Raw genomic sequence first — 144179 nt, 5'->3', positions numbered from 1 at the left:
AGCTTTTAGGGCTTCAAACTTAACTTCTAATATAGCTCTTTAGGGAATGCATGTGCAGAAAAGCCTGAATTCACCTGCCAAGCCTAAGAGAAGTTCAAATGTATATTGTATTTAGAAGTCAGGCCAAACCTTATTAATCTGCAAAGAGGTCTTTGATATCAAAGTCGTTGGTTGCAAGCAACAGAGATTTTGAATAAATTTAAAGAGAAGTGTGTTGTAAGTTACCAAGTAGATCAGATAATCTGTGGAAAACCTTGAGAGCCTTCTTCAAAAACTGGCAAAAACCAAGGTGGCTGGGCAGCAAGGAACAGTCACTCTCACATCCCAGAAAAAGTATTAATTATGATGCTACTGTGAACAGCACCAATACAGAACACTGGGTGGATGGTAAAGGCTGACTCTGAAGACATAATCCCTTTTCTTGTAAATTTTTGTAGTACTCCTTTGAGATTCAAATTTCCAGACTGGATACCTAATTGGTTACATTCAGTTCACATGCCTACTTCCGGTTTTAGTATATGTGCTGCCAACGACAGTAGTACACATGCTGGCAGTCGGGACGTCAAGAAGTAGAGAGAAGTGCCTCTGAGTGTGTGTGTGTGTGTGTGTGTGTGTGTGTGTGTGTGTGTGTGTGTGTGTGTGTGTTGGAAAGTGGTAGGTGGGGGGGATGGTTTTGGAACCATAAGTTTCTGTGTTAGAAAGTGGAACCCTAACTTCCACCCCAAATCATACAGTTGTGCAAGGATAGTCAAAATACAAAGGATGTTCAAATGTGGGGTGTTAAACAACAGTAACAGCAATGAATGATCTCTACAGTATTCCTGGGATATCATATTTAACCAAAATAAAAGAACTGAAATAAGACATAAGAGAATAAGGAAAAGAGATAAAGTAGTAACACAATTTGGAAGGATAAAGTGGCCACAGAGTCAAACAACAAATGATGTGTCAAATCAGGGCTGTTCTGGAAAAAAAATGAAGTTCAGATGTGCTAAAGAATATTTCGGGGACTTAGTTTTATGAACGCGTGGCCCTTCTACCTGAGGATCCCTCAGACAAGTGGCTTCCGTGTTATGCATGTATCCTACCATTCAAGTAACTAAGCCACCCCCCCAATCACCTCATTTTGCAGAGGATTACAGAACCCTGCTAATCAGACTAAATGAACAATAACATCTGTACTTAGAAGCCAAGATGAGATCTATTCCATTCCTTCATGAGATACTCATTTTTAATTTTTCCTCACTAAAAGATTCTCAGTATGGCAAATTGAGGTTAATAAAATAAATTTAACCTTGCTAACAGAGGATGTAAACACATGCACAGCTACTCAGTACGTAAGCCTGTGCAGTACCACTTTGACGTGCTGGCAGTTTCTAATGAAGGTAACATTTATCTGTTAAAGTTTTTTTTTTTTAAAAGATTTTATTTATTCATTTGCGAGAGAGACAGAGAGAGAACAAGCAGGGGGAGAGGCAGAGGGAGAAGCAGACTCCTGCTGAGCAAGGAGCCAATGCGGGATTTGATCCCAGGGTCCTGGGATCATGACCTGAGCCGAAGGCAGACGCTTAACCATCTGAGCCACCCAGGCGCCCTATCTGTTAAAGTTTTAAGAATCACTCTAAATTGAGGCTTAACCTATTTAAAAAAAAAAAAGCTATTGATTAGGTGCTCATAGATTCTTAATAGCCAAAGAGACATAAAAACTCCCCTCATTTCACAGAAGAGACTTCTGAAGCCAATGGAACTTTAATGATTTGACAATTGTTAGACAGTAAATAAGGGGTAGATCTGGAATTAAAACCAAACTCTCCTCATTGCTTCTCCAGTGAAAATATTTCATTTTCAGAGTATATATTTTGCATGCTGTTATTGTTCAAATTATTTATACCAGGGGCTAAACACCCAGCTCTAACGGGGCTAGTAAAGTCATATACATGAGAGAAGAGGAACAATGAAAATGTGTAGGTGTGTACTGTGTGAATAGCAGTGCAAACTAGAAAGCCAATGCACTATCTGAAGAGGCTGCCTCCACTCACCTCCAGCTGGCTATTGCCATTGACAGTGCATGCCCAAAGTGACCATTTCAAATACCTCTATTTTTAGAAGTTATATTTAAAATAAAAACTGAACAAGATGAGGGCCAGATAAGACCCATCTAGGAGATGAATTTATTTTGCAGGCTGTTGATTTGTAATTACAACTTATACTATCTATTATGCAATCATAGGGAATAATAGCAATAGTATTCCCTGAATTCAAAAACAAGAAATATTCAGTATCCCTGTCCTCAGTATGAGAACCTATTAAAAAATAAAAAACAAAATACATTTTTAAAAACTTCTAAATAAATTAGTATAAATCAATTTGTCACTGTTAAAGCATATTCTTTTAAAGTCTACAAACATTACACAGGGGCGCCTTGGTGGCTCAGTCGGTTAAGCGTCTGCTTTCGGCTCAAGTCATGATCTAGAGGTCCTGAAATCGAGCTCTGCCTTGGGCTCCCTGGGCTCTCTGCTCAGCAGGGAGTCTGATTCTCTCTCTCCCTCTGCCCCTCCCCCCTGCTCATGCGCGCCTGCTCGTACTCTCTCAAATAAAAAATCTTTAAATTTTTTTTAAATTTTAAAAAATAAAGTCTACAAACACTATATAAAATCTTCACTTTAATATGAACAATGGTAGTGGTAATTAATCTTACAAATAATCTAAGAAAATATAACTTGGAACAGGCGATTGATACACCCACAAAACTTTGATAATAAATCCATTAAACTCATGCATGAAATATAGACAAATCTCCTTAGCTCTTGATATAAATGAGTGTCTTGTCAATTTGTTCACTAATAATTCAGTGTTGCTTAACTGACTGGCAGTTTCTCTCAGAAGTAGTCTTTGATTATCAGGTACAATGATGCCATTGACAAGTAGTTTTCCTTTAACTAGATGTGGTTGCTCTACTGTATAAAATTTAACATTCAGTTGAAATGGCAAAATAAACAAAGCCATTTCTTCTTCTTTATATAGCTGACTAATCTACCAATGAAACCTAGTTTTCTTGGGCAAATAGATTTTATATAACAACACACAGTTTGTACTAAAACAATGTTTTTAACCTCCTCCCCCAAAAGAAAACCTAAATTATATGTGTTCCACGAAAAATGGAATTTATGTTTAAAAAGTCTGGGAGATGTTGCATCCTAAATTCCTCTGGTAGAAGTTCATATTGCAAAATAATGTGCTAAAAATTCTGAAATTTTCCCACAATGAATCCTATTTTTTAATGTAGTATTTTTAAAAATATTTCATTTTTTAAATTTTATTTAAAAAAAGTTTATTTGAACAAGGAGTCACTTTTCTTCTTGATTTTGAGCAAAAACAATCTGGAGAAGTCTGATACAGAAAGGAAATAAGTTGCCCAAGGCCACACACTGATTAAAATCAGATTTAAAATTACTTGTAAGTTTTTCTGGTTCCTACAATATTTTCAAAAAGGCATTTTAGGACAAATTATGTGTATTTATTTTCCTCAGTCTTGGTGAATATTAAAGGAACATATCCTAATGATGCTAAAATTCTTTTGTCAGAAGTTGGCAAATTTCTAATATTTACCAATCAACTTATTTTAATTCATCAGAATATTCATGAGTGCTAAAAATGGAATTTCCTTCAAGGGAAATAAATGGAATGGGTGACAAAAGGAAAGATGACCTATTAATTTTCAAACATAATCAGATTTCTGTAAAAAACTGTCATAGTGCAGAAAATAGGTTTTTTTTTTTTTAAGTGAAATTATCTCTCCATTGCTTCCTCCACCCCTAGAGGAAGGTTATGCAAATTGCCAAGAGAGCACAGATAGATTACAACAGACTCCAAAACTCTCTAAAGAGACTGCCTTATTTGAGGTCACAACTGTCTCTCCAGCTCCAAGAAGGATGTGAAACAATTGCAGGCTACCATTTCTCCAGCCTATGGTGGAGAAATTTCTCTGCCTATGCCTCCTAAACAGGAGCGAGGAAACTAGAACTTTTCCAGCTTCCATCCATTTCATGCTGCCTTTATTTTCATTTCATTTTTGTTTGTTGTTTGGTCATTCATTCATTCATGGCACAGCAAAGCATTTTCTTTCTTGATACTAGAACGTTAGTGTCCTTGGGACGCCTGGGTGGCTCAGTCGGTTAAGGGTCTGCCTTCAGCTCAGGTCATGATCTCAGGGTCCTGGGATCGAATCCAGCATCGGGTCTCCTGCTTCTCCCTCTACCTGCCGCCCCCCTGCTTGTGCTTGCTCTCTCTCTGACAAATAAATAAATAAAATCTTAAAGAAAAAAACAAAACATTAGTGTCCTTCTTTGGCTCTACCCCCAGCTTCTAGCTATAAAAAACAGCAAGTCAGTCTTATTTTCCCTTACACCCAAAGAACAGGCAAGCTCCTCATTTCTTGAAAGACTGCACTGATCCCTTCAAGGCTATATATACATCAAGACTTGGTGAGGATCGTCACACACACACACACACACACACACATCCACCAGGTTTTTCCTATATTCTTTGTGAACTTTGTATGGAAGTATTTTTATAGACAAAGATATAAAAATTCACAAATTTAAGTGTGCAGATACATAAATTTTCACAAACTACATAAACACACTCAGGCAAACTAGAACAAGATTTGAGAATATTATTTGCTTCAGAAAAGATCCCCTCCATGTCCACTATAATCACTGTTACCTTTTCAAAAGTAACTATGATTGTTACTTCTAACTCTATAAGTAAACTGTGCTTGTTTCAGAGCTTGAATTAAATGGAATAAATTAGTACTGTACTGTTTTTTTATTTATTTTACTCAACATTATGTTTCTGTTGCATAAAATTGTAATTTGTTTATTCTCATCTCTGTACACAATGTAATTTTATTAAAATACCTCAAATTATTTATGAATTCTAGCATTGATGGACATTTAAGTAGATTCAGTTATTGTTTATTATGAATCCTGTGACTATATTTCATACATGTGTTTTGGTGAACATACAAATGCAGTTCTGATGGGTTATAGCAAGAAATAAAATTTCTGGGTCACAAAAGATCTACATATTGGTTAGTAGTTGCTCTAATTCATAATCCTATCAGCAATGTACAGGTGTTCCAGTTCTGTACATCTTCACAAACACTTGGTGGACAAGTTAGAAGCCCTAGAAATATGAAGCTTTGTGGTGGGGGCTCTCCTGCCGAACCAAGGGCCTTTATCATTAAAGTAAACACACATATCTGTCCCAGGAGTCACAAAAATTAAGGGAGAATCTAATGGACGGTGGAGCATTCGCAGGCCAAGTCGCTGTTTATGATGTTAAGGTGAATCAGCAGATCAGTGACATGTGTAAGCTGTGAAATGGCTATTGCTTTATAATCAACCCCATAATCTCACTCAAGAAGCAAACATGAAAGTGAACTCTGGGAGATGAGTTTCAGCCTAGACATGTTGACACATAACAGAACTATAAAATTTGATAGGGTCACTCATTTTTATTTTAGCCATTCTGATGTGTAGAATTTTTTCAAAATGTCATTTGCCCATGATCTACATTTTTTTTGTCACTTTCATTTTGATTTTTACATATTTGGAGCCTTATCACATTTTGGGATTCTATCTCACTCTTCTTTTAAAGATGTATGTATAGCCAGTACACTTTCTCATTCTATGTCCTTTTCATACTTTTATTTTTTTTAAAGATTTTATTTATTTATTTGAGAGAGAGAGAATGAGAGATAGAGAGCACGAGAGGGAAGAGGGTCAGAGGGAGAAGCAGACTCCCTGCCGAGCAGGGAGCCCGATGTGGGACTCGATCCTGGGACTCCAGGATCATGACCTGAGCCGAAGGCAGTCGCTTAACCAACTGAGAAACCCAGGCGCCCGCTTTTCACACTTTTAATGGTTTCTTTTGATTAATGGAAGTTTTAATGAAGTTCAATTTATTCTTTCTTTTACATTTAGTAAATTTCTGTTCCATTTAAGAACCCCCTTGCCCATTCAATGCCATTCATTGAAAATACCATTCTTTTCAGATTGACTTTTTTCACTTGGTAATATGCACTTAATGTTCCTAGATGTCTTTCATGGCTTGACAGCTCATTTCTTTCTAGCACTAAATAATATGCCACTGTCTAAATATAACACAGTTTATTCATTCATTCACCTACTGAAGGGTATGTTAGTTGCTTCCAAATTTGCCAATTTAAATAAAGCTGCTATAAACATCTGTGCACAGGGTTTTTTTTTTGAGAGGATATTACAACTTTATTTCAATAAATTTGAAGATTGAAATGAAATGGGCAAATTCATAGAAAACATTTAACATTTCAAAACACTTTAAAATGCTCATATTATTAGAGAATTGTGTGCAGGTTTTTGTAAGTTTCCAATGCCTTTTGGTATAATACCAAGTAGTGTGACTGATGAATCATAGAGTAACAGTATGTTTAGTTTTGTAAGAAACTATCTTCCAAAGTGGCTGTACCCATCTTGCATTCCCACCAGCAATGAATGAAAGTTCCTGTTGTTCCATATTCTTGCCAGGCTACATACTGTATGATTCCAGCTATTGACATTCTGGAAAAGGCAAAATTACACAGGCAGTAGAAAAATCAGTGGTTGCCAGGGGCTAGGGGAGAGGAAGGATGAATAAAGAGGATTTCTAGGGCAAACTATTCTGTATGATACTACAATACGGATATATGTCATTATACATTTGTCCTAATCCACAGAAAATATATGACTCCAAGAATGAAGTCTAAAATGTGGACTTTGGGTGATACTGATGTGTCAATGAAGATTCCGATTATAACAAATGTACCAGTGTGGTACAGGCTGTTGATAGTAGGGGAAGTTGTATATGGGATACAGTGGATATATGGGAATTCTTTGTACTTTCCAATCAATTTGCTGTGAACTTGAAACTGCTCTCAAAAATAAGTTCTTCTTTTTTAAAGATTTGTTTACTTATTTTAGAGAGGGAGGAGGGGTAGAGGGAGAGGGAGAGAGAGAATCTCATGCAAATTCCCCACTGAGCGCACAGCCTGACACAGGGCTCAATCTCACAACCCTGAGATCATGACCTGAGCTGAAATCAAGACTCAGATGCTTAACCAACTGAGCCACCCAGGTTTCCCTCAAAAATAAGTTCTATTAAAAAAATAAATAAGACCATTCTTTGTCCAGTGCATAGTAGCATCATCACAAGTAATGGGACGATATATGTAGGAGTCAGGTTCTGAACTCTCAACTCTCTCTCTCTTTTTTTTTTTTTTTTTTGTATCATTGCATCAGTAACCCACTGTTTAGATTATAATAGGTCTCAATAGCTAGTGTGTAGCTTTACACAGAATAGTTGCTGGAGGTAATTTGGAGATATTCTCTATCAGCTTATTGATCACATTTATTCTCATTTCCTGAGAAACTTTAGTTTTGGTTTTGTTTTTGTTTTTCCCTTGAATAAATGGTTGTTGAATTTTACCAAATGCTTTTCTACACATACGGAGAAGTTCAAATGATTTTTCTTCTTTTTTTTGGTTAATGTTGTGAACTATGTTGACTGATTTTAGAAACTGATTCCTCCTTTGCATTGTTGAATTAAATCATTCTTCATTGGTATTTCCATTCTTCTACATTCCTTTCAAGTTTCATTTTCTGTTATATTTCTAGCTTCTGGAGTTAAGTGCTTAAATCATTGTTTTCATTTATCACTGGATTTAATTCTCTAATATTTTGCTTCTATATTCATGAGATTTTTGCATCTATATTCATAAGAGAGATTGCTCTAACTTAATCTTCCTGCATACTTGCCAGGTTTTGGCTTTTTTTTTTTCCTTAATGAGCATTTTTAGGAATTTCATCTATTTTGGCTAAAAGAGAGCTGAAGCTTGACTTTCAAATTTTCTTCATTATACTTTTTTCCAATAATTTATATTCTTAGCTTTTAATTTTTTTCCATTTTATATTACATTAGGTGTAATTTTCTGTTCTTTACCTTCCTTCTTGAGTTAGAAATTCAGAAAATTGTATTTTTTTCTCATTTATACATTAGAAACTACAAATTTCTTTCAGAGCAATGTGCTAGCTGCATTCAACAAGTTTGTTATATCATCTTCATTGACATTAACGTTATTTTTAAATTTTCATTGTGATTTTTTTTCTGTGGCATGGGTAATTTATAAGCACACTGTTTAGTTTCTTGGTAGTGGAGGGATATTTTAGTTATTTTGCTACTAAATTTTCCCTAATTCCACTCTCTTCAGAAATCTAAATGATTTCAGTCTTTAAAAATTTGTTGAGGATGAGGCGCCTGGGTGGCTCAGTCAGTTAAGCATCTGCCTTCAACTCAGGTCATGATCCCTGGCTCCTGGGATCAAGTCCCGCATCAGGCTGCCTGCTCAGTGGGGAGCCTGTTTCTCCCTCTCCCACTCTCAGCTTGTGCTCCCTCTCTGTCAAATAAGTTAAAATCTTTAAAAAATAAATAAAATAAAATTTGTTGAGGTTTTCTTCATATGTCACCATTTGGCCAATTTTGGTAAATGATCCTTGAGCATTTGAAAATAATGTGAATTCTGAGGCTATCAGGGACAGTATATTAAGCACAAAGCAATTTGCTAATGTTTGTTAGCTCTTCTAATCTTCTGTAGCACAGAAGATTGATAATTTAGTTTTTATCTCCTTATTGTTACCAGGTATTCAGTGAAGTTTATTAATGTCTTCTACTTTGATGATCAATTTGTCCATTTTTCCTTTAAATTCTATTGATTTTTGTTTTATATATTTTAAAACCACATTATTGAATGCAAGCAGATTTAGAATTGTTGTCTTTTTCCACTGACTTGTTTACCATCGTGCAAAATTCTTCTTCAACTTCAGAAATTCTTCCTTACCTGAAGTCCACTTTTTCTAATATTAGTAAAGCTACCCTCATGTTTGTTTCCTTGCCTCAGTTTTACTAGTATATCTTCATTCATCCCTTTATTTTCAGTGTTATTTTTGTGTCCTTATCTTTAAGATAGGTCTCTTCTAGGCAGTCTTATGCAGCATGGAGCATTGAGAGTATTTTGTTTGTTTTCTTGTCTCCCCCCACCAACATAGCCATCCAGCCCCATGTACCTATAAAAAGCTCCAGTGGGTTTTCTCTCTCCCTCAGTAGCAGACTTCTTCCTGTGTCTATTCCAAAATTTTAGCTTCTAGGCAAGGCAAAGGATTAATAAATGTACTCACAGACAGCAGAAGAGACCCAGATCAACCATGAAAGACTCTCTAGAATTTTACTTTCTATTGATACAGTTGTAGATCTCCAACTGTATGTACAAATATATGTTGTTTATATGTACGTTTTCACATAAATATGGAGATATATTCATATATATGTTTTTTTAAGTGTTTATTTGGCTTTTCAGATTATTCTTAGCAGAACTACTTTATCCTACCTGAATACAGAGATCACGATTTTTAAAGGCATTTCCAATTATCACATATATGATGTCGATAAAGTATTTTAATAGTAGAGCCCTCATGTTAGGTTAGCAAAAGAATTTTTCATGGCAAAGACTTATAGCCAATGGCAAACTAATGATTATTGGTCAATGTATTTCAGAGAAAGTAAGCATTAACTGAATCATAAGTGATCTGTTTCTATTAAGTGTATCATATTTAATTTTTTAAGAAAAATATTACCATTGTTATTGACATAATTAAGAAATTGTACGTGTTTCTTTCAATTGTTAATATAATATTTTGATAATGAAAAAATCTTGCAAAACCAACCAAAAATATGTGGCATGTTCTCTGTATTCCATAAAATTAAAAGTTCAAAATGAATAAAAACTACTTGATATCTTTTTCAATAGCATTAGGTGATGTTTAATATCATAACTAATATCTAAGTGCTATCACTATTCAGAAAAGTAGAGGAACCACAGACTACCAGTGATAAAATTCAAACATCACTTTCCACAAGAGTTGCTAGATAAATTAATTAAAAGATTCAGATGGGATTCAATTGCTAGAGAAAACTCACGGGCATCAAAGTGACTTATGAATGTTTATGAATCTTTGGTTTAGTTCAGGAAGAATGCAATATAGCAACAGCATTAAAGTAGGGATATGCATTCCAGCCAAAGGCTGCTTCATGGTAATACCTCAAAAGGTTGAACAGAGATTTACTTCCCTCATATGTCATATGGCGGTAGGGTCATTGCAGATGTTCTTTCTCTCTATGATCAGGAATTACCTATGTCTGCACAGAACACCTTGGAGCCAGAAAGCACAATCTGCCATATTGGCTGGGGCTTATACTCTTTTGTTCCTGTAGGTACGGTATTGCTACATAAATAGTCCAAAGGTAAGAACTCTCTCCATCTCACCAAACAAAATGCAAACCATCAATATCACCACTATTGCTCAACAATACTGATAAGTTGAAACATCTTCACATCCATATAAGACTAAAAAGATATTTAGTTATTCAAAGTTTATTAATTTTTAGTTAAATTTAGATCTTCTGTAGTAAACATAGGAGGGCTTTATTTGAAAATTTGTGATTATCCATATTGTCAAACTTGTTTGTTTTTCCAATATATTTTTTCAGATGTTTACTCTCACCTTTTAATTTTTTTTAATTTTTATTTATTTTTTGCAGTATTTTCCTGTTTATTGATCCTTAAAATTGTGGTAATACATGTTTTAATCCTGATGCTTCTTTTTTAAGTTTTTATTTAAATTCCAGTTAAATACAATGTAATATTAATTTCAGGTGTTCAATATAGTGATTCAACACTTCCATACAATACCCAGTGCTCATCACAACAAGTGCACTCCTTAATCCCAATCACCTATTTAGCCCATCACCCTCGCTCACCTCCTCTCTCATAACCATCAATTTGTTCTCTATAGTTAAGAGTCCGTTTCTTGGTTTGCCTCTCTCTCTCTTTCTCTATAGTTAAGAGTCCGTTTCTTGGTTTGCCTCTCTCTTTCTCCCTTTGTTCATTTGCTTTGTTTTTTAAATGCGACATATGAGTGACATCATATAGTACTTGTCTTTCTCTGACTGACTTATTTCGCTTAGCATTCTACTCTCTAGCTCCATCCACGTCGTTGCAAATGGCAAGATTTCATTCTTTTTATGGCTGAGTAATATCCAGTGTGTGTATGTGTGTTGGTTAGTGTATGTGTGTGTGTGTGTGTGTGTGTGTGTGTGTGTGTGTGTGTATGCATACACATCTTCTTTATACATTCACCAGTCGATGGACACTTGTGCTCTTTCCATAATTTGTGTTGTAGATGCTGCTGCTATAAACATCGGGGTGCATGTATCTCTTTGAATTTGTACTTTTGTATTTGGGTAAATACCTCACAGTGCAATTGCTGGATCATAGGGTAGTTCTATTTCTAACTTTTTGGGGAATGCCCATACTGTTTCCAGAGTGGCTGCACTAGTTTGCATTCCCACCAGCAGAGTAAGTGTTCCCCTTTCTCCACATTCTTGCCAGCACCTGTTGTTTCTTGTATTGTTGATTTTAGCCATTCTGACAGGTGTGAGGTGATATCTCATTGTAGTTTCGATTTGTATTTCCCTGATGATCAGTGATGTTGAGCCTCTTTTCATGTGTCTGTTGGCCATCTGTATGTCTTCCTTGGAAAACTGTTTTTTCATATTTTCTGCCCCTTTTTAAAATTTTGGGGGTGTTGAGTTTGATAAATTCTTTATAGAGTTTGGATAATAACCCTTTATCAGATATGTCATTTGCAAGTATCTTCTCCCATTCAGTAGGCTGCCTTTTAGTTTTGTTGGTTGTTTCCTTCACTGTGAAGAAGGTTTTTATTTTGATGAAGTTCCAGTTTATTTTTTAAACAAACACTAGTAAAATTTACAATTTTGCCAACTGAGAACATAACATATATGTTCTAAAACTCACGGCGCTTTGATGGACACCAATAGAGCTAATGAAATTAATAAACATTAATATTTTTTCCTCTACATACAAAAACATGTTTTTCTCTTCCTTCTTGTTGTATTCAATTATCTAATAATTATCAAACATATTTAATATATAGATCTTACATACCACTTATTTGTAGTATTATATATTATATATAATTATATTCTTATAATAATCTAACCAAAATAGCATTAAATAATTATCACATTTTGTTGTTTAATTCAAATCATTTTCAAAAATTAGACAAACCTGAAACTTAGAAAAAATAATTTAAAAGTATACATCTAGCAAACGTGCATGCAACTGCTCACCAGTTCTCTTAATTAGTATCACAGTTTGTTTCTAAGAATATGGGAGAAATTAATTTACGAAAAGTTATTTAAAGAGTTTTTTTAATAGAAAATGCTATATATAGATATATATCAAACATGCAAGCAATTGATATTTATAGAAGGCATATTATCAGAATGGATTTTTTTTTTACTAGAGTAGATTTGATTAGTAGAAAGACAATACTACTCATGTATTATAATAATAACAATAAATTAGAAGAAAAACATCAAATGTCTGCTAATAGAGAAATGATAAAACTGTATTGCATGTACTATAAGGTTTACTCCATAATGTTAAATAAAAAAAACATGTAGTATTGGCATGAAATAAGCAAATACATATTGCTAAAAGAAAAAAATTCCAGTTGCTAAAATGTGCGTGTATGTGTATGAGTGTGTGCATGTATAATAATGATAAAGTCTGGAAGATATGATGCATTTTTTTTAAACTAGTGATTGCTAGTGGAAATAGAATGGGATAGGACAAAGACAAAGATTTAGGGGGATTTTCTGGTTTCCTCTCTTAATATCTGCCTTGCTTAAGCCATCTTTTTCTTATTCTTAGCATCTAATACAATGCTACCTGCATATAAAAACCATTAAAAAGTTGAAGAGAACACGTGAGGAATAGAAGGCAGTATACACAAACTCAAAAGAAGTTCAAACCCCTAACAGCTATGTCAGGGAGTTTGTCCTGGTAGCATTAGAGAATGTATTTCAAAATGGAGTCCTGCTAGGAGATGGGAGCCTTAGATGGAAGCTTTGCTGAGTTGCTTAGACTCTATTTTGTAGGTAATGGAGAGTGATTTCTGGATTCCAGATAAAGGGGAGGGAGTGACACTAACAGGTTTAAACTTCAAACTGAGTAAACTAGATAATTACTCTGAGCTGTTAGAGGAGACAGTGAAATGGGGGTGGGTGGGGAGTTGAGAGGTGAGACAAGAAGGTTACTGAAATAGTCCAAATGAGAAATGATTAGGACCAGAATATGACAATGAGAGTAGGTAGAGTAGATGAAAAGTGTTGAACCTGTTGAGTTTTGATGACTATGTGTAGCCAATGTTGATATGTTAGCAGGTTGTTGGATACATGCCTGATGTGCAAAGTGAAGTTCAAGATGAAAAATAAAGATCTAAGCATTTTCCAGGCCTATGTAGTAATTATAGTTATCTGTAGAATCAATAAAGCCCCTCTGGGAGAGCATTAGAGAAAGAACAGTGAAACCAGGGCAGAACCCTTAAAGTACTAATTGTGCTAGAAGAAGAAAGGAAGAAGGAAGAAGAAGAAGAAGAAGAAGAAGAAGAAGAAGAAGAAGAAGAAGAAGAAGAAGAAGAAGAAGACGAAGAAGAAGAAGAAGAAGAAGAAGAAGGAGGAAGAAGAAGAAGAAGAAGAAGAAGAAGAAGAAGAAGAAGAAGAAGAAGGAGGAGAAAAGAAGAAGAAGAAGAAGATGATACAGGAGGGGAAGAAGGAAGGGGGAGAAATCGGAGGGGGAGATGAACCATGAGAGACGATGGACTCTGAGAAACAAACTGAGGGTTCTAGAGGGGAGGGGGGTGGGAGGATGGGTTAGCCTGGTGATGGGTATTAAAGAGGGCACGTTCTGCATGGAGCACTGGGTGTTATACCCAAATAATGAGTCATGGAACACTACATCAAAAACTAATGATGTAATGTATGGTGATTAACATAATAAAAAAAAGAAAAAAAAGAAAATGCAAAGTACTAATTGTGCTCGGCTGAGGAAATAATGTCCCATGAAATGGAACAGCAAGAGAGAAAAGAGGAAGAAAACCAGGGAATGGAAGTATCACAAAAACTAAAAATGACTCAATAGTATACATAACAACATTCCAGGAATAACTGGAAAATTAATAAGCATATAAAAAATTCTGTTAGGCAGTTAGAGTTTTAGTCACATTATTTATCCTAGCTTTACATTTTTTGTGACTATAATCTAAATAGAAGGGTTTAATTACTATTTAAAACCTTGACACTTACCTTAGATTTCCACCAGAAACCTCCATTTTAACAAAATCAGTGGATAAAGGGAAAATCAGTTGTTGGATGACTATACACACTCCATTTGAACAAGTATATGTGATATTATCGCTGCTTAAATATGTTAGGATAAGTAAGCACTTGGATTCTCTACCTAAGTTTACCGAAAAGGTAAAATCTCCCAGAGGATGATGTTTAGATTTAACAAGAGCAACTAATTAAACTTAATTAGGTCACAACCTGCATGAGATAATTAGCATAATTAATTTAGATTTTGAAGTGCCCCAAAGGGAGGCAGTATTTGTGTATTTTCAAAGGGAACTTTAGTAAAAAAAAGGAATTAAGTTTGAGTATTTAGTAAAAGGAATAAAGGAATTAGGTTTGAGTATTAGAAAAGTGAGCTAAAGTAATTTGTCGTGGCATTTTTTATATAAAAACTTGTTTTAGTAAAATTTATAAATACCAATCAAAATTATTCAGAGACACTTTTCCCCCAAGTTCTGCTCTGTCAGGATGATTATTCTTGCCTCCTTCCCTCATTTATCTGAACTTCCTACTACAACAGTGAGAAATGTGGCTCTCATTATTCAGTATCCATTTACTTAATTGTTCAACCCCAGTATAAATGTAGAGTAGTGGGTGGAATTCCTAACACAGAATACTGTAATATAGTGTATAGTTTCTTTTGCCTTTAATTTTACATATTCTACTAAATTTCAAAGTTACTTATGCCAGCATCCTTTCCTTATTCCTTTCATTATGAGGTGGTTTCATAAATTTATTAGTTCAATTGTTTTATCACATTCTACATTCCATCCTGGGATCCTCTGACATTCAAAATTATTTTTTTTAATTTGTGTAGATTAAAGTTCACTCTTCCTGTTTTAAAGTTCTATGGGTTTTGACAAATGCACAGAGTCATCTGTCAACCGGTAGAGTAACATACAGAATAGTTTCACTGGCCTAAACAATCCCTTGTGCTTCATGTATTCAACGCTCTTAAAGTCCCCTGAAACCCTGGCAACAACTGATCTTTTTATCATCACTATACTCTTTGCCAATCCCAGTATGTCATATAATCAGAATCCTACAGTATGTAGCCTGTTCATATTGGTTTCTTTCACATAACAATATGCATTTAAGGTCTCTTGTCTTTTGTGACTTCATAGCTTATTTCTTTTTATTGCTGAATAATATTCCATAATGTGGATATGCCACAGTTGGTTTATTCATTCACTTACTGAAGGACAATTAGTTACTTCCAATACTTCATGATTATCAATAAAGCTGCTATAAACTTTTGCATGCAAGTGTGTGTGGATGTTTTCAAATCTGTTGGACAAGTATCTAAAAGAGCTATTGTTGGATTGTATAGTAAGACTATGCTTAGCTTTATAAGAAACTGCCTGTCTTCAAAACAGATGAAACCAATTTGTGTTTGCACTAGCAATGAATGAGAGTTCCTATTTCTCTGCATCTTCCTAACAATTGGTACTGTCAGGTTCTCAGGGATTTTTTTTTTTTTTTTTTTGTCATTCTAGTGGGATGTAGTGGTATCTCCTTTTTGTTTTAATTTGTAATTCCTTAATGGCAAAAAATATTAAACATCTTTTCATATACTTATTTGTCATTTGTGTATCTTGTCTGATGAGGTAACTGTTCAGATCTTTTAACCATTTTTCACTTTTTCCCTTATTGTTGATTTTGAGAGCTTTTTGTATATTTTGGATACAAGTCTTTTATCAGATATGTGCTCAAAATACTCTCTCCATGTCTCTGGCTTGTCTTTTGATTCCTTCAACAGGGTCTTTTAAGAGGGCAGAGGTTTTAATTTTAATAAAGTCCAAGTTATCAATGTTTTTCTTTCACGGACCATTCTTGTATCTAAAGAGACTCATCACCAAACTGAAAGTCACATAGATTATCTCCTATGTTTCCTTAGAAGTTTTATACTGCTGCATTTTATGTTTATCTCTATGATCTCTTTAGAGTTATTTGTAATTGTAAGGTCTGTGTCTAGGGTTTTATTTTTGTTTTTTGGTTTTTTTTTTTTGCATATGGACTGGAAAGACAACTTCTAAGTTGTTCATATATTGGATTATGTAAAAAGGGTCCCAAAATACATTTTTTTAGAGGGGGGTGGGCAGAGTGAAAGGGAGACAGAGAATCTTAAGCAGGCTCCATGCCCAGCCTGGAGCCCAACACAGGGCTTGATCTCACAACCCTGAGATCATGACGTGAACTGAAATCAAGGGTCAGATGCTTAACCAACTGAGCAATCCAGGCACCCCCAAAATACATTTTTAAGTAGAAGAGAAAGAGAAGGGAGTAGTAGGTTCTGCATACATAATCAGCAGAATCGATTATATATTGATACATATAAAAATATATATATGTTGGGTATACAAATATAATATCCATTCATATATATATGAAGTTTTGAATACTAATATATTCTTTCCTGAAGAAACTAAAAATAGAAAAATGTGTAAATTATTTTCATTTTCCAAATATCATCTATTTTCTCTCTGTGTGAATATTTCTCACTTTATGTTTTCTCTTTTCTCAATGTCATCCTTTTTCCTGACAACTAACAATTTGGAATATTGTTTGGGATAATATTGGAATAATCTCCATTACAACTGATGAGTTCCTGAATATGTCTCCGGTTTGGGTCTCTCCTTTTGTATCTTGCACATAATATTCTGGCAGTAGAAACAGAATCATAGAAATTGTTGCTCTTATATATAATCACTTTGAATAATAGTGCGATGGTAAAAGTTTGATAGGTGTTCCTAAATGGATTCTATATCATCTCTGTAAATGAAGTAACAGTGATGTTAGCCTATTTACATGTACAGGGATATGATGGAATGTGTCTATATCTCTTACTAGTTTTGGAATGACTTTTAGAAGTTTCTAGAACAAGTTGGAATATTATTGAGATATCATGAATTTCATGAGAATCAAATTTGTTAAATTTATGTTTGAATTAGCAAATAAAACACTGATTTTTTTATTTATAATATTGCAAGTAATTATTTCTATGGATTCTAAAACTGACTAGTAAATTTAAATTTTATTTTTCAGTGTGGCTGAATATGCCTCTAACACTTATTACAGACACCAAAACTGATTGATTTCCAGGGTTCTATAGGATTTAAGTTCTAACTCTAATATTTTTGTTGTTTTTTCCACAAAAAGAAACACTGGTTTATAATGCTTTTTAAAGTATAATTTGTAGTTGAGAGTCAAAGTTGCAAGTACAAGAAGCTGAAATGAAAAGCATCATTTTAGGCATGCTCCTTTAGATAGCATTTCCCCTTTCCTATACTGTCCTGCTCAGTTAAGGCTACCTTACAATCTAAGTGAAAGCTGCAGGTATACTTGACAATTTATTAATGCTAAGCAACACACATATCTCCACATCAGCTTGACAGCACACACAAATACATATCAATACCTGTAACACTTACAATGGTAAAATAATAGTAGTGATAAGAACTGATGGTAATTTGAGTAGCTATGTTGAAGAATACTAAGCCAACAAACATAAAACCCTTCTAAAAGATTAGTTTGTATAAGACAACACATTGTTTCTACACACTTTTAATAAGAGTATTGTGCCCCACTGATGAGAAAACACCATATATTTTTTAGAAAACTCTTCAAAACATGGTTGAACAATTTTTCTCAAAGTCATATCTTCAGAGTCCAAGGCTATTATTTATAGGTTAAACCTATTTTATTGTGACTTTGGTACGCATAAAGAACATCTAGTCACAGACTTCTGTTAATTGACCCTTCCTATTTGAAAGACTGTTGTAAAGTCAGACTGTAACTAACCTCAATTTCTTTAATCTTTATAGATTTCATTTTCAAATCCTAAATACTGGACTTAAGGGGAAAAAAGAACTGAAAGATATGATTCAATCTGGTAAACATGTATTGAATGATGACTTTTTGACAGATACAACAGCAAACTCTAAGGCTATAGAGTTGAATACGGTAGGCCCTAACTCTACATTCTGATAAGACATACACTGGCAAGTTGAACCAAGTAATTTGAAAGCAGAGAAAAGACAGCAATCATTCTTTCAAATTCTTCTGAAATTTTCATTTTGAACTGCATCTTAAAGGATGAGTAGGACCTGGTAATGCAAAGAAGAGAATAAAGTTACAGAATTCTGTCATAACCTCTCTCATAGCAGTTTTTTATCCCCCTCTTCTCTCTCAGTCCAGGTGCTTGTGATCCATCATTTAGAATACTACTATAATACTGTAAATACTAAGCAGTCCTCTGGTTTGTGCATCTCCAATTTAGTAGCAGTCCTGCTGAAAAGGTTTACAATATGCTGTTACCAGAGAGGGGTAATTGCTATAACAGGCCACATTTCTTTTGTTGTTTTGTATATGCTTATTTTCTTTCTACAAATACATTTCTAAGTCCTTTGAAAACATGAGAGAGTATGAATTTTACTTTAATTATTCTTCTTATTACAGCATATGGCATTCAAAACTTGATTGATTGTTAATTCCAAACAGATAATACATTCCTTTTCAAAGTCTGTCAGGAAAGTATCTTACCCCCAAACTTAAACATCCACAAGAAGCTCAGCCTCCTTGTTTTGCTTTCAGAAGAGGTTCTAAGAAAATGGTTATCATTCTCTGAGTATTGCCCCATACAAACCTAAAGACCATTATTCAAATACAACATTCCTCTTCCTCACTTTCTTTTCCCAGCTAAAAAAATCAGTGTCTCATAATTAGTTCTTTAGAGTAGATTCAGTTTTTGGTACTTGCAAGTCCTAATATAATTAATTCCTTGAGTTGTACATAAGAAAAAGTCTTGAACTGTGAAGGAGCATGGAGTTCCAATGAAGGCTCTACTGCTTATTGATGGTTTTGGTCAAGTGACTGAGCATTTCTACATTAGGCCACATCTCTAATGGGACCATCAATTAAAACTAACTCAATTTCTAATACGAGCAGAACAAAAGAGTAAGATAGGAAATTACCCATTTCTTTGTGCTTTCTACAAAACTGGATCTGAAACAAGGGATGGACATGGGTTAGAATTTGTTCTTCTCATTCTATATTATAGAGTTTTTTTCTAAACTATTTCCAGCTGTAAAACAACTAATTATAATTTGCATTTGAGCTTCAAGTCAACTATTTTTAGTAGACATTCCTCCTAGACTCTTAAAAATGATTGACACAAATTTTATATTTTCAAAGTTATTTCCATCTCAAGTTTGTTAAGAATCATTCAAAGGAATTTTAATGAATATTTAGAAAAAGAAAGATAAAGCAAAATGTCTTGATGCCATCTGAAAGCAATATCATATCTACCTGAAGATTCCTGAATAATTTTTATAGAATTCTTAGACTTCTCTCATTAATTGTATTTATTCACATAAAAGTCTTTTTTTTTAAAGATTTTATTTGTCAGAGAGAGAGAGAGAGCACACACAAGCCAGGGGCATGGCAGGCAGAGGGAGAAGCAGGTTCCCTGCTAAGCAAGGAGCCTTATGTGGGGCTCGATCCCAGGACCCCGGAATCATGACCTGAGCCGAGGGCAGATGCTTAACCAACTGAGCCACCCAGGTGTCCCAATTCACATAAGTCTTAAGATAATTTTTTTAAGAGAGGGTGAGACCGAGAGAGAGAGAATCCCAAGCAAACTCCACGCCCACCACGGAGCCTGACTTGAGGCTTGACTCCACAACCCTGAGATCATGACCCCAGCCAAAATCAAGAGTCCCATGCTCAACCAACTGAGCCTTCCAAGGTGCCCCACAATTTGCTTATTTAAGAAATAAAAGAGGAAATAAGAGAAGAAACAACAACAACAATCTGAAAAAGAAAGAGAGAGAGGGGAAAATAGGAATAAAGTAACTAGCATTTCCATCCACAACTTTTTCCAAGAGGCTTGTTATCAGTGTGGGTTTAATAATCAAAATATTACTGTAGAAACAGGCAAATGCAGATATGAATAATTTACTCCAGATATCAATTGCTGGATATGGAAAATGGCCCCAACCCAATTCCACCTTGGTTGCTACTGATGGTCTCTCAAATAATGTACCCCACAATATTTTCCAATTCATGACTGATCCCATTTAAATGGCTTTCTCTTGGCTCTACAAGGCTTTAGCAAATTGATATTTCATTATGTTATTGCCTAAAATACAAAGAGAACTAGCATCCTTAACATAGATTCCCTTAACAATAAAACAAAGAAACATCCAAAGAATATAAGGTTAAACCATTCAGTATCTTCCTTAATCTTCCTAGAAGCATAAAATCTTCCAGGAAGACGTCAAAGTGACCACTGGTGCAAAAGCAAGTATAACAGTCAGGTAGTTTGCCTCAATGAAACTATCTGATTCATTTTAGTAGGGACTTTTTTATTGGAGGAGTGTGATACTGCATAGGATATACAGATGCCAATTAAAGACAGATAAATTAGTACCAATATTTGAAGTTCTCATTTAAGAATAATCTAAGAACTAGCTCTTTCTCAGGTGAGATCACTACACCTGTCAAAGAAAAGCAGTGAAATTCTGGATACCATGATTATTTATAAGCACTCACAGATCTTTCCTAAATCTAGTCAGTTTCCATGGAAACAGGAATTATCCGCTGAAGTCTGACCTTTCCTTTGCATAGTTTAGTTTTGACAGTTATGTGAGCACTGTTTTAGAAAGCACATATAATCCAGGAAACCTTACAAAAGACATACGAAGTAGAAAGTAATTAAAAATGATAAGCTTTAAAAAAGCAGTTAAGATTATATATTTTTTAAATGTGATTTTTCATTTCTTCAAGAGTATGTGAGTTTTATATTAAACCAGTGTTACCTTGTAATGTTCAAAAGTAAGAGACAGAACAAGGTGGAGAACTACTATTATTATTACAGGTAAATTTTGTTACATCAGTAAATATTAAAAGAAAAATGCTTGTACAAGAAAATATCTCTCAGCATATAATGGATACTCATTAACAGTAACTTCAGTGTGAGGGCACCTGGATGTCTCAGTTGGAAGAACACGTGACTCTTAGTCTCAGGGTTGTGAGTTTAAGCCCCACGCTGGGTGGAGGGATTACTAAAAAATAAATATAAACTGAAAAAGTAACCTAAAAAGTAGAATAAAATAACGACTTAAATACACAAGCAGATGTAGGCCGTGTATTTCGCATTTATCCCGTTACCGTAACAGTCTAACGACTGCGACTCTGGGAGTATGTGTCCTTATCCTATTTTCTGTTGCGACAGGACGGAGCCCGTGACAAATGATGTCCCAGTGTCACACATCAAGTATTTAAATGCAGGATTTATGTCTTTGGGATTCCGAAGCACAAACTCTTTTAATTTCAGCCTTTAAGATCATGAATGAATGAAGTCATATCAAGTGGTATAAGTATTTTAGCCAAACTACTGAAAATCGTCTTCTAAACTTAGTTAAATATTATGATTTGATACATTATGGCCATATTTCTATCTGCTTCCGCATCTGGGAAAGATTATTTTTAAAGTGTTTTTATTAGTTTTCATATTTGCAAAGAAATTCAGTGACTGCGGCCTTGGCATTGTGGTAGTAAATGAGAGAAAATTATTCAAAAAACCCGACAGGTTAGAGTTTTACAACACAGAATCTCAGAAACAGATTATATACCTATGGCAGTTGTCATTAGAGCTTCAGATTCAATAAATAAAACTTACCAAGTGGAGGTGAGGACAAGCCATAAAATTACTTTACAAAAAGACAGTTAATTCTATTTATTAGTTTCAACTTCCAAAGTAAAGAGTAGAAAAGAACATTCATTCCAACATAAAAAATGTGTCATGAGGAAATAAAAGCTATCTATCTGAGATGAGTACCACGAAGGCAAAATCTAAAATAAAATTTAGTAATGAATCAAATGGAAAATAAATGAGTTTTCAATATTAGATTGACAGCTTAACCTTAAAGAGCCTTGGAGGACAACCCAATGTAATTTCATTTATTTCAAGAAACAAATTTTAAAGTCATAAATCATAAAAATATAAAAATACTTCTTTATTTTAATAATTTTAAATCATTAAAGATTATTACCTTTTCATGTTTATGATAAAATTTAGAAACTATGTTGACAAATTCCCTCTCCCTTCCAAGTCTATTTGATGTGTTTATACTTTCTGATTTTATGCTTAAGTAAATATATTTAGGTATCATCTGTCACAAAACTAAAACATGTAAAAGAAATAAAGTTATAGACTGAATTTCTGTAGTTGTAGAACATACCTTTTTCCCTGAAATGAATAAACTTACATATTTTTAAGCTTTAGCTTCTATTCTCCTCCTCTTAAATTTGATAACTTAGTCTTAGAAGAAGTAAATGACAACTTTATAGGTTTGAAAACTGGCATCACAAGAAAGATACAAATTAATGGGCTATTTTAGTTAGAACCTGGTTGAAATGCATGATGGCCAGTCTAAACTCAACAGAAATATAGTCTGTAGTAAAACAGATAAATTTATCCACGTCTACTCTTATTCAGAAAAATTTAGAGTGAGCTGTAGGAAACAAATTTACCAAAATATTTCAATAAGAAAGAAGAGAAAGAAAGTTTCATTATAGTTCTCAGCATTTAGATTATATTCATCTTTTTAAAACTGATCTAGAAAGGAACTAGGATCCCTAGGAGAAATGCTTGATTCCAGGACTGAGGTATAGAAAGTATATGAATATAAAATACCTTTTTTGTGCTGCAAAGTAAAAGGATATTCAAAGAATGATGGAGACATAACAAAAGGATACAGGAGCCAGCCTGAGCAAGTAGTCGCTGGAAAAATCAGGGAAATTTTGAGAATCAAATAGGCTGCAAGGAAAAGATTCAGCCGGCACAAGACAGGAGTGGGAAATATTTTGGGTGTGCCACTCTCAAAAAGGAGAGGCTAGTGCTGCCTTTGTCTTAAATTAACTCTGTGTCCCTGGATAAGTCACTTTGAGGTAAATTCCCTCCTTTCTAAATAAAAATGTTTGTCTAAACTTACATCCAGTTTTAAAAATCTATAAACAGAAACAACTTTTAGAATAGAGGAGTGAGGAGTGCACTAGAACCTCTCTAATAAACACTTTAACTAGAAAAAATGATAAAAAACCCCATAAATTTAAAGTCTCTGGAAATTGTCCTAAGCGCATATAGCAAATGTATAACATCCATTCAAATAGATTGTCTAACTCTCAGTGGTCTGTAATATTTGAGCCACAATCCACCTTCCCCACCCTTCTGACTCCTGCCCATCCCAAGCTACATCTTATAGAAACTATTCCAGGAGTTCTAATACAGGAAGTTGCAGCCATGAAAATGAGTTCTCTCTTTCCTCACGTCCCAGTAGACTTTGGTTTCAAACTGGGAAGTACTGGGTGAGGACAGGGGAACAGGTAGCCTTTAAGAATTTCTCCTCCTACCCCAAGCACCATGTTGCAAGGAACTGTATTCTAAGAAGAGGGAGCTGAGAGGACCCTGGCACCCTTACTCCAACCACCTCTTACTCATGGGGCAAAAGCGGTCAGAGCAGGATTTGGAGAAGAATTAAAAAACATTTGTAAACCACAAAGAGATTAAGTCCCACAAAGGGACTTAAGCACAACCTTTGACCAACAACTGGCTGACCAATAAGCTACTCTAACATAGGGTGTTATGGACTGAATGTTTGTATTCCTCCAAAATTCCAATGTTGAAACTCCAACCCCCAAAGAGACTGTATTTGGAAATAGGGTCTTTAAGGAGGTAAACTTAAATGAGGTCATAATGGTAGGGTCCTGATTCAATAGGATTTTTGTCCTTATTAATAGAGACATCAGAGAGTATTCTTCCTCTCTCTCTCCTCTCTCTCTTACTGCTGTGAGAGAACATGGTGAGGAGTTGGCCATCTGCAAATCAGGAAGAGAGTTCCCACCCAAAAGTGGCCATGTAGGACCTTGATCTGGGGCTTTTAGCCCGAAAACTGTGCAAGAAAAAAAAAATCTGAGCAGGGATATCAAAGGTCACATGGTCATACTCAAGAAGGAAATCAACTTCACAGAATCAGTTCACTCAAGTCACTAAGCAAAGAAATAAATGACTAGTCCATCAAACAACATGATTCAGGAGTGGAAGAATAAGCATCCCATGTTACTGAAACATGTTTTCTAAAATATATCATTTTCAAGAATAGTCCAAGACATGCAAAAAACAGAAAATTGTGATCATACACAGAAAACAAAGAAACAAAAACAGACAATAGAAACTGCTTTTGAAGTGGCCTACACATTGCAGTTAGCACACACAGGCTTCAAAGTAGCTATTACAAACATACTCAAAGAACTAAAAGAGACAATGTCTAAAGAACTGAAATAAGGTATGGTAACAATATCTCATGAAATAGAGAATATCAAAAAAGAGATAGAAATTATTTTTTAAAAAGAACTAAATAGAAATTCTTTAGCTGCAAAATATAATAACCCAAATGAAATATTCACTAGATGGCTTCAATATTAGACTGAGTTGGCAAAAAGAAGGGAACTGGCAAAATTGAAAATTGATTAAAAGAGACTAGGTAATCTGAATAAGAGAGAGAAAAAAATAATAAAAATGAACAGAGCCACAGAGAAATGTGAGGTACCAATAAGCACACTAACACGCATAATGGGAGAACCATATGGAGAGAGAGAAAAAAGGACAAGAATTATGATAGTATAAATATGAAGTCTATTTTGATAAGTTATGATGAAATCCCTAGAACTATCACTAGATAATAATAGAAAAAATAATTAAAATTATTAAAACAATTAAAATTTTACACTAAAAAATATCAAATTGAACAGAAATTGGGTAAGGAAGAACAGAGAGACAAAAAAGATGTGAGACATAGAAATAAAAAGCAACATAGCAGGTATAAATGCAACCATATCAATAATAATATTAATGTGAAGAGATTAAATATTCCAATGAAATAGTTTATTTTTTTAAAGTCTTTTTTTAAAAGATCTTATTTATTTATTTATTTATTTATTTATTTATTTATTTATTTATTTGAGAGAGAGAGCACAAGTGGGGTGGAGGGGCAGAGGGAAAGGGAGAAGCAGGCTTCCTGATGACGCCTGGCTTGATATCAGGACCCTGAGATCATGACCTGAGCTGAAGACAGATAACTAACTGAGCCATCCATGTGCTCCTGAAATACAGAGTTTAGACTGGATAAGGAAAAACAAGAGCCAATCTATATATTGTTTTAAGAAGGCAAAATTAGATTTAAATACACAAATAGGTTGAAATTAACTGGATGAAAAAAGAGAGATCATGAAAAAAGCAACCTTAAGAGGGCTGGAGTGACTGTACTAACACCAGCAAAACAGACTTTAAACAAGAAATGTTACATATATAAAGAGGGATATTTAACAATGACGATAATCTCAATCCATCAAGAAAAAATATACATGGCCCTAGCAATCAACCCCAAAACACATGAAAAAAATCTGACAGAATTGAAGGGTGAAATAGCCAATTTGAAAATAATAATTGGAAACTTCCATATCTTGCTTTTAATATTGGATTAACAACTAGGTAGAATATCAACAAGGACAGAGAAAACTTAAACTACACTATATAGCAACTAGACCAACTGTTATCTCTATAGTATATGCACCACAATAACAGCAGATACACATTCTTCTAAAGTGCTTATGGAACATTCTCCTGAATAGAAAAAAAATGAGCCTTAATAAATTTAAAGTAATTAAAATCATATAAAATATGTTCTCCAACTGCAAGGGAATGACTTTTGAAGTCAAAAACAAAAAGAAGTTTGGGAAGTTCACAAATATAGGGGAATTAAAAAACATATTCCTCAATGACCAATATGTAAAGGAAAAAAATCAGAAGGAACATTAGAAAAAACTTAAAATGAATAAAAATGCAAACACAATACATCAAAACTTATGGAATAAAGCTAAAACAGGCTCAGAGGAAAATTTATAACTATAAATATTCAATTTTTTAAAAAATACCACAAATCAATAATCAATCTTTGCATCCTGAGATATTGGGAAAAAAAAACAAATAGCAAACTAAACTCAAAGCAAATAAAAGAAGGGAATAACAAAGATTAGAGTAGAAATGAATGAAATACAGGCATATATCTCATTTTACTGTGCTTCACGTTATGTTTTACAAATATTGCATTATTTACAAATCAAAGGTTTGTGGCAACCCTACGTTGAACAAGTCTATCAGCACCCTTTTTCCAGTAGCATTTGCTCACTTCATGTCTCTGTGTCAAATTTTAGTAATTCTTTCAATATTTCAAACTCTTTCATTATTATTATATTTGGTATGGTGATTTGTGATCAGTGATCATTGATGTTACTACTGTGCATGTTTTGGGGCTCCATGAACCATGCCCAAATAAGATGGTGAACTCTGATTTTATCCATTTATTTGTCAAGAGACAGAGAGCACAAGCAGGGCGATCAGCAGGCAGAGGGAGAAGTAGGCTCTCTGCTGAACAAGGAGCCTGATGTGGGACCTGATCCCAGGACCCTGGGATCATGACCCAAGCTGAAGGCAGACACTTAACCGACTGAGACACCCAGGCATCCCTAAGATGGTGAACTTAATTGATAAATGTTTTATGTGTCCTGACCAGTCCACTCACTGGTGGTTCCCCTGACTCCGTCTCCTTGGGCCTCCCCATTCCCTGAGACAAAACAATACTGAAATTAAGCCAATTAGTAACCCTACAATGGCCTCTAAGTGTTCAAATAAAAGAAAGAGTTGTACATCTCACTTTAAATCAAAAGCTAGAAATGATTAAGCTTAGTAAGGAAATCATGTTGAAAGCAGAGATAGGCTGAAAGATAGGCCTCTTGTACCAATCAATTCACCAAGTTTTAAATATTAAGGGAAAGTTGTTGAAGGAAATTGGAAGTGTTACTCCAGTGAACACACAAATGATAAAGCAAAACAGCCTTGTTGCTGATGTGGAGAAAATTGCTGATATACGGAACCTGGATCTGACCCTCCTCAGCCCCTTGCCCTTCCAAGGTATCTGAAAGGGAGAAGGGAGGACCTGCCCAGCAACAGCATAAACAGGCACTGGAGGTCAAGTCTTATCATTTAAGAAATACATTTCATAAAGCTACAGCTGCCATAGATAGTGATTCCTCTGGTAGATCAGGGCAAAGTACACTGAAAACCTTCTAGGAAGGATTCACCATCTTAGATGCTACTAAGAAGATATGTGATTCATGGGAAGAGGTCAAAATATCAACACTAACAGGGGTTTGGAAGAAGGTGATTCCAACCTTATGGATGACTTTGATGGGTTCAAGACTTCAGTGGAGAAAGTAACTGCAGATGTGGTAGAAATAGAAAGAAAACTAGAATTAGAAGTAGAACCTGATGATGTGACTGAATTGCTGCAATCTCATGATAAAACTTCTGACAGATAAGGAGTTGCTACCTATGGATAAGCAGAGAAAGTGGTTTCTTGAGATGGAAACCACTGCTGGGGAAGATGTGATGATTGTTGAAATGACCACAAAGGAATTAGAATATTGGACAGACTCAGTTGATAAAGCAGCAGCAGGGTTTGAGAGGACTTACTCCAATTTTGAAAGAAGTTCTACTGTGGGTAAAATGCTATCAAACAGCATTACATCCTACAGAGAAATTGTTCATGAAAGGAAAAATTAACCTATGAGCAAACTTCTTTATTGTCTTAGTTTAAGAAATTGCCACTGCCAACCCAACCTTCATCAATCACCACCCTGATCAGTCAGCAGCCATCATCATCAAGGCAAGACCCTCCACCACCAAAAAGATTACAACTTGCTGAAAACTCAGATGATAGTCAGCATTTTTAGTAACAAAATATTTTGTAATTAAGGTATTTACATTGTTTTTTAGGTATAATGTTATTACATAATAAACTACAGTACAGTGTAAATGTAATTTTTATATGCACTGAGAAACCAAAAAAATTCATTTGATTTACTTTGCTGCAATATCTGCTTTATTGCACTGTTCTGGAACCAAACCCACAATATCTCCAATGTATACCTGTAGAAAATATAAATACAATGAAGAATGTCAACCAAACCAAAAGTTGGTTCTCAAAAAAGATCAACAAAGTAGAGAAAATTATAGGTAAAAATAGACAAGTTAATTAGAGCCTCAAATTATCAATCCTTTACAAACTTCCAAACTAAAAAAGAAAGGAGAGAATACTACCCAATTTATCCTCTGAGACCAGTATTATTGTGACACCAGAGTTAGGTAAATATATCACAAGAAAAGAAAACTACAATTCAGTATCCCTTTTGAATATATATGTAATAAATCCTCAATAAAATACTAGAAAATTGAATCCAGCAAAATATATAAAAGATTATACACCATGACTAAATTAGAGTTATCAAAGGATGCAAGCTTAGTTTAACATATGAAAATCAATCAATGTAATATATCATCTTAGTAGAATAAAAGACAATCTTCATGTGATCATCTTAATAAGTACAGAAAAAGCATTTCACGAAACCAATGCCCTCTCCAAATAAGACACTATACAAATTAGAAATAAAAGTGAATTTTGTCAACCTGGGAGAGGATATCTATATAAAACCCACAGCTAACATCATGCCTAATAGCAAAAGACTAAATGTCTTATCCCCAAGACTAGGAACAAAACAAGAAGGCTCTCCACTTTTATTCAGCATTGTTCTGGAAATTCTAGCTAGGACAATTAGGTAAGCAAAAGAAATAACAGGTATCTATACTGGAAAGGAAATAAAGCTAAATTTGCAGATGATATGATTTTATTTATAGAAAATACTAAGTAATCTATTTTAAAGACTATTAAAAGAAGTGAGTTCAGCAAAGTTTAAGGACACAAGGTCAATATACAAAACTCAATTGTTTCTACACATTAGCAATGAATTGAGTAAATAATCAGTGTATCATAAAAAGGATAAAACCATTAGGCATAAACTTAAAGCAACTATAATTTCTGAACACTGAAAACTACAAAATATTGCTAAAAGAACTAAAGAAGAGCTAAGAAAATGGGAAGTCAATGCATATTCATGAATTGGAAGACAATATTGTTAAGATGACAACACCCCCCCAAATTTATCTACATTCAACATGCTTCCTATCAAAATACCTGTCTGCTTTTTTACAGAAATTGACAAGCTGATCCTAAAATTCATATGGAAATTCAAGAGAATCATAATAAGCTAACAAATCTTGAAAAAAAGAACCCAACTTAGAGGACTCACGTTTATGCATTTCAACTCTTAGTACACAGGTGCAGTAATCGAGCCAGTGGGTACTGATATAAGAATAGATATAGGTCAGTGGAATAGAACTGAGAGTGCAGAAATAAACCCTTACATTTATGATCTATTATTTTTTTAAAATACTTTACTTATTTGACAGAGAGAGAGAAAGAGAGCACAAAAGGGGGAGAGCAGAAGGAGCTACAGAGGGAGAGGGAAGAGCAGGCTCCCTACTGAGCAGGGAGCCCAATGTGGGGCTTGATCCCACGACCCTGGGATCATGACCTCAGCTGAAGGCAGCTACTTAACAGTCTGAGCCACCCAGGCATCCCCATTTATGGTCAATTTATGGCACTAAAATCATTATGATTTTATAGTAGTAGTAACATGTATCACCTCAGGTATGAAAATATGGTTCAATCTACTGTATCAGAAGTAGCTTAAAATAAAAACAATCTAACTTTGTCACAAGAAGCTAAATTTGTCATTCACAAAACAAAATAAACCTAGAGAATATATAAGAATATTAAAGAAAGGAAACAATAAAAAGAAATTTTAGGAAATACAAAATCAAAGCTATCCCCTACAGATAACCTAGCTATTAAAAGGTAGTAAGAGAATATTATAAACATCTTTATTCCAGTAAATTTTTACAAATTAAATTAAATAAATAATTTAAATAAATTTACCAAGTGGGCATAGGAAGAAATAGAAATAATAAACTTTGAGCCTTCCATGCAGTACCATTCCATGAGGAGAGCAACACCCAGATGCTGGAAGCTTGGTTACCTTGAATTTCTTCCTGTCTGAAAAGGGCAATGTCACTCTGTAGGAGATATATTCTGGCTATAAGCTTCCCTTTCTAATCAGCAATGCCTCAGCCAGCACCACTACCCAAGGGTCCACAGGGCATGCACACTACCAGTGTGGGATCCCACATAACATCACCTTGGGCCAAGGGATCCACTCCAGGGCAAGGGATGTAATCATGGGCACATAATTATGGTATTCACTGGTTCTAATACATACAACATCACCCGGAGGCCTTTGGCTTTATAGTGTTGGAACAGTTTCTTGAAATACGTCTGAGTATCTGCTTGACTGTGATACTCTGCAAAGACAGTACACTGTCCTTCTGTGTTGCTACATACCTTACACCAATATTCATTATATAGTTCTGTTTCCTAACATGTAGACTACCTACGTATAGAAAACAAGAGGTAGAAATAGGAGTGACCCTGCTCTCCAACATTCCTGTTAGTGTACCTGGGGAATTTGGGCTTCTTTTCCCTATAACAACAGGTTCTGTGCTTCCAGAAGATTGAATAATTCCATTAGGGGACTCAGTAGTAATTCCACTAAATGTAAAGCTATAATGGCCTCCTCTTTACCTTGGGCTCCTTGTACTGTTAATTAGCAGGCAAAGAAAAGAGTCTCTCATCATCAGAAGAGGTAAGTCTGTTACTATATAATGAGGGTAAAAAGAAAAACAACGAATAACTAAGTGGTAAACCGGGATATCACTTTATATTCTATTTCACAGTTTGGTCTTTACATGGACAGGAACAACAACAACAAAAATGGCTCTATACAGGCATGATAACTGGGGATTCAATCACCTCAGGTCTGAGCATCTGGTACACTCCATCAGACAAGGCACCCAAACCAACAGAAATTTTCCCTGAAGGAATGGAAATCTAGAATTTGTAGTAGAGACGGAATGAATATCAGTAACAACCTTATTTAAAATCAGGGGTATTATATATTCCTAAAATACTTAACTTGAAATTTTCCCCAGATATTGTGTCTGAAGAATCCTAGAGAAACTGTGCCCAGACGGAAGGAACTAATGTGAGAAGATGCCTTGAGCAATGTAAGCAGTAGACTATAGTAGACGTTGTTGGGGCCCTACTCACACAATCCCTTTATTATGAGTGCAGCTATATCCTGGCTGTTGTGAATACTGGCATCTGATGGCTCATAGCTTTACTCTTCTCTGAAAACTGCTCGTGTCCATACCAAAAAAGGCATGGAAACTTATGCCCTTTACCTAGGAAGTGGCCTACAGACAATGACTTACTTGATATGGAGTACAAAGAGTTGTGCCTCTTATCTCAAGTTTGGGCAATTCTATGATTCAGAGCTTCTCATTTGATCAATGTAAGAGAAGAATAAATTGAAATACATCTTTGATTAGCTCCTTGCCCCAATTCTATCCTGCTTCCCTCACTTCCTTAACAGGATTCTTCTAAGAGCATTTCTTCAATAAATCACTTGTACCAGAATTCCATGTCAGGTTCTGCTTCAAAAGAACCTGGACTAATACCCACCACTCAAAAGACTGAGTCTCTAAGACAGCAAAACAAAGAAACTGTAATATTTTACGTAGTAAAGAAATATTTTAAACAAATGAATACAAAGTAGTTAAAAATAGTGATGCAAAAATGTATATCAGATAAATGAGTCAAAAAAAGGATGTTTCTGTAACAATATTAAACACCAATAAAAGGCCAATAGACATGAACGGATGAACAAAGAATGGTCCAACTACACAGTTCATTGGGCAATAAAATATTTGTCAAGTTGAAGTGTGTATGAATAAAGAATCAGGGTAAGAATAGCTGATTCTCTGTTTATTTGTCAAATGACCTTGGCACTACTTCTTTTATTTTACAGACTTTATTTTCTCCACTTCTACAAGGTAAATTTGGGGATTTACACATATCTCTAAGCACATACTAAAAGCAAAGAGTGGAATCTATTCAATCTCAGTGATTCATGAATATGTTAAGACAACTGTTTCATTCCAGAGTACAATGTGAAATTTGCACAACCCTTTTTCTTACTAATTGTGTCAGCTGAGGCTAATTACTTAATATTTTTGAGACTAACTTTAATCACCTTTGTAATGGGAAAAAATTCCTAAATTGCAAGGCATTAAAAATCACATATGTTGGGGCGCCTGGGTGGCTCAGTTGGTTAAGTGTCTGCCTTCAACTCAGGTCATGATCTCAGGGTCCTGGAATTGAGCCCCACATCAGGCTCTCTCCTCAGCGGGCAGTCTGCTTCTCCCTCTGCCTGCTGCCCCTCTCCTCCCGACTTGTGCACTCTCTCACACTCTCTCTGTGTCAAATAAATAAATAAAATCTTTAAAAAAAAATCACACATGTCATCGCTCAAAGGCATATATTATAATCTCTCAACTGATACTGTCTCATCCTCCTTTTTTCTTCTTCTTTCAAAGTAAAAAAAAAAAACCCACTTCATACGATTGTTTTTTTTTTCCCTCTCTCAGACCAATTAAATGTGAATTTCTGTGGGTGGAGCTTAGGCATTGTTCTTTTTTTTTTTTTAATTATTTATTTGTTTATTTAAAGTATAATTAACAATGTTACACTCCTGAAACTAATATTACACTAGATGTTAACTAACTTGAATTTACATAAAAACCTGAAACAAAAACAAAAAAACCCCACGTTACATTAGTTTCAGGCATACAACTTATTGATTCACAATTCTATACATTACTCAGTGCTCACCATAATAATTGCAGTCACTATCTGTCAACATAAAACATTATTACAATATTATAGACTATATTCCCTATCTTAGGATTTTTAATTCTAAAATTTTAATATTCTAAAATTATTTTCTAAAAGAGCAAAAAAGAAAATAATGAAATTTCATTTCAAAAAGAATTTCAGTATTTAAAAATGTCTTCACTATTATTCTTACTATTTTCGATGCTCATTGAAATATGAAAGGGCAGAATGAGATCTACAGATGAATAGAACGTCTTCGAGTTACACAAGGTAGAAGATCTGTCAAAGAGAATGTTTAAATTTTATTGTAATATTTTCAGAGAGATAACAAAATATTTTCACATGTCAGCAAGAACACAAAGGGGTATCTCTAATCTGTTCATACTATAATTCTGTTTCCTCCAAACTCACTGGAGAAAGAGAGAGAATATCACTTCATATCCCAAATGAGATGGAATTATGTAAGCTAACGGAATAGAATTCCTCATGTAAAAAATGCATGATCACATTCTGGAAAAATCCTCTTAGGAGCCAGTACTTCTCACTGTCCCTGTCCCTTGTCAAAAATAGCAAGAATAGCAAATGCCAGCCCTCCAGGTAATTGTAATAATAAACAGTACCAGAATTTTGATCAAGTAGTTAATTCTTATCTTGAGGAATAATTTAAGCCCCTAAAATACCAAGTTTCTTTGTTGAAAATAAGTAATGGCTACTAAGACACAGTTCTTATGTGTGTGGTTTTTATTTTAAGATAATCAAACTTACTTTCTAGTCTCTTTGAAATTGTAGGCAAACTAAAACTTTTAAAAAGTAGTGATGAAAAAATACATTCTTGTATTTGGAACTAAATGAAAATGCTGATTAACTCATACCACCATTTCATCAACTGCTCTGATAAAACAGTTATAGGCTATACTTCAAAGAAGTCATAGCCCCAAGAAGGAAGGTTATTTCACTAGCTCTAGTGATGCATGTTCTTATAGCAACATCACTGTACTGGCTTTCATTCTGGAAACAGTTACTATTATTGTTAACTCTCATTAAATAAAAAAATATGTATTTATGCCACGGGGGTACAGAAATAGAATGGTTTTAGGGCACCTGGGTGGCTCAGTCATTAAGCGTCTGCCTTCGGCTCAGGTCCTGATCCCAGGGTCCTGTGATCGAGCCCCGCATCGGGCTCCCTGCTCCGCGGGAAGCCTGCTTCTCCCTCTCCCACACCCCCTGCTTGTGTTCCCTCTCTCACTGTGTCTCTCTCTGTCAAATAAATATAAAAAAGAAAAAAGAAATAGAATGTTTTAATAACAAAAACCTGAGCCTGAATCCTGGTTCTGCCATTTATAATATGAGTGATCTTAGGGCAATTTAATAACCTTTTTAAGTGTGAAATGTAAATAATTAAACATATAGCATTATTGAGAAAAGAAAAGAGTAAAACATCTATCAGTGTTTTGCAAATAGTCTACACTCAATAACTATTAGTCCTTTTCTTCCTGTTCTACACTATACTCAAAATATAGCACCTTGTTGGAAAGAGCTGGAATTATTGATATATTATGCTATATCATATTTGGAAAGGAAATTGTTTAGAAATATGTAAGATGGTAGAAGGAAAACTACCCCCTGCAATTATCTCTCATTAGCTAAAACCCTTCTTGCAAGCTCTATACTTGTGTATCTAACTAACTTTTCAAACCTCCACTTGGCTGTTTCTAAGATATTTCACAGTTAATACAACTATGCTGAACTGCTGATTTGTTCCCTTCCCTCATACCTCTTTTTAAGAGCTTTTGTTCTACAGACTTTTCCAAATTAATAAATGGCTTCCATCAACCACCCATACAAGTCAGTGCTGGGGTACTTTTGACACCTCTTTTTCTTTCCCAGGCATCTAATCTGTCCAACCTAAGGCATTTTGATTCTATTTTGCAAAAATATACATTATCCATTTCTCTTCAGTTTTGGTTCAGATCACTGTCGGTCTTCATCTGGAGTACTCCAATAATCTCCTGACTAGTCTCATCTCTAATTATCTTGTCACTTTCCATTTAATTTTCCTACAAAGCAGCTAAGGTGATAATTTTAAAATACAAATTGCTTTGTTACTCTTGCCTAGAACTGTCCAATGGCTTCCTTATCCACTTAAAAATGGTATTTTATATATATACCTACCAGGCATTTTATGTTCTGATCCCTACTTCGCTCCCCAAACTCTTCTCATGATATGTATTCTCCCTACTGATTGTTTCATCCTTAAGGGTCTCTTGGGTACTTAAACATGCTATGTGCTTTCCCACCAAGTGCTATTTGTTTTACCTGAAAATCTTTATCACTCCAATTTTCACATAATTGGCTTCTGCTCATTTTTTAAGTCTCATATTAAATTTCTTATAAAAAGCCTTTCTGGCAACCCAAACTAATATCATATCCCCTATTACTTCCTCCGAGAACACCTGTTCCTTTTCTTGCTATTACTTTTTGCAATACGTTATTATATACACTAGAAGGGATTTTACTTCTCCTTATTTTTCTCTTCTAGGCAAGGAAGGATTTTTTAGTATAACACAATAAAGAAAAAAATAATGGCATAATATGTTCATTTATTCAACCAAAGAACACATGAGGGGGTAGAAAATAATGGATGTGGGTGTGCTCAGGAGCAGCAGCTATTTGTACAAATTATTAAGGGGAGAACTTTAAGATGAAGTGACATTTAGCAGAGACAAGAATGAAGTGAGGGAGGAAGCCTAGAGGAAGTACATTGTAGGCAGGGAAGCAGAAGCACAAAGTTCCTGAGATGGGGCTATCTGTAGTGTATCTGAGGAACATTAAGGAGGCCAGGGTGATTAAGAAACAGAGAGGGCAGAAAAGGAGGTTAAGTTGGGTCTAGATTGCATAAGGTACCATAGATCACAGCATGGGCTGTGTATTTTATTCTATTGTCAACATCATTCTATTAGAGGCAATCAATTTTGTGTTTCTTGTAGATTCTCTTATCTGGAAAGTTTAAAGACCTAATATACCCCCCAGTGTTGAACAGCCCCTGCTACTGGATGACAGAGTCAAAAGGGAGACCCAGAATATGAGCACATCTAGGATGGAGCTGGGAACCCAAAGAGCAAAGCCAAGAGAGTAAAAGACTGAAGGGATGATTTAGAGAAGATAAAAGAGTAGACTGGAACTAGAAGCGTCTTAGACACTCTCTGGGCTAGCCTCAGTGTGGTATGAGAGATAACTCATGAAGACAGTAGGGGATATTTTGCACTATCCTTTTAACACATTGGGAGTTCACAACCGTCTAAAGTGACATGTCATTCTAAATGTCTAAACAGTTCATTGTGTCTAGACAATGCGAGAAAGTACAAGGAGTTAAATTTGAAGGGGATTACCTACCACATTTATTGATCTGTGATCTGATGTCTGACTTTGCATGAATCCTAACAAACCATATCACTAAAGCAGGACCATGATACCAAGCTATCTGCCCTACAGACAGAATGGTGCAAAGACGAGTAGATCTAGGGGCAGCCCTCGAGTTAGAAATACCCTCAGGTGCAGTCCAGCATGGTGTAAACGATGTGACTACAACATTAAGGCCACTAGGGAAATTAAACTATAGATCAAAGGACACTTAGAGACTTACAGTTTCAGCTTTGACATTTAAAGAGCTTGCTTAAAAGTTGTCACTTCCTTCCTTACAACTGGAAAATATCTGCACTGAAATAATTTTTCTTGGAAACATCAGTGAATTGAGTTTGCAAGCCCCCAAACCACCATCCCAAAATCTAGAGAGACAAATGAATACAGAGATTCACAGTCTACAGGGACTCAGCTTGCATGGAACAGAAGCCTCTGGAGCCACAGTGCCTGTAAGAGTAAAACCCTACAAGTTTCTCTTTCTCAAAAGAGAAAAATCAGTGAAACCAAAAGCTGTTTTTTTTTAAAAGATCAATAAATTTGATAAACCTCTGGCCATATTAACCAAGAAACAAGGAGAGAACACACAAGTTACTAATATCAGGAATGAAAGAGGGGTCATAACTACTGATGAATAATATTAAAAAATATTATGAAGTCTATTAGCCACAAATTTGATAATTTAGATGAAATGGACCCATTCCTTGAAAAGCACAAACTACAAAAAGCTCATAAAAGGAAAAAGATAATCTGCATAGGACTATATCTATAAAAGAAATTATTATAATATTCCAAAAGGAAGATGTCAGGCCTAAATGATTTCCCTGGTGAATTCTACCAAACACTTAAAGAAATGACACCACTTCTCTAGCCTAGAAAATAGAATGAGTTAGGTATTGAGACTTCATTGTTATTGGGGTAAAACATTAGAGAAGTGAGTATATTTAGACAAGGATGAGAGTTTTCTGGGAGAAGCCATGTATACCCACATTATGATTAAATTCAGGTTTCTCCAGAGTTTTCAATATGCTCTGGGAAACTATATTTCAAATAATTTGAGCAAGAGAGAAGAAAACAAAGATATGAGGTTATCAGGAAAAAAGCTAAGATAGATACTATTTTATACTGGAAACCAGAAGTCAGAGAAAGACTGATGTAAAGATTAGTGGGAAAATGTGAATCTATAGTTAGTGATGAAAGAAAAGGGATAGGTCTAGGGTTAAGCTAGTACTCCAACAGGGGAAATATATAAGCAGTTATGCTATTAAGTCTGAGTGTCCTGCACAGGAGATGACATAAATGACCACTAATTGTTGGGGAGTATAAAAGAGTTAACAGTAACCTACAAACTGATTGTGGATGAGGGATGTAGTAGTTACTACACCCTCAGAAATACACTGAAAACCAATATATGATGACATTGAAATTTGCAGAAGGAAGAGGTGTTATAAAATGTTATTAAAAATGTTATTCACTTTTTGTTCAACAAAACCACTGTTCGCTAGGAGCCTATTAAGAAAGGATTCAGACCCCCAAAACTAATATCATTATGCATCAAGTCCTGTACTGGATAGCCAGAATTTATGAAACTATTTTACTTTATAAAAAAAAAAAAAAACATTTCACATGTTTTTCTCTTAAGAGTCCTATCTGGGGCCTGGAATCCTTGAAAAGACACTCTGAGAGAAGCTGACCACCAATTTCTACCCAACTTCAACTGTGAGCAAGGAAGAGATTTTGAGAGTATACTGCTACATCATCAATACTGGCACATACCAACATCATGTGCCTCTGGTATGACGCCTTGAGAAGGAAACAACATCACGCTACTGGTATTCACTCCAAAAATGTATAACTTGAATCTCATCACAAGACAAATTCCAACTGAAGAAAAATCTATAAAATACTTGTTTTCCACTCTTTAAAAATTGGTAAGGGCAGGAAGATTAAGAAAATTTAGATATTATTTCATATTAAAGAAGGCTAGACAAATATGACAACTAAATAAATTGTGCAGTCCTAGATTGGTTCTTGAATCAGGGAAAAAATAAATTATAAAAGATGTCATCGAGACAACTGATAACATCTGAATATGGAATATGGATTATAATATGGACATATGTTACTAAAATTCTCTGATTTTGATCACTGTACTGTAGTCATATGAGAGAATTATTTCCTTCGTCCATAAAACAATACATACTAAAACATTTAGTGGCAAAGAACACAATATCTCCAAACTTTTCTCAAAAATTCAGGAAAAATTCCCATCTATTTATTTGTATGCATATAAGCAAATGGGGCAAAACATCAACAAATTACGAATCTAAAAGAGACATATGAGTTCCCTCTATTATTCCGACACCTTCTCTGCTGAAATTATATAAAAATAAAAATAAGAGTAAAACAAATTAACTTAAGCATTATATATTTTATCAATCTTAGGAATATGGTGCTATAAATTTTCAATAATTAAGTTCTTTTTTTTAAAGATTTCTTTATGAAAGAGTAGGGACAAACATTTGAAAACTAAATATAGATTAATCTTTGTTAACAATGAAACCCCAATCAGAAGCTTATACATATTTTTTTCAGTTTTACAATTTGCTTTTACTTCCTGTTTATACTGAAGGAATATGTAAATGTTGACATGAAGCAAGGATTTTAATTTTCATCATCTCTTCTATATTTACCTCTCACACTTTCTCTTTCCTTACCTTGATATTTTTTGGCAATTTACTTCTTTATAATGAATGAAAAAGTATAGGGTTTAATAAATCTTCGAATTTAATTTCTAGAAGTTTTGGCTTAAGTTAGGTTTTGTTTTCTTTTTTTATTTTAAGATTTTATTTATTTGTTTGAGAGAGAGAGAGTGTGTGCACAAGAAGGGGTAGGGTCAGAGGGAGAAGCAGACTTCCCACTGAGCAGGAAGCCTGATGCAGAACTTGATCCTGGGACTCCAGGATCATGACCTGAGTTGAAGGTAGTCGCTTAACCAACTGAGCCACCCAGGCACCCCTAGGTTTTGTTTTCAACCCAATATCCCTAGGATTCCTGTCTTGACTCTTGCCTGACTGTTTCTACTCCAATATTTTATCTGTTCATATTGCTGTGTTTTATAAAATAGGTGAAACCCCTCCTATTAAAATGTCAGAAAAATTCTTTCGCTATCATGTCAAATTAATAAAAAAACAGCACTTATAACTTACAGGTACTGTGGATGCAAAAATGTTAAATATATGTAGTTATGTATGTGTGTATTAATGGGGGAAATAAAAGACTGGAAGAAAAAGAAATGTCAGAGAATTTTATTGGAACCACATTTGAAGAGTAATCAACTAAATCTTCAAGAAAGTTCTCATATTTATTGGATACTTTCACATGTAAAAAGAAAATTTTGTTCATTTATATTTCTTGCAAAATGTGACTTTCTTATAATTAAATAAACCTACATTACCATAAATTTGGTAAGTATGGCACAGTGCATAAATGTAGGTACAGTTTAAATAGACTTCATCAGATATCAATTGTTTTTAACTTTTATTACTGTAGAAAAACTTGCTTAGAGAAATCATGAGGAACAAAAACCATGTCTTTAAATTAATGAAAATGATTTTCATCATATCAAAGTTTGCTACGGAAAACATATCAGAGCAATGGTGACTCTAGGGCTACATATGACAACTAATGTGATTCCTTAATCAAAATGTTGACATGGGCTCTCTTTTCATTACCTCACCAAGAAAAAGACACTGAATCTTTCTCCAAGGACAAATTAAATTTTACTCCTAAATATAACTCAGTGAATGTGTTTCCAAAATTAAAATTAGAAAAACATCAAACAAGCTGTAAGTTATACTTCTGTATCAATTTTGACTGGCTGTATTTCATATTTATAATATTATTTTATTGAATTTTTAAAAGATTTTATTCATTTATGTGTGTGTGAGAGAGAGAGCGAGAGAGAGAACAGAAACAGGGGGAGGGGCAAAGGGGAAGGAGAAGCAGACTCCCCGCTGAGCAGGGAGTCCAACTCAGGGCTGGATCCCAAGACCCTGGGATCATGACCTGAGGCGAAAGCAGATGCTTAACTGACTGAGGCACCCGGGCACCCTATTTTATTGTTTTAAGTGCATGTATTAGCCTAGATAAAAAAAAAAAAAAAGAAAGAAAAGAAGCCTAGACTTACAGTAAAAGAATATGCTCCCTATCTCTTTAATCTGTCTAAAGATTTAAAAAAGAAATTTCTAAGTGTTTGGTAGTTTGAAGTTTCATGAACCTTAAAGAGAAAATAATTTATCGGTCTGGGGCATCATTTAATGCATGGGCGATCAGAATAACCACACATCATGCCTGTGTAATCAGAGTCATCTGAAAAGTTACAGTACAAACTTCCCAGCTTTTTGCTCTTTTCTGTTCATGGAGGATGGCCACATTACTACAAAATATTCTGAAGCTGCCATATTAATTGTCTACTTTCTGGCTACCTCACTGAGTTTACATTAGTAAAGGACACATCACTTTTGCACCATACTGGTGCCCAGCATGGCAATGACAATGTGCACTCAAGGGCCTCCCACAGTTATTTTCTACTGCATTACCCATGGTATGCATCTCAGCCTGTAGTCACCTCATGTTTTGTTTCTTGTTAATTTTCTGTTTCTTCCTCAATAATATAAGATTAATGATATACTTTCTCTCTGGTTCATGTATATATTCCTATATCTTAGTACAGTGATAGGTGTTTAATAAACAGCTATATAAGAACAGTAGTAGTAAAGCTCCAATGGTTCTCCATTGCCTGAAAGACAAAATGCAAATTCCTTAATGTCAAATAAGCTTTTTATGAGCTGACTGTGACATACCTCTTCGCCCCTCTCAGGTTATAGCCCTTTCTTCAAAAGGTCATTAAAGCAAACTAAACACTGCTTCCAGAGCATCCCTGCATTTCTGTACCTTCAGATTCTTGACCACAGTTAGCTCCACCAGGATATTCGTCCTATTACTATTTCAGAAGATGCTTTATGTATCATTCAAAGTGCAGAGCAAAAGTCTCCTGTTTTTTTTTTTTTTTTGAAGAATCTCTGCATGCCTCAAACAGGATTTATCCCCCTTCACTTTGTGATCTCCCAAGATACTTTATTTATCTTTCACATGGCCAATAAGCATATACACTATACTTACACATATTTCTGCTCTCTTTACCATGGTGTGAGCTCTGTGAGGGCAGAGACCATGTATTCTCACCTGCCTACATCCAGAACCTAATCCAGTAATTAATATATCAGACTTTGCTGAATGAAAACTTTAACTTTACTAAGCAGCTTATTTTCCCTTATTTCCCTCCTAAAATAGATACTATTTACTGATACCATTAAAATTTCTCAAAGTTCCCAAATGCATAGAGCATAATGAAATGGAATAGTTGTTGGACCTTAATTGTCAGTAGCACACATAATTTTATGGTAGGTTTTGGTATTTGTGGGCAGCATGCTTATAAACGTGGCAACAGCCAAGGACAGTAATCTTTTATTTATCTCATAGCACCTGGGATACTTTGCATATCAAACACTAGAACATAGTGTTTGAGTGTTGGGTAAAGGTTATAACCTCTTGAGAAATCATCTATGCAACTGCACTAATAGAACTGAGTTGAAAGAAGGCAGGTTATTAAAAATCCTCAGTCACAAATTTATAGAATAACAGGTTTTTGAGGTGACATTTCAATTTCTTTGGCTTTTTCAATAGTTAAATTTGCTAAGAAACTAGATCTTAAAAGTTCTCACCACATACACACAAAAAGGTAATTATATGAGGTATTATTAACTAACCCTATTGTGGTAATCATTTCATAATATGTGTATCAAATGATCATGTTGTATACCTTAAATATATGCAACGTTATATGCCAATTATATCCCAATAAAGCTGGAAAAAAAGGCATTATGATATTTAAGAAATTAGGGAGAGCAGTGTAAATTATTTGGGGGTGTGTGAAGGAAACACTAAAGCTTCCTTGTTCCCACTATTTCTTTTCACTGGGGGAAAAAACTGAGTTGAATTAGCAAAGTTCTTTTCATGAGTATTTTTAGTTCTTTGAAGATTCCTTTTATGTTCTCAAAGGGATCATCAAATAAGGACAACATTTATCAGGAAGCTCATGTTGACCATTTTTGCTAAGTGACTGACAGAGTCCTTTTGTCATATACTAGTTAATTTAGAAACTGTTACTAGAATACATATTTCAATTTCCATAGGAAAAGATATCAAAATGTTCTAGTGCTTCATAAATGCCAGATCCATTCCAAATCACCATTTTGGCTGAAGTAATGTATTTTGGGTGAAAAGATTAATTCATAAAAACAATTTCCAGATATTATTATTATTATTATTATTCTATACCCCCTTTAAATTCCTTAAACAAAAGTAAATTTTCTGATTACTAATATTTAATTATTAAATTGTCTATTTGGGTTGAACTGTTTCCTCCAAAAAAGATACACTGAAATCCTAACCCCAGGTACCTGTGAATGTGGCCCTATTTGGAAATAATTTCTTTGTTGAAATAATCAGGTAAGATGAGGTCATACTGGATCACGGTGAGCCCTAAATCCAGTGGCTGGTATCTTTATGAAGAGACATTCAGTGACACAGAGAAACACCAGAAGAATGCCATGTGACAACGGAGCCAGAGACTGGAGGGATGCATCTATAAGCTAAGGAAAAACAAGTATTGCTGGCAACCACCTAAATCTAGGAAGAGGCAAGGAAGGATTCTTCCCTCCAGTCTTCAAAGGAAGCATGACCCTGCCAACACCTTAATTTTATATTTCTAGCCTCTAGGACCGTGAGAGAACGAATTTTTGTTTTTTAAACAACACATTTTGTGGTAATTTGTTACAATAGCCTTAGGAAACGAATACAGTGCTGTGATACAAAATAAATATTGTTAATATACTGGTCTGCCTTTTTAATTTCTTAAAAATTTATACAAGTAACTTTAATAACAACTAAGTTATTTGGGCTACCTCTCTTTAATCAGTACCTACTTGAAAGCCAAATTCTGTTGTCTGTTTTATTATGTGTTATAATGATTAATACAGTCATGGAAATTCTCATATATACACTTCATATCAATTCCTTAGGATAATTACTAAATCAAAGAAACTGCATATTACTATAGAATTGTATATACGTGGTTTTATTTTTAAAGATTTATTTATTTATTTGAGAGAGAAAGAGCAAGTACACACAAGAGGGGAGCAGAGGAGAGGGAGAGAATCCCAAGCCGACTTCTCACCGAGCCCAATCTCATGACCCTGAGATCATGACCTGAGGAAAAACCAAGAGTTGGAAGCTCAACCAACTAAGCCACTCAGGTGCCCCCAGAATTGTATATATGTTGTCAGATTGTCTGTGGCAGTATAAAAATGTCTCCATTTCCATACCATGTGCCACACTGGAAACCCTCAATCTTCTGAATCTCTACCAAACTGAGAGTTGAAAAGCAATAACTGATATTTGATTTACATTTATTTGATTATTATGAATTTCAATTTTTTGAAATGTGTTTGCTGGGACATTTATAATTATTCTTGTGTTTCCTACCTGATCACATATTATTTTTTCCTCAATCAGGTTGCTTAATTTTGCCAATTATCTTGTATTCGGATTCTTCAGACCTGAATCTCTAGCCTTGTGATCATGGTCAAGTTACTTAATTTCTCTAAGCCTCAATATTCTTATCTGTAAAATGGTAATAATGAGAAAATATATCTCCTATGGATGCCATAAATAGGAGAATATATGCAGAGAATTATCATACAATACAGAAGAGATCCTGAAACATCATAAGTACTACACCGTCAGTGATAGAGAAGAACCATCAGTGATGTAATATATACATTAGGCTTAGTATAAAAACATTTGGTTTATTATAATCAAATAAACACGTCCTTGATGTCAATCTTTGCAAGTCAAATAAAACTGAACTTAATTCTACCCTACGTGTTTTTTAATGTACGTGACTTTGGCCTATTTAAGCCACCTTTTTAAACTTCAGTGTTCTCAATAATTAAAATATAACAGCAATACCTTCAGTTTAAATGACAAATTTAATCATATGCATCTGGGTTTATACCTTAGCTCTTGAATTTCATTTCTGTATGATTATTAACCTTTCCATACTCTAATTCTCCTCATAAATATAACAGAAATTATACTATTAAGGTAATTCTTAGAGCGTTGGGAAGATTAAATTAGGTTATTATGTACAGATCTTAATTCCGTGTCTGGCACACAATCAGTCTTTATTATTTGGTAACTATTACTATTGCCATTACTATTGGACTATTTAAGGTACCAAGTGGATAATATATGTAAGCTTTTATCATGGTGAATTTAACAGGGCGAATAATACAGTACATGTTTCTTAGGGGCTACTGATAGTGTGATATGGTGGTAGAAGAAGGGGAGAAAGAGGTAATACTGGAGATGCTTCATTTACAGAAACATTTCCAGATCAAACTTTTGCAATCATCCTATATTCACAGAACTTTGTAGACATTATCATCTACTCATATATATGCTCCTAGCCACCCTAAGCTTTTATTTCGTGGGGAGAAACCTAGCAGGAACTATCCTGGTCCACCTCTGTGCGAATATGCCGTGGCCTTCTGGTCAGGCACCTGTGCTTGCTAGGCTCCTCACATTTCATAGGGGATGTTAATCTCACCTTCTGTTTCACTGATTGTTGCAGCATATGGCCCAGCACACACTGGCAGCGCAGAAGAGCTGTGTTCCAAGTACTTGTTAGGGAATGTGACCTTGACAGAGTGGACTGATAAAAGTGAAGTTAAAAGAAATATTATGCCCAATTCTTTTTAATGGCATATTGAAATCTCTCTCTAGATAAACCAAGTAAGCCTATTTAAAAAATTTTATCATAGGATTCTGCTTCAAACCAACCCCCCAAAATCCCTTCCATATAGTTTATTTTAATGAATCAAACTCAAGAGTTTTTTGAAACTCATCCCTATATTTACTTTAAAGTTACTGTTAGAGATAATGTTCAGTACATTGTACATTTTTCCTTTTTTTTTTTTTTTTTGAGGATGAGCAAGAATTTCCTCTGTAGTCTCGGTACCAGGAGTATTTGTACTACTCCAATCCACAGTTTGTCTTCAATTCATGAAAACTGTACAACCTGCGTTTTTAATTTTGCATTTTTAATTTTGGTTGCTAGAAAGTTTTAAGCCAATTTTGGCCACCTATCCCTTCCACAAATATATAGACATGCATTTTGTGTGATACATTAACATTACTTCTGACCTTTTATTATCTTTAATAAACTAACCTTTTTAAAATTCTTTATAAATTTTACACAACTTACTTTTTAAAAATAAACATTTTATTGAAATATGACATATATGAAGAAGTATAATTCATAAACGTATAGCTTAATGAGTTAACACAATGGGAACATACCTGTGGAATTACCACTCAGAATGAGAAGTAAAACATCACCAGCAATACAGATGCCCCATACTCTCCTTTTCAATCCCTACCATCTTTATCTTCAGTCAACCAGCATCTTGTTAACTATGCCTATTTTTGAAGAGCATACAAATGGACCTATAGATTCTATAATTCAGTATTATATTTCTGAGATTCACCCATGCTGTTGTATGTAACAGTGCATTTACTTTTATTACTAAAAGAATATTTTTAAAAATTTATGTTTTTGGAAAGTTTCTTTTGATTAATCTTTGCATAATATATCTTTTCTATACTTTTATTTTCAATTTATTTGTGTTCTTATAAAGAACATATATTTAGGTCAACCTTTTTCTGAACACTTATTTTTAACTAGAATGTTTTAGTTTTATTTACATTTTATGTAATTACTAATGTAATTAGGTGTACCTCTGCTATCTTACTATTTGTTTTCTATTTTCCCCATCTGTTCTTCCTGTATTTCTCTTTTCTTACCATTTATGTATTTTTTAATGTAGTATTTTATTTTCCCTCTCTCTTTTTTAAAGATTTTATTTATTTGAGAGAGAGAGAAAGCAGGAGCGGGGGGAGGGGCAGAGGAAGAAGCAGGATCCCCAGGGAGCAGAGAGGCCAATGCAGGCTGGATCCCAGGACCCCAGGATCATGACCTGAGCCCAGGGTAGACGCTTAACCAACTGAGCCACCCAGGCACCCCTATTTTCCCTCTCTTTCTAAACTATTTTTACAGCCACATGCAGCCTTGATTCATTAAGTCTAATATATATTAGTACTTTGTCTGCATCATGCACAGAGGATATTAAAACTCTTCAACTCCACTTGATACCTTCCCATATTTCATGCTATTATTTTCCTACATCTTACCTCTTTATATATTTTAAACTGCATATGACATGCTATTTGAATTTATTTTTTAGTTCCATTCTCTTTATCCCTTTCTAAATACATGTTTTCATCTGTAAATATTGTGTCTGCCACTGCCCTTTAGCTTTCTTTTAATGCGGGTTCACTGGCGATAATTTTCCTTAAATTTTTGTTTGCCCAAAACGGTCTCTATTTCACCATAATTTATGAAGGGTAATTTTTGTTCTATATAGAAGTCTATGGTGGAAGTTATTTTATTTCCCCATTTGAAGCGCTCATTCTAGTTTTGGTTTCCACAATTTAGTTTGAGAAATAATCTATCAATGTTAATGGTGTTCCTTTGATACTTATGTTCTCATCCTTTATACTCCCTTTAAGATGGTTTCTGTCTTTTGTTTTCAGCAGCTTTACTCTAGAGTATCTAGTTGTATTTCAGTGTGTAAGTGTATTCCGAGATGAATTTAGAATTCTTGATGTTTGTATCATTTCTTGGTATCTATTAACAGTTTGGGAAAACTCTGAACCATTACATATTTAAATAGTGTTCTGTCCTATTCTATATCTCCACTATTTCTGGTGCCCAAGTTAAATTAAACTGAAGTTTCCATTTCAATGTCTGTCCTGATAATGAAAATAAACACATTAGTTCTTTACCTGGAAATCTGTTCTTAACATCTGTAATATGTTTTAGTTCATTTAGCATTAGAATTCCTGTCAAAATTCATATAGTTTGATGTAACCACACTTTTCTTTTCAGCCCAGTTAGCCTGCTTCTGCCTTTATGTCTTCTGATCTTGAGCTTTTAAAGTCCGAGCTCTCCAGAACATGCCATGCAGAAGTCTAATGGTCTATACTGATGCTTACCTTTTTACCTCTCTTTTCCAATACTGATAATGTTTGTAAATATTCAACTATATTTATTGAAATAATGTTTACCAATCAATTACTAAAGTCCATGCACTATTCTGTCTTAATGCACCTTACATTTTAGTGACTATATGGTCAGAAAATAAGTTTTGATTCTCACAAACAACACTTATTGAGTCTGAGCCATACAGTGTGAATATCACCGAGAAGTCAAAGACAGCAAAGCCACAGCTTCTAATGTTAAGAAGCTCATAATATAACATCTAAGAGAGACTGAACAAAGTTTTTAAAAATTCTTTGATATGTATTAAGAAAGCTATAGAAACTAATGAGAACCAGAAAGATGCAGAGACTAACTGGAACCTAGAATACTTTCAGACTACATAGAGCCAAAAATATTAGAAGTCTTGAAAGAAATATTGGATTTGCCAGACAGATAAACTAGAGCGGAAAAACATGCCAGGCAGAGAAAATTTTCAAAGGAACAGAGATTTCACAGAGCAGAGTGTGTTTAGAAAATTGTGAATACACAATGCAAGGACAGAGATTTATAAACTTTGTGTATGGGTGTATATGTATATGTGTAGCGGGGTGGTGGTGGTGTTGGTGGTACATGTGTTTATAGAAACTGAATGGGGCATTGGGGTAACTGAGAAATACAAGTAAAATGTTAGGAGAGACTGTACCATTAAATGCCTGAAGTATCTGGCTAAGAGCTTCAGACTATCTTGCAAGTAATGGGAAATCTGACAAATTTTAAGGCAAAATGTCATAAATTCATGTTTTTAGAAATATAAATTTTCTGTAATGGGATAAATTTGAAAATTTTTCTTAAAATCTTACAATGTTCCTTCCTCAAGTTTATTGTACAGGCCTGACGATGATGAATACTACCTTTCACAACTATTTCGGCCAACTTAATATGATTAGTATCTCGGTTTCTATCACTTACACATCACCAACCAGCATTTCTTTCTTTGTGGTTATTGTTAATAGAACCAGTTCCCTTAACTCTTGCTCACTCTTCAGAGATAAAATTGTCAGCAAAGAAATAGCAACATTTACCAGATTTCCTATTATAAGTGGAACGTGAACTGTACCCCTCGTCTAGACTGAGGCTCTTCTATATAGTATGAGGGCAGGAACACAAGGTGTTTTTCAAGCAATGTGTTATGAATGACAGTGTTATTTAGTATAGATTAGTATTCATAAAAATGATGTATTATGTAAGTTATGTTATTTATGTATGAGTTTGAGTTATATACAATAAAATAATTTGTAGTGACTAAAGGTTATCCCTCCAATAATATATCAGTTTTACTCATGTTCATATATGGTTAATAAGTGTGGGAGAAAACTAGCAAGCTGGGAATTGTACAATATCTGCCTCCAATTTTACCCAAGTAAGAACCAGATCCCAAAGTAATTCATCATTAGCAGATGAACTGAACACAAATTGCTATATTGCTTAACTTACCAAGAGCATTTTGTGGGATTTATTAAAATATGAAAGGGTTTTCTAATTCCCTCACTACTTTTACATTTATTAGTTCTCAGTTTGTTGTAAGAAAAGAGATTTCCCTTCTTTGCATTTATTTATTCAAGAATTCTTAACTTATTTTATGTGCTATAACCTGTTAATGATTACTGTGTATTTTGACAGTCAAGGTACTCATCAGTTGGTCATTAGAAGACCCTTAAAGCTGGGCCCTGTGTCCTTTTACTGTGCCTCCAGCATTCTTTGAGCATTTCCCTATTTCTGGCATAGCAAGATATTTCAAACTCTTTCCCAGCATCAGCCCTGAAATCAGCAATTTTGCCAAGAAATCTGCTTATTTTTGGTTGGTTTAGAAATCAAATATGGGTTCTGGGTACTAAATATACTCCTTGCTATGGGAATGTCACTGATTTGAGACCCTCTAAGAGAAACGAGTCAAGAAATACATGCGTGTGTGTGTGTGTGTGTGTGTGTGTGCGCGCGCACATAGTATACATTTGATTTTCTTCTCTTTCTGCATCTGTAATTCTCTGAAATAAGTATGAATCCTATTACAGATTATATCTTTGTTTTCTCAATACTAGAATGCTCATAGTTTCAAAATTGCTTATTCATACCTTTCAAAATTGCTTATTCAACAAACTATGGAAACAAACCAACTAATTAGAGTTCAGTATTGCTTACACTTCTGTAGATATTTAGCCTGAGAATATATGGTCAAATACTATTTGACAACCATAATAGTAATAATATGCTCAAGTAAAAAATCATCACACAGAAATGAAATTTTGATGGGCAACTGTATATTTACATAATCTCAAAGTATCTCTTGTAAGATACTTACTACCTACCTAATAGTAACATTAATGTAGAGAAATCCAGGAAGTATCACTTTAACCAAATGATCAAAATTGAGGTCTCTAATAAGAAGAGAGACAGACATGTACCTTCTAATATAATGCTCTGGGGAGCACCAAAATTCATATACATGGTATTTCTGCCAAAAAATTAAATCATGAGGAATATTCAGACAAACCAAAATTGAAGAACAATGTATGAAATAAATGTTCTTTACTTTTCAGAGTCAAGGGCATGGAAAACAAGAAAACCTAAGATACTGTTTTAATTTAAATGATAGCAAAAAGATCATGATAAAATGAAAAACAGGAATGAAGGAAGGGAAGGAGGGAGAAAGAAAGAAAGAGAAAGAAAGAACAAAAGAAAGAAAAGAAAAGAGAGAGAGGGAGGGAAGGAGAGGGAGGGGAAGAAAAAAGGAAAGGAAAAGAGAAAAGAGGGGAAGAGAAACTATGACAATTAAATGCAATGAATAATCCTGGACTGATCCAAGAGTCCAGACTTTTTTTTTTTCTTTTAACATAGGACATTAGTGGGACAAATGGAAAACTTGAATAAGGTCTGTATATTAGATAATAATACTGTATCAATGTTAATTTCCTTATTTTGAAAATTACACAATAGTTATGTAGAAGAATACATTTGTTTTTAATAAATGTACACTGAAGTTTTTAGGAGTAAAGGGGCATCATGTCTATAACTTACTTTAAAAAATTCTCCCCCCAAAAAATGTAAATAATGAGAGGTAGAGAGAATGATAAAGCAAATGGGATAAAATATTAACACTTAAGTAATCTGGGTTGGCGGCTTTAAATATTTGTGGACATTCCCCTTCCTTGGATTTTGGGCTGGATTTAGTGATATACTTCTATCAAAATCAATACGACAGAAATGGTGGAGTAGAAATCTGAGATTATGTCATTAAAGGAATTCTTCTCCATCTCCCTCACCCTCACGTTCCCTTTCTCTCCCTCCCTTCCTTTCTCTGGAAAGCCAGCTGGCCTGCTGCATGAACATCTGGATAGAGAAGCTCACATGTTGAGTCAAGGAAATAAAGTGTCTTATTAACAGCCATGAGTACTTGAAAGCAGATTCTCCAACACCTTCTGATGACTGCAGCCCAAGTCAACGACTTGACTACAACCTCATGAAAAATTCTAAACTAGAAACACTCAGCTAAAGTGCTTCCAGATTCCTGACACTGGGACACTACATGAGAAAATAAATGTTTGCTGTTTTAAGGTACTAAATTTTGGGGTTGATAAACAATATTAGGTTAATATAATCTGTGAAGGGTTTATAGAAATTCTTTGAGCAATATTGTATCTTTTTCTGTAAGTCTGAAATTATTTCCAAATAAAATGTTGGAAAAAGAAAAAAATCTGGAACAGTGTTACATATGACAGGTTTTCCAGTCATCATGTCATGGTCGTAAAAATAGTCCCTTGTGCAGCTAGAAACTTGCTGGCTTCTACCAATTTTTTCTCAGCATTTATTGCATCTCTAGGCTTTATTTAGTCTGCAGAACAGCATTAAAGAATGTCACCTTACATAAATGTTCTTTTTCCTTATTCAAATATATATATACATACATTTCAATGTGTGAAAGTGAAATATGCTACAGACTTTAATTTTTGGAGTTTCAATTATTATTTTCAAAAGCATAGGAAACTATATTATTCCCTTTACACTTTGAAAAGTTTACTCTGTACATGAAGTGAATTACTATCTCCTGACCAATAACAGGTAAAAATGACCCTTGAGAAAAATTCTCATACAACCTCTACCCTGCCAACATAGGACAACCAAAAGAGAAACCTTCCTTTTATCCAGATTAACATTTGTGTCCAGGAATCTATCATGGTACTGGATGCTCAGTAAAAGTAGCATGAATGGTTTAAGCTTTTAAACTTCCACGCATCATTTCATGCTAAGTCCCTTGCTTTCAATTACAAAACAGAACTCAGAAATTACTTAATTGAATTTATTATTTTAATTTTGAAAAAAAATTATCTTGACATTTAAGACTCAATGTTTTTCCCAGTTTTATTGGATATAGTCCCATTATGAAACCCTTCATGAATTCTCCTAAACTGAATATATCACCTTGCTCTGGCTAAGAATCCCTGATTGTGACTTTTGTTAGAAACACTACTATATTAACACTGTCATGTCAAATAACATTCTGTGACTATAATTTCAGAGATTTTCAGTCTAAGTTCTACATTGAAAACTTCTGAACCTCTTTGCTTTGTTCTTTTATTATGGATCTTTTCCTACAGAGGCCAGATAATGATAACAGTCTTATTCCTTCTCTTTTTCTTTCTCAAAATAAATACTTTTCAAAATTGAATGTTGTCTGGGTCTTTAGAGATGGTTTGAAGAATCTATACTTCTGCTGAAGTAATGATTTTATATACAAGGTTAGAATTATTTTTCTGTTCAATTTTCAGTTTGTCTTTGTCCTTGCATGTTGCTTACTTAAGATCCTTCACAAATCCCTCTCTCAGACATAAATATCCAGGCAAGGCTGAGGTTTGATTCACAGCCACGTATCCAAGTCCAAGCATCTGACAAGCATCAATCCAATAAGGGGTATGCAGAACACATTGGGAAACTTGCCAACCTTTGCAATTATGCTTCACCACATTGATGATGGAATGTATTTTAAAAACTGCAATCCTCAAGAGTCAATCCTATAAAGGCATTTATTTTATGATACCATGAATACTGTTTTAACTAAGACATATCATCATGTTATAAAATATCACTTTCTCCCATGTTCTCCTTTTCTTTTTCTTTTTTAATTTTTTAAATTATTAACATACAATGTATCATTTGTTTTAGGGGTACAGGTATGTGATTCATCAGTCTTACAACAATATACAGTGCTCACCACAACACATACCCTCCCCAGTGTCCATCATCCAGCCACCCCATCCCTCCCACGCCCCTCCACTCCAGCAACCTTCAGTTTGTTTCCTGAGATTGAGTCTCTTAGGGTTTGTCTCCCTCTCTGGTTTCATCTTGTGTCATTTTTTTCCTCTCTTCCCCTATAATCTTCTGCTTGTTTCTCAGATTCCACATATCAGTGAGATCATATGATAAATGTCTTCCTCTGCATGTTCTCCTTTTCTTTTAATTTTTTCTATATGTTTGTTTATTGAATGCTATTGTAATAAATCTGAGCAAGGCTTTGTATTTATGTACTTTTATTATACTTACCATTACCATTGTTATTTTGTTTGTCCCAGTGCCCTAATCACATCCTCCTATTCACTCTTTGCTAAATTACATGTATTCAATTCATATTCTATATGTACATTTAAAAGTATATATAAAAATATACATAGATGACCTTATATGTGTCTTATTTTTTCTTATTTTTATTTAAATTATGCTTTGAGATTTATATCTACTGCAAAATTTTACTATGTATTTTTTCATTTCCCTAGTGATAAATTCCTCTATTTCTCCATCTTTCTGCTCCTACATACAGATATACAAGGAACACCCCTTAAAATATATTTTCTGGAGTTCTTATGGCAGAGTTAATGTGGAATATATACTAAGAAGTAACACATTTATTTTCATTATGTATTTCCAGACTGTTCTCCAAAATGGCTATATACCTCTCCATTTATTCAGCTTTTCTTTTACGATAAACTTGTGAATTCTTTGCAATCTTAAGTATCAACACTGTTTAGAAAATCAAGCCATATTGTGGTGTAAAGTTGCTATTCATTAATTCTAATTGCCATATAAAATTTCACTGATAGGGCATGTCACAATTTGGTTATCCATTATAGCTATTAAAAGGAATGTTGGAAAAAAATAAATAAAAAGTATTTTGGTAGTTTTTATGTTTTGAGTTATTATTACAGTGGTTCTGTGCAGATGAAAAGATTTCTTATCGGATACATACTATATGTGGAATTACTAAATCATAATATATGCATATGAAGAGGGAGGCAGAAGAGTAAGAAAAATATATGATTATGAAAACAAGGTCACAGAGATGCTATGTTGTTGGGACTGGTGCTGGACTTCTGACTTGACTGCAAGATGACACATTTATGTTGTTTTAAGCAAATTAATTTTTGGTAATCTGTTAGAGAAGCAATAGGAAACTAATACCATATGTAAAGGCAGAAATCCACATATAAGAGCACAAACTCTAAACTCAAAAATTTGAGCAATATAACAAACATTTTAAATAATTAAATTATTTAAAATAACTAATTTTAATTCTTTGGTCTTCACTAGTAAATTGTTAGATGCTTTCATATTTAAAATAAACATATTTGCATAAATAACCTTGTCTATGAATAGATTCACACTGAAATTGATCAAATAATTGATATAATGGTAATTTAATGGTAATTTAATCACCCAAATGTTTTTTATTAAAAACGGAATTTTTAAAAATACAAAGAATGGTTTTATTTTTTTAATTGTAATTAATGATAATAGAAACAACTGTTTCTTTTTTTGTCTCTTTGGCCATTGCCATCTAATTTTTAATGTTTTCTTATAGCTCTATTGATGTTCTGCTTTCACCTGTGTGAAGAAAACATTCAAAATATGTAGAATTTGAATAGGTATTAGACCTGATCATTCTCTACTTTTAACATGGATTTTTGCATCATATTTGTTTATATCAATGGACTATATTTAATTACTAAGTAAAATGGGATTTAATACTTACTTTGTCCCCTCATAGAATAGGAAGCAAATTAATACTTTAGTATCAAAATTTAGATACATATATATCCCAAGTCAATAAAAGAAATTAAAGTATACCATTTCATTCTGGAGTTTATTACTTAAAGCCCTAAGTCATTCTCTTGCCATAAAAATGTTTGGGAAAAGGAGGCAAAAAGAAAAATGCTGCATTAACGTTGAAAAACACTAATGCTGAGGGACAGCATGCCTATGCCACCACCTTGGTGTCTAGAACTTTAGCTTAGAAATGTTTAAAACTAAGGCAGAATGTGTTCTTATGTCTGAGAATAAATTATTAAAAGTTTGGCTTTAATTTGTGCTGTGCTTCCTGTTACTGGGTAAGAAGTACAGTTGCAACATTGTGACTGTCTTTTCTGCACTGTACCATAAATTAATAGGAAAAAACTTTAGTATCTATTAGTATAAGAATATGTCACTTTTATATGTGTCTGAGGCCATTGTAATGTAAAGTTAGTAGACTTGATTCTTCTTGAATATTATTTTAAAAGCTAGCATAATTTACCTTTCTCTTTATTCCGTTTAGGTTAGGAAAGATATGGATAGCATTTCAAATGCTTACATGTTACTTTTGGGAAAATTATATGGGATTTAGAAAATAATTTATTCAGATTGCTAATAACAAAACAAAAATCCAGACATCAGGGCAATATTAGTACCAAATTTATCATTAATCTACAAAACTGAATATAGTACATGCTATTAGCACTAAAACCCTTGTAAATACAAGCTAACTTGTCTTTTTATTTTTCTAACTCTATCCTATGGAATGAAAAGGTAAGATACTGAATTATAAACATAATAAGATCACATCAACATGTTCTTTCTTCCACATATAACACATACAATTAACTGAAACAAGTTATCAGTGGACATTTTTAAAAATAAGTCTAGAGGGTGCCTGGGTGGCTCAGTCGGTTAAGCATCAGACTTGGTTTTGGGCTTAGGTTGTGATTTCAGGGTTGTGAGATCGAACCCCACCTCAGGCTCATGCTCAACGCAGCACAGAGTATGCTTCAAATTCTCTCTCCGTCCCTCTTTTCCCTTCACCCTTCTCCCCGCTCGTGTGTGCCCTTTCTCCTCTCTCTCTCTAAAATAAATAAATAAACATTTTTTTAAAAAGAAGCACTAAAAGCCATAACAGACTCTTAATCTCAGGAAACAAACTGAGGGCTGCTGGAGGGGAGAAGGGTGAGAGGGATGGGGTGGCTGGGTGATGGACACTGGGGAGGGTATGTGCTATGGTGAGCGCTGTGTATTGTGTAAGACTGATGAATCACAGACCTGTACCCCTGAAACAAATAATACATTAGTTTAATAAAAAAAAGAAGCACTAAAAGAACTATAGCATGATAACTATTGCATTGCATGAAACATATTATTAGTGAAAAACTTAATTTTCATTCAGTATATATACTCTCACGAGAAGCAAAAAGTAAAGATAGTGACACATTTACACAGCTGAGTTATCAGGACACTATACTATTCCCCAATCCCCACCCATTCTAGTCTGTCCCCATTTGAGTACTAAACTGATAAAGGCCAAAAGCCAAAAAAGAATCCAATTAAAATAAATTTGGATTATCATAAAGTATATTAATGCAGGACTTTATTGGAATTTGATAGATGCCTAATGAACTGCACATATAACTAAATATTTCTACATATACTTCCAAAATGTGTTCATAGTAATTAAAACATATATATATATATATGATTTCAAATGTATAAATGCAAAGCAACTTTTAAAAGGTATTCATTTGAATACAAACTTGGTGTTTTATAGCAACAAAGGAAGCAAAATAAAGACCTGAAAATGGTTGTTCTTTATTAATGCTAAACTCTGTGTAATCAGTCAATGGTTTCAAGACTTCTGACTAGAGATAATTCATAACTTATGTATCAATGTCAAGGCCCCATTAAAGATTTTCAGAACCCAGGAAAGAAAGAAAAATTTAAATTACTGAAGGACATAACGATGTGAATAAAGTACAATACACATATCATTAGAACTCTGACTTTGTAATTTATCCTTCTTTAATTTGATGAAAGGTGGCAAAATATTTAGTCAATAGATGGTTTCCATCTAGTATATACATCATTGACTACTTCAATTACTTATAAAGCACTTCAATTATTTTAAAAAATATTTTAATCTAAACTCCATCAGTATGCTCTAAAGATAATTTATATGGCAAACTTTACAAATTATATAAACTTTTCTGAGATGGTTATATATTAAAAGAAATGATGATATATACTTGTTACTGAGTTATAACATGAGACACAGTCACAGGCTTATTGACATTATTTTTTTATCAATTGCCTTATTAATGAGCTTCTAAAAACTTTCTATCATAAATATCCTTGCAAAAATGCATCCCTCAAAGTCTAGGGAAATGGTCTAGACAACTTTCCTTCTTTGTTGACTTCTCTGTAAATGAAGATTTAATCTCAATGAGTCAACACACTCCTACCCGTCAGAATACTATATAATTCTGTAATCTACGTATGTAATTCTTTCTCTAATCATTATAATTCTCCAATTTTTAAAAACTCAGAATACATGTATATTTTCTCAGAAAAGTCAAAGGCAGACATTAACTAATGGCTTAAACTGATGAATTAAAGCAGGGACGTTCTCAGGTGCCTGGGTGGCTCAGTCAGTTAAGCATCTGCATTTGGCTCAGGTCATGATCCCAGGGTCCTGGGATAGAGTCCTGTATTAGGCTCCTTGCTCAGTGGGGGGCCTGCTTCTTCCCCTCCTTTTGCCCCTTCCCCTGCTTGTGTTCTCTCTCTCTCTGCCAAATAAATAAATAAAAATCTTTAAAAAAATAAAGTAGGATGTTCTGCAAAATTAGCTTAATCACATAAGATACATATATCTTACTCATTTAAAAATTCAATCAAATTATTCCTTTTTCATCTTTAAAATAGATCATACACAATCCTTACATTTTAGATTGTTGTATCCACATGGAGCTTATGTTTCTCTATTAATTTACAGAATAAAAAACTGATTCATAAATTCAGTCTTTAATTCTTTTTAGTCATAGGAGCATTAAACATCAATACATTTCTCCTCATAAGTGAAATTAAAAAGTGATTGCTAATTCAAACAAATATTTTTTACATTGCTTAGGAAAAATCCCAGTTGTAGCACTGCCTTTCCTAAATATAAGAGATATAGAGTATTTTCCTATTAACTCCAATTTTAACATGATTACTCCTATTTTTGGTTGAAAAACCTCTAATGACTTTTTTCCTGTGCCATTATATAGGCTTCTAGGAAAATCCTTTTAAATTGTTCTTTATTTTAAAAAATATGTCACATATTTTTGTCACTATTTGTTTTCCTTAATTATATGTTTAAAGTTGAAACATTAATAATAAATACAAATTCATGTCTATTCCCTAATGAATTCTAACAAATTAATATATAAACCTTGATTCAGAATAAAAGCAACAGTAGTCAAAAAAATAAGAACCCTGACTTCTAGGTTCACTATCGTTTATCTCCTGCATTATCATAACAGCCTTCTCATTGTTTTCCCTGCTTCTAACATTGTCTTGCTATACTATTCTCTGGATACGTGATGCAATTTTGCCGGTTCTTTTCTTTCAGCACTTAAAATGTTGTGCCACTTCTTTCTGACCTCTATAATCTCAGATAAGAAATATACTCCTATTTAAATTGATATTCCTCTACATGTAAGGGTCATCTTTCTCCGGATTTTTTTAAAGATTTTATTTATTTATTTGACAGAGAGGGACAGGGAGAGCAGGAACACAAGCAGGGGGAGTGGGAGAGGGAGAAGCAGGCTTCCCGCGGAGCAGGGAGCCCGATGTGGGGCTCGATCCCAGGACCCTGGGATCATGACCTGAGCCAAAGGCAGACGCTTAACTGAGCCACCCAGGGGCCTCACTCTCTGGCTATTTATAAACGTTTTGTCTTTAGTATTCATAAGTTAATTAGGATACATCTTCATGGGTATTTCTATGGATTTATTCTATTCACATTTCTCTGGATTTCTTCAATCTATAGGTTTGTGTCTTTTTCCAGATTTGGTATAAGTGCTCAGTCATTATTTCTTTGAATATTTGTTCAGACCCACTCTCTTACTCCTTCCTTCAGGGATTCGAATAAAAAATTCAATCTATTATTATTATCTTAGAAGTCCCAGAGGCTCTGTTCATGTCTTCCCCATCATTTTTCTCTCTGTTGTTCGGATTAAGTAAACTATTGATCTTTCTCAAGTTCACTTACTCTATCCTCTGTTGTCTCCACTCTACTATTAAGCCCATCAAGCAGGTTTTTTTCCTTACTATTTTGTTTTTCAGTTATACAGTTTCCCGGATCGAGCCCCACATCGGGCTCCCTGCTCAGCAGGAAGCCTGCTTCTCCCTCTCCCACTCTCTCTGCTTGTGTTTCCTCTCTCGCTGTGTCTCCCTCTCTCTCTGTCAAATAAATAAATAAAATCTTTAAAAAAAAAAGTTATACAGTTTCCATTGGTTTCTTTTATATAATTTCCTTTTTTGTTGTTGTTGAGATTTTTTTTCATTTGTTTCAAGAGTATTTGTAATTGTTTGTTGAAGCAATAATTATAAATAAACAGAGCCTCAGGGATACTTTAAAATATATAAAAATAAAACAGGTATACAAATTGAAATACAAAATAATTTGTATTACATTCTACACATTTTGGATATTATGAATTTTTTAAATTTTTTTTAAGATTTTATTTATTTGCAAGAGAGAGAATGAGAGACAGAGAGCATGAGAGGGAGGAGGGTCAGAGGGAGAAGCAGACTCCCCACTGAGCAGGGAGCCCGATGCGGGACTCGATCCCGGGACTCCAGGATCATGACCTGAGCCGAAGGCAGTCGCTTAACCAACTGAGCCACCCAGGTGCCCTGGGTAGTATGAATTTTTAGTGAGAGTTTTATTACGCATGTTGTACTTGTTTGTACATAAACTTATTTCACTGCTAGTCAATGAAGTCTTTGATCAAAAATATTAGTGAATTACTTATCTTCCTTACCCCTTCAGTACGTAACATACTACTTTTAACAGAAAATATACTGGAGAAAATTTAATTTGTTCTATTGAAATCTATATATTCTTTAATGAACTTTTAGCTTTATAAAATTCCAGAAAAATAACCGTTACTTTAGAAATTATTGAAAGTGTTGGGTTTTTCTTAAAGATTTATTTATTTATTTATTTATTTATTTAAAGAGTGTGAGGGGGAAGGGCTAAGGGAGAAACTTAAGCAGAATCTGGGCTCAGTGGGGTTTGATCTCACAATCCTGAGTTCACTACCTGAGCCAAAACCAAGAGTCAGATGCTTAACCGACTGCACCATGCAGGCACCCCAAAATTGTTTCATTTTGTTTTCAATTAAGTAGTAACATAATCCCAAATAACGTGAAATTAAGGGTAGATATATTATAAAAACATGTATTCCTGATTTTATTTGAGTAAATATTCATCAATGAAAATGGCATTTATGATAACTATGTAGTAAGTTTACATTTGGTCTCATTTTTATTGAAGTAGTATAAAGAGAATTTTTACCATTAATTTTTTTATATAAAAATTTTAATATAAATTTTAGTACATAATAAATAGCTTGCAACTATTAAGATCTTAGTTGGAAGCTTATATTTTGACTTTTCCCAGTTACCTACTTATCTATTAGTGGTTTTTTTTTTAAATTTTTATTGTTATGTTAATCACCATATATTACATCATTAGTTTTTGATGTAGTGTTCCATGATTCTTTACCATTAATTTTTAACTGCACACCCTTGAGACAAGTTGGCTGATGAAATAAGGTTGTTCATCATCACAGTGTACTTGAGCACCATGATAGGAACAAAATATAGTTCTATGTTAACAAAAACAACATTAAACCAAGATATGTACACATGTATGCATTTGTTTATACACATACATATATTTGCATATATGTTTATATATACACATGCTTATTTTACATATATATTATATAATATATACATATATTATATATGTAATATATAGAATACATTGGGCGCCTGGGTGGTACAGTTTGATAACCACCTGATTCTTGGTTTCAGCTCAGGTCATGATCTCAGGGTCTCTCTCCCTCTTTCTCTGCCCCTTTCGCTCATGCTCTCTCTCTCTAAAATAAATAAATAAATATTTAAAAAAATAAAAATATATAGAATACATATGATAAAACATACAAACACACAAGGTGTGTGCGCTCACAGAGAAACTCCCTTTAAGTAACTAAAATAAGTAATATTGATTAAGTAAAGTTATATTCTAAAATGTTTTCTCTGTGCCCCGTATATAAATTCAGAAGGAAATTACATTGTTGCCCAAATTTTTACATAGTATAAAATAGTATCTGAATAACTATTTGGCACAAGAAATCCTGCCAAGCCATTTTCATGGTTGAAAAGAAAACCACTGAGCACTTCCAAAATCTAAAGAAAAAAAAGAAAAATTAATATTCCAAGACTATATATAATCACCAGCTTTTTAAAATCATAATCCTCTACCTGAGTTTTATGATGCATATTTATCAGTTAGGGGAAAATAAGTGTATACTACAAAGGTCTACTCAAGGTTTAGCTTAATTTGAATTCAAATTATTGAAAACAATTCTTTTATATGTCATGCTTTTTTTTTTGCTGACTTATTTTAAGGCATCTATCATTTCATTTGTGAATTGCCATGAGAAGAAAGTAGTATTTTCCTGAAGCACCTCTTAAGACAAATTTCATTAACTTTCCTCAGAATTTCCTAATGAAGATAATCACCACGTAATGCCAGTATGCACTGGAGCCCAAAATCCATATCAATGAGAACTTCTGAATTTTTGTAAAGGATTAATACATACTTAGAATAGGTTTACTTGTCATAGAATTTACCATACTCTATTATAAAATGCCATAATAATGTGCAGGGTTATAAATCAAATATATGTGTAGATTGTGTCATACCCAGACTTCTATTCTCAGCAGGAGAGAAGACAACACATTTACTATTGATCCCTTGTTTGTTCTAAAACTGATGTTTTTTATTAGACCTCTTACCCTCATCAAAGGCATTTATTACTTAATGTGCAGATTAGGAAAAATATGTAAAATTCAAGCATACTTTTTAAAAACTTGCAATTATTAAGAAACTGCAAATAAGTTAAAACTTGTCCTTATATAAAATATAATTTGAATTTGTATTTGTTTCTTATTCCTAAATATATTTTGTGTATCCATAAACCAACATTTCCCAAAGCACGTTTTGCAGCAAATTAATACCACTAACTTTGAAAAATTATTGAATGGGTGATAAATACTGAGTTAAGTCAAGTAGGTTTTCATACTACTGAAATTTTTGGGATCTTTACTATGCTAATGGAATTTGTGAATATTGAATAGTGCATCATATTTTCCAAATGCATTTGGCCAGAGAAATATTCACTTTCTTTTTCTTCCCATACCCCCAATCATTATCTCAGTGGATGAATTTTCTGGGAAACCAATTGCAGAAATGTTGCCCTAGAAAAATAATTTCCTTAAATTAGCAAAGCTTATTCTTTTTTGTTTGATAATTCACTTTGGAGAGCATAAGAAACCCTCCAATAACACCCACACACCTTCATTATCCCCCTATGCTCCCTGTGCCATCTCTTTTCCAGGCCTTATGTCTGGGTGTAATTGGTTTTATACTTTTTTGGCACCAAGCAGAAAATCCTCTTCTCATTTTAGATTTTATCCCCTTGATCAGAGCAGAGCAGTTGACTTCTTTTACAACTATATGCACATTCTTTAAAAGCAGCATTCTGAAGCTTCCTCCAAGTAATTAAGTGTATAAAATTTGATGTTAACATTAAAAAGGCATGCTAGCTCTAAGAATAACATAAGGTTCTGACTCCACCATCTTTATAACCTTGAACAAATATTTAACCTATAAAAATATTATTTTCTTCATTTTTAAAAAGGCCATCATAATAGCAACCACCTCACAGTGTACTTATGAGGGTTAAGTGATGCAATGCATATAAAATCTCTATTAACACAGTGCAGACCACAGAGTAAACATTTGATACATGGCAATTTTTAGTACCGGTACTGTCAATATTTCCATTCATTTACGTAGTATAGCTAGAGCTGTCACATATCACCCAGTAAGAAAACTTCCTCAGTCACCTGTGCATACGTAGTTTTATGAAAGAAATATAAGGCCCATCATATGGTTGTTCATATTTGTATTGATGTGGGAACTGAAGGCAGAAGAAAAGTTATTAGATTTCCTTACTACTTACAGCCCACTGACAAGTCCTTGAAACAGGCAAAGTGACATTCGTCTAGGGACCCAACTGCCTGGATGTTGACACTTTGCTAAGGGCAAAGGGCAACCCCAACCCCCAGGATCCTGTAAGTCTACTTTAACATATAAAAAGTCCTTTGGAAACTTCCTTTATCTCTACCCCCCAAGATACATGTTGGCAATCATCCCCCAAGCATATGACCCACCAATATACATCTGAAGGGTCTCATTGAGTAAGGGACAGGCAGGGCTAGGTAGGGATAGGTAGGAGACTAGGTGATCAGGCTCACCAAAACTCCCAGAAATGCTGAGGCATAAGGAAATCAGAGATAAGGAAACAAACTAGACCACCCCGCCCTGGGCGTCAGAGGTGGGGTCTTTTTATGGCAGTCACATTGTGGCCAACAAAGAATAACCAGACCCCAAAGAAGAAGTAAGCCATTAAAGATGTTATCCTCAGTCCTTACTCAAACCGAGATGTCACAACAATGTTAAGGCTATAAGCTCCCTGGTCAGTTCTAAATAAAAGACTGTTGGGGGAGGCCCACACTGGCAAGCTGGTCAGGACCCCTCTCACTGTTGAGAGTGTTTTCTGTATCCTTGCTTAATAAAATTCTATCACTTTTCTCACTCTCCTTCGTCTGCAATATTCATTCTTTGACCCCGTGAGACAAGAACCTCACTCTCCCCCTTTAGTATCATCATCTATCATGGTACTTGACCTATAATAAGTGCTTAAAACTACTGAAAAAAAATGAATGACCATGGACAAAACTGTACAAAATGATGAGAATTTTGTGAGGAAAACAATTATTATTCTAAACATTTGCAAATCTACTGTTATATCCACATCTAATATCATTTTTTTCTTTCTCAACCATGTAAAAAACAAGTTTATCTGAAATTCAACAGTTTCATAAAATCTGGTTAAGTAGAGAAACATTAAATATTTAATAAAGTATTTTTATTAGCAAATAACATTTTTGTTTATGGTGAAATTCTTTTGCTTACACGTCAAAGTCATATATTTGACATTTAATTTGTTACTTATATTTTAAAGTACTTTGTATTTGAATTATAAACTACAGAGGATGTTCTGATTTCCTGATCAGTATGTTATTTGCCTTATCTATCATTTTTGATAATTTCAAGAAATCTCTCTTTTCTAACATTTATGTGCTTTTTAACCCTTTAGTTGAGTTTAAAATAAAGTGTTGTTTTGTGCCCTTAATATTTGCTCATTATAATACAAAAAATTACAAAGAAAAGAAATATAAAACAGAAACCATGTAATTAAATAGCTAAAAAAATCTAGCATTATATAAGCATTTTCAGTCAGTATTAATAAAACTCACCTAATAAAAACTATCAGAGACAATCTGTTATCCAGAATGTTACATTTCTTAACTTGCTGCAACAAGGGAGATTGCTCACCAGAGAAACCATGGGCATCTGGGTAAGGGGTAGTAGGAAACAATTTTTGTAAAGGCAGGGATGGCCATAAATATTTCTGAGGTGGGGTTAACATTTGCACAGATCAGGTCTGGATTTGTTGCTGTCATGAAGCAAGAACAACTTAAAAATGAGTTTCCAGCAATCTTGATTGAGAAGTACCAGAGGTTGGATCCATCATTGACAAGAAAGCAGTCACTCAAGTAAAGAGGATAATTATGAGACTTTGAATGTTACAATACGGACTCGGGAGAAATACTGTTTCCTGTCAACTTTTAGCAGTATCTATTACATAGCGTGATTAATAGCAAGGCCAAATTTTCATCTAATTTTTATATATTTAAATATTATTCATTTATTTATTTGCCTCTATCAGTAGACTTCAAGTTCTTTGCCTTATTCACAGTTTTAAATTCCCAGGCTTTATCTGAGATATAGTAAAAGATCAATAAATATCTGTTTATGGAGAAGACAAAAAAAGAAAAAGAAATGAATGAAGAACATAAGCAATGTACATATTACCATTAAATCACAAAACCATAGCTAACTGAATTCCATAGATAAAGGAAATGAGTCTAAATCCACACTATCTCTATGTGGAATATTGTAGCCTTTTTGGTTAAACTATTTTATATTGATGTGAAAATTAAGCTATATAAAATCAGTTTAAAACATTTGCTGATGGGGTGACTGGCTGGCTCAGTCAGTAGAGCATGTGACTCTTGATCTTGGGAACATGAGTTTAAGCCCCACATTTTTTTGTAGAGATTACAAAAAAAAATAAAAGATTTACTAATAAACTGGTATTATTCTTTTCTCCTCAGTATTCATCTTTCTTTGAATTATGAAAATTAACTGTTAAAACTGTCTCAAAAATATAATGGTCCAATCTTCCACAAGTCTTTGACTTTATAAGATCATCTAAAAGAGATGTGACTGAATATATTGATTTATATATAGTCTGGCAGAGAGTCATTAGGGAAAATTAGCAGTAGATTTATTTTCTGAAGTTGCTTTCTCTGAGAAATAGATTAGAGACCTTTGTAAATTATGAGAAAGCTATAATCTTAAGATATTGTAATATACATTTTTAAAAAATCCTGGATCTTTCAAGCATTACTGAATTTACAAGTTTGTTTTGACACCCTCCCCCTCATTAATTGGAACACCTGCATTTTCTGACCAACAGCAATCATGAAAAACAAGAGAGGAAAAAAATGTAAAGTTTATCAGAAATGAGATCACAGAGCCATCTCTTCTGGTAAGCAATAACACTACAAATAAAATGCAAGCTTGTATGCCAGAGCCTATTAAAACTGTTGTTTTTATATTTATTAATAATAAAATATTTAATTATAATCTATAAGTTTATACAGTTAAAAAAGGTATGGGTGTCTAAGATTTTTGAGAGATTTTAAAAATAATTGTTCTTATTTTTATTGTTAAAAATATTTTGGTACATTACACACTTAACGCATTATAAAGTGGTGTTTTATTGGATTCTTGATATTGATGACTGAAAGAATTTAATTAGCTATGTTTAATGCTTCAAAAAAATTGTTTTCAGTATCCTTTGCACAATAAATCAGAACACAGTGCATATAAATTGTTTAGATTTTTTTTTTTTTAGTTTCAAGTTTTTATTTAAATTCCAGTTAATTACCATACAGTGTTATATTAGTTTTAGGTGTAGGATTTAGTGATTCATCATTTACATACAACACCCAGTGCTCATCACAAAAAGTGCCCCTCACCCATTTATCCTATCCCTACCCATCTTCAGTTTGTTCTCTATAGTTGAGAATCTGTTTCTTGATTTGCCCCTCTTTTTTTACCCCTATTTTCATCTGTTTTGTTTCTTAATTTCACATATGACTGAGATCATATGGTATTTGTCTTTCTCTAACTTATTTCGCTTAGCATAATACACTCTAGCTTCATCCACGTCATTGCAAATGGCAAGATTTCATTCTTTTTGATGGCTGAGTAATATTCCTATATATATATAAATACACACACACACACACACACACACACACACTTCTTTATCCATTCATCAGTTGATGGACACGTGGGCTCTTTCCATAGTTTTGTTATTGTAGATAATACTGCCATAAACATTGGCATGCATGTACCCCTTCAAATCAGTATTTTTGTGTTGTTGGGTAAATATCTAGTAGTGCAATTGCTGGGTCATAGGAGAGTTCTATTTTTAACTTTCTGAGGAACTTCCATACTGTTTTCCAGAGTGGATGCACCAGTTTGCATTCCCACCCACAGTGTCAGAGGGTTCCCTTTTCTTTGCATTCTTGCCAACACCTGTTGTTTCCTGTTGTTAATTTTAGCCATTCTGACAGGTGTGGGGTAGTATCTCATTGTGGTTTTGATTTGTATTTCCCAGATGATATGTCTTCTGCCCATTTCTTAACTGGATTATTTGTTTTTTGGGTGTTGAGTTTGATGAGTTCTTTATAGATTTTGGATACTAACCCTTTATCAGATATGTCATTTGCAAATATCTTCTTCTATTCCGAAGGTTGCCTTTTAGTTTTGTTGATTGTTTCCTTTGCTGTGCAGAAGCTTTTTATATTGACGAAGTCCTAATAGTTTATTTCTGCTTTAGTTTCTCTTGCCTCAGGAGATGTATCTAGTAAGAAGTTGCTATGGCCAATGTCAAAAAGGTTTCTACCTGTGTTCTCCTCTAGAATTTTGATTGTTTCCTATCTCACATTTAGATCTTTCATCCATTTTGAATTTATTTTTGTGTATGGTATAAGAAAGTGGTCCAGTTTCATTCTTTTACATGTGACTGTCCAGTTTCCCAACACCATTTGCTGAAGAGACTGTCTTTTTTCCATTGGATATTCTTTCCTGCTTTCTCGAAGATTAGTAGACCATATAGTTGTGAGTCCATTTCTGGGTTTTCTATTCAGTAAAGTCACAGGATACAAAATCAACATACAGAAATCTATTGCATTCCTATACACCAATAAAAAAGCAGCAGAAAGAGAAATCAAGGAATTGATTCCAATTACAATTGCATGAAAAACCGTAAGATACCTAGGAATAAACCTAACCAAAGAGGTAAAAGATCTGTACTCTGAAAACTATAGAACACTTATGAAAGAAATTGAAGATAACAGAAAGAAATGGAAAAATATTCCACGATCATGGACTGGAAGAACAAATACTGTTAAAATGTCTACACTACCCGAAGCAACCTACACATTAAATGCAATCCCTATCAAAATACCACCAGCATTTTTCACAGAGCTAGAACAAACAATCTTAAAATTTGTATGGGACCACAAAAGACCCTCTTGAAAAAGAAAAGCAAAGTCGAAGGCATCACAACTCTAGACTTTTTCATACTATTCTCATAATCCTTTGTATTTGTGTGGTATCAGTTGTTATTTCTCCTCCTTCGTTTCTGGTTTTGTTTATTTGAGTCCTCTCTCTTTCTTCTTTACGTGTTTGTCTAAAAGTTTATCAATTTTGTTTATCTTTTCAAGAACCAGCTCCTGGTTTCATTGTTCTGTTCTACTGGGGTATTTTTAGCTTCTATTTCACTGATTTCTGCTCTAATCTTTGCTATGGTTCTCTAGCTCCTTCAGGTGTAAGGTTAGGTTGCTTACTTGAGATTTTTCTTATTTCTTGAGGTAGGTCTGTATGGCTACTGCCTCCCCTTGAAACCACTTTTGCTGCATCCCAAAGATTTTGACCATTGTGTTTTCATTTTCACTTTTCTCCATGTATTATTTTTTTATTTTTATTTTTTATTTTTTTTTTAAGATTTTATTTATTTGACAGAGAGAGAGACAGCGAGAGAGGGAACACAAGCAGAGGGAGTGGGAAAGGGAGAAGCAGGCTTCCCGCCAAGCAGGGAGCCCGATGTGGGGCTCAATCCCAGGACCCCGGGGACCATGACCTGAGCCGAAGGCAGACGCTTAATGACTGAGCCACCCAGGCGCCCCCTCTCCATGTATTTTTTAATTTCTTCTTTGATTTATTGGTTAGGTCACTCATTTTTTAAAAGATTTTATTGATTTATTTGAGAGAGAGAGAGAGCATGTGCATGAGTGGGGGGAGGCTCAGAGAGAGAGGGAAAAGCAGACTCCTCACTGAGCAAGGAGCCTGACGCGGGGCTCAGTCCCAGGACCCTGGATCATAATCTGAGCCAAGGGAGACACTTAACTGCCTGAGCCACCCAGGTGCCCCTAGATTCTTTAGTGGTGAATTATTTAGCCTCCGTGTATTTAGGTTCTTTCCAGATTTTTCCTGTGGTTCATTTCTAGTTTCATACCATTGTGGTTAGAAAAGATGTATGATATGATTTCAATCATTTTAAATTTACTGAGACTTATTTTGTGGCCTAACACATGATCTACTCTGGAGAATGTTTCATGTACACTTGAATGTGCTTTTGGATGGAATGTTCTGAATACATCTGTTAGGTCCATCTGACATTAGCATGTCATTCAATTCCACTGTTTCCTTGTTGATTTTCTGTATGGGCAATCTATCCATTGATGTAAATGGGTGTTAAAGTCCCTTACTATTATTGTATTACTGTTAATTTCTTCCTTTATGTCTGTCATTAGTTGCTTTATGTATTTAGGTGCCCTACCAAAAAACTACTAGACTGATTAATGAAGTCAGTAAAGTTGTAAGATATAATATCAATATAGAGAAATCTGTTACATTTCTATACACTAATAAAAAGGTAGCAGAAAGAGAAATTAAGAAAATAATCCCATTTAAAATTGCACCAAAAATAATAAAATACCTAGGAATAAACTTAACCAAGGAGGTGAAAGACCTATATTCAAAAATACTTTTGAAAGAAATTGAAGATAGCACAAACAAATGGAAAGATATTCCATGCTCATGGATTGGAAGAACATTTAACATTGGATTATTAAAATGCCCATACTACTCCAAGCAATCTACAGATTTAATACAATCCTTAACAAAATACCAATAACATTTTTCACAGAACTACAACAAAGAATACTAAAATGTATGGAGCCAAAAAAGACCCCAAATAGCCAAAGCAATCTTGAAAAAGAAGAACAAAGCTGGAGTTACTACAGTACCAAATTTCAAGATATACTACAAAGTTGTAGTAATCAAAACATTATGATACTGGCACAAAAACAGACTCAAATATCAACAGAACAGAATAGAGAGCCCAAAAATAAACCCACAATTATATGGTCAATTAATCTATAACAAATGAGGCAAGAATATATAATGGGGAAAATACATTCTCTTCAATAAATGATCTGGGAAAACTAGACAGCTACATGCCAAAAAAAATAAAAAAAGAAAAGAAAGAACGAATGAACAAATGAACCTGAGCCACTTTCTTACACCATAAACAAAAATAAACTCAAAATGGATTAAAGACCTAAATGTAAGACCTGAAACCATAAAACTCCTAGAAGAAAACACAGGAAGTCATTACTTTGACATTAGCCTCTAGGTAGGTCTCCTGAGGCAAGGGAAATGAAAGTAAAATTAAATTATTGGGACTATACCAAAATAAAAAACTTTTTCACAGTGAAGGAAAACATCAATGAAACAACAAGGCAACCTACTAAATGGGAGAAGACACCTACCACTGATATATCTGATAAGGGATTAATATCCAAAATATACAAAGAACTTATACGACTCAACACCAAAACAACAAATAATCTTATTAAAGATGGGCAAAGAATCTGAATGAACATTTTTCCAAAGACATACAAATGGCCAAAAGATGCATGAAAAGGTGCTCAACATCACTAACCATCAAGAATGGCTGGAATCAAAAAGACAAGAAATAAAGAGTGTTGGTGAGGATGTGGAGAAAAAGGAACCCTCGTGTATTGTTGGGAATGCAAACTGGTGCAGCCACTGTGAGAAACAGTATGGAGGTCCCTTAGAAAATAAAAAATACAATTATCACATGATTCAATAATTCCACCCCTGGATATTTACTCAAAGAAAGCAAAAACATTAATTTGAAAAATATATGCACCCCTATGCTTATTGTAGCATTATTTACAATAGCCAAGATACAAAAGCAACCCAGGTGTTCATCGATAAATGAATGGCAAAATAAAATGTGCTATACACACTCACACTCACACACACACATACACGCAATACATATACACAATGGGATATTACAGAAGACATGAATAAATATTTTTCCAAAGAAGACATACAGATGGCTAACAGACACATAAAGGTGCTCAATATCACCCATCATCAGGGAAATACAAATCAAAACTATAATGAGATATCACCTCACACAAGTCAGAATGGTTAAAATTAACACAGGAAACAACAGGTGTTGGCAAGGATTCGGAGAAAAGGGAACCCTCCTACACTGTTGGTGGGAATGCAACTGGTAAAAACGCTCTGGAGAAGAGTATAGGGGTTCCTCAAATGACAGAGCAATACTACTAGGTATTTGCTGAAATACAAAAATCCTGATATGAAGGGGCACATGCACCCTGATGTTTATGGCAGCATCACCAACAATAGCCAAACTACAGAAAGAGCCCTCAGCCATCAAAAAGAATGAAATTTTGCCATTTGCAACAACATGGATGGAGCTAGAGTGTTTGCAGAATTTCAGAAACAAAACAAATGAACAAACAAAAACAGAGACAAAAAAACCTAGACTCTTAAATACAGAGAACAAACTGGTGGTTGCCAGAGAGGACGTGGAGTGGGGAGATGGCTGAAATAGATAACGAGATTAAGAGTACACTTATTGTGAGGAGCACTAAGAGATGTATGGAACTGCTGAATCATATGATACACATAAAACTAATAATAACACTCTATGTTATTTATACTTCAATAAAAAGAATATACACTATAAACTTCCAAAACAGTCTTCAATACAGACTTCTATATAACTTTTACATTGATTAATAAAGAGTATAATAATAGTAGATTAAGGGGCACCTGGGTGGTACAGTCAGTTAAGTGTTCAACTCTTGGTTTCATCTCAGGTTGTGATCTCAGGGTTGTGAGACTGAGCCCCATGTTAGGCTCCACACTCAGAATGGAGTCTGCTTGAGATTCTCTCTCCCTCTCCCTCTGTCCCTCCCACTCATACTCTTTCTCTCTCTCTCTAAAATAAATAATTTTAAAAAATAATAATGGTAGACTAAGGCTGAAAGAACTGTAAGACACAAAAATTCTCTGAGGCAGTACAAAGGGAAGCTCTAAATGAGAGGAGATAAAAAACAAGGACACTATGGGAGTATGAAGCTTCTAGTGTTCATAGTTTAAGAAATATTAAGCAGAGTATAACTGTTACCCAAAATTAACATGAAACCTCACATTAAAGACTTATTTGCATCAGGTCCTAGCATCTGATACAATGTGTCTGGATTTTAATTTAAAAAAAAAGTCAGAAATCATGATAAAGGCAAGTAAAAACAGGCTGACCAGATAAGGCAAACATCAGAACCAGACTTAATAGATATTGGAATTATCAGACAGAGAATTCATATGAATTACATACGAATTACATTAATAATGTAATTCATACATTAATGATTTTAATGGAAAAAAGACATTAAAATATAAGCAGAGAGATGGAAACTCTAAAAAACAATAAAAAGGAAATTGTAGAAATTAAATTTACAGTAGCAGAAATGAAGAATGCCTTTAACAGGATCATCAGTAGACTTGAAATTGCTGAGTAAAGAATCCTGAGCTTGAAGCTGCCCAACAGATTCTTCCCAAACTGAAACGCAAACAGAAAAAAATAAAAACCAAACAATAGGGGGAAGGAGCAAGATGGCGGACGAGTAGGAGACCTAAATTTCATCTGGTCCCAGGAATTCAGCTAGATAGGGATCAAACCATTCTGAACACCTACAAACTCAACAGGAGATCAAAGAAAAGAAGAGTAGCAACTCTCTGAACAGAAAAGCGACCACTTTATGGAAGGTAGGACATGTGGAGAAGTGAATCCGAGGTGACATTCAGGAAGATAGATGGTGGGGGAGGGGACCTCCATCAGCCGCTAACAGCAAGTGATAGAGCAGCGGAGCACAAAATCGTAACTTTGAGAAGGCTGCTCCGCTGAGGGATGTCGCTCCAGGGCTAAGCGGGGGGTGGAGTGGAGGGTTCGGGGGGTGGAACCCTCACTGAGACAGTGTGGTCTCAGGACCCTTGGGGTCACAGAAAGACCGGGGTCCATGAGTGCAGCAGAGCTCCCAGGTATTGGAGAGCGGGGAAGCCGGGCACAGAGACAGAGCCAAAGAGTGGGTTCTCAGCTCGGGGTTGCCATAAACCATGATCCGTGGCACAGTCAGGTCACTGCTCTTCCAGCAGGGACCCAACAAGAGGCAGATCCGGGGAGACTCCCCTTCCTCCCCTGGGAGGAGTGACGCATTTTTCCAAAGAAGACATCCAAATGGCCAACAGGCACATGAGAAATTGCTCAACATTGCTTGGCATCAGGAAAATTCAAATCAAAACTTCAATGAGATACCACCTCACACCAGTCAGAATGGCTAAAATTAACAAGTCAGGAAACAACAGATGTTGGCGGGGATGCTGAGAAAGGGGAACCCTCCTACGCTATTGGTGGGAATGCAAGCTGGTGCAACCACTCGGGAAAACAGTATGGAGGTTCCTCAAAAAGTTGAAAATAGAGCTACCATACGACCTGCAATTGCACTACTGAGTATTTACCCCAAAGATACAAATGTAGGGATCTGAAGGGGTATGTGCACCCCAATGTTTATAGCAGCAATGTCCACAATAGCCAAACTGTGGAAAGAGCCAAGATGTCCATCAACAGATGAATGGATAAAGAAGATGTGGTATATATATACAATGGAATATTATTCAGCCATCAAAAGGAATGAAATCTTGCCATTTGCAATGATATGGATGGAACTGGAGGGTATTATGCTGAGCGAAATAAGTCATTCAGAGAAAGTTATGTATCATATGACCTCACTGATATGAGGAATTCTTAATCTCAGGAAAGAAACTTGAGGGTTGCTGGAGTGGTGGGGGGTGGGAGGGATGGGGTGGCTGGGTGATAGACATTGGGGAGGGTATGTGCTATGGTGAGCGCTGTGAATTGTGTAAGACTGTTGAATCACAGACCTGTACCTCTGAAACAAATAATACATTATATGTTTAAAAAACAAAAACAAAAACAAAAGATAGCAGGAAGGGAAAAATGAAGTGGGGGAATCGGAGTGGGAGACGAACCATGAGAGACTATGGACTCTGAGAAACAAACTGAGGGTTCTAGAGGGGAGAGGGCTGGGAGGCTGGGTTAGCCTGTTGATGGGTATTAAAGAGGGCACGTATTGAATGGAGCACTGGGTGTTATACGCAAACAATGAATCATGGAATACTACATCAAAAACTAATGATGTAATGTATGGTGATTAACATAACATAATAAAAAAAACAAACAATACAATCAAGAACTATGGAAAATAGCAAACTGTATAAAATAGTACACAATTAGCATACCAGAAAGAGAAAGAAAGAATAGAACAGAAGAAATATTTGTAGTAGTGATAGCTGAAAACTTTTTACAAGTTAAAAAGACAGACTCCAAACCTTAGATCTACAAAGCCCAGAGAACACCAAGCAGGAAAAATGCCAATATACACACACACACTCTCAAAGACATTATATTCAAACTGGAGAAACAGAAGACAAAATCTTGAAAGATGCTAAAGAATAAAACAGCTAACCTGAAGAGGAACAAGGGTAAGGCTTGCAGCAGACTGCTTATAAGATCAGAAACCATGCATGGAAGAGGAGAGTGAGCTAAATATTTTGAGTGTTGAAAGAAAAAAACATCACCGGTCTAGAATTCTGTCTAGCAAAATCATCCTTCAGAATTGAAAGAGGAATAATTTCTCAGAAAAATAAGAACTGAGGGCATTCCTCTCCAACAAACCAACTGTGAAAGAGATGTTGAAAGAAGTTCTACATTAAAAAAAAGTTCTATATAAAGAGAGATCTACATAAATAAAGAGGGTTGGAGAAAGAATAATAAAAATAAAATGTTATTTTGCTTATAGTTAATTGATTTAAAAGGTAACTGTTTAAAGCAATAATAGTAACAATCTACTGGGCAAATATAGCATATAGCATGGGGCTAAGTAAAATATATGATAGCAATGTTACAAGATGAAAGAATGGAATTGGGAATACCTTAATACACATGAATTAGTATAGTGTTATTTGAAAATAGATTTAGATCAGCTAAAACTGTATATTGTAAATTTGAAGGCAGTTTTTTTTAAAACATTGGAGTATAATTATTTTGATAAGAAGGGAGAGAGAATGAAATTGCATACCAAAGTCAGAAAAAGAAGAGGAAAAAAAACTAGAATAAATGCAATGTATAAAAAAACAATTATAAACAGTAAGTATTAAATCAAAATATATAAATAATAATTTAAATGTAAATAGTCTAAATACACCAATGAAAAGACAAAGAATGTCAGGGTAAATAAAACACAAGACGCAACAATTTGCTATCTGCAAGATGAGCACTTTAAATATAAAGACACAGACTGGTTAGGGTAAAGGGATGAAGAAAGATATTCACTGCTGAAAAAAAAAAGCTGGAATAACTATTTGTTTGAGACAAAGCTGACCATTAAGAATGGTGAATTGTATCAGGGATAAGATGAGCAGAGCATTACATAATGATATATCCTAAATATGTCAAAATATATGAGGAAAACATTTCACAATTTAAGAGAAATAGACAAGCTGACCAATACAGTTGGAGACATTAACATCCTTCTGTCAGTTATGATGTGGGAAACAAAGGCACAAGAAAAATTAAATTTCCTTACTACTTTCAGCCCATTCACAAGTCCTTGAAACAGGCAGAGTATCCCTCTAGGGACTCAGCTGCCTGGATGTTAATACTCTGCTAAGGGCAAAAGTCAATCTTAGCTAATCCCCAGGATCCTGTAAATCTACTTTAATATATAAAAATTCCTTTGGAAATTTCCTTTATCTCTACCCCCGCAAGATACATGTTAGCAATTATCCCCCAAGCATATGACCCACAGATATATGTCTGAAGGGTCTCATGACCAAGGTTTTATTAGACAGTAATAAATGACCTTTTCTTAACAATAGCTAGCCCCTAAAGGTCCTGGAAACCTTGTTTCCAAAACTCCTTAGAGACTTATGCTATCCCTAACCCCCACGCAACTTGTAGGTATATAATCGGCCACTGCTCATGACCTCAGTGCAGCTCTTTCTGCCCACGGGTCCTGTCCCTGGGCTTTAATAAAACCACCTTTTTGCACCAGAGATTGTTGGGGTTGGTGTAGAGCATGTAATCAGCCATAATACCTGGGCTTGCTAAAATGTAACACAGAGGCCTCTGGGGGTGAGTAGGGTTTCAGAGAAGGGCGTGGGCCTTTAGAATGCCGAGGCCCGTGTGACCACTCTGCTGTAGGAATGCCGCAGGGAGTTGCCTTCTCTGAAGCTTTTTTAGCCCAAACAGCCGCCCTGTGATCTAAGAGACATATGCATTGTCCCTTAGGCTATGTTTAGCAGAATCGTAGAACACACAGGTTAGAATATCGTATCTTTCCTGTAAAGAGATCCTCCTAGTTCCAGTAAGACCCCTTGTCACACATCACATGCCTGAGAAACAGTGATAAGGATTTGTGGATATCCTGAAGGACCAATAAAAGCAGGAGCAAAAAGGAGCAAAGGGTCTTCGTCTCTGAGCGTTGACCCCCTTACCTTCTCCTCTCTTTCACAGCAAAGTCTGGAGTAATCTTTCATCCGTCAGTACAAGGATTGCTGGCCATTCCTGGCAACGGCAAAAGATGTCTTGAGAATTCTTTCTTGGCTGTTGGCTCTGGAACCCAACATCTTTCCTACATCAAGGAAGTAATAGATCAAGCCGGAAATCAGCAAGGATATAGATGACCTGAACAGCACGGTCAAACAATCTGACACGATTAATACTAGGGTAATAATACGAGCATCATATAATGAATTACTAAGTATCCCTCTGCTTTTATTTTCTGGAATAGATTATGAAGAATCTGTATCATTTCTTCCTTTAATGTTCGGTATAATTTACTAGTGGAAACCATTATGGCCTGGCGATGTCTTTTTTGGAAGGTTTTGATTATTGATTCAATATTTAAAATGAATATAGACTTATTAAAATTATCTATTTCTCTTTTTGTGAATTTTGGTAGTTTGTATATTTCAAGGAATTTGTTAATCTTACCTAAGTTATCAAATTTGCAGGCATACAAATATTCATTACCCTCTGAATTTCCATGAAATGGCCCTCATTCATTTTTCCTTTTTTATACTAATGATTTGTGCCTTCTTTTTTCTTGATTAGCCTTGCTCAAGGTTTATTAATTGAATGATCTTTTCATGAAAAAAGCTTTTGATTTTTAAATTTACTGTTTGCCTTGAATTTCAATGTTGTTAATTAACATCTGCTCTTTTACTATTTCTTTTCTTCTGCTTTTTTAGGTTAAAATTGTCCTCTGAAACAAATAATACATTATATGTTAAAAAAAAAAGGAAGAAGAAGAAGATAGCAAGAAGGGAAGAATGAAGGGGGGCAAATCGGAGGGGGGGATGAACCATGAAAGACTATGGACTCTGAGAAACAAACTGAGGGTTCTAGAGGGGAAGGGGGTGGGGGGATGCGTTAGCCTGGTGATGGGTATTAAAGAGGGCATGTACTGCATGGAGCACTGGGTGTTATATGCAAACAAGGAATCATGGAACACTACATCAAAAACTAATGATGTATGGTGATTAACATAACATAATAAAAAAATTATTCTCTATTTTCCTAAGGTACAAGCTTAGGTTTTTGATTTTAGATATTTACATTTAGTGCTATAAATTTCCATCTAAGCACTGCTTTCACCATATTCCATGGATTTTGGTAAGTATTTTTTTTAAGTAGGCTCCACACCCAGCATGAAGCCCAACGCAGGGTTTGAACTCAGGACTCTGAGATCAAGACCTTAGCTGAGATCAAGAGTTGGATGCTTAACAGACTGAGCCACCTGGTGTCCTTGATAAGTATTATTTTTCATTTCCATTTAGTTCAAATATTTCAATTTCTCTGGGGACTTCTTTGACATATTGGTTATTTAGAAGTGTATTTTTTAAAATTTTCAACATTTGGGGATTTTCCAGCTATCTGGAACGCAGTCTATTTGGTGAATGTTCCATGTAAGCTTGATAAAAATGTGTTTTATTCTGAGTCAAGTTTTTTATAATGTCAATTAAATTCAGTTCAGTAAAGAAGTCAATTTTTATCTAATTGATATTCAAACAGACCACATTCTGGACTTTAACAAATTTAAAAAAATAGAAATCATACCAAGTACGTTCTCAGATCACAGTAAGATTAAACTAAAAGTCAGTAATAGAAAGACAGTTGGAATATCTTGTAAATATTTAAACTATATATTGCCTATTTTCTATTTTCGCTATTTTATTCTTTCATTTTTTTCTGTCCAAACTCCCTAATTCTAGTTTGAAGCTATCTATTAAAAAAGTAGATGAGGCTCTTTTTATATTTCAGTTCATGGCTCTACTCCTAAATAGTGCTTGAAAATTTCCTGAAGTGTAATTTTGAAGTATCCTGTTTATTTATTTTTAAAGATTTTATTTGAGAGAGAGCACATGTGCGCACCGGTGGGGGGAAGGGGCAGAGGGAGATGGAGAAGCAGACTCCCCGCTGAGCAGGGAGCCTACTGCGGGGCTCAACTTCAGGAACCCTGTTGGGAGTTAGTTGGACAGTTAGGTAGTCAGGGCCAGGGACCAAACAAGAAACTATGGAGTCAGGACGGCTAAAAATAAAATAGCACTGACATCCTGTTTTACAGCTTAGGCAGGACCACACTGACATTTGGCTTTGAAGCCTTTGCAGAAATGACTTCTGCAAAACGTCCTAAAATAAGACAATTCACCACAAAAGCATTTGTTAATATCATGGGCAAGGGTCAGTTATGACCTAAGCCCCCAGATGTCAGAAAAAAAAAAAAACCATCAGCAAGAGGACATTAACCTAATAGGTAGATAGATATGAGACCAAAGCCCTGATTGGCAGGACTCAATACACCCTGATTGCTTAAGATAGCTGTGCAAAAGAGCTCATTAAAACCCCTAAACTTAGAAACTAGGAAGGCAACCCACTCAGGTCCCCTTCCCTCTCTGGGAGCTTTGTATTCTTGCTCAATAAACTTTGCTTTGCTGCCCAGCATTCTTCATCTGGTCTACCTCTTCATTCTCTGAAGCAGCATGACCAAGAATCTCAAGCACTAAGGGGACACAAAATCCTGTAACACCCTGAGATCATCACTTGAGCCAAAGGCAGCCGTTTAACCAACTGAGCCACCCAGTCGCCCCTGAAGTCCCCTGTGTATTTATCTTTATTTCATTACAATTTTTATTCTATTTTCATGTCTACCATTAAAAGACTTTTAAAAGAGAACTTACGCAGTTTACTTCCTACTTTTTTCACTTCTCAATATAATTTTAAAAGTTTTAAAGAGTTATTAAATCAATCTTCTTTTTCCTCTCCTGCTGATATTAACCATGTTTCCTAATGAAATAAGTTATAAAAAATTACGCAAACTAGTTGTTGGAGATCTGGTTGTTAAGGAGAATAAATACTAGCAAAATTTAGAGTTCTCTTGCATATTTCTGTCACTCTACCTTTGAAAGAACCCTTAATTAAAATCTCTAACTCTGCTTTAAAGCAAATTAAGAATTCAGCTTCTGTAGATCTGCTTTCTGATCTAACAGTTTTGCAATGCAATTATTTTTTCCTGAAAAAATGGTAGCATATTTCCAATGTTGGGGGAAGGAACTAATGGAAGAAAAGGATTATAAGAAGGTTGTGCAGATAATGCTGAGCACACACAGAAAGAGTTTCCAGGGAAGGTTTAACAATTTTGAGAGAGAACATCTTTGAGTTAGAATCTGTTTTGAAGTCTCATCATGGAAGTTAAAACCAGCAGACTTTTGAATGTTTGTTGCTTTGTTTTCCATTGTTTAAAACTCTTCCTACGTGTTAATTTTTAAATTTTATCATGTCACAGTTGTCCTAAAATGTTCATTGTTATACAAAGTAAAGGTTTTGTTTACAAAGAGACATTTACATAATGTATAGATTTAAAGAAAGTGGGAGTACTTCCAGGATGAGGTTGAAGATTAGACATGGACAAACTTGTGTTAAACAAGAAAGAGAGGCCATCATTCATTGGCACTGTAATAAAGTAACCATGTTTCACAAATTAACAAGACAAAGAGTGCCCTCAGGTGGTTTTGTAGGGGACCCAATGCAAAGCTGATAAACACAAATTGATCAACAGTTTAATGGACCTCTAGCAGTTAATCCACAAAACTGGCTTGTATCGATCAGATTCTAAAACTCTGAGCTCAATCTCTCTGTTGCCCACGTAACACACCATTATGCAGTCAACAGAAAGAACACATCCCAAGACAAAACAAAAACATATAAAACAAAGTTTTCACCCAATACACTCATCTCATCTAAATGATGCTACAGTTAACAAGGATAATTTATTTCCATACAATAGTGAATTGGGAGTTTGATCCACATATTTCATTTAGCTCGCACACCAAATCACAATTTAGTGCTTTGTCTCATGTTATTCTTTGCATTATACTTGTTTTAGAATAGCAGTTATTCAGTTTTGTCTTGTAAATCACTATTAGTAATGTTATACTATGGCAATATGATATAAAACTGAACAAAGTCCTCTTTTAATCTTGACATTATCCAAATAACTATATTGGTAGAGGGATTGACAAGTACAAGAGAACTTTCTGGATGGAGAAAATTTAATTTTATCTACATTTCTTTTGCCTTTGTTCCCCACATCATTATATTTTCATAATATGGAGAAAAATAACATTATAAAATAACTGTTCTATTTTAAATAAAAGGGAAAAGCAAAGACCTATCTGTAATGAGATTATGCAGCTGCTACTAAAAATACAACCTTCACATTTATGTCTTATTCTTGATGAGAGAGAAACAAATTTGAAAGCTGGGTAATTCCTAAATATATTTAATAAAAGTCATTGCTTTTAAAAAATTATTCATATTAAAAATTTCATATATATTCCAAGTCAAATTACAGGGTCTATGTTAGAGAACATCTCCAAAAAATATTTTCAAATCAACTTACATATCAAAAAGAGATGTACAGAAGACAAACTTTTGAAAAAACCCTATATGTACTTTTGATTTTTCTCAGACACAAATATCTGAGGATAACTTTATAGAACATGTATATTTTAGACATTTCTAAAGCTTCTGGTCTCTTTGATATATAAGTATTCAGAATGTACCTTCTTTCAAATCATTTGAAAAGAAAATTTCATATTTGCTCTTTTGAAGAAAGCTTTCACAGCTGGCTGCTTTGAGTATTTCCAGATACGGTTTTCCAAATAAAAATATAATATGTTCTATTAAGGACATTTTCCCCTGGAATGCATCAGCTTTCTTCCACAGTAAGTCATTTTAAATTCCCATTTAAATTCCCTCACGAGTTTCTACACAGATACAAATCAGTGCATGGTATGATGCAATCAAAATTAACTACTACAGTATCATCACCCATGTCTTTCCCAAATAATATCGCTTGCAAGTTCCAAGCATAAGAATTCTATTAACAATGTTCCTACCCTTTTCTTTACTTATAAAATATGTAATATTTTGATATTTCAAATTACATTTGCATAGAAGAGGCTGTATACATAATTGTATGTTATTCAATGACTTAAAAATAATTTTGTAGTGAGCATATAATGTGAAATAATATAACTCAACCAATGATTTTAAGGTAATAATTCAGGTCAATCTGTAGCAAATATTTTATTATATATAAAACAGAAATAAAACTTTATTTCTTTAGGAAATAATTTTTTTAAAGATTTTATTTATTTATTTGAGAGAGAGAGAGAGAATGAGAGATAGAAAGCACGAGAGGGAAAGAGGGTCAGAGGGAGAAGCAGACTCCCTGCTGAGCAGGAAGCCTGATGTGGGACTCGATCCCAAGACTCCAGGATCATGACCTGAGCCGAAGGCAGTCGCTTAACCAACTGAGCCACCCAGGCGCCCCTAGGAAATAATTTTTATCTCCTAAATATTATTTAGGAAGTATGTTAGTATTTCAGTTGCTAATACTGAAATAATTTTTTATTTATTCCTCTATATGTATTACTCCTTCTATGAGGCTTAGTTTATATTTATGTTTTTGATATTTTTTTGCTAATATTACAGAGAGCCTGGAAGACATGAATGATTTTCTTGATAAGAAACAATTCCATCCTTCTCTTTGAAGAAGATATATTAATCCATAATGAGACACTGGATACCACTTCTTGGGTAGAGACCTAGATATCTTACAGCTGTATGTTTTTGGAAAGAAATGGGCACTAATGTTTATAGTTTGCTAGTGCCCTATGGAAGTGGGCACTAGTTTGCAAAGGTGATATTTTGAGTTGTACAAATAAATGTGATCTCAAATAAGCACTGCCGTGCTTTGAAATTCTGCAACAGAGATATAGCCAATAAATCTTATAGTTATTTCAATCTGTGCTATATCAGCATATTCTTGATTTAAGCTTTTAAAGATTGAGCACTTATATGGAGACTAAGGGAATAATTAATTCCCTTTTGAGTGCAAGATATGTTCACAGTGCCTACCAAAAACAATTGCAAAGAAGGAATTATTTCTAGATTTTTACCTTTAACGCCATGCCGTTATGCCAAATAATCATCAGGCTAATAGTTTGTTATAAATTTACCCATGCTTTGGAACTATGAGTTTCCAGATAGTAAAGCCTTTGTTACTATTGGTCTATTCACTTTCATCTGAAAATTTCGTATGTATTCCTCTCTCTATGACTTTACTTACATACCATTTACACTTGTATTGAGTAATTTATCTTCCCTATCATCTGAAACAAAGCCTTAATGTTACCCAGAATCAGAAACCTTATTGAGAAAATAAGAGAATTTAAAAGAAACAGACTGATTTGGCCTGATGCCTACTTCTACGAATGAGTAAATTGGGATTCATTAGGGTTTGGATTATCTCCCAAGTGACTAACATGAGGAGATAGATGACAATGACCAGACCAATGCCACTTTCAATGGTTCATCACCCATCCCTCCTATGTTTTTACTATAATTAAAGATATTCTTAAAAGCACTATGTATTTAATTTAATAATAAGGACTTGAACACACCTTTCTTTACTTAATAGTCTTTAAAAGGGATATGTATACTTCTTTCTCTCTCCTCAGACCCCTAACATCAAAGCCTACGACACATTCTTTCATCTGATGTCTCTTATATTTCACTGAAAAAACAGGTGCAATCAAATAAGTGCTACCTCATTGTCCTAGCATATTCCAGAACTCATTCCTATATTCTTTGCTTCCCTTTTTGTTATAGTGGAAGACATTCTGCTTATATCAAGGCCAACCCATCGCTTTTGACCTTGATCCCATCCACTAACCTACCACATGCTTTCATGCAGCCATTATCCACCATGTTTTTTCTGCATTTTCATTTTTCTGTTCTTAATAGCTCATTCTTATTAGCATACATATGTGCTTTAAGAAAGAAGAAAAAGCAATCAACACATGAGTAAACCTAACACCTTGATATTTTTCCTTAATCTGGGATTCCAGCTTGTTGCAGATGGACTTTGCAGGACTCTTACACTGGGGACAAGGTAAGTTCAGTACTTTGTACTACCAACTGTCCATGGCTGGCCTTTGGACTAGAATTGTGTTCGTTAGTGGGCCCTACTCTGGCTCTCATTTGGTCGGTGTGCTAAGTGTGATGCCACCTCTTGTCAAAGCACCTACAGGCAGCAGAGGTGGGATCAGGAATCATTTACCTTGTATGTCTTCAGGTGCTAGCATGTAGGACATTAACCCAACCCTTTGTCCACGCTCTGTGACACATATCAAGTATTTCTCCATGAGTGTCTGCACCCTATTTCCTCTGAGGGTACAAGGCCACACTACTCTACAATATCACTGGGTCTTTCTTCTTTCTTTTTCTTTTTCATTTTAAAGCTTTTACTTATTTGAGAGAGAGAGAGACAGGGTAGAGGGGCAGAGGGAAAGGGAGAAGCAGTCTCCTGAGCGTGAGAGCACAAGCAGGGGTGGGGGAGAGGGAGAAGAAGTAGGCTCCTGGTGGAGCAGGGAGCCCAATGTAGGATCATGACCTGAGCTGAAGGCAGATGCTTAACCGATTGAGCCACCGAGGTGCCCCTTTAACAGGCCTTTCTAATTGATGTCCTCTCTTGCCTCAATCACTGTATTGATGATGTATTCTCCCAGGTAGATTTTAAACCATGCTGAAAGGAGGATGTATTTTCTTTGTCTCATCTCCCATAAGCATCCATCCAATATGATGAAAGATAGGGATGTGGTCAACACTGTAAGAGATTACATTTTAGGGATGAAATAGTTCTGGCTAGACTTCAAGAGGAGATAAGGTTGGAAGATGTGTTGTTTTGCATTTACACTACACTATACATGTTGAATGATAAATTCAAATGACAAGAAAACTAATTAACATTCCTATTTTCCTGCATTCCCTAAGATGTGTTTTTGTAAGTCATCAACTAAGCACAATACCAACCTATGAAAGAGTCTTTGAAAACCAGTATTCAAAAGCAACACAATGGGTGATAAAGCTTCATGAGTAATGAGTAATAATTCTATCTACTAATTATCTTAAATTTTTATCAGTAAGTTACTATAATTCAAAGGGGTCCATGAATTCTGCTATATATTTTTAAATGGCATTGTTTAGGAAGCCCACAACATAGTACTCTGCCTGAAACCTCATACAACCTACAGGAACCCAGAAACGGTGGCTATTATTACTAAATGAGGCAAAGAAAATTTGGAAGAAACAAAGTCTGGGTATTCAACAGGCCTTAAAACAAATGGTCCAAGTTGGGGCGAAATAGTAATAAAACACTGGAAAATGTTATGGGAAATTATTGTATGCAAAATAATAAAAAACATTAAAAAATAAAAATGGTAGTTTACCATACATGTTTGATTATATTTGAGGGGAATTTTATTGGACATTTTTGGAATTTGTTAGTAGCAATTAAGCCAATGAGGGGGATGAATGCTAACTCAAGGAAAAACACATTACACAAAAGAAATGCAATCAGAGGCAATCAGAGTATTCAATGTGACATCTCCATTAGAAACCATATAAGCAATTAATATTAGCTTTCCAAAACAGATGTGATATATCTGAATAAGATGGAAATGAGAATATTTAGGGAGTATAACAAGGGAGAGAACCCCTATCTTCCATAGTAAGAGGCCATGGAAAAGGCCTAATATTGAAAAACCACCAAAATGTCAGTGTAAAGGTATTATTTAGCAATCTGGAGGTAGAAGAGTTCAATGGTCAGTGCAGTTGTCTCTGGGGAGCAGAAATAAGGGGTTAAAAGGGGCACTATTTTTATTACTAGTCACACAGATCAACTTTTTTTAAAACATGTATATTAACTAATTTGATAATATTAACATTTTAAAAGTATTCTAAAAATAGGGATTTGATTTTGACACAAATTCATTTTTCTGATCAGTGTAACCAGCTTTTTTTTTTTTAAATTTGTATTTCTAATGGAGTTCTCTATAGCTAGATATGGTAAAGTAAAAATGGATGTCATAAATAAATATAATTTCCTAAAGTAATTCTTTTGCTTTTACTCCCTCCTTTAAATATAAATAAGAATATCTTTGAGATAAATTCATCAGTTTTTCTCTTCCCTGTATTTGTATTTTTAACATACAATGTTAAGAGATATTGGTCAATTCCAAAAATAAATAAATAAATAAAAGTGGCTGATGACTGGTTATACAGAGAACTACGTAAGTCTCATTAGTCTATTTTTATTTTTTCTGATAAATATGAAAAATGCTACAATATATATTTTTGTTTTCAGGTGCTGCCATACTATAAAAGTGACTGATGCTTTTCTCATGAAATGTCCTTCAAATCACAGGCAATATCTCTGGTCAAAACACTGAGACTACTGTAATTATTATCATAACCAAATATGTTTTTGGTGTCTTTAATTCTTCAGACTGAGCATCTGATTTTAAAGTATAACCTTGACTTTTGCAGTTGCATTGTCTAGACACTTTCTAAGCAAATTTTTCATTTATCTTGAATCACTTTTCCAGGTTTGCAGGTTTTATGTTCCTAGTCTGATCTCACAAATTAATCTCTTTCAGTTTTCTCTGGAGTTTTATCTTCATGGAATGACAATTTTTTGCAAACACAAGTATGGAACATAACAAGTTAGGTAAAGATGCCACATCAAGAGTTGGCTAAATTCTCTCAACAGTTTAATGGTTTGCTCCACTCTCTACCATTATAGCACACGCAGTTCAATCTCATGCTTCTGTAAGATTCAAATTCCTTCTTCCATTGATCCTGGGGATGATTGTGTTTAGTAGAAATTAGGAAGTTAAATAAATCAGTGCCAAGGGAGTCTCTTGTACTCTGCAGGGGAACCAGGTGTGCCCTAATCCCCACATGGCAGGAAATGGAAAGAGGTTACAGGCACAGAAACATTGCTTCCAGTCTGCTAACTGCTGAAGTATTTAAACAGGGAGGCCATTAGACTGAGATAGTTCTAATGCCTTGGTAACCTATGTAAGCAAACCAAAACCTAAGCCAGAATCAATGCATTCAAATCTGAGAAAATCAAGAACAACCAATCACAAACAGCCAACTTTCCCAAATAAGCAACTACTTTACCTATGGTTAATTTCTTGCTTTGCTGCTTCATCTTCTATATAAATCGTCCTACACCACCAACCCCCCCAAAACCAGCTCCTGCTACTATCAGTGGAATTCTCCTAACAACCTTTGGTTTGGCACTGCCTGATTCAAAGGGACATATGCTCAAATAAACTCCTGAGAATGTGGTGCCTTAGTTTACCTTTTAACATAACTTTTTCTAAGAATTGCCTCCCAAATATATATAGATGCAAATATCAGTAGAAACATGCATCAATAGAAATATGTGCCTATAGAGGTGGATGGTTATATAATCTACATGTAAGTAACACCTCTTCCAACAAATAGAAAAAATAGCAATATATACACATAAAGTTCTGAGTTTGCAGAAGTACAATGAGAGATCAATTATTTGTTTCCAAAACTGGGAAAAGAAATCTCTTTATTTTTTATTTTTTTAGATTTTATTTATTTATTTGAGAGAGAGAGAGAATGAGAGATAGAAAGCACGAGAGGGAAGAGAGTCAGAGGGAGAAGCAGACTCCCTGCTGAGCAGGAAGCCCGATGTGGGACTCGATCCCGGGATTCCAGGATCATGACCTGGGCCGAAGGCAGTCGCTTAACCAACTGAGCCACCCAGGCGCCCAAAAGAAATCTCTTTAAATAACATGTTCCCAAAGCTTTTAAATTAGGTGCTTAAGGGATTTTTTGTTTGTCTTTAATGTTTCTTGTCTACAGCAGGGTAAAACCATAAGGCTCTGAGGAATAATATGGCCACATTTTAAGAAAATATTTAAATGTGACTTCTCTACTAAAATTAACCATCTTAAAGTTATTTATGGTTAGTTTAAATCATTTCCCCACTAAAGGAAAATCCCATGGGCATCTAGAATGTTTCTTTATTTTCTCTGATAGCTATTTTTATTGTCTGTCTAGACTTTTAAAACAGGCTTCTAGGTGTGACTAACAGGCCACACTGAAATACTTTGCATCACATTACACTTTCAGATGTTCTCATACACCTTGCCTTAAATTTGACTATACTCATTTTCACTTAGACAAGCTTTCCCAGGGTGGCTGTTCAATTCCAATTGAAGTTAATGGGTCTAATTCTGCTGCCTCTACTGAGATGAGATCACCTTCTGATTCAGTGTCAGCACCTTTTAAAAAGAATCTCTTTTAAGTGCTCTGCTGTAGTCAAGTTTCTATAACTGGAAATGAAAATCCATTGTTTGCAATTTTAAATTTTATCTAGTAATCAAGAGACGGGAACAAATCAGAAAAAAGACCAAAATCAAATATATTCTCACTTCATTTTACTTCATTTAAAAATGAGCAAGAAGGGGGCACCTGGGTGGCTCAGTCGGTCAAGCCATGGACTCTTGGTTTTGGCTCAGGTCATGATCTCACAGGTCATGTCAGGTTCCTAGCTCAGCAGGGAGTCTGAAGATTCTCTCCCTCTGCCCCCCCCCCCCACCCCCCATTCTCTCACCCGCTTGGGCGAGCACTCTCTGTCTCTCTCTAAAATAAATAAATATTTAATAAAAAAGAGCAAAAGGGGGTACCTCGGTGGCTCAGTCGTTAAGCGTCTGCCTTCGGCTCAGGTCATGATCCCAGGGTCCTGGGATTGAGGGATCGAGCCCCGCATTGGGCTCCCTGCTCCTCAGGAAGCTTGCTTCTCCCTCTCCCACTCCCCCTGCTTGTGTTCCCTCTCTTGCTGTGTCTGTCTCTGTCAAATAAATAAATAAAATCTTTTAAAAAAAAAGCAAGAAGGCCTGGAATATTAGGGGGGTGCTCATGAAATTAAAGTACATTAGAGGGGCACCTGGGTGGCTCAGTTGGTTAACCGTCTGTCTTTGGCTCAGGTCATGATCTCAGGGTCCTGGGATTGAGCACCACATCAGGCTTCTTACTCAGTGGGTTGTCTGAGTCTCCCTACCCCCCCGCCTTGCTTTCTCTCTTGCTTTCTCTCAGGTAAATAAATAAAATCTTAAAAAAAAAAATAAAGTACATCTGAAAAAATTATTTTTTTCAAGTTTCTGAGATGTTCTAAATCCTTTTAATACCCATCACAATATTGTCATTAAACAATTATTTTATCCAAATATTAAAATAGTATTTCAATATATATTAGATTATAGTAACTTTTATTCTTCTTGGTGATGTGGATACTTTTTTCAAATGTTCTATTTATACATATAATGATATAATGTATTAATATATAAATGAGAACTATTTATTGCCTATAATGCATTCATTTGAATTTCAACATCTGTCATTTGCTGAAAACATAATATGAATTTTTAAATTGCATTCATAGTATACAAACAAAATAAAATAATAAGCAACAAGCCCCTGGCACTCACCATAAATATATATAAATGGATATAAGGCCAGCTAACTGCTCTTGTTACAAAACTACTGCATGGTATTATACTTTTCAAAATTGTCATACTTCATTATATGGTGAAAGTTTTGATGGTTTAAGCATAGGAAAACTATTTGATTACATCCTTAGGCAAGTAAAATTATTTTTGCTTGTGTTTATGGACAACAGAAAACTTGCGCAAGAAGTTGAAAGACTTGCAATTTAGAAGACTGTAATTTTGCTCTTTTCACTTTTTTCACAAAGGTGGTTACGTGTTAGATTTGACTTTATCTTATATTATGGCTAAATTCTCTTCGTCATTGTTTGAAACAAGGTATTGAGCACCTCTTACATGGATAGCTCATAAAATCCTCAAAACCACCCTCTGAGGTGGTACTATTATTATCCTTATTTCACCATGTAGAAACTGAGACTCAAAAAAGGTAAGACCCTTGCTAAACAACCTGGGATTAGAAATCAACAAGGCCAGGCTGTAATCAGTCTTTCCATTTTATAGTCATTAAAGATTTAGTTCAACCAAATAACAAATTCAGTTATGGTGCCTGCAAGATCCTGGCTCTGCCTTAAACACTTAAGGTGTATACAGAGTGGTCCCTTACATCAGATTACTTAGAATCTAAGGCAGAGGCAGATGCTCAATCCACAACTGTGGGTGAGATAGTCATGCAATGTACGAAAATTACAAGATGTCTCCTGATTCTGCCTGGGTCTCAGAGTCTACGAAAGGGGTCTGTGAAAGAGTCATGACCATGCCTTGTTTGACAGAGGTGGCTGCTACTCAGCTCCATTGATGTGCTAAACTGCAAGAAGGCAATTCAACTTTTCATATGTTAAAATGTCCAAAATAGAAAAAAATTTGCACTAATGGTCACAATTTTTGAGTCAACAAAAAAGTTAAAAAAAAAATAAAAGGCTAGGTTTGGTTTATAGGCTTCTTTGCAACCTATATGCAAGTATTTGCTCATTGCTCTGAGAGTCTCCTTAGTCCTTTGAGCTCGGTGAATAGTATTACCATCTCCACTCCCACCTAAGATTAAAATCAATGACTGGAATTATTTTTCTGATCTTCTCTAGCCCATGGTTTGTCCAGGTCTGTTGATCTCATTTCAGTTTTTACTGAGTCTGTTGTGGTAGCATTCTCATCATCACCATACCTCAGTCCACTCTTGCCTAAGGGATTTTCCTAAAACATTGTGTGTGTGTGTGTGTGTGTGTGTGTGTGTGTGTGTGTGTTTTAATGTAACACCCCTTCTTAGAAACTTCTGATGTGTTCATATTACCTAACAGAAGTACATTAAGTCCATTAATATGACATTAAAGACCTTCCATGAGCTGACCCAATCCACTTTTTTTTTAAGATTTGATTTATTTATTTGAGATAGAGAATGAGATAGGGAGAGAGAGCATGAGAGGGGGGAGGGTCAGAGGGAGAAGCAGACTCGCCGCTGAGCAGGGAGCCCAATGCGGGACTCGATCCTGGGACTCCAGGACCATGACCTGAGCCAAAGGCAGTCGCTCAACCAACTGAGCCACCCAGGAGCCCCCAATCCATTTTTTAGCATTCTGATTCCTAATTTCCTATTTATCCTCTATTAATTTATCCTTTATTATTCAGGGTTCTCCAGAGAAACAGAACCAAGAATTGGTTTACATAATTATGGAGGCTGAAAGTTTCCAACTTCTGCAGTCAGCAAGTTGGAGACCAAAAAGAGTTGATGGTATAGTTCCAGTCTAAGTCCAAAGGCCCAAGAACCAGGAAAGCCAAAGGCTGGAAAAGTTTGAAAAGAGCAAGTAGAGTGTGTGTGTGTGTGTGTGTGTGTGTGTGTGTGTGTGTGTGTGTGTGTGTGTGTGTTGACGTGCATGCAATGGCTGAACACCTGCTAAACATATGACTGCAGCAGGAAATGGGTTAGAACTAAAAGTAGGACGACAACAGAGAGAATAAAGGGAACAGAAAAAAAAAAGTCAAAGGATTTATCCTGAAAACAAGCATGAAGTGTGATTTTTGTCAAAACAAGTTGAATAAAACTACATGTATTCTTCTATTCAAATACAGAATCAGAAGACTTCTCCCAAGAGAGGCTATGATACACTGATTTCTAAGTTGAGGCTGGAAAGTTTTGCAAATGCATCTACTGCCAAAAGTAAAGTTACTGGTAAAAGTCAGTCATTCTCGTATATTTGTTTTAGAATTTAATTGAAAACTGGAATTGTAATGTTCTCAAATGATATAAAGTGACAGTTGTTTCTCTTTAAGAAACATTCTCTTAATATGTTTAATTTATTAATGTCTTATTTATTTAATTTATTAATGTCTTATTAATGTCTAATGCCACATTAGAGACACATAAAGAGACACTGATTATAAACCATCCTTAAAGAAACACAGATTTAGTGTAATCAATGATGAAAGAAATTTTGTAAATTAAATAATTTTTAGTTAAATTATGCTTTTACTTTGGCATATATTATAGGAACCATGATTATATGACTAGAATTCTCTGATTTATAGTCATGAAATCTATCTGAAAATATATTTGGGTATATTTTCAAATGTAAAATGTATACCCAGGATTACTCACTAGTTTGAGTCTTAAAATTAATGTTTATGATGATATTGAAAGGATACTCTTCTTTGATTAAATGAGTTTTCAGTATTTGCTATTCTGTTTTATAAAAATTAAATAATGTAGTCTGTGGTAATGGAAAATTAATTGTAAAGGCACTTTACAATTCTGAGTATATAATTCACCATTTGGCACCAAATACGGTGGGTCCTCAGGTGGTGCTTTAAAAATGGCATATCATATAAAAAGTTTTTAAAAAAAATACTGATTTCTTGAATTGCAGGGACTATAATATCTTTCTAAAAATATCCTCTTGGTTGAAAAAAAGATCAGGTGCATAACATCTGAAACCTATGAGATTTGGGCAAAGAGAGGATCAACTGGTCTTTCTGGCTGTATTAATCAGATGTGGGGGCATTGGTGGAAGATGGAAAGGATGTGGTAGTTGAAGTCCTAGCAACTATGGTTGAGAGCTGAAAGGTCCGCAAGGATGCTGAAAATATACTGCAAATGACAAAGCTGATTGCTGGCAGGGTTGAAAAAGCGATTGCATCTAACAGATAAACAGTGTTCTAAGGTACAATTTGCCTAGACTATCTCAGTGTCTGGAGAGATACAGGAGATAAAAAATGGCAAGAAAGATAACTTTGGACTCAGTGTTGGTAACTGGAAGAAAGGATGCAGGATTGCTTAGCAAGAAGAAATGAAAGTGTACTGGGAGGATAGGTGACTAGAGAAGTGAAAGTTACAGAACAGGAAGTGACTTATGCAGTATGAAGTAATGGACACTCCAAAGAACCAGAACCTAGAATTCTTCCATTCATCAATTTCTAATGATACTGGAATTTCCAAAAAAATCTATTATCCATCCATCACTCGTCTACAATCATACTAAGGATATTACAGTGCTCGTTAATAAATGTTAGAAATAAAAATATTGTTTTATCTATGAAATATGAAAGACTTTAAGCTTTTTTCCCTAAAAACATTCCCACATTAAACAAGCAAAGAAAATCCTTCAAGCAATAAGCAACACCATAAAAACTACTAATGCATATCTTGCTAAACATGCTGTTAGACAACTGTCATTGACTTCTTAATGTATATTATTTAACTTTTGAGATATCATCTTAATTTTATTTGCAGCAACAAATACAAATTTTGTTATCTATTTACGTTCATAGCAAAATGCTATATACTGTCTGCATCTAATCTCTCTCTCATTCACAGAAAGACACACACACAACCAAATGTAGACTTTTCCCATAGGAGATAGAGTAAGGTTCAAAGCTGAATTTTATCTATAATGTCAAATACTTTATATTTATACCTGGCTTAGGTGTCATGCCAATTCTACAAAAATACTGCAAACCCCTAAGATTATATCTGTAAATTTGGATGCATTATTTGCAGAGTACTTTTGAAACCCAGAAGTGAGTATGAATCGGCCAGGAGTAATAAATGACACAAGCTGTTTGGGTAAGGACCAATGACAGTTTTATGGGATGATTATATTATCTGCAGTCTCTAAAATTATTTTTAGAATAGAAAAGGGATATTTTCAATTATGCCTGAAAGTATAAATAAGCATGCTTTCTAAAGAAAAAGAGAAAATTTCTAAGTTATTATATCATCACAGGCCGTTCAGGGAACAAGTCTATCAGAATATGTTTTGAGCTGGCTTTCTGTATCTGTTACTTAAAATTATATTGATAACATTAGCAAACAGAGGGTACAATCTGAGTTTCCTGAAGATGTCAGCACATTAGCTTTGCTGTGAAAGAAACTAATTTCAAAATTATCTTTAAAAGGGATGGTTATGATTAACAAGTTGACCCTTGGTAGAAATATAATTTCCTAAGACACTTAATAAGAGAGCTTAAGAAAAAAAAAATATTAAACACCTAAAATTGCCATGATTTCAAATTTTAATTGATAGAATATAAACTTAATGACAAATCTCTCATAACTTCCCCAGAGTGTCTGACATATCATATTCAAATGTGTATGAATTAAATACAATAAAAATGAATTTCTAAGTCCGTCTCTTTTGTTCAGTCTTTTAGGACATCATAATTTGATACTGGACTAAACTTCTAAGTTAGGGACTGGCAAGCCTTGTATGTAAAGGGCCAGATAATACATATTTTCAGCTTTGTGGGCCATATGGTCTCTTCTCAGATACTCAACTCTGTTGTTCTAGCACGAACATCATACGTAAACAAATGAGCATGGCTGTATTTCAGGAAAACTTAATTATAAAAACAGGCAGTGAGTCAGATTTGACCCATGGGTCCTAGTTTATCAACCCTATTTCAACTGGTCTTCCAGTTTCCAGTCTTCCTGTTTATATACTTCTGATTTTGTGGTTAAAACATATGACCTGAGGTACATTGGGGTACCACACTGAACTCACTGGGATGCCCTAGGATATTTTAAATTTTCAAGGGAAATATAACATTTGTTAGAGGCCATGTGAACTATAACTATTCTGTGGCTTGGACATAATTCCTTAATAAACAGAACCATTAGGTATTTTTTTGGTCTGGGAGGGCCTTTAAAAATTACTGAGATGTGTAGGGACCTGGAACTGAGATAGTTTGGGGCTCTCTGCTCTATTCTAGCCTACTTTTTCCTCAAGGATACATTTTCTTAAAATATCATTTCAATATGATTCTCTGCTGCTCTACATCCCTCAATAACTTCCCACTGACTACAGCAAAATGAAAAAAGCAACAAACAACAAAAAAACTGTCCAATTCACAGATCTCTGTCTTAACATAGAATAATTCAAGGACTAGGTAAAAAAATCAAGTAATCCGGAAGTCTTGAAATATGGGTCTTTTTAGACAGGAATCAGGAAAGACATCATGGAAGAAATGAAGATCAAAGGAAGAAATGAAAAAAGTATAGTTGAAGGCATAGTGAATAAATCAATATGATTTACTAGAAAGACTGAGGAAATTCAACAGAGAGGTGAGGGAAGGAAGTAGAATACACGCAAGGAAAAGCACCAGGCAGGAAACAGTATATGCCCAGGAAAGCCCTGTTAGATCATTATACTAAAGTGTCGGTTCTTGACGGACAAAGCTGGATTAGCAGGCTGGGCCAAACCATGAAGGACACTGCGTGCCATACAATAGGCTCAGGATATTACGATGTATGCAATGAAAATCAATTAAAGGTTTTGAGAAGGTCAAGTTTTACTTTTGGATTGATAATTAGAACAGCACTATGGAAGAAGAATTGAAAAGACTGGAGATGGAATCACAGTAGGAGGAATGCAAAATAAAAATCATGAAGCTCTTAAAATTAATGAAGCCCTTACTCAACTCTCAGGCAAAATTCTAAACACTACATGTATTCATATCTATTCCTCAAAGGAAACGTGAAATAGGTACTACATTTTTTTTTCTATTTTAGTCTAGGAAACTAAGGCACAGAGACATGAAGATTATAGAGTAAATAAGTTGTACAGTTGGAAATAGAACCCAGGTGTGCAGCCCCAGAATTCATGCTCTTAAGAACTCTATTCATCTACTCTCAAAAATGTAAATGAAAGATGATCTAGGGCTCACTTATGATTGTAGCAATGGCATGAAGAGACTGGAAATCAGAAACATTCAACTGATAAGGATTTATTGATTAATCCCAAATATAAGAGGTTACTGTGATGTTTCTCAGTTTTCAAGCTGTGGTGAGAACATGGATAGTGAGTATAGAAGAGGACTAAGAGTTTGGTTTGAAAAACAATTTGTTCAAGATTAAACATGCTAAATTTGAGAGGCTGAAATATCCAGGCACAGAAATTCAGTAAGATGTTTAGTATATAGCTCAACAGCTCTGTCAAAATCTGATCTGAAGGTACAGATTTCAAAATTTTCAGAAATGGCTATTTAATTGCTTATGATCATCCAGATAAAGTGAATAAATTGAGTAAGAACCCAAGCGTGCATTAGCATTTAAGAGGCAATTGAGGAAGAGCCAAATAGAAAACTACAACTACTGGACAGCTCTTCTAAAAATCTACTGGTTATACTACCTCTTCCCCACCTTCCACATCCATTTCTAGCAGGACTCAAAATGTCTGGCATATCCACAGCTCTTTATCAGTGGTTTCTTTCTGATAAGACATACTGCTATATTCCATCTAGTTTTTGTATTATACCCACAAGCCACTGAAGTTCCATATAATGCTAGTTTTTATTTCCATGTTACTGAGAGTTGCTTGAGAAACAGGAAGAAGAAATTTCTAGAGAAGCAGAGCAATATGTCTGAATTCAATACTTATATTATCAACAGATCACCAAAGCTGTTCTCTGAATCATAACCTGAAAGTGGATGAACAGGGAACCACTTCTCCATGCCTGGCTCTGAACTGCTGGGAGTGTTTCTTATTTTCCTTATTATCTGGTCTCTCCTTAAAATAACTCCTCATTAGCTGAAGTAACCTGATACATGTTTCTTACAAATTTAAACTGCCTAACCCACACAAACGTGATGGCCTGCAATATATCTGTATTTTTTGCATGTGCTTACCAAAATCATAATGTAAACCAGTTAGGCATGAACAGGAATCATTATAAGGACACTGGAATCTTCATGGAATCAAAACAGAACAGTGGTAGGCCTCAGGAACAAGTAGAAACTGGTCTTGAAAAACCTTGTTTCACCAGTCTCTAGCTGTGAACATATGATTCCCTCTTCTTTTGTATTCAAAAAACCAGCTTTTTTTCTGACTTTCTAGATGAAATGGTAGTTAGTAAACATGGTTTTAAAAAGCCTTTGAGCATAAAACCTTCAGACTTTTAGAGATGGCTGTATCACTTAGTCCTAAGTCCAAAAATTCCAGGGAAAAGAATCATTAGTTTATTTAGTCACTTACCCAAGTTTGGAGTAATCAGTGGCCTGGTTACTAAATGCTATGTAACGCAATCATCTGGAAAACCACTAGAAAAAAATATTTGCTGACATTCCCAAACAGATCTATACATTAAATGTATATAAGTCAAAGATTCATAACTTACACACATACATAAATTATGTATACATATATATATACACACACACACAAATACAAGTTATGCATCTATAACTTATGATTAGAGCCAATCTTCAACTCGTCTGTAGTCTACTATATCAAACCTGCTTTCTTCCTATATATCTTATGCTGATTGGATACAATTTTTTGTCAAGGACCTTTACTAACACAACATAATTAAGGTTTTTGGAAAAATGTGAGGTTTATTTTAAAAATTTTTTAAAACATAAAATTAATAGGAATGCAGTATGGAAGCATAACAGAATTTGTTCAAAAGGAAAAAAAGAGATTTATTAAAGCAGGAAGGTTATGCGCAATGAAGAAAGAAAAACCTTTGTAAACACATTAAAATAAAATTAAATAGCCTTTCAAACTGTTCTTTTAAATTTTTGATAGTTGTGAAAATTACTTCACTGGTATATAGTTTTTTCCCTTTGTAGTTCATGCTAGTTAAGAAATGTGAGAGAACTGCATTTCAAAGTACAAAGGCTCACTTTTCACCTATGTGCAGAACATGTCTATTTGTTTAATGATTTAATAATCACTAAATATGTTTTCAGTACTGTTTTAAGTGTAATAAATTTTTCTAATTCAATAAAATGTGAAAGTAGCAAAATAAAATTTATAAAAATGTATCTTAACCAAAGTTATTCAGAGTAAAATGAAGTTCATTTGTTTCCTTTTTTTAGCCACAACTATCTATATGTATTTTACTAATGCTGTTATATTTCAAATTATTTAATGATGTGAAATAAGAATAGTTTTTAGAACTATTATTGCCCAGCAATTTCAATTACATAGCATTTTCAATATACATAATAAAATATATTTTCATTCTCATTTCTTACATAAAAATTTCACTGAAATGTGTAATTAAATACTGCCTTACCTATATGCTATGTACATATACCTGTTGCCTAAGCATTTGGAGTAACAGGAAGTGACCATTATCACAGTTAAAATGACATGATGGTAGATGCAGTGACTATTTAGGTAGCATGACATACCCGTTAGGATAAGCTCTGCAGTCATAGTACCTGAATTTTAATATAAGCATAACTCATTTTATTGCACCGCATTTTACTAATCACTAATTGAAGGTTTGCCCTACAATGAGCAAGTCTATTGGCATCATTTTTCCAAAAGCATTTGCTCACTTTATGTTTCACAGTTTGGTATTATCACAATATTTCAAACTTTTTCATTATTATTACATTTGTTGTAATGATCTGTGATCAGTGATTTTTGATGTTACTATAATAATTGTTTTAGGGTATCAGGAACTGTACCCATATTAGATTGTGAACTTCATCAATAAATGTTGTGTGTATTCTGACTGCTCCACTGACCAGCCATTCCCCCATCTCTCGCCCTCTCTTCGGGCGTCTCTATCCCCCAAGACACAACAATATTGAAATCAGGCCAATTGATAACCCTACAATGACCTTTAAGGGTTCAAGTGAAAGGAACAGTTGTACATCTCTCCCTTTAAGTTAAAATCTAGGAATGATTAAGCCTAGTGAAGAAGGCATGCCGAAAGCCAAGATAGGTCAAAAGTTAGGCCTCTTGCATGAGTTAGCCAAATTGTGAATGCAAAGGAAAAGTTCTCAAAGGAAATTAAAAGTGCTACTTCAGGGCACCTGGGTGGCTCAGTTGGTTAAGCGACTGCCTTCGGCTCAGGTCATGATCCTGGAGTCCCGGGATCGAGTCCCACATCGGGCTTCCTGCTCAGCAGGGAGTCTGCTTCTCCCTCTGACCCTCTTCCCTCTCGTGCTTTCTATCTCTCATTCTCTCTCTCTCTCAAATAAATAAAATCTTAAAAAAAAAGTGCTACTCCAGTGAACACACAAATGATAAGAAAGTGAAACATACTATTGCTTATAAGGATGAAAGTTGTAGTGTTCTGAATAGAAGATCAAACTAGCCATAAGATTCCTTTGAGCCAAAGCCTAATCCAAAGCAAACTCTATTCAGTTCTCTAAAGGCTGAGAGAGATGAAGAAGCTGAATAAGAAGTTTGAAGCTAGCAGAGGTTGGTTCATGAAGTTTAAGGAAAGAAGCTATCTCCATAAGATAAAAGTGCATGGTGACGCAGCAAGCACTGATTGTAGATGCTGCAGCAAGTTATCTAGACCTAGCTAAGATAATTAACGAAGGTGGTTACATTAAGCAACAGATTTTCTATGTAAATGAAATTAAATAGCTTTATATTGGCAGGAGACACCACCTAGGACTTTCATAAATAGGAAAAGTTGATGCCTGACTTCGACATTTCAAAGGACAGGGTGACTCTCTTGTTAGGGGCTAATGCAGCTGGTAACTTAAGTTGAAGCCAATGCTCATTTACCATTCCAAATATCTAGAACCCTTAAGAATTATACTAAATCTGCTCTGTCTATGCTCTATAATAAGAACAACAAAGCCTGGATGAGGGCACATCTGTTTACAACATAATTTACTGACTATTTTAAGCCCACTGTTGAACCTACTGCTCAATAAAAATGATTCCTTTCAAAATATTACTGCTCATTGACAATGTACCTGGTCGCCCAGGAGCTCTGATGGAGATGTACAACAAGATTAATGTTGTTTTCATGCCAACATTCATTCTTCAGCCCATGGATGAAGGAGTAATTTCAACTTTAAAGTCTTATTATAAGAAATATATTTTATAAGGCTATAGCTGCCATGATGACTTATTTGATGGATCTGGGCAAAGTAAATTGAAAACCTTCTGGGGGCGCCTGGGTGGCTCAGTCCTTTAAGTGTCTGCCCTTCAGCTCAAGTCATGATCCCAGAGTCCTGGGATCAAGCCCTACATCAGGCTCCCTGCTCAGGGGGGGAGTCTGCTTCTCCCTCCCCCACTCCCCCTACTTGTGTTCCCTCTCTCGCTGTCTCTCTCCCTCTCTCAAATAAATAAAATCTTTAAAAATAAAAAAAAAAACTTAAAAAGAAAAAGAAAACCTTCTGGAAAGAATTCGTCATTTTAGATGTCATTAAGAATATGTGTGATTCACAGGAAGAAGTCAAAATATCAACATTAATATGGGTTTAGAAGAAGCTGATTCCAGCCCTCATGGATGACTTTGAGGGCTTCACACTTCAGTGGAGGAAGTAACTACAGATGTGGTGGAAATATGTAGAGAACTAGAATTAGAAGTGGAGCCTGAAGATGGGACTGAATTGCTGCAATCTGATGATAAAATTTTTAGCAGATGAGGAGTTGTTTCTTATGGATGAGCAAAGAAAGTGGTTTTTTGAGATGGAATCTACTGCGGGTGAAGACATTGTGAAGACTGTTGAAATGATCTGTTGAAATGACTATTGAAAGGATTTAGAATATTATATAAACATAGTTATTAAAGCAGTGGCAGGGTTTGAGAGGACTGACTCCAACTGTGAAAGTTCTACTGTGGGCATGATACTATCAAACAGCATCATATCCTATAGAAAAGCTATATAGGAAAGGAAGAATCAGTGCATATGGCAAACTTCACTGTTTTCTTATTTTAATTGCCACAGCCACCCCCAAACTCCAGCAACCACCACCCTGATCAGTCAGCAGCCTTCAACATTGAAACAAGACCCTCCACCAGCAAAAAGTGCAGGTGATGTTTAATATTTTTTAGCAATAAAATATTTTTAAATTAAGGTATTTACATTGTTTTTTAGACATAATTCTATTGTACAATTAATAGACTATAGTATAGTACAAACACTTTTTTTAAAAAAAGATCTTATTTATTTATTTAGAGAGAGAAAGAGCAAGCATGAGTGGGGGGCAGGGAGGAGCAGAGGGAATCTCAAGCAGACTCTGCACTAAGCATGGAGCCCGACACAGGGCTCGATCTCACAACCCTGAGATCATCACATGAGCCGAAATCAAGAGTCAGATGCCTAACCAACTGAGCCACCCAGGTGCCCCTAAACATAACTTTTATATGATCTGGGAAACAACAAACTCATTTGACTCACTTTATTGCAATATTCCCTTTACTGCAGTGGTCTGAAACTGAACCTGTACTATCTCCAAGATATGCCTTTATGGAGTTTACTACTTTACTAGGTAGGTAACCTTGGGCAAATTAAATAGCAGTTTGCACCACAGTACTTACTGTAAAAGTTAGCTAAAAATAGTACTTTTCCCAGTAGATTTCTCTGAGTTTTTATAAGATATGCATGCAAAATATTCAAAAGTCCCTAGCACATCATGAATAATCAATGAATGTTAGCTTTTATTAAACATTTGAAGTTTCAAAAATTCTAATTCCTAAAATGTACTAATTCATAGTTGACAGATGCTATTACATGTATTATAAAATTTTATCCTGAACAATAAAATTGGGTATAGGTATCAAAATCTCCACTTTACAAATGAGGGCAGAAGGGAGAAAGGGAAAGAAGGAGGGAAGGGAGGATAGATTAAAATGTTGTTCTGTGCCAAGTATTGGGCTAAGCTCTCTCATATAAGGCAAGTACTATTATTACTATGATTTCACATGTGAGAAAACTGGATTAAAAGGAATAAGGAATTGGCAAAGAGTAAATGGAGAAAAAGGGATAAAGAATTCATAGTCTGCATTTTATTTTGTTTTGTTTTGTTTTGTTTTTATGTTATGTTAATCACCATATGTTACATCATTAGTTTTCGATGTAGTGTTCCATGATTCACTGTTTGCATATAACACTCAGTGTTCCATTCAGTATGTGCCCTCTTTAATACCCATCACCAGGCTAACCCAGCCTCCCAGCCCCCTCTCCTCTAGAACCCTCAGTTTGTTTCTCAGAGTCCATAGTCTGCATTTTAAACATTTCCTTATTCACAAAAATCATCTGGGTTTTATATATTAATTCTTCCATTGGTTTTACAGAAAGATTAAAATGTATAGCTTTCATATCAATGAAAACACCAACAAGATGGTTCATGATGTGAAAAGCAGTTTTATTACAGTTTTAACAACATATTATATGTAACAAATTTTCTAGGCAAACAAAATTTCTGAATTAATGAAGTCATATGAAAATAAGTTCACATATTCATTTTTTTGTTTTAGAAATAATTTTAGGCATCATATATTAAAGAACGAGATCCTATTATTATGTCTGACTTTCTTAAATTTTATAAAATCAAATCACTAAGGTTTTGCCTCTTGCCTCCTTCTAACATATAATAGATGTATACTGGTAATCAACCTCAGTTCCTTTCTAGAGGTAGAAGTGGTATAAATAATGTATAGGAGAAATATAATATTGCCCATGATATTTAGAAACATTGTTGAAGATGAGGTAGCTGATCCACAGGGATGAATCAGTCATTCTTTTAGTAATTTCTGGGGTATTTTTTATATAAAGAATTAGTCATTGTTTATTCAAATAATTGTCATCACAAGGAAGAATTTTTTCTTTTTATTGTATCTATATGGGACAAAAGATACTAACTAAACCTATTGTGGTAATCATTTCACAATATATGTAAATCAAGCCATTATGCTATACACTTTAAACTTATACAGTGATGTATGTCAATTATTTCTCAATAAAACTGAAAGAAAGGATCCAGTAAGTGAGAAAAGGTATACCCTCTTAAACGCCTACTATGGTAATTATCAATTATTTTTTGTGTATTTGCTATGCATACTTGAGTTTTCTAAATTACAGATTCAAGAAATACACAGACAAAAACACATATAAATCTTATAAAATAAGAAAGGATGCAAAGAATATGATATTGATACAGCATACATAGTAAACGTGGCTATTGTGAGATGTCACCAAAATATTCTTCCATAAAATAGCATTAATATACCTTTTATTATCTGCAGTTGTGAGAATGTAAGAAGGTAAAATGTATGAAAAGGTTTTATAAATTGTAAGGACCTTAATAACTGTTAGAGGAAAGTATACTAAAATTAAATCTTGAATTTTGAATAAATTATAAGTTATTTATGATTCTAAACATAACTATTTAAATATAAATATATGCTATACAATATATAACTATAAATTATTGCTATGTAGATATTATTAATTTAACAATATATTATAAACCTTGGCATTTTAATCTGATAATCTAAACATTTGATAATCTACTAGAAACTAATTTGCATTGACGTTTGTTCTTTCCATTACTATAGTATCAGTAAAAGAAGCTCATTTCGTGTTATAAACACATTTGGAATAAACATGAAGATATATTTGTTTCATTTCTAGTTTTGGGTAATTCTCTACTGAGAATGGAATTTTCAAATTAAACAATTATTAAGAAAGTTACAATGGGATTTAAAAATATATACAGTATACTTGAAAATGTTCCTGAACATTTCTAAATCATTAAAGTCTTCATAGTTCATTATTGTCTCATACTAGTTTAGAGAAACCTGTCAATATATCAGTATGAAATGTCAAAAACTGAAATGTATAGTTTTGGTAATAAGAATAATTTATTATACCATAGAGCATTTACATTTGTTTATAGTTCTTTTCTTTATATAATCTCTTGATATTTCTAACCATCTTATAAATATATAGAGCAAATATTTCCTCTACTTCAAAAGTGAAAGATGTGCACTCTAAACTGCTTTGCCCATGGTTATACAGTTATCCTGTATATGACCCAGGGCTAGAATCTTGATCACCTAAGTCTCTGTAACTGAAAGCTAGAGGTTTCCTCAAGGGCTAAAGTAGCTGATTATAGTCATTAAACTTGCTATAATCTCTTTATAAGTGGTATCAAGCAGAAATTTCAAGTATTTTAAGTATAAGCTTTTCTATTTCCATGACAACAATGTAAACAAGATAGAGTACTGCAGGCTAAATAAAAGTACATTTATTATCATGTACCACTGGACAGCCATTTGACAATATTTGAATAATATTAACTAATCACTGAATGCATGTGATAATTTTTTTTACTTCCATACAATATAAAATGAAGTGATTTAACATAACAGTACTCATCTAGTCAACAACTATTGACTGTATAGTATGTTCCAGGCACTGTTCTAGGTACTTAGGATTCAAGAATGAACACAACAGACACACATTCCTGCTTTTTTGGAATTAACTTGTTAGCTAGGAAAGACTGACTTTTTTTAAAAAAAGATTTATTTCTTTATTTTGGTGGTGGGGAGGGAGAAAGAGAGAGCGCACACACAGGGGGAGGGATACAGGGAGAGGGAGAGAGAATCTCCACCAGACTCCATGCTGAGTGAGGAGCCTAACACAGGGCTCAATCCCACAACACTGAGATTATAACCTGAGCCAAAACCAAGAGTCGGTCACGCTTAACTGACTGCCACCCAGGCACCCCAGGAATGACTGACTTTAACTTTGTAAACATAATAAACAAAGTACATTGGGTGGTAATAAGTTCTATTAAAAAAAGAAAGCAAGCTGGTGGTGCCAGAGGGGTGCTGGGTAACAATTTTATATAGCATGGCCAGGGTAGGCATCAATGAAAAGGTGATGTTTTAACAATGACTTCAATACGAGATAGTAAATCATACAGATTCCCAAAGAAGGGAGTTCCACTCAGGGGAAACTACTGCAGGAAGGGCACTTAGTAGTGTGCCTTTTTTCTTGGTATATCTGAAGAAAAAGGCCACCAAGTCTGGAGGGGTGGGCAAGAGAGGGAGCAAAAGGAGATGGAGTGAGAGAGGAAACGAGATCAACTCATAAGGGCTTTGCAGGGCATTAACATCTACAGCAAGTGAAATGGGGAGTCCTCAGAAGACTTTCAAGCAGCGCAAGTAACATCATGTGATACATTCTTTTTAAAGATTTTATTTATTTATTTGACAGAGAGACACAGCCAGAGAGGGAACACAAGCAGGGGGAGTGGGAGAGGGAGAAGCAGGCCTCCCACGGAGCAGGGAGCCCAATGCAGGGCTCGATCCCAGGACCCTGGGATCATGGCCTGAGCCGAAGGCAGATGCTTAACGACTGAGGCACCCAGGCGCCCCATGTGATACATACTTTATCAAAATCACACTTTAGAGCACTGTGTTGATAATACAAAGTAGGGGGGCAAATTGGGAAGCAGCAAGACCAGTGGAGAAGCTAATAAACTAATTCAAAGAAGAGATGATGGGTAGCTTGAACAAAGGGGAGATGGTGAAAAGGGGTCTGATGATAGGTATATTTTGAAGGGTAAGCAAATATGATTTCATGACAGACTGAATATGGTAGGACAAAGCAAAAATGGACTCAAGAATGACACTTAGGTTTTTGTCCTAAGACACATATAGGATACCAGCGCCTGAGTGGCTTAGTGTGTTAAGCGGCTGCCTTCAGCTCAGGTCATGATCCCGGGGTCCTGGGATCAAGCCCTGCATTGGGCTCTCTGCTCAGAAGGGAGCCTGCTCTCACTCTCCCTCTGTCTCCCAGCTTGTGCTCTCTCTCTCTCTCTCTCTGTCAAATAAATAAAATCTAAAAAAAAAAAAAAAAAAAAAAAGACACATACAGGATAAAGATGTCATCACTGAAATGGAGGCAGTCTGTGGTAGGGAAAAGCTTAGGATAAAAAGATATCAGAAGTGTTTGATTTCAGGCATACTGTATTTCCTATACCCATCAGCTTTATCAAGAAGGCAGCTGATACATGAAACTGGAGCTAGAGAAAATGGTCTAGATTAAAGATATAAAAGTAGAAATAGTTGACATACAAATGTTTATACAATATCAGGAGACAAAATGAAACCAGCAAAGGGGAGAGTGTAGGTAGCACAGAAAAGGGCCGAAGACTGAGGAGTAGATCACTCCAACCTTAGTTCTAGGGAAAGAGAAGAATCAGTAAAACACGAGTGAAAAAAAAATGCCAGTGAAGTAGGAGTAAAAGCAATGAAATGTGGTTTTCAGGAGCCAAGTGAAGAAACTATAACAAGATAAAGCACACAGTAAATTAATGAGTTGAAAGAATCAACCATTTGCAATATAGGGTTCAAGAGTAGTTTCATTGGGGGTGGGGTATGGAAACACTTTTTTGGGTGGTTGGAGAGAGAAGTGAGAGGAGAGTTATTAGACATTGACAATGTAGAGAATTCTTTTTTTAATTTTAAGTAATCTCTACCCCCAACATGGGTCTCAAACTCATGACTCCAAGATCAAGAGTTGCATGTTCTACTGAATGAGTCAGTCAAGTGCCCCAAGATTTCTTTTGAGGAGCCTTGCTGCAAAGAGAAGCAACAAAATGCAACAGAAGTTTATGTTCGTTTATTTTTTTTAAAGATGGAATGAATAATATCTTTTTTATATGTTACTGGGGATAATCCAGTAGAGAAGGGGAAATTTATGACATGAGAGAAGATAATTGTAGGATTAAAATTCTTGAGTGCTAGAAAGGATAAGATGTCGTGACCAAGCAGAGGGTCTGGCTTTAGATAAGATCAATTTAATAGGATGTATTTTATAATTGTATATTTAAGTATGCACCAGAAGTCTTAAATTTGGTCTCTATGTATTCAAACATTTCTAATTAAATATAAATTAATAACTGTGTACAAAATATTTTGTTCATATTCCCTATAAAGATAGCAACAAGATCCATCTCAACAATGTAACATTCAGTTGAGTATAATTAAACTTTGTTCAGTGTTGAGACAAGATACAGGGATTAAAAATGATTCATTCAACAAATACTTACTGAGCATCTGCTTATCCTTTAATTCTTTTCCTGAGTAGATGCTGCTCTTTGTCAAGGGCATGGCTTGAAATAAGGCTAATTAGAGGTCGTTGGATTTCAACATCTGTGTATAATTGCTTTAAGCTTTTGACTAGACTATGTCAATGAAATAAAAGATTCAATTTGTAACAAGAGTGACAAGAATTTGCAAAAAGTTGTTTTTAAATTAAAAAAACTTAAAAGCATGGACTAAAAATTACTGGTCTTTTTAAGGCACTCACTTTGGAGACAATCATGATACGATTTTCAATATCTGATTTCTTAATGAGTCAGAATTATTCTTCAAGGTATTTTTGCTTTTTGAATAGAAATCAATATTTTATTTTCATTTTATGCATGCTATGATTTGGTCAATCAAATATGCAGGCATCTCTTCATGGCATAACAGTAAAAACTGTTATTTTTTTTAAAGATTTTATTTATTTATTTGAGAGAGAGAGAATGAGAGAGAGCACGAGAGGGAAGAGGGTCAGAGGGAGAAGCAGACTCCCTGCTGAGCAGGGAGCCCGATGTGGGACTCAATCCTGGGACTCCAGGATCATGACCTGAGCCGAAGGCAGTCGCTTAACCAACTGAGCCACCCAGGCGCCCAAAAACTGTTATTTTTTAAAGAATTAAAGCAGATATACATAGAAAATTGATTAATTTTAAGCTACATCATCAGATATACATAGAAAATAGATTAATTTTAAGCTACATCATCAAAAGATTTTCATAAAAATATAAATATTAATCAGAGTTAAAATTGAATATTAAATAAATACATATTACTTTAAGAGAGATGTATGCAAATGTTTTCCTAGAGTAGCATATTACATTTTTTTGTGTAGCTTTATTTCTTCTTTAGATTTTAAATTTCACATCTAAAAACATAAGTTATATCTCTACCCTTATCCAATTAGCTTGAATTTAAATTCCTTCATTAAAGAGTTTATTTCACATTTTTGATGGCTTTATAATTTTTGAATATTGTATTATATTTTAAGATAATATTTAAATTGCCTTGATATTCTGTATTATTTGCTTCCTATTATAACTTTTATATTTATTCATGTACATTTATAAATATGTATACCAATTTCTAAATATTTCCCATACCACAAGAAAGTTATTATCACCAATTTATGGCTTTTAAGTGTCCTTCAGTCATTTTGAACTTGTTGCTATTCTTTTCTGACAATATCATATCTTTAATACTTTGTTCCCTTTAAATATTACATTATCTAGTTTATAAGTGTGTATTATCATTTTCTACTCTTAAAAACATTGGCACCTTCTCCAAACTCCAATTTTCCAGTGTTCCAAATTGCAAAACTGTCTAAATGAAAAGCCCCTCTTTATTACAACCTGCTTCTACTTCCATACTTATTTAAATTGTTTTTATTATCTGCCTATCACAGAAGAATGCAATTACCATGAAAGAATCAGTTGCTGGCATATAGTTAACGCTCAGTAAGTATTGGTTAATTGAGTGAATGAATATTTGCACTTAAATATAAAGTGTTCTACATTAATGAGAACACAAGTTCATCTGCTGCTACAAAGAATCAGAATAACAGTGACCTGAGATATAATGAATACCAATTTGTCAGGGATTCAATTTCTTTCTAACTTATTGCTCAACCACTTTATTGGGTTACTCAAATCCACCTGGCCCACAAGAGATCACAACCAAAGCTGTGTTTGAGCCAGTGAGAAGGGGAAAAAAACACTGAGGGTACATCCTTTCATTTCAAGGTCATGCATCCATTACTTCAATTAGCACTATGTTAGTCAGAATTAGTCACATCTCTTCAGCCTGCTGTAATAAAGTCTGGTATTCTAGTCTACATTATATGTGGTCCAGCATCCAGTTAAAATTTAAGGCTCCATTGCTAAACCAAGAAAGGGAGATTATAACAACTTCTGTCTTTTCAACTGCTTACAACCATTTATTCTTTTGCATCATTTTTAATTTTCAGCCTTTCATTTAAAAAAATGAATTAACCACACTTTTGAGACTCTTAAAAAAATAAAAGGAAGCATATACCTGATTACCCCATTTCAACACAACCCACTTTACCAAAGAAAATGTAATAAGATAACAATTACACTGGAAGAAACCAAAAACTCTCCTTTTGTATTTTCCTTCTAATTTTGACTGAAATCAATCATGTTGCACTAACCCAGAGAAATATCTTAAATTAATCAACTACACCAAACACATACACACACACTATATATACATACATGCATACTATACACATCAAACTGCTGTGACTTCTCTATTCCTAATGGCATTTACAGTCTTCTCAAAACTCCAATAAATCTAATGTACCAATTTCTGAAGTTTTTGATAACCATCTGCATGAACTGTTGTATTATTTTTGTAGATTTGTTTCTAATAGAATGTCTTAAACTTCTCACAGCTGCAAAATAGATGCCATACACCTATCCATACATTTTTAAGGGGCATAAAGGAAAGCAGAAAACAGGCAATTGCTTATAAAAAATAGAAGGCCTAAACATTGGGGTATGGGATATGAGAGGTCATTAGTGATTTTTGTATGATGCTTTTGAAAGGATACAGATGAATCAATGTAATAGTTTACATTATGAGTATAAACCATGTAAGTTCATTAAAGAAATACATGAAAACAATAACGAAAACAAAAATGTGCAAAAGCTTCATGGATTTGAGGAGAGATGGCTCCTGATCCATACAGTTTCTGCACTAAGTAACCAGAAACTATAAATCATTATCAGCATTTTTATTACTCTTAAAAATCAATCTTAAACAAATAAGAATTGGTATAGAGTGTCAGCCTGTGGTAAACACAGATATTACATGGTGTCATTTTGTTGACAGTTACTTAAGAAGACCAAATATTTCATATAGTCCTCAGGGTTTTCTCTGACCTTTCATATGTGTTTGAAATATTCTATTTTTTCCCCTGGAACTTAGTTTACTATGAGACACCCTTTAATGTCCTATAGCCACAAATCCTCAAGGAAGTTAATAAAATAGTTCTTAACTGCTCTTGGTTGAGCTTTATTGTAAAGATTAAACTCCCCTGTTCTTAATTGCAGAGTACAGACTGCTTTTGAAAGCTTTTTCACTTGCAATAAAATAAAGGAGTCTCTGAAGAATAATGATAGGATTAGGCAGGAATCATTCACCTCTTGTCTTTTAAGAAAAATGCTTTTTGTTTCTATGGAGACACATTTAATGATATGATGAAAGGTACATGAAAGAGAAGGAGAGAAGTGAAGCAATGCAAGGTTCCCTTCAGAGGGCTTAATATGACACAAAGACTCATTTGGTTCCAGTGGAATCATCATTAGTGTAACTGCATAAACTGCATTCCCTTGACAGTCAGTTAAACATGAGCAATTTTGCCAACAGCATAAAACTGGCACTGAATACATACACTTGTTTTTTTTTTCATCATTTAATGTTATAATTGAGATGTTTGCTCCTAAGTTTCAGTATTCACACAGTGAATACTGTGTGAATTCACACTCTACCAAGCTCTGATCTACTTGGTGAAAGGGTGATTGTTTATATTCATCTTAAAAAAAAAAAAAAAGGAAGATAGAATCCAGCGACAAACTATTAAAATATTTTAATAAGTGTATGGTTTACATCATCAACTGCTTTTTCTCCCCTACAAGAGGAAATACATTAAAAAATAAGCTTGAAATATACTCTATACAGTGTTAAAATACAGAGATAACATCATCATCATCAACATTAATTTTGTCATAATCAACATATGAGCAGCCCAATCAAAAATATCACTAAGAGTGCCAACTATGTTTGAGGCTTTTGTGCTCTTTTTTTTTTTTAACATATATTAGCTCATTTGATCTTCACAGTAACTCTATAAGGTAGGTACTATTATCTTCTTTATATTTTACTCTAATTGTATAGATATGACTTCACCAATGTCAGAGCTAAATTTTTAAAAAAAATACATCATATATAAAGTAAGTAAGTGGAGCTTTGCTAATTAACAATATATGGATCATCCATATTAGTTACCTGTTCTTTTCTTTTATCTTTAAGTAATCTCTACACCCAATGAGGGGCTTGAACTCACGACCCTGAGATCAAGAGTCAGATGCTTCACCAACTGAGCCAGCCAGGTGCCCCAAATTACTTGTTCTTTTCATGAATAAATCCACCTTGCACAGTTGCTAGGGCACAGAACATTACATATATTGCTAGCAGAAGGTTCAAAAAAGGGGGGAAACATAAGTACATTTGGTTAAGATCTTAAGACATTCCAGGCATTGAGATGCCATTTAGTACATATGGTCTCATTTCAGTTCTCTACAACTCTTGGAGACAGATTTTTCTCAGACGGAAAAGTGTATATACACCAAGAATGAAATTCAACACACTCAGAGACAAGCAGCTCATCAGTGCTGGAGCCGGATTTGGAATCAGGACTGAATACCCTTCCTATGCTCCCATAACATCTCTTCAGATACCCAGGTCTTTGTGTCTAGATTTCACATTATCTATTTCTCTCTTCCATGTGCTGTCGGGTCATAATTTCAAACCACTAATAAGTGGTTTATGATTTTCTGTAATTCATTCCAATGTGGCTATTCTGTTCCCTATCACTGAAATATTATCAATTTTTACTATCATATTTTCAGTTGTTTCAATGTTCTAAAAAAGCATTTTAAGACGAAGTATTTGTTTTGTTTGTCATTAAAAAAGTACTTAATAGTACATATGTTATCTGATATTTGACAACCAATAACTAAAAATATCCATAGAGATTAAAAACAAATCATTTAAGGTTCTTGTAGATTGTTGCAAACTTAAATATATAATCAAAACAATGAAATCTTATTCTTAGGAAAATAAATGGAAGGTTTCTTAATTTCCTGCTTCAGACATGATGCTAGTTAAAGTTGAAGAATAGAATGACTAATCACTTTCTAATAAAAGCTCAGAAAAGTCAAAGATATGTAGGCTCACATACACCTCTCAGCTGAAATGTGGCTGATTATACTGCAAAGTGAACTGCAAGCACATTTATCATAATTTATAAATATGTTGTTGAGGCAAGTTTTATAATGACTCACTAAAAATTGGGAAACCTCAAATCCCTACCCCATTCATCTTACTGTGTTTATGAAGCCCCTGCAGTAGGTAAGTTGAAGGGCAACAGGGATTAGAAGCACCTGCTTGTGGTCTTGTGTTCATTGATATACAGATCATGACTCTCTCCTCCTCCAAATTATGGAGATTTTGTAGTAACTGACACATAACCTATTGTGCATTATTTTCCCATTCTGCATATTCACTTCCTGCTTGGTTAGGTCCAAATAAAAAAGGCATTAAAATTTATATATTTCTCATGCACCTATTCACATTTGCTCTATTTGATCATCATGTCTAGTATTATTCTATATAAATCTATCAAACTCATCTCTTTCATAAGAAATATATTATTGGTATGTCATGATAAATCTTTGCTTGATAAACAGTATGTTTTTACTTTTTTAATATATATTTCCCACAAGATACAGCAGTTTTGAGCCTTGCAAATGTATGAGAAAGTGGCATTTGGCCTGATCCTGGAAAAATGCCTAGATGTTTTCCAGAAAGATAAAGAAAGGAAGGACATTTTAGGATAAAGGAAAAAATTACATTGGTAAAGTCATGGGAGTATCAAGGTATGGTATAAACACAATGTGCTAGTACAAACACAATGTGCTTCAGGGAGGTATAAGGAGTTGCCAGAAAATTAAGTTAATATTACAAACTGTGACAAGAGTTAGGAGTAATAACAAATCTTTAAAAAATTTAAATTTTCCCTAGCACCAAATGTGAAAAAGAATATTTTCCCTCTCCCTTTTCTTATAGCACTTCCTTGTAATTTAATCTTGTAAGTATAAATCCTTTCTCTGTCTCTTTGAAAGGTATATAAATCTTTTAAAAGCTAAATAGGACTCTTGCTGGTTTTGAATCTCAGGCATCTTTCTTGGGGTCCTTGGGGCCATCTTTGTGAAATGTGAACATCAGGGAAGATCATGCCCTGTCTCCCTGTTTCTGTGTTTCTAGACATCTGGCTATAAGTGGTAACTTCTTGCTTGTCTAACAGAGCTATGGATCCATGGTAAACAGTTACTACAGTAAGGATTGGAATGAAATATATTAATCAATTAAACATATGTAGATAAAGAATTAGATAGGAGTATGTGGGAGTATGTATAAACTTGGGATGTTGACAGGTATTAAGACCAGTTGAAGAAAAATATCAACAGAACCATTAATCCAAGAATATTTTTTCACACAGAGTACTTCTTGGAAGACTGACCTATTTATTTATAATTTTTCTAAAGCTGACTACAAAGAGTACCGGGTGATAAGGTATCGGGGTGCCCACTGGAACATGAACTATAAACCATTACTATGAGAGACATGCAAACTAACAAAGGAAGTGTCCACGAGGATATAAACTCTCTGAAAAAGGAACTAAGAATCTCTAGAGAACTTCTTCCTTCTCTTCCTTCTCTAGAATACTAGTAAACATTTCACCAACATTTGAGTAACTATGAACTATGCTGCAGAAACACTTGGTATGTCTATAAATACAGGTGTGTGTATGTTTCTGTGTGTATATAAATACAAATATGTACATGTACATATATACACACAGTATATCATTCTAAATAAAACTTCCTAGGTATAATATGTATATATAAATATATGTAAACATATATACACATATATATTATTCCAAATAATATGACTAGGCATACTATGAATGAATATATCTGTTAAAAATCAAAATTCTATTTCTGCAATTCATCTCTCTAAATGTTTGCTCCTGGAGATAACATTGAGCAAAACCTACTGGTTGCTTAATTTTCTATTAGTCTCATCAGTCAATCTTTTTTTTTTTTTTTTTAAGATTTTACTTACTTATTTGACAGAGAGAGACACAGCGAGAGAGGGAACACAAGCATGGGGAGTGGGAGAGGGAGAGGAAGGCTTCCCGCTGAGCAGGGAGCCCGATGCAGGGCTCGATCCGATCCCAGGACGCTGGGATCATGACCTGAGCGGAAGGCAGAGGCTTAACAACTGAGCCATCCAGGCGTCCCTCATCAGTCAATCTGAGATGTCACTAATTAATCTCCTTTGTTGCACCATGATGCCTAAGGGCATTCTGAAGTTTAATTTGTAACTATAAATGCTTGAAGAAATGTTTCATGAAATCAATATAGTACAGTAATCCCTATTATGAATAAAGGAGATATGCTGCAGAATAGCATTTGTTTTCTTTCTAGAAATTCTCAATTATAAGGAGGAATACTAAATGTTCATTAATAGGTGAATGGATAAAGAAGATGTGGTATACATATACACAATGGAATATTACTCAGCCGTAAAAGAAAATGAGATCTTGCTATATGTCATAATATGGATGGACCTAAAGGGTACTATCCTAAGTGAAATATTAAGTCAGAGAAAGACGAATACCATATGATTTCACTTACATGTGGAATCTAAAATGCAAAGTAAACAAACAAATAAAACAGAAACAGACTGATAGATACATAAAACAAACTGATGGCTGCCAGAGGGGAGGAGGGTGAGGGGATGGACAAACACAGGTAAAGGGGATTGAGAGGTACAATTCTCCAAGACTGGAGAAACAGACAAACGAAAATAGCAAGTCATGGCTTCCCAGAGCAGAGATTCACAAGTGCAAACTGCAACAGGAGTCCATGCCAGACGAGAAAACCTCAATTGTAATTGAGTAATTGCTGAAAGCTCAATGTGAAGAACTCAGAGTTAAAAATTCAAGGGTACCCAGGCAAAGGGGAGCCTCCACAATTTTGTAAGATTCATCTCCAGATTGTCCAGGTTCTCACAGTAAATATCAGAGAAAAATCCCCTTGTGCTTCCTGCAGAAACAGGGGAAAGGAATCATTTTTGAAATACTCTAGAACACCTCATTCTTCTTCTTTTTCTTCTTTTTTTTTTTTTTGAACACCCAAAATTTATTTTCCAACAAGACAGACAGAATCAGCAGATAAAACTACAGGGGTTTCTCCAAAGAGCACACATTTACAAGTGCATTATTTGCTTAACTGTGAGAAAGGCTCCAGCATGTTCTCCGTAACAATATCCACTTGACAGTGTAAACAGGTACTAGCACTGTGTTTAACTTGCAATTCCAGAAGGAAAGGCACAATGGGGCAAAAAAATTTTTTTTAAAGAACCATTCTTAACAAGGCCTGCCCTCAGAAGAAACTAGTTAACCAGAGCCTAACAGGCTGAAGCATTATTGGAGCCCAATCTAACCAAGGGAATGGAAATACTCAACTCCAATCAGCTCTCATCAGAGTAGATAATGAAATTGAAAACAGGAAATCAATAGAGAAAATAAATGAAACCAAAAACTGGTTCTTTGAAAAGATAAGCTTTTAGCCAGGCTAATGAAGATGAAAAAGAAATAGAATACAAATTACTAATTTCACAAATGAAAGAGGAGTAGCTTTCTCTCAACCATGTGTCAATCAATGCCCAGCCAAAGACAAGGGGAATAGTCTGCTGATCTCAAGTGACCCACTTTCTCTCTTGCAAAAAATATCCTTATACATCTTTCCTTATGCAACTTTGCCACTTTGGAATTTTAACTACCAATTTAAATGCTGAGTTGGGCTGTGTGCACAAGTGAAATTATATGCCAAATTGCTTTCTAAAGTGGTTAATTTATACTCCAAACAACAACAGTGTATGATAGTTACCACTTGCCTGATTCTTCACTATCCCCTAGTGTATATCCTCTTCTCTCCCCTTCCGCCCTTTCTCACTCTCTCAATCTCTCTCTCTCCCCCCTCTCTTTTTCCCTGAAGCGTCTTCATCTCTCTTCTCTAGTATTCTTCCCCACAAATTCTAGCTTCTTTGGCCTCCCCAAACTCCAATTTCTATCTCCTCAATTCAGGAAGACTGCCTCTCTCTATCTCGGCTCCCAATCTTTCTCTTGAGGACTGGAAATTCCCTAGAGCCAGTCAGCTGGGCGGTCATAGGGCTCACCTCATTTGTATACCATCTTCCCGAAAGACTTCCTTAACATATATGGTAGTATTGGGGGGCCTGGGTGGCTCAGTCAGTTAAGCGTCCGACTCGATTTCAGCTCAGGTCATGATCTTAGGGTCCTGGAATCAAGCCCCACATCTAGCTCCTTGCTCAGCACAGAGTCAGCTTGTCCCTTTCCCTCTGCCCCCCCCCACTCCCCCGTTTGAGTGAGTATATGTGCGCACTCTCTCTCTCTCAAATAAATAACTAATCTTTTTAAAAATGTATATGGTAGTATTGGCTCACTCGTAATGAATTCTCTCAGCTTTAGTATGTCTGGAATCACTGCCCTGTGCTACCTACTGTCCAATGTGTGAAAAGTTTCACTACCACCATCATCACCCTCCATGCCACATATTTGCCTAGTTTTCTGGTTGTTTAAGATGGAAAGCTAAACCTAGTGTATATTATTACATCATATCTTCAATGTGGAAGTTTCCCAATTTTATTTCTTCACGGCTGTTGGTTTTAGATTTTCTGATGTTTTTTTGCTTGTGGGAAATTAAACTCTAAAAATCAAGTTCGTTTTGAAAGAGACAAAAAATATGCTCCTATAAATCCATGTAAGTAACTATTTGGTTTATCTCCTCAAAATGGAACATAGTTTGATGTGTCAAAGGAAACAGAAAAACTAATAACTTATGTAAACTTTACCTAAACACAGGAGAAAGGAAATACAAGAATAATTTCCTTCAATAAATGAAAAGAAAAAGCAATGTGGTATTTTATTCTAAATATTAAAAATGAATAGTTAATGCACTCTGTTCAATGATCTTTTTTTGCACCGATATGAATCAATGCAATTAATATAACCATAAGAGACTCTTATTAATCTCAGGAAACAAACTGAGGGTTGCTGGAGTGGTGGGGAGTGGGAGGGATGGGGTGCCTGGGTGATAGACATTGGGGAGGGTATGTGCTATGGTGAGTGCTGTGAATTGTGTAAGACTGTTGAATCACAGACCTGTACCCCTGAAACAAATAATACATTATGTGTTAATAAAATATATACGTACATATATAAAAGATTTATAGTATATAACACAGTACATACTGTAGTGGTTCGAACACAGCTACAGACGTGTGACTGGATAAATAAGTATCCTCTCTAAGTCAGAATTAGTTAATAAAAATAGTTGTTTAGAGTAGGGCCTGGAAAATAACATGTATTTGATAATAATTTTTTTATTTATAGTGAATAATTTGTAATTATCATTTCTTCATTCTAGTATACAGCATAATGATAAAACAGCATGCCTTGCTCTATGACCACTACAAACATTGTATTATATGTTTATACATATATTATATGTTGTATTATATGTATTATATGTATTATATGTATTAACATGATATATAGTATAATATAATGTAATAATTCCCAATATCTTTACAGAATTCTAAAGTTTGCAAGGTTCTTTCCAATGTAATCTTGCTAACATATGATCCCCAAAATATGCAATCCTCCAACATCCATGTGAGATAGATGTTATTAACATCAAATTATCAGGGCTCAGAAAGTTTATGTGATAATCTATGTGATAGATTTAGATATAATGAGGCAGAGCATGAACTAGAACCAGCATCTTCCAATATTATAACTTCTTTCCTTTGTAATATAGTTCAGTTGATGTCATACCCTGTATTTGTTTAAAAAGCAGTATTAACATTTTTAAGATTTTATATATATGAGATATAAGATATTTATAAGATATACACATATAAGCATATATACATTTATCACTGTAATAAAAGAATATCATGTTATATTATTATTATGAGCTTATAGTTAAAAACAGAAATATATATTTTAAAAAATGAATATTTCTTAGCTGTGAATATATGTACTAACACCCAGTAGAATAAAAACATGCAAGTTCTGTAGGAAGAGTATATAACAAATTTATATTAATTCATGATTACTAATTATCACTATGACATTTGAAAAAATAAAAATTTCTTAATTATTGATACAAAAGAAATATATTGGCTCACTTGTCTGTCTCAATAAATCCATTTATCCAAGAAATTTCTTGCTTCAAAATGAATGTAATATTCTGGTACAATCACTATACTTAATTTTAATAATTATTAATCATTAATTTTAATATAAGTATTCTTAGAAATAAATATGAGCCAACTGCATAGCTAATTCATAAAAAAATCATTCATACTTAAATATTCTCTTAAGTTTCTCTACTTTCAAAGCTGTTATATCACATATATGATTTCAAGATAGTTTTTCCAATTAAAACAATATTATAATTGGAGTAAGGATACTAAATACATTATGCAAAAGAATCAAGGCAACAAAGAATAAATACAATTTAATAGTATATTTTTTAGAAGGCTCTCAAAAAAAATACATTATCAAAGTGAGCAGATGTTATATATGTAGTGGATAGGAAATACAGTGAAGATATATTGTATACAGAGATTTCTCATATATGTTGCCTTTGATTTTAATGAGATAAAATGTAAATTAACATATTTACATAGAAATTATTTTGAAATATGATAGGAAATTCTAACAAAATTGTGTGTGGTTTGGGTTTTTTTTGGTTAGTGACACGCACTTCTGATTGGCTATTACCTATAAATACTGAATCTCGCTCCCATTATATTTAATATTTCTATTGACTTACAGTGTACATATAATAAAATATACCCATCTTTTGTGTTCAGTAAGATGACTTCAGGCAAATGCATTCAGTCCTCTAACCCACACCTCTTTCAAAACTGGCTATTTCCCATCTGAAGAAACTTCCCTCATGCCACTTTCCAATCTCTGACCCCATGCCATCCCTCACCAGAGGCAAACACTGGTCTAATTATAATTATAATTAGGTATATAATTATAATTAGATATATAATCATCATATATATATATATTAGATATATAATCACCATAAACAACTTGACCTCTTTCAGAAATTCTTATAAGTACAATCATATAGCATGTATTCTTTTGTCTGTTTTTTATTTCACTCAAAATAATGTTTTAGCCAATCATCCATGTTGTTATGTGTATCAGAATTTTTAAAATTTTTATCAATGAGTCATATTCAATTATATGAATATACCACAATTTGTTTATCTAGTCTACTCTTGATGGCCTTTTGGGATGTTTCCAGTTTTTGATTATAATTTAAACTACTATAAAAATTATTCATAAGTCCTTTTGTGTATATATATTTTCATTTTTCTTGGTTAGGAGGGGAATTGCTGGGTAACAGGGTAAATATATCTCAAACTTCATCAGAAACTGACAAACTTCTAAAAACGCGGTTGCAACATTTACACTCCCACCAGCAACATGTGAGACTTCCCCTTGCTCCATATTTTTGATTAATATTTTTAAATGACTGCCTTTTAAATGTAGTCATTCTGGTAGACATTTATGGGTATCTCAAAGTGGTTTATATTTTCATTTCACTGATGACTAATAATATTGAGCATTATTTCATGTATTTATTGGATATTTGTATATCTATGTGACGTGTGTTGAATTTTTTAGTTTTACTGGGTGTTATTTTTTTGAGTTGTAACAATTCATTATATATTTTAGATACAAATTGATATATATACAACATTTTTTTCTAATCTGTCTTTATTTTCTTAAGGCTCTCTTCTGAAGAGTAGTTTTAATTTGATGAAGTCCGAGTTATCAATTTTTAATATGCTTGAGATTTTCCTTTCCTTTCTAAGATAATTTTGCCCACTCCAGGCCATGAAGATAGTCTCCTATATTTTTTTCAAAATTTTTATAGGTTCAGATTTAACATTTAGGTCTATGATGCATCTCAAAATAGTTTTTTGTGTATCATGTGAAGTAGCTTTGGAAGTTTATTTTTTTCCTCATATGATATTTATTTATTCACTATTTCTCACTGAATTTTTCCCATCAAATTTTTCTGGTGCCTTTTTTACATATGAGTTGGCCATACGTGGATCATTCTATTTCTGGACTCTCCATTTTGATCCATCATTATGTGTGTCTATCTTCACATCTATAATACACTGCTTGAATTACTGTACTTTCATAGTAAATCTTAAAATCAAATGGCATCAGTCCTCTAGCTTTGTTCTTTTTCAAGATGGCTTCAGCTATTCTAGGACCTTTGCATTTTCACATAAAATTGGAATCACCCTGGTCCATCTCTAAAGTAGACCTTGATGTACTTTTGACTGAGGTTGTATTGAATCTATTGATGAACTTATAGGGAATGGCCAAGTTAACAATATTGAGTATTACACTTTAGGAACATAATATATCTCCCCATTTATTCAGGTCTTTTACAATTTCAGCATTGTTTTCTACTTTCAGTGTGGGAATTTTTACATATTATATGTTACATTTGTCCTTTTATCCTATTATAAATATTATTTTAAGTTTTCAATTACTTATTGCATATATATGGAAATACAATTGATATCACTGACTTTATATACTGAAACTTATTTTTTTATTTATTATTATTTATTTTTTAAAGATTTTATTTATTTGACAGAGAGAGAGAGCACAAGCAGGGGGAGGAGTAGGCAGAGGGAGAAGCAGACTCCCCACTGAGCAAGGAAACTGATGCGGGACTCGATCCCAGGACTGTAGGCTGAAGGCAGATGCTTAACCAACGGAGCCACCCAGGAGCTGAAGGTTTTTATTTTTTGATAATTTTTATAATTAATATTTTTGAGAATTTTTGATAACAACTTATGTCTGACTTGATTATTTTTGATAATTTTTGATAATAACTTACTTTTGATTATTTCAGTTATTACTTTTACTTTTGTAATTTATAGATTCTACAGATTTACAATAATCATGTTATCTGAAAAGAGGAATAATAAAACTCTCTACTTTCTCCCTATCCTTTATGCCTTTTATTTATTTTTCTTTCTTCATGTACTAAAACATCTGTAAAGTATAAATGGATATTGTAGGAGTGTACATCCTTTAACTGCTTCAGATAATGATCCTAGAAAGATAATAAGTATTTGCAATAGCCTTTCTCCCTTTGCATATTGTTTATTCCTTGTTTTCTGTTTTTTCTCTCCCAGCTAGCTCCTAAGGTCCAGAGCCAGGCTTTCTCTAATTTCTTTTAAATTGTTTAAAACTACAGTGCATCTCATTATCTCATACATATCCAGGCTGACTCTTCAAATTAATGGTAATGAATTCATCTATTTATCCATCTATCTAGACAGAAAGCTTACTTCAGCTTACTGACATTTTTAAATGCAATTCAAAAATTGTGTAACGATGGTACTACAATGATGCATACAACTGACCTTGAGTAAGGAACACACAATACACTGGATGGTTAGTAATAAAATCTGAGAATGCTAATGCTGACTCCAAGGTTATCATCCCTGTTCTAGATAATTCTTTGCAGAGACCTGCTTCAGAGACCTGTTCTAGTTATTCTTTGCAGAGACTTTGCAGAGATGATTATGGCTCCCAATAAAAAACAAAAAGTAAACTTATGAAGTATCCATGAAAATAATTGTTGAAAAATTTTCTTTTGGGCACCTTGCTTGATCCATGAATTCTGTTGTATATATTTTTTTTAACTCAGAGCATTTCAAAGACTTGGGTTACTGCTTGGGAATATGAAAGAAAAATTCCTTATACTTTTGTAAGTCAAGTAAGAAATAATGAAAAAAAGCTACTTTAAGGAAAAGATGTACATGAAATTCTAATAAACATTATGTTTACGCCCTTTATTTAGGCAAAAATGTCACATTACATTACATCCTTTAGGCAAATTAATTCTAACCCTAAGATTCCATTCCACCTCTGTCTCTATTTGGATTCCTGCACTTTCTCTATTTCCATTCCTTATGGCCATGACTATGAAGAAGTTCTTGGAGTTTGCCTCACATCAAAAGCCAAAGACATCCATCCAGTATTGTTTCATCTCTTCATTTACCTCTTGCTCTGAAATGCCCATCGTCTCAGTCTTCATCTATTCATCTCTGAAGCCCAGGTGTCCAGTTGTTTCTGCATTCAATCTGGGCACAGGGATCTTAGCTGAAGCTGAGAACTCTGGGGACAGTTGATGAGCATCTCTGAGTACATCAGTCATCAATTTCCTTTTTCTAATTAATATTAGAGCAAAACTGTGATGCTTACCAAGTCCTAATTATGTACACAATTTACTTTTATCCAGATTCTTTCATGAGCAAGATGCAATTTATAAAGCTCTACGTGTAACTGAATACTTTTTAGTGGAAGCAAAATTATATATTTAAATATTAAATTAAAGAATCTGACAAAAGGGAGCACATATCTGAAAAATTAATAGAAACTAAGTTGTAAATAGTTATATTTAATGTGAATATAGCACAAAATGAAAAATATGAAGATAAAATGTAATAAATTATAAAAACTACTGTTACTAAAAATATACACCCCTAAAAATGAATAATATTTTTTAAATTTTTTTTAAAGATTTTATTTATATGAGAGAGAGAATGAGAGACACAGAGCACGAAAGGGAAGAGGGTCAGAGGGAGAAGCAGACCCCCTGCTGAGCAGGGAGCCCGATGTGGGACTCGATCTCGGGACTCCAGGATCATGACCTGAGCCGAAGGCAGTCGCTTAACCAACTGAGCCACCCAGGCGCCCCATATTTTTAAAATTTTTTTGAGGAACCTCCACACTGTCATCCAGAGTGGCTGCACCCCCTTGCATTCCCACCAACAGTGCACAAGTTTCCTTTTATTCCACATCCTTTTTTTTTTTTAAAGATTTTATTTATTTATTTGAGAGAGAGAGAGAATGAGAGATAGAAAGCACGAGAGGGAAGAGGGTCAGAGGGAGAAGCAGACTCCCTGCTGAGCAGGGAGCCCGATGTGGGACTCGATCCCGGGACTCCAGGATCATGACCTGAGCCGAAGGCAGTCGCTTAACCAACTGAGCCACCCAGGCGCCCTTTATTCCACATCCTTGTCAACACTTGTTTCTTGTCTTTCATTTTAGCCATCTGACAGGTGTGAGGTGGTATCTCATTGTAGTTTTTGATTTGCATTTCCCTGATGATGAGTGATGTTGAGCAGTTTTTTATGTGTCTGTTGGCTATCTGTATGTCTTTTTTGGAAAAATGTCTGTTCATGTCTTCTGCCCATGTTTTAACTGCATTGTTTGTCTGTTGGGTGTTGAGCTGTATCAGTTCTTTATATATTTTGGATAGTAACTCTTTACTGTATATGTCATTTGCAAATACCTTCTCCCATTCAATAGGTTACCTTTTAGTTTTGTTGTTTCCTTCACTGTACAGAAGCTTTTTGTTTTGAGTAGTCCCAACAGTTTATTTTTGCTTCTGATTCCTTTGCCTCAGAAGACAAATGTCAGATGTCAGAGAAATTACTGCCTATGCTCTCATTGAGGATTTTTATGGTTTTAGGTCTCACATTTTAGGTCTTTAATCCAATCTGAGTTTATTTTTGTGTATAGAGAAAGAAAGTGGTCCGGTTTCATTCTTTTGCATGTACCCATCCAGTTTTCCCAGTACCATTTGTTGAAGAGATTATCTTACTCCCATTATATATTCACTCTTCCTTTGCTGAAGATTGATTGACCATATAATTGTGCATTTATTTCTGGGTTTTCTATTCTATTCCATTGATCTATGTGTCTATTTTTATGCCAGTACCATACTGTTTTAATTACTAGTGCTCTGTATATAACGTGAAATCTGGAATTGTGATTACCTCCAGTTTTGTTTTTCTTTTGCAAGACTGCTTTGGCTATTCAAGGTCTTTTGTGGTTCCACACAAATTTTAGGATTGCTTGTTCTAGTTCTGTGAAAAATGCATTTGGCATTTTGATAGGGATTGCATTAAATGTGTAGATTGCTTTGGGTAGTACAGACATTTTAACAATATTTGTTCTTCCAAACCATGAGCATGGAATGTCTTTCCATTTCTTTGCATAGTCTTGAATTTCTTTCATCAGTGTTTTATTGTTTTCAGAGTGCAGGTCTTTCACCTCTTTGGTTAAGTTTAATCCTAGATATTTTGTTGTTTTTAGTACAACTGTAAATGTGATTGTTTTCTTAATGTCACTGTCTGCTGCTTCATTATTAGTGTATAGAAATGCAACACATTTCGATACATTGATTTTATATCCTGTGACTTTACTGAAATCATTTATCAGTTCTAGTAGTTTTTTGGTGGAGTCTTTATGGTTTTCTATATATAGTATCATGTCAACTGCAAACAGAGTTTTACTTCTTCCTTACCAATCTGAATGCCTTTTATTTCTTTATGTTGTTTAACTGCTGTGGTTAGTACTTCCAGTACTATGTTGAATAAAAGTGGTGAGAGTGGAAATCCTTGTCATGTTCTGACCTTAGGGGAAAAACTCTCAATTTTTCACCATTAAGTATGATATTGGCTATAGGTTTTTCATGTAAGGCCTTTATTATGTTGAGGTATGTTCCCTCTAGATCTACTTTGTAGAGGGTGTTTATAATGAATGGATGTTGTACTTTGTCAAACGCTTCTTCTGCCTCCACTGAAATGATCATACGGTTTCCATCCTTTCTCTTATTGATGTGAAGTATCACATTGACTGTTTTGCAAATATTGAACCACCCCTGCAACTCAGGAATAAATCCCACTTGATTGTGGTTATGACTTTTTAAATGTATTTTTGGATTCAGCTTGCTAATATTTTGTTGAGGATTTTTGCATATATGTTCATGAGAGATACTGACCTATAGTTCTCTTTTATTGTGGTGTCATTATCCAATAATTGTACTACTGGGTATTTATCCAAAAAATACAAAAACACTGGGTGCCTGGGTGGCTCAGTCCCTTAAGTATCCAACTCTTGATTTTGGCTCAGGTCATGATCTCAGGGTCATGAGATCCAGCCCTGCCCAATGTGTAACCTGCTTAAGAGTCTCTTTCTCCCTCTGCCCCTCCCCCCTGCTTGCACATGCACTCTCTCTCAAAAAAAAAAGAAAATACAAATGACTACCAGCAGTCTTTGTAATTGACAATTATTTCTTTGAAGAAAAATATATAGAGGACATCAAGAAATACAGAACCAAAGATGCAAAGGATCTGTACTCAGAAAACTATAAAATACTCATGAAAGAAATTGAAGAAGACACAAAGAAATGGAAAAACGTTCCATGCTCATGGATTGGGAGAATCAACATTGTGAAGATGTCAATGCTACCTAGAGCAATCTACACATTCAATGCAATCCCCATCAAAATACCATCCACTTTTTTCAAAGAAATGGAACAAATAATCCTAAAATTTGTATGGAACCAGAAGAGACCCAGAATAGCCAGAGGAATACTGAAAAAGAAAAGCAAAGCTGGCGGCATCACAATTCCGGACTTCCAGCTCTATTACAAAGCTGTCATCATCAAGACAGTATGGTACTGGCACAAAAACAGACACATCGATCAATGGAACAGAATCGAGAGCCCAGAAATGGACCCTCAACTCTATGGTCAACTTATCTTTGACAAAGCAGGAAAGAATGTCCAATGGAAAAGAGACAGTCTCTTCAACAAATGGTGTTGGGAAAATTGGACAGCCACATGCAGAAGAATGAAACTGGACCATTTCCTTACACCACACACAAAAATAGACTCCAAATGGTTGAAAGACCTAAACGTGAGACAGGAGTCCATCCAAATCCTAAAGGAGAACACAGGTAGCAACCTTTTCGACCTTAGCCGCAGCAACTTCTTCCTAGAAACATCGCCAAAGGCACGGGAAGCCAGGGCAAAAATGAACTATTGGGATTTCATCAAGATAAAAAGCTTTTGCACAGCAAAAGAAACAGTCCACAAAACCAAAAGACAACCGACAGAATGGGAGAAAATATTTGCAAATGACATATCAGATAAAGGGCTAGTATCCAAAATCTATAAAGAACTTATCAAACTCAACACCCAAAGAACAAATAATCCAATCAAGAAATGGGCAGAAGACATGAACAGACATTTCTCCAAAGAAGACATCCAAATGGCCAACAGGCACATGAAAAAGTGCTCAACATCGCTCGGCATCAGGGAAATCCAAATCAAAACCTCAATGAGATACCACCTCACACCCGTCAGAATGGCTAAAATTAACAAGTCAGGGAACGACAGATGTTGGCGGGGATGTGGAGAAAGGGGAACCCTCCTACACTGTTGGTGGGAATGCAAGCTGGTGCAACCCCTCTGGAAAACAGTATGGAGGTTCCTCAAACAGTTGAAATTAGAGCTACCGTTCGATCCAGCAATTGCACTACTGGGTATTTACCACAAAGATACAAATGTAGGGACCCGAAGGGGTACGTGTACCCCAATGTTTATAGCAGCAATGTCCACCATAGCCAAACTGTGGAAAGAGCCAAGATGCCCATCGACAGATGAATGGATAAAGAAGAAGTGGTATATATACACAATGGAATATTATGCAGCCATCAAAAGGAATGAGATCTTGCCATTTGCAACGACGTGGATGGAACTGGAGGGTGTTATGCTGAGTGAAATAAGTCAATCAGAGAAAGACATGTATCACATGACCTCACTGATATGAGGAATTCTTAATCTCAGGAAAGAAACTGAGTGTTACTGGAGTGGTTGGGGGTGGGAGGGATGGGGTGGCTGGGTGATAGACATTGGGGAGGGTATATGCTACGGTGAGCGCTGTGAATTGTGCAAGACTGTTGAATCACAGTTCTGTACTTCTGAAACAAATAACGCAACATATTTTAAGAAAAAAGAAAAAGAAGAAGATAACAGGAGAGGAAGAAAAGGGGAGTATGTCAGAGGGGGAGACGAACCATGAGAGATGATGGACTCTGAAAAACAAACTGAGGGTTCTAGAGGGGAGGGGGGTAGGGGGATGGGTTAGCCTGGTGATGGGTATTGAGGAGGGCACGTTCTGCATGGAGCACTGGGTGTTATGAACAAACAATGAATCATGGAACACTGCACCAAAAACTAATGATGTAATATATGGTGATTAACATAACAATAAAAAATTAAAAAAAAATTTAAAAAAAAAAAAGAAATACAGAAAGGATGCAATTCAAAAACTGATACATGGGTGAAATTTCACCCTGTATGCTGAACAAATTGTCATTTGACAGTCATATTTTCAGCCATAGCACATCACTCCCACTGTCATCCCTCTATCATGGGGCCCTGGACTCAGAGCCCTGGCTATTCTCTCTAATACTCATGAAATGATCCATGTATGTGGTTTACCTGGCTTTCAATTCCCTTCATCATCCACCCATAGACCTTTAGCTTTCCCCTTCAAAAATATTTGATGATATGTCAGTTAGACATATTACTTAGGAATAATAAATTATGAGAGTTAACTGAAGTGTAAAATGCTGTACTCTAGGAGTCATGGTGGCTAGAACAAAAAGAGCTCTGTCCCAAGGCTCTGCTATTTAAAAGGTGCCAAAGTCAAAATAATTTTTAGAAGACTGAAATATTTTGAGGTTCCTTCTGTTTTATTAAATAGTCCACCCATACTTTTCCAGTTATGATATCAGCAGAGCTGGATGAGATCAGAGCACAAGATCAGAAACCTTGGACTCACTTTGTTATCAAAGGCCACCCTCATTTCCCTTTGGACCTCACCCATTCCTCATCCTATATCATGTACATAAATACTTAGCTCCACGTATTTGAATATACTTGCCTGAGGAGATAATTTGCTTCATGAAAGAAATGTCAACAACCTACATTTTAGACCATAATACAGTACAACAAGATAAATCTCTGTGAATTAAGTTTATGTGCATATTATGATTCAGGTTAAAGTGTATGTATGATAGAGATATACAAGAATACTTGAAATATTAAATATTTTTGCAGGTAAGGCAGGAAAAGAGTGCAAATAATTCTGGTTGCTTTATTAGACCAAGAGCAGCAAACTTCTTTCTCACAAACTAAATGCAGATTTGTCAACACAGCAGTGTTTATGAAAAAAAATTGAATCAACTGACAATGATAGAAAAGTCTGAAATTTACATAAAATGTACATTTCCAGCTTTTCTTAATAAATTAGACCCAACAATAGGAGACCACATTGCTGCTTTGTAGTGAATGGAAAATGTTTTTTCTAGTTCTCCACAATTATCAGCCTCTTTTAGTTACACAAAAGATGACTATATTTCCCTATGGGCCTAGTATAGTCCTTTTATTTTTTTTAAATATATTTTTTTAATTTTTAATTGTTATGTTAATCACCATACATTACATCATTAGTTTTTGATGTAGTGTTCCATGATTCATTGTTTGTGCACAACACCCAGTGCTCCACGCAGAACACACCCTCCTCAATACCCATCACCAGGCTAACCCATCCTCTGACCCCCCCTCCCCTCTAGAACCCTCAATTGGTTTCTCAGAGTCCATAGCCTCTCATGGTTCGTCTCCCCCTCCGATTTTCCCTCCTTCATTCTTCCCTTCCTGCTATCTTCTTCTTTTTTTTTTTAACATATAATGTATTATTTGATTCACAGGTACAGATCTGTGATTCAACAACACAATTCACAGCGCTCACCATAGTACATACCCTCCCCAATGTGTATCACACAGCCACCCCATCCCTCCCCCCAACTCCAGCAACCTCAGTTTGTTTCCTGAGATTAAGAATTCCTCATATCATTTGTATGGAACCAGAAAAGACCCCGAATAGCCAGAGGAATGTTGAAAAAGAAAAGCAAAGCTGGTAGCATCGCAAATCCAGACTTCAAGCTCTATTACAAAGCTGTCATCATCAAGACAGTATGGTAATGGCACAAAAACAGACACATAGATCAATGGAACAGAATAGAGAGCCCAGAAATGGACCCTCAACTCTATGGTCAACTAATCTTTGACAAAGCAGGAAAGAATGTCCAATGGAAAAATTCTTCTTCTACATTTATTTTGTCTTCACCTTATTTTGGTGGGGGGGTGGGAGCTGATGGTTACTGACAACTGAAATGGAGTCATTTACTCATTCTTTAAGATAGACACTCCCCTACCCCTTACAACTTTATACTAATGACAGGTAACTTTTATTGAGCACCGATATAATGTAATGTAATGTTATTTGTGTTTTATATTTAATCCCTGCCACAGCTCAATGATATAAGTACTGATATAATTAACATTTTATAGATTTGGTAATTTTTCCAAGGTAATTCACATAATTATCATAACCATTAAAAATCTATTGTTTAGCTTGTTATTTTATGTTTTTAATAATAACTATATTTATATACTTTATATTGTATTATATATATTTTATATTATATGAGAAAATACTCTTTATAACCAAGCAGATTTAAATAAGTAAAGCATAGATTCCATGAGTTATCAAAGATCACATTGTCTAGTAAAGGAAAGAACCGGGTCGTAGACTCAGGTGGCCTAATCCCAAATCCAGACCTATTTCATGGAAAAGCTTGATATAAAGCAGTAGTGTCTTGAAATTAACAGTAATAAAATTCTTTAAGATTGAATTAGCTTAGTGTTGGGCTGTCATTCTGGACATATTACTGATAAAAGGAATGTGTACTAGATTATTAAATAGTTTAGTGACTGTTGAAAACTAGTCTAGGAGATGGTAGGTTATACTGATGTTCTACTTCTCAGATTAATGAGACTTGGAAGAAGCCTGTTAAAAGCTCTGAACCTAATCAGTACACCCAGTCACACATTCTTCAGCTAATGAAAAAGCATTCTATTGAATGATTTTTATTTTTATCCATTATTATTAAAATGGAGGAGGAATGTATAGAAGAAAATTTTAAATCAGATCATTGGAGGCATATTTTAATTCTAGACCAGACCAAAAAGTTGGAGCCCTTTCTCCCTAAAAAAGAAATAAAAATAGTATCTCAAGTATAGCTATTCCATACTTAAAGTTTTATGGTACGTGGCAGGTTGTGTTTTCTGGAAAACAAACTCTGAGGCAAAGGTTTGTGTACAGAATGTTTATCAGGAACTAAACATGTAGTGTAAAGGAAGGAGGCAGAGTTGTTCAGAAAAGGAAGCAGAGTTGCAATCAGGTCCAAAAGTCTCCTCTAACCCCACCGGGGAGATCTGATGCCAAAATGGCCTGTAAAAGTTGTTTGGTGTCAGAATCAACCACTGGATCCCTGCCACCCCAGGAAGGAACTGACCTTGGATAAAGCATTGTTCTACACCATTATTACATTGTCCTCAAACTCTTTTTTTTTTTTTCTATATTTATGGTATTGGCTGAACTCTGGTAAAATGTTAAAGCTGTGAGAGCCAATATCCTTGCCTTTTCTCTCAATTTTAATAGGAATGTTTCTAATGTGTCAATATTAAGTTGTCTATCCATGGTAGATTTCTGGTAGGCACCATTTTGAAATTAAGACATTCCTAATACGTAATTTGTTATAAATGTATGTTAAATGTTAGCAAATGCTTTTTGAACATTTATTTAGTTGGCTATATGCTTTTCTATTCTCATCTATTAATGAAGGTTATTTTCTAATGATGAGGCTCTGTAGCTAAACGAATTAATTGGCCTGATCTTTCAATTTGCCATACATCCACACTCTTTCCATGGCCTCATTATAGAGAAATTTATTTCCCTACCCCCTGACTTTGGGCTAGGCATGCCACTAGGGTTTTGTTTGTTTTTGTTTGTTTGCTTGTGCCTGTTTTTGTTTTGACAGTTTTAACCAATAGCCAGTAGGTGGAAATTAGTCTGTACCCTTTTGGACCCTAAACTATAAGATTTATTGTTTTCACTTGCCCTCATGTGCTCTGCTTCTGCTATGAGAAGAACATGCCCTCCCTAACCTGACAGCCCAAGGAGAATGAGGATGGGAAATACAGGAAGTGTTATTAAATCACATATGATTTTTGTTTCTATTTTCAAAAATAAAATCAGTCTACATTTCTCCTGTGTGCTTGTCTGTTTTTGATATCAGGGAACACTAAACTTCTAAAAGGTTAATGTGTCATACAAAATTCTGTAAAGGTCTATGACAGTTCATACAATGTTGCCAATCATTTGGTTTTATGAACCAAAGCTTCCTAATTTTTATCAGTTACCTTTATCTTTTTTATTTGCTTCCTTCTAGTCTTTTGAGTTTGTTTTTTAATTCTGGTTATTATTTTTGAGCTTCTTAAATTTAAGAATATACATTATTCTCTGAGAACTGTATTGGCCCCTTATATACATTTTGTTATTTACTACAATTCAATTTAAATAGCTTATTATTTTTATTATTTCCTCTTTAACTGAAGATATGTGTAGAATACATTTTTTCACTTGTAATGGAAAATAAACTATGTGTATCTAGTTCATCTCTTTGTATTGCCTTTTTCCAGAAAATATAACATATTTTTAATGTATTAAGATTCATTTTGCTGACTTCTATATGTTAAATACTATAAATATTTCAAATATACTTGAAAATAATATGTACATTATATATTGTTTCCTGAATTCATAATTCCATATGTTACACATGTATTTGTGTATAAATATACCCTCATAAATACATTACAGAAGCTTTTAAATTATGACATTGATATTCTCTGATATTTCTCCATTAATTTTTCTATCATTAGGGGCTATTATAAATATATTTATATTTTCAACATATAAGATTTATTACTAGTAATATATGTATATGTTTAATTACATGATAAGATATAATTATAAAGAATTAAGTAGTTTATATAATTTAATCCTTGATAACAGATATTTAATATTTTTACTATGTAGTAATGAGTAAAGATAAAATTACACAGTGACCTGCCATACATTAAATATACAATTTAATTGGATTAAGGAAAAGAACTGTAGATGATGGAAGATGTAATTTGACTCTTTTTGCACATCTGTTTATACTTTTTTTTAGTTTAGTCCAGGACAGCCTAAGTATGATGGGCACTGATTAATACATGTGTCCTTGTTACTACAAAGATAGACATTATAAAAGAAAATGAATATTTCTCTAAGTGCTGTCACATTCAGATGAAATAATTAAACAATTTCAAAACTTTTTGCTTCTGAGTCCTTGTTCCTTACTCAAACATGGGACCTGACACCATAAAAAACAGTCTTAAATAGAGGTGAAAAATGCTTTCATACCTCAAATTGTATTTTCCTCATCATGATTGAATGCATTGGATTTTAGCTAATAAGTCCAATCTCTTTAATATGTAACTTATGTGAAGCCTTTAATCATCTCCTAATAAATTGACCAAAAAATTTAAGAAACAGATTTCACAAAGATGCCAATAATCTGATCACTCTTGGCCTCCCCTCACCAATACCATTGCAACAGTAGATTTATCCATGTTTAATAGCACCATTCTAATTCATAGGACTCACCACACAGAAAAAAAAAATAGTCATAGATCTGTTAAAGGCAGTATTACTGCCAGTAACCAATGTCCACTGACCACTTACAAGCACTATCAGTAAAATGTGTTATGTACAAGAAATGCAGTCCACTCTTGATTAATTATGTTAATTGGGGTCAAAAATAGCATAATCTGTTTGAATCTAAAAATAAATTCTTAATGTTTCATTATGCAAATAACTCTCTTTCCCAATCTAACCTTTTAATAGACTCTAACAAGTTTTACTTTTCTTGCGTGTAAAAATTTGAAGGGCACGTCATCTTTCTGCCTTTATCAACCTCTGGGTGGAAGCCTAAAATCAGTTATATGACCTTGGGCAATCAGATGATCAGGAAAATGGCCTTTATATCTCCTCTAATCCCTCATGGGATGAGCAAAAATATAAATAAGTGGCACATCTCTCAGGTAAATTTTTTAACAGACATAATTTGACTCACCTGTTCCATTCAGTATCTCACTGTTTCTCACAGAATACACTGTATGACAGGCAGGTTGGCCAACAAGGTTCTTTGATGTTCTGTTGCACATTTCAAATGTTCCATCTGGAAGAGGGAGAGGATAGTAACCAAGGGGAATAGAAGTAAAGAGAACAGGCACACATGGGAGTGAAATACTGAAGAGGAGAAAGATACCAATAGATAATTGGTTTAATGATTGTTTGTCCATCACTGCCCCAGCAAGTTTACTGTATTTCAGGGAATGGTATGCTCAAGCAGGAAATCACTCCCCCTACAGTATAAGATTTAAACTGCTCTAAAGGTTTTCCTGAGGACCAGCCTCAAAGCTGTTTGAATAATATATCCCCCAAGTTCTTTCCTGTTTTGGGGCCTTTTTATCTGTTGTCTCTCCTGAAATGCTCCTACTCTCTTATACTTCACTTAACCCATTCCCTTTCCAATATTCAGGTTTTAAACCATATATTTACCACCATCTCATCTAATATAGTTCAATAGACCATTCAATGTGTAGCACAATACCCCAGGGTCTTATCAAAAACAGAGGTAACTATCCTAACAGCAGTCATCACAATGTGAAATTATATCATGTAGTTGTTCACTTGTTCATTTTCTATCTCTATTCTGATATATAAGGTATTTCCGCTGTGTATGGCACCAAATTGATGCCATTAAATGTACAGTGAATAAATAAAAAGAACCAAAAAAAGGTGACTTGCTGAAATAGAGGGATTACCTTGTTCACTACCAAGCTTAAACCTTACTGGCGGTGACCACACACTGGGTTGGTGGCAGAAAAATCAGAAGTACCATTACCCACTGGGTGAAAATCGATAAAATGTTGAGCTCTACAGATATAAGAGATCATGTCAGAGAATCAGACTTGACGGTATAGAACTACATTTTTATAGTTTTAAAGTAAATATGAAAAATTAAGTAATTCCAGTCATATTTATGTTTCTTGTGATTTTGAATATTGTTCATAATAGTATATTTACTTTTTATTAATATGACTAGTTGTCTAAAAATTTAATAATGACTTTGGAATGAAGAGAACAATGCAAATGTGACATATTTAGTAGATATAAAGCCAAGAAATTGATTCCATTTTGATATTTATCTCAAGATTTTAACTTGCTCCCTAGTGAGTTACAATAAAGAAATCGCTATAAATTTTAATCTAAAAAAATAGTTTGCTTTCAATTTTCATTCCCAGACAATGATGGTAGAAAAAGGAAGCTATACTTCATTGGCATTTTATTTTAAATCACATCTACAATGACTCTGTATGATAAATATTTTGATACTTTTACTCCTGGAATTATTTATAATACTCTTTTTTCTCATGGACGATGGATCTCAATTTAAATTGAAATTTGACATTTCATTTACTTGGTTAAAGTAGCTGAGATTAGATGTCATTATTCAAATAGACTTAAAACCCATGGGCAATAGGAGACATAATAAAAATGGGAGCATTCATACTGCAGGAAGACCTTGCAGCTATCTGAATGTCTGTTGGGCATACTGTAGGATGATTTGAAGTAATACTGTAGCTTTAATGCAAACTGGACATGTCTCTAACATTTCTCTACAACTTCAATAAACATATTTACTTTAAACTATAAAATAAGTTAATATTTTTCTTAGCATTAACATAGAATATTGCTTTGTCAAAAATTATTGAAAGTATTGTCCAATTATTAGTACAATAGAAAGTAACGAGGCCAAAAACAGAGTTAGGATTATATAACATATTTTAATAAACTAAATATTAGTGATCATTCCAAATACAAATCCACTTAGTATATAATTTTAATCAATATTCACATATTTCTTAATTTTTTTAATATAAGTGTATAAGTTTAAAGTGCACAGCATAATGATTTGACTTATATTTATTGTGAAATTATTACCACAGTAAGTTGAGATAACATCCATGATCTCATATATACAACAAAAAAAGAAAAAAATACATCATCCTTGTGATGAGAACTCTGAAGATCTACTCTCTTAACAACTTTCATATATACCATACAGCAATGTTAACCATATTCATCATGTTGTGGTCAAAAGGTACAAACTTCCAGTTATAAGATAAATAAAATAAGTACAAGGGATGCAACATACATATTTATTACTTTTAATAGAATTTAATTTTAAAAAATATGTTTACAATATTTAATTAGAGAAAAGGTCTTTATTTCAGTGGATATTCACATTTGAAGTTGTCTACTTTTTTAGGTTTCATTCCTTTAGTCTTAATTATATTTGGTTTTCTTTTGGGAGAGTTGCCCATTGAGTAAAATGCCTGGTTTTTATTTATCATAGCATATATATATATATATATATATATATATATATATATATTTAACTTGGTTTCCATTTACTATTTATCTTATTTTAATTGCCCCTGCCAACCGATTTCCTTATCACCTAACACTGAAATCTTGATTATTCCTTCCCATGAGTCACTGAACATAGAATATACTCCTCTGTCTAAAAATTCCTCTCTTCCAAATTTTGTTTATATTTTAAGAAGCCTATGCTTCACTAATCCTTCTTTCTTATAGTACACAGACTTCCTTATTCTGAAAATCTCAGTGTCTGTACATTTTATAAAGATTATTATCTTTTGCTTTTTATTTTTCGTTAGGGGTGTATGTGTGTGTGTGTGTGTGTGTGTGTACTCTCTAAAGTCTTTGTAACAAAAGCATACTTTCTATTTCTCCAATATTTTATTCAGGTTCAGTATAGTGATGTGCTCATTTATTAACTAAAGACAATCTCCAAATAATACTGTCTGTGAGTTTTTGTGTGTGCACACACATAACATGATTTCATTAGGTATCCAGGAATGTTCTTGGAGTGACATATCTCAGAAATGTTACATAGGTTTTCAATATCTAACTCTTGCAGAGCTGGCAAGAAAAAGAAAGATATAATATAAAGATGTGTTCCAGCCTTGTTCAGATGTGGACTCTGAGTCAAGATCTAGAAGAATTACTGACCACAGAAAATATTTTCAACTGCAGATTATGGCATGTGCTTGCATCCCAAGATTACAGTGATATGAAATCACCCTTAAACTGCCAGAGAATTCATTTCATTTCTCTTAGTTGATTCTTCCAGTATATAAATCGTACCTCTTATATCCTTATACATATGATGCCAAAATTATTATTATAAGAATCCTACTGCATCAGAATTAAATTCCCAACAGAAAAACAGAAGAATTATCATTACTGTTATATCTTTCTATCATGTCTTTTTATCATATATGTATTCAGAATTTACCTCCCAAATAGTCTATCTGGCATAATCAAAATAGGTAATTTTTCCTCATAGGTTCTTATTTCAAGGCAAGTAATAATTCTGTGAGTTTTCACATATCCTTTTCAGTTCCTTCAGATTTTTCCCAAGAATTTTAGTCTACTGCTTAAACATATTACTGGTCTACAGAAAAGCCAGTAAGACTCACTACAATTTATATTTTTTAAAAATGTTCCTCCCCTGAATTTTTTTAAGTACCTCTCTAATATTTCATTTATTTTATTCATCTTAAACATTTTTAGCTAATTTAATTTTTGAGTAAGTACTTTTAAAGTTTATATTAGCACTTTATCCAAAAATGCATGGAAAGAAAACAACAGTTTCTATTGAAGGTGATCTGTATCTTTGATGAAACTTGATTTTATAATTTTTTTCATTCTTTGTTTATATTTTTAATTCTGTATTGAATTATAATAAATATAGAAGAAAGTGCACAAATCATAAAGTAACAGCTTAATGAACTTTCACAAAGTGAACACAACCAGCACCTGGATCAAGACACAGAACACCAGCTCCCAGAAAACTCCCCATATGCCCCTCCCAGTCATTGTCCTTCCTTCTTCCCCCAAATAACCACTATCTTGACATCTAACACCATACCTGAGTTTTGTCTGTTTGGGAACATACTGCAAGTGAAACATGGATGGCCCTTTCTATTCCTTGGTTTTCATTCCTTGACATCATCCCCTCCAGTGACATTTACCCTCACTCCACCTCCTGAGATCTTGCCATCTTAATAACTACTCCACCTCCAACATCTTGTTTGCAACTATTCCACTTTCTGATCATTCACATATGATATAGTAACTTTTGTTCAGAATTTCTTTGACCTTGTCCCTATGAAAACATCAGGTCTACCATGTTCTCACTGTCCATTATTTCTCTTGTGCCCTCAATCCTCCTCGCTCATCTTCTCAACCATCATTAACTCCCTTTCTTTCTTTTCATTCCATTGTATTCACTAGGCAAAACCAACTAAATTTAAACCCAACTTAACCCGCACCTGCCCCCAGAGTTGTGTGTACCTACAAGAAAAGCACACATTGTGCTGACTGGTCTCAGTGTAAATTCAAGTCTTCAGATCTCAAATTGCACCACTGAGCTTCCCAAGTAAACTTTATTTCTATTCTCAGAAACAAAGATTTCACACTTTTGCTTCACTCTTCAAGCTTCTCATATCCCCTCCCTTCTCCCATTCTCAGCTCACAAACTGGACTCATATTTCATGGAGAAAACAGAAGCAGTAGATAATAGTTTCCTCAGCTTCTTACCACCAAATCTTCAACTTACCTATCTGTGCACCCATGTCCAGGTTGCTTCTTGGTGCAATGTTTGATGTGTCCCTTCCCCTCTCGGAATCCAATCTCTCACTTGAACCCTGCATCTCACCTCTTCCTGCCTTTCAAAAGCCCCTCTCTAGTAACTCTTTCCTCTATTACACTATCAACTTCTCCTTCTACACTGGATCAGTCCTACTAGTATATAAATATGCCTCAATATGCACCATCTTTAAAAATGATAAGACTCTCTTTGATCCCTCATCTCTCTCTAGCTACCACCCCACTTCTTATCTCTGCTTGATCAAACTATGATGACCACCTCTGCATCCTGATCTCCTGTGCTCCCCTTCACCTTCTTCAGCCAAGTGCCCACTTCACTATCGAAACTACTCTTGTCAAAGTCACCAGGGACCACCATGCTGTCAAAGCAATGGTTTCCTTCCAACAACTCATACATCTGTTTTGTTTCAGACTGGTCTCTTTCCTGAATTTCCCACTAACAGGGCCTACTCAATATAAAACCATGATTTCTAGTAGGAAACTCCATCCATCTCACTTATGTATACTGAGTCATATCTGTTCTGTTTAGAAAAACGTCCCTTGTCATTAACAGGTTCATAGGAGAATATCAGCTATTAATTATCTTAACTCCTAACTTCTCAAGTTTAACATGTCCAAAACCAAACTCTTTACCCTTAACACTGCTCCTTCTCCAGACTCTACATCTCAGTTAAATGGCACTATGACAACCTAGCCACTCAATTCGAAAACCTGCTCGCTCCCATGCTTTCTCTTACCCTGCTCTCCATATTGCCACACCCACAGTAAGCAAGTCCTGTTGCTTCTACTGCCAAAACATGTCCTGAATCCAACCATTTCTCTCCATAGCTCTTGCCTTCACCCTAGTCCCCATCACTACTATCTCTCACCTAGATCACTGCAACAGGATCTCCCAAATCCTTTTCACTGCACTTAGAATTAAAATCTAAATCCCATATTATATATTATATAATCCCATATATGATCTGGATCCTGCTTGCCTCTTAATTTACCCCACATTGCTCTCTCTTTCCTGCACTTACTTCCATTCAGACACAATGGCTACATTTCAAATGTTTCATTTTGTTTGGGAAAGTCTGAAGGTATCTGAATTTTCCCCTTAATATTTGCTGTTGTTATTTTTGCTGTTATTATTATTGCCTGAGGTTTAGAGGAGTGTTTCTTTTTCTTCAAAGGCTCATAAAATTAGGACACATCTTGAGATTGTTAAACCCATACTGACTATCTCTGGAATATACTACAACCTTTCAATATGTGGATCCACACTTCCTTGATTTCAGGAAAGCTCTCTTAAGTTATCTCTCTGGGTATTTTACTTCATTTATTTTCTCTTCTTTAAGGACACAAACTTAATATCTTGTATCTCCTTTTGCTTCCACATCAATTATTTTTATTTTATTCTTCTTAAAATTATTTTTGTTCAGTTAACTTTTCAAACACATTCCCCCTGTTGCTTTGTTTTCATACATATCCTTCCCCCTCTTCCTGTAGTTAATATGAGCTCATTTTTTCTTTCTTTCTTTCTTTTTTTTTTTTTAAGTAGGCTCCACACCCAGTGCGGAACCCACGACCCTGAGATCAAGACCTGAGCTGAAATCAAGAGTCACACACTTAACCAACCTGAGCCACCCAGGTGCCCCTGACCTCACTTTTTGTTTTAATGTTTTTCTTCCTCCTCTTTCTTGAGCACCACTCCTTTTTCATCTTCTATTGTCTTCTTATTTCACCCTTGAACCTTGTGTCTCTTCCATAAGATCATTATGCATACAGACTGTGCATCATTCAGTTCCTTAAGCCCAGAGACAACTGCATGGCATGAGCTTCCTTTCATCCACGGCAACATTATTCTGCTGTGTACTCTTCATCCTCCTTTGGTTTACAATAGATCTTCCTTTCCTCTCTCCCTCTCTACCCCCCTTATCTTCCTTCCCTCCACCCCCTCCACCCTGCTTCCTTTTTCCCTCCCTCTATCCGTCCCTCTGGGTGTGGCTGGTACTTTAACCCTCTTCAGCTCTCAAAGACCTAAAATGGCTAGTAGCTTCTAGAGGCCCCTCTTCCAAGCCACATTCACAGGCCGCTGGTTGCCAAAAAGGCAGCTCTTCGTGTTTCCTTCCATAGCCCCCCTTCGCTGCCACTCTGTGAGCTCAGACAACTTTCAGTGGCTCCCGCACCCCATACAAGTACCCTCACCTTATTCCAGACAGGGGTCCATGAGGTTAGTTCCTTAGATTATGGTGTTCTTTGCATAGTGCGTGCTCCGCCAGTGCTGTCTTTGCTCTGCCCTCCACGAGTTGTCTCTCGGACTGACCTTCGGCAGGTCACCTCCTGGACGCGCGCAGTCCACGTCTTCTGTCAGTCACATCCTCACTTACAACGCTGTGTGTTCCGGACCCGCGCTTCTGACGTCGTAGGTCAGACCCGCACTCACGACATGGTTCGTTAGTTCCGCGCGTCTCACGTCATCGATCCGACCCGCACTTACGACTGTTAGACCCGTGCATCTGACACCGTCAGAGCCGCCAATCCAACGTCGTCTGTCGGATTTACATGTCAGACGTCATCCTGGTTCTGCGTGTCGGTCAGTGTTCATTTTGTTATTAGTGAGGTACACCACATACAATCAACTCAAATTTTTAAGTTTTATGTCTGCTTGTATTAGCTGCTGAAATCTATATTGGTTGATAAAATCCATTATGTCCATGAACATTTACGTGAAAAATGACTGAGGTGGGGGTCAAAGAAGTGAGAGAAAATGAGTTCTAATGTGAATGTTGAAAAAGAATTGTCTAAAGAAAACCTGTGAGGATACTTTAAAAAGTTAAAACATCTCAATTTGCAATTTGATATTTTCGAATCGGATTTTCATAGACTGAGGCAGACATTACAAACACAGAACTTGCATTGTTTTATGGATATAATATATGGCATTTTATGTAGGCAAAAAAATTCTACCCATTTCCTTACTTACGTGGAGAAAACGATGTAAAGAAGGAGACACAAATCCCTACAAGTACTAACACCTATGAGACTTTTACTTTTTACTCTATTTTTATGAGTTGTCAGAGAAATCACACTCTGTGATATTTAAGAAATAATGAAAGGCATCCTGAGGATTACAGTTGTCCATTGTTGTGGACAGGTTGGCGGCATGGTTTCCTGGAAATATTTTTTTAAAGATTCTTTTATTTATTTATTTGAGAGAGAGAGAGGGAGGGAGGGAGCACAAGTAGGCAAGCAGTAGGCAGAGGGAGAGGCAGAAGCAGGCTCCCCACTGAGCAGGAAGCCCAATGTGGGGCTCAATCTCAGGACCCTGGGATCATGACCTGAGCAGAAAGAAGACTTAACTGACTGAGCCACCCAGGTGCCCCAGTTTCCTGGAAATATTTTAAAAGCAAAAGCATTGTAAACATTTTGTATTCACTGCTGATTCTTGCTACTAGTTGCCTTTTAGTTTTATTTTCTGACTAGGAATTCCTACCCTAAATGTTAGAGAAATAAAAGTAATATTTTCACTATTAGTCAAAGATATGTATTAATACTTAAGATTAAAAGTAACCATTTTTTGTTCTAGATACTGTGCTTCACTTGAGATTATAAATGAAATTGCATTCATTTGAAATATATAGAATATTATAATCCTAAACTATGGCATAATTTCCTAACATGGTATTATTATATGAAGTTTATAAATTTCCTGATAGGAATACTTGATTTCCTTTAATGTGACTAAGTCATTTCTCAATTTCTCTGAGCCTGTCCCCCCCAATAAATAATTATATGATAAAATAAAAAATGATTTATTAAACAGGCATGTTCTAATGGAAATAATATTTTTCTTGTCATAGGTTTTTTAAATCTAGATATAAATACCTATCATGAATACCAAGACTTCTTAATGGAATGTCTGTCAACATTGACCAAGTGATTCATGCATTTTTAGAATCACAGGAAAGATACCTAAGTGAATAAGAAATGCAGAAGTCTCTGATTTATTTTAATCGCTTTATATATTTTGGATTGAATTATTTAAAAGAAACATGTTAGCATTTAGTTCATGAAAAAAGTTCGATAGCTAACTTACCTTGGTATCTTGTCTCAGATACCTTATTTTGTAGTCACTTTAATGTCCATTTATTTTCAGCTAGCTATTTGTTTTCCATTCATAAAATATTTTACTCCCATAAATACTACCTTCATTAAAAATTTTGCATCCTTCAGGCCATAGATGATACAGACCCAATCTTCTCCTCAAAAAACAATCAATTTAAGAGTATGTTCATGAACATAAAACTTTAAAGTACTAACCAAAACTTTACAAAACAATTATAGAAAATAAAAAGTCCTCTGTAAATTTCCCCAAGTATAAAAAGATAATTATATGAAATGATGCTTCCATTGAAGTGAAAATATTCCGAGGAAAATCATAATTCTAATTTGCTGGATGCAAGATTTTATTTTTCAGGTTGTGAGAGAGGGTGAGTTCAGCCAGCACATGTAAAGCACTTACTATGTGCCAGAGACTTTAAAGGGCTTTGAATTTATATGTATTGTAGTCTTCATAACAATGTTGTGACATAAATACCATTATTACCTCTTTTTACTAATAAGGAGATAAGTACAGAGAGGTTAAATAACTCAGCAGTTATCATACAACAAATAAATGGCTAAGCCAGAGTGCAAACCCTTAGATCTAGATCCAAAGCTTCTTTACTGAACTACTGAGCTATGACATCAACTCACATATATTGGATTGAAACACCCATATTTTAGGGACTCTAAGATACTCTCATGCTGGCTTTTTATTTTTTTAAGATTTTATTTATTTATTTGACAGAGAGAGTGGGAGGGAGAGCACACACAAGCAGGGGGAGTGGCAGGCAGAGTGAGAGGGAGAAGCAGGCTTAGGCTTCCCACGGAATGGGGAGCTCAATATGGCTCCGTCCCAGGATGCTGGGATCATGACCTGAGTGGAAGGCAGATGCTTAACCTACTGAGCCACCCAGGCATCCCTGGCTCGCTCTTATTGTTACCACAATCAACAGAATTTTTCACACAACCATGTTATGTCAGCCCCTTATCCAATTAGGAATTGTAATCTTATAAACGACAAACTTTGGTAACATGTATTCTTATTTTAGAGAGGTTAAATTGTGAGAGGCAATGCATATAAGAATTTATGAGATAGAGAGATGGTAGTATTTAAATATATTTAAATATGCCTTATTAGTTTTGATAGGACCAGACATTTAACATTTTCATAGAACCTGTTTCTCCAAGCCTGTTTCAAGTCTTTGCTCAGTGTTCACCATCAGTGGCACCTTCTGGAGCACTCTAATTTAAAATTTCAATGTCACCTCCCACCCACAGTATTCCTAATTCAGTATGCCCTGCTGTGCTTTTCTTCCTTTTTATAGTTTTTATAATTTTGTAACATGCAACAGATATAATTAATTATGTGTATCATTAATATCTGCCTTCACTGATCACTGCCTCTTTAGAATATAAAATCCTTGAGGGAAAGACTGTTGTTCACTGGTGTATATCTAAATGCGTAAAACATTGTCTGGTACATTACAGGAATTCTTTATATGTATTTGTTACATGTTCAGAAGAATCAATCAGTAAATCATTAAAAAATAAATTCATACTGTATGATCAGTGTTCCTGTAAAACATGACCAGAAAGACGTTTTTTTACTAACTTTTATCTGGAATGTATTTGTACAATTTTCTTGTGTAGAAAAAGTGTGCACTTCTATGTATTTAATGTAACATTAAAACTGCCAATACAAATCATCAGTGATCATCTATAGAATAATTCTTCTATTAGTTTACAATCTGATTAGGGAAAAGTCATTCACTAAGCTGAACAGTGAAAAAATAAACCAACTGACACATTTACTTAATGTCTCTGAGCCTCAGTTTCCCCATGTATAAAATGGAGATAGAAATAGTACACATTTCATAGAGTCATCATGAAAAATATGTGACATAACTTACATAAAGCATTTTTAAAAATAGTGTTGACTATTATGCTGTTACACAAGAAAGGATGACAACTCCATCCGGATGCTTATTTGAGAGATATTTATAGAGGCACCTTGATTTTTTTCTCAGGTTCACTTAAATAGATTCACTTAGCTATTGATTACTTCCCTTTATTTTTTTTTTTTTAAGATTCTATTTATTTGACAGAGAGAGACACAGCAAGAGAGGGAACACAAGCAGCGGGAATGGGAGAGGGAGAAGCAGGCTTCCCGCAGAGCAGGGAACCCAGTGTGGGGCTTGATCCCAGGACCCTTGGGATCATGACGTGAGCCGAACACAGACGCTTAACCACTGAGCCACCTTGGCACCCCTACTTCCCTTTAAAATATCTTAGAATGGCAATATATAACATATGTAAATAGACTATATCTGTCTTTATCACAATATCCTAACCAAACTGCAAAAATATACCGCATGAACATTTGTTTTCCCCACCAATAAAATATCACTAGTCGATCTCATGCTAGTTGAAAATGATGTCTTTGAGACCAGTAGACATCAAAGGTGTAAATAATGTAGATTCTACTTGCAAATGTGTAGTACAATTATGATAAAATCATAATCTGATTTGTATAATAAACAAAATAATTTTTCCAACTTTGCCATGGTAGATCAACACCAATTTGGATGATGACATCATACTGTAGTCCCTAAACTATTCTGAGAATTTAAGGATGAGGAGCAACTTATTACATCTCATACAATGAAAATGATACGATTGTCTTAAGAATTTGACAACCCACAGTGAAAAAAACCTGAAAAATGACTCTACAACAGATCTGATTATATTTTTATGTAAATTCGACATGGTCACCATTTTGAATTCTTTGGATACAGAAAGACACAGAAACAATTTAACAATTAGCCTGTAGGAAAAAAAACAGACAAAACTGTTCCAAGCTTTCAGGACTATGAAAAGAAAGATAGCCCATTTGGCATATAAAATACTGTTTATTGACCCAGTTTTATAAGTTTATCAATCATCAGTCCTCTTAATACCAGAAATTACACAAGTTGGCTGATACTTTAGTGCTCTAAATAAGTGTGATCTTTTTTTTGTATAAATATTCCATAATGCTGTGATTCTCAAACATTGGTATATACTAGAAACAGGTGGAGAACATGTTTAAAATGCTGATTTTCTGTACAATTTCAACTCTTGTGATTCAAATTCAATAGTTCTGGCTTGAGGTTTGGGAGAATTTATATTTTAATAAGCAAACTCATTAATCTTGGTGCTGTTGATGATAGACCACACTTAAAGCAAGACTGCACTAAGCCTACTATTCAAAAATTTAACTTTTCTCGGTACAAAGAAACAAGAA

At 34.6% G+C, this 144179-nt stretch overlaps 1 long non-coding RNA gene across 1 annotated transcript; it reads right to left on the bottom strand.

Moving 5' to 3' along the window:
* Positions 1-76459: 76459 nt before the first annotated feature.
* On the bottom strand, positions 76460-139188 carry LOC113919285. The gene is made up of 3 exons (XR_003518935.1): positions 138998-139188; positions 132117-132221; positions 76460-76590 (listed from the first exon to the last, which is right to left on the bottom strand). It is a non-coding gene; the product is annotated as an uncharacterized LOC113919285 (long non-coding RNA).
* Between the last annotated feature and the right edge of the window lie 4991 nt (positions 139189-144179).

This window comes from Zalophus californianus, chromosome 3, assembly GCF_009762305.2.
Source record: "Zalophus californianus isolate mZalCal1 chromosome 3, mZalCal1.pri.v2, whole genome shotgun sequence".
Lineage (NCBI taxonomy): Eukaryota > Metazoa > Chordata > Mammalia > Carnivora > Otariidae > Zalophus > Zalophus californianus.
The sequence above is the reverse complement of the archived record's forward strand: the minus strand, read 5'-3'. Positions and strand labels throughout refer to the sequence as shown.